This window comes from Salvelinus fontinalis, chromosome 7 (genome assembly GCF_029448725.1).
Source record: "Salvelinus fontinalis isolate EN_2023a chromosome 7, ASM2944872v1, whole genome shotgun sequence".
NCBI lineage: Eukaryota > Metazoa > Chordata > Actinopteri > Salmoniformes > Salmonidae > Salvelinus > Salvelinus fontinalis.
Window position 1 is genome coordinate 20,057,847 of NC_074671.1, and position 121,896 is coordinate 20,179,742.

Sequence of the window (121,896 nt, forward strand, 5' to 3'; positions counted from 1 at the left end):
ACATACAGGGGATATGGATGCCTACAGTGTACATTGTGGTGGTGTCGGGGGACATACAGGGGATATGGATGCCTACAGTGTACATTGTGGTGGTGTCGGGGGACATACAGGGGATATGGATGCCTACAGTGTACATTGTGGTGGTGTCGGGGGACATACAGGGGATATGGATGCCTACAGTGTACATTGTGGTGGTGTCGGGGGACATACAGGGGATATGGATGCCTACAGCGCGTAAGCAGGCAACATCATATTTTTGATGCGCAAAGATATTGTCAATCGGTGGACATTTGATGTTGCCATTAAGTCATACAGTACATCATCAGATAACATTGGCAAAGTGGTTCCTACCTACCTAAGGATGCATTTGATTCCCCCATGTAGCTATAGCTCAAACAGAGGCCAAATCAAAGCTTACCTTGTAAGTTGTTTGGTGAAAACGTTGCGTAAAATAAAAATGTTGACTCTCGGGGCTGGTGATCAATAACGGTAGGTCATAGACAGACAAATAAGATATCCTCATGATCTGTGGAGTCACGGCTTTCGGTGTGTATCAAAGTATCCCGTGTTTATTTAGTTTATGCTTCACAACGCTAACCGGAATGTAGGTAGCAACCATCTTAAAATGAGGTCATCAGCTTGGACTGCCCAGTCAAATGTGTATGCCCATATATGGTGGTAAGCCATACCAAAGATTTGAAGCCACTGAGATGTTGACGTTCAATAAACCAATAAATATACCAATAGACTTTGATTTGAACATCCACTTACACTTGGTCCCGTGTGGCTCAGTTGGTAGAGCATGGCGCTTGCAACGCCAGGGTTGTGGGTTCATTCCCCACGGGGGGGACCAGGATGAATATGTATGAACTTTCCAATTTTTAAGTCGCTCTGGATAAGAGCGTCTGCTAAATGACTTAAATGTAATGTTAAATGTACAGTCTATACTAGCCATCTACACTTATTTACAGAATCATTGCTGCAAACATACAGTAGACACAGAACAGGTACACTTTAGTACACATAGAAAGTGGTGAGGTGTCACGGATGGTTGATGGGGGTTCTTGAAGTTGTTAATAGCATCTTATTAACAGGCTGTGTGTGTGGTTACTCTGTCACTACTGCTGATCCCAGTATCCAACATTGTGTTTATTATTCACCCTGAGGTATTTTATGATACATATACAAGTATTACTCATTCTAGAAAGTCATTTGAATTGTGTGGAATGGAATGGTTGGTAATTGAACGATGTCAGTCTTTGAATTGGGACAAAAGCAGTTAACCATTCCATGAATCATTTCACATGATGCATCTTGCCATCCTGACAACCACCAATTTCCATGGCCCAAATGTTATCATTCCTTAAGAGTGGAAATTATCAAAACGCTAACAGCCAATTAAAATGCATGTGTTGTCTATCACATGTAGATGTGTTCTAAACCGGAACAAAGGGAAGGCTCTCAAATCATAAGTGAAATCTACAGTAACTCTCATAGAAATGTCTCTCTTTCTGATGACTCTTATAACATACTCCTACTGGTGACTGCTTCTGAGTCCTAAACAGTCACTACGTTTATTATAAAGACACCATCAAAATACAGATGCATTGACATGCAAGAGATATGCTGTCTATAAATACACACAGATGGTCAGTGTGTTTAGGCTGATGTTTGTAAAGCCACTCGTGCAGTTGGCTTCCGTCGACCAGACACAGGCTGGCCGCGTCCAAATATAGCCCCAGCAAAATGCACACGGTCACCTCTGACCCCCCCAAGAGGGCTGGACGTGGGCCCAGACACACAGATGTGGCTGGCTGGAGGACCATCCACATCCCACGCTGCTTTGCTCACTAAAACCTATTGTTTCCTTTTAATGCCCTTTTCTTATTTTCTTTGGTTGTTGCCATCTTCTGGGGTTTCTTAAAGCTTGATGGTTGGATGCAAAAGAGGCGTTCATTTGCTAATTTCTGCTGCAGTAATCAGGAAATCCCGTTCTGTGACAGGAGACTCGGAATTCAGCGTTTAATTAGCCCTGTAATCACAGCATCTGGAACGTATTAGCACATAGCTGCAGGGGAATGAGGGGAATGTCATTTTAGGCCCAGCACTATCACCTGTGTCATTGCAAAAGCTTGTGTCAGAATGCATCTTTAAAAAGTGTGATTTTCTTCTATGTATCTAGTATATGTATCTAATATATATATATATATATATATATATATATATATATATAGTACACGTCAAAAGTATATATAGTACACGTCAAAAAAGTGTCAAACAAATCCAAATATATTTCCTATTTGAGATTCTTCAAAGTAGCCACCCTTTGCCTTGATGTCAGCTTTGCACACTCTTGGCATTCTCTCAACCAGCTTCATGAGGTAGTCACCTGGAATGCTTTTCCAACAGTCTTGAAGGAGTTCCCACATATGCTGAGCAACTCATCCCAAGCCATCTCAATTGGGTTGAGATCGGGTGATTGTGGAGGCCAGTCATCTGATGCAGCACTCCATCACTCTCCTTCTTGGTCAAATAGCCCTTATACAGCCTGGAGGTGTGTTGGGTCATTGTCCTGTTGAAAAACAAATGATATCCCATCTGGTTTGCGCTTAGTGGGACTGGCGTATCGCTGCAGAATGCTGCGGTAGCCATGCTGGTGTGCCTTGAATTCTAAATAAATCACTGACAGTGTCACCAGCAAAGCACCCCCACACCATAACACCTCCTCCTCCATGCGTCACGGTGGGACCACACATGCGGAGATCATCCGTTCACCTACTCTGCGTCACACAAAGACACGGCGATTGGAACCAAAATCTCAAATTTGGACTCATCAGACCAAAGCACATATTTCCACCAGTCGAATGTCCATTGCTTGAGTTTCTTGGCCCAAGCAAGTCTCTTCTTATCATTGGTGTCCTTTGGTAGTGGTTTCTTTGCAGAAATTCAACCATGAAGGCCAGATTCACGCAGTCTCCTCTGAACAGTTGCTGTTGAGATGTGTCTGTTACTTGAACTCTGTGAATAATTTATTTGGGCTGCAATCTGAGGTGCAGTTAATTGCCGATTTCTGAGGCTGGTAACTCTAATGAACGTATCAAATCAAATGTATTTATATAGCCCTGCTTATATCAGCTGAAATCTCAAAGTGCTGTACAGAAACCCAGCCTAAAACCCCAAACAGCAAGCAATGCAGGTGTAGAAGCACGGTGGCTAGGAAAAACTCCCTAGAAAGGCCAAAACCTAGGAAGAAACCTAGAGAGGAACCAGGCTATGAGGGGTGGCCAGTCCTATTCTGGCTGTGCCGGGTGGAGATTATAACAGAACATGGCCAAGATGTTCAAATGATCATAAATGACCAGCATGGTCAAATAATAATAATCACAGTAGTTGTCGCGGGTGCAACAAGTCAGCACCTCAGGAGGAAATGTCAGTTGGCTTTTCATAGCCGATCATTAAGAGTATCTCTACTGCTCCTGCTGTCTCTAGAGAGTTGAAAACAGCAGGTCTGGGACAGGTAGCACGTCCGGTGAACATGTCAGGTTTCCATAGCCGCAGGCAGAACAGTTGAAACTGGAGCAGCAGCACGGCCAGGTGGACTGGGGACAGCAAGGAGTGAGAGAGAGAAAGAAAGAAAGAGAGAATTAGAGAGAGCATACTTAAATTCACACAGGACAAGACAGGAGAAGTACTCCAGATATAACAGACTGACCCTAGCCCCCCCCGACACATAAACTACTGCAGCATAAACTACTGCAGCATATCCTCTGCAGCAGAGGTGACTCTGGGTCTTCCTTTCCTGTGGCGGTCCTGATGACAGCTAGTTTCATCATAGCGTTTGATGCTTTTTGCAACTGCACTTGAAGAAACTTTGAAAGTTCTTGACATTTTCTGCATTGACTGACCTTCATGTCTTAAAGTAATGGTGGACTGTCGTTTCTATTTGCTTATTTAAGCTGTTGTTGCCATAATATGGACTTGGTCTTTTACCAAATAGGGCTACCTTCTGTATACCAACCCTACCTTGTCACAACATAACTGATTGGCTCAAACGCATTAAGAAGGAAAGAAATTCCACAAATTAGCTTTAAACAATGCACACCTGTTAATTAATTGAAATGCATTCTAGGTGACTACCTCATGAAGTTGGTTGAGAGAATGCCAAGAGTGTGCAAAGCTGTCATCAAGGCAAAGGGTGGCTACTTTGAAGAATCTCAAATATGAAATATTTTGATTTGTTTGACACTTTTTTGGTTACTACATGATTCCATATGTGTTATAGCAGTTTGATTTCTTCACTAGTTTGATGTCTTCCCTATTATTCTACAATGTATAAAATAGTAAAAATAAAGAAAAACCCTAGAATGAGTAGGTATATATATATATATATATATATATATATATATTTGGATGTAATATTTCATTCCTCTGTGGGTATGATTGTAGTTACACAGGCTAATAATGAAAATTCATTTCCAATGAAATATGAGATAGTGGAGGTGTGCGGAATGGCAGCCTGGTCTCATAGACTAGCTGTAACAAAGTAAATGTAAATCCGGGACACTCAAATTAGTATTATATGTTACGTTTAGTATGGTTACGTAAGACAGAAGGTTACTTAAGGCAAAAACAAGGGTGGTTGGTCGGGGTGGATGGTAGGCACATAACGCAAACGACTAGCAGCCAAAGATTGTGTGTTTGAATCTCATCATGGAAACTTTAGAATTTTAGCTAATTAGCAACTTTTCAACTACTTTTAAGGTACTTTGAAACGGCATGCTACCTAACCCTAAACTTTAGCCCTTTAACCTAAATCCTAAGATTAATCCTAACTGCTAACCCTAACCCCTAGCTTAGCTAACGTTAACCAGCTAGCTAATGTTAGCGTTAGCCGCCTAGGCAACATTAGACACAACAAATTAGAATTCATAACATATATGTTCAGCAAAATCGTAACATATTGTACGTTTTGCAAAATCGTAACATTGTACGTTTTTCAAATTCGTGACAAATCAATTAATTGTAATTCGTAACATATCATACTAAATGGACGAAGGACATCCACAAATTAATCGAGCCATACGAAACGCAAAATATCATATTAAATGGAGTGTCTCGGATTTACATACAGAATAATACAAAATGCTCTGAGACCAGGTTGGCAATGGTGGTCGTGTGACTGACTCACATTTACACCCATAACCTCTCTTATGTCGTATATACAATATCTAATCAATGTCTTTTTTCTGACATGCATTGCTCTTTGATTCCTGTTCTTCTTTTGTTTCTCTCTCTCTCTCCTCTCTCTCTCTCTCCTCTCCCCTCTCTCTCTCTCGCTGTTTGAACTGTTGATTACATTCGGACTGTTTGATGTCAGGCAGATAATTACATTGAACTGCCTGGCGTGGAGACATGTTCCATGCATTGTTTGTTCGTTCTCGTCGTGCGTCGGTCGGAGCCTCCGGGTTCCTCTCTGTCTTTGCCCTGTCAGAAACGCCTGTGATCTGCCTTATCAGGCTTCTGAAGCCTGTCATTGGTCCGCCGTCTCACCGTTAATAAACTTTGAAGTGACAGCCCCATCCGTACCCCTAATGGATGCAAACCAATGAGGATGTCACTCATGAGCTTTTTCATGTCACAACTGATTGTAATAATATCACACTGCACTCAGTATGCTCCATAGGCATATTATCAGGGACCAGCAATACTATAGAGGTGTTGTGATAACAAAGTTGAAATTATGGCGATGGCGCAATCACATGAGTGGAATAGGACGAGCAATCTCAATGCACCTCTGTTCATGCAATTTGGATGTGAATGGCTTTGTGAATGGCAATCTCAGAGAAAAGAGCCCTCTTGAACAGGGTGGAAAGCCAGAAGACCGGTCATTTTCCATCACCGGCATACCCTCATGATCAACTTGTGCACTCAAAGAACCCTTCATTCCTCTGACAAGTCCAACAACTTCTCTTGGTGGCTATGGTCAGGATCTACAGCAGGGATTGGCAACTAGATTCAGCCGCGGGCCAATTTTTGTCGAAGGGGATGTTGTGGGGCCGGAACACTGCAAATTGAGCACAACTAAGCCCCAAAAAAGTTATGCTTTGATTACATTGAGACACCATCACGTCTATTTTTTAAATTAATGGGAATACTTGGGAATAGATTTCCTATATATACATTCACTGGACAGTTTATTAGGTATGGATCACTTCTACAAACAGTGAGTGACGTGGCCGTGGCTTGCTATATAAAGCAGGCAGACAGGCATCGAGGCATTCAGTTACTGTTCGATTGAATGTTAGAATAGGTAAAACGAGTGACCTAAGCGACTGAGCGTGGTATGATTGTCGGTGCTGGATCCAGTATCTCAGAAACGGCCACCCTCCTGGGCACCTGGGCACAGGTTACTGAGAATGGTGCGACAAACAAAAAACATCCAGTCAGCTGCAGTCCTGTGGGTGAAAATAGCTCATTGATGAGAGAGGTTGAAGGAGAATGGCAAGAGTTGTGCAAGCTAATAGGCGAACCACAAACAGACAAATAACGGCGCAGTACAACAGCAGTGTGCAGAACGGCATCTCGGAACGCACAACTCATCAATCCTTTTCACGGATCGGCTATTGCAGCAGACGACCATACTGGGTTCCACTCTTATGAGCTAAAAACAAGAAGAAGCGTCTCTAGTGGGCACGTGATAACTAACACTGGACAATTGAGGAGTGGAAAAACATTGCCTGGAACATGACAGCGAGTTCTTGAGTGGCCTGGTCAGTCCCCAGACCTCAGCCCAATAGAGCATCTTTGGGATGAGATGGAACGGGCTGTTCGCAGAATACCGCCATCCAATCTGCAGCAACAGCTTGATGCCATCAGCATGGACTAACCTCCCTGTGGAACGTTTCTGACACTTTCTAGAATGCCCAGAAGATTTCAGGCTGTTCTGGAGATCTAACCCGGCACTAGATGGGTGTACCCAATAAACTGTTCGGTGAGTGTATATAAAGAAATTACTTGCGGGACGGTTTTTGCCGACCCCTAATCTACAGAATGCCTGCAATTGGAACAGAAGCCTTACTACGTTAAGGTGATCCTATACTATACTTGTAGCTTTGTTGCTTCTCTTTTGAATGTCTTATCAATCCTAAAGAGCAATCCAGTTACTGCTTTTGCCAGTACAGAGGACTGCACCAGTTGTAATGACCATCTGTTGAGTCAGAAAAACAACAGACAGAGATCAATGCATTCTAAATGAGAAGTTCATAATAACTGTTCACCAATCACAACAACACAAGATTAGTATCTTATGTGTAATGTTTCTCTATGCCCAACCCGGTAAAGAGCAGCCCAACCCGGTAAAGAGCATCTCAACCCGGTAAAGAGCATCTCAACCCGGTAAAGAGCATCTCAACCCGGTAAAGAGCATCTCAACCCGGTAAAGAGCATCTCAACCCGGTAAAGAGCAGCGCAAACCGGTAAAGAGCATTTCAACCCGGTAAAGAGCATTTCAACCCGGTAAAGAGCAGCCCAACCCTGGTAAAGAGCAGCCCAACCCGGTAAAGAGCAGCCCAACCCTGGTAAAGAGCAGCCCAACCCGGTAAAGAGCATCTCAACCCGGTAAAGAGCATCTCAACCCGGTAAAGAGCAGCCCAACCCGGTAAAGAGCAGCCCAACCCGGTAAAGAGCAGCCCAACCCGGTAAAGAGCAGCCCAACCCGGTAAAGAGCAGCCCAACATGGTAAAGAGCAGCCCAACCCGGTAAAGAGCAGCCCAACCCGGTAAAGAGCAGCCCAACCCGGTAAAGAGCAGCCCAACCCGGTAAAGAGCAGCCCAACCCGGTAAAGAGCAGCCCAACCCGGTAAAGAGCAGCCCAACCCGGTAAAGAGCAGGCCAACCCGGTAAAGAGCAGCCCAACCCGGTAAAGAGCAGCCCAACATGGTAAAGAGCAGCCCAACATGGTAAAGAGCATCTCAACCCGGTAAAGAGCAGCCCAACCCGGTAAAGAGCAGCCCAACCCGGTAAAGAGCATCCCAACACGGTAAAGAGCATCCCAACCCGGTAAAGAGTAGCCCAACCCGTTAAAGAGCAGCCCAACCCGTTAAAGAGCAGCCCAACCCGTTAAAGAGCATCCCAACACGGTAAAGAGCATCCCAACCCGGTAAAGAGTAGCCCAACCCGGTAAAGAGCAGATGGCTGTGTTTCTCTACGCCCAACCAGGTAAAGGGCAGATGGCTGTGGTTGTGCATTTTCGACTGGCATGATTGCATCCCCATCTCAAAGAGACAAAGAGTACTTGCACAAAGTACCATATGCCCCAACGTTGCAGAGCATATGTTGCTGGCCGCATGAAATGGAAAAACATCATTCGAGTAATGAGGTTTCTTGTCAAAGCGTCCATGCACTTCAACCTGTAGGCTGGCACGGACATGGACTTCAGGCGCACAGTCCAGACGGTTCCACTTTAACCTTGGAATTGTAAAGGATGATATCATTCGACTGTGCCATCTTGAATGGTATACTGATATGTGATGCAGGCAGCAGGGTTGTGTTCATTATGGGACATGGTGGAAACTGGTTTAAAATGTTATACAATGGAAAACAAAATTAGCGTTTCTTATTGGTCAAGTCCAGTGTCATAGACACTAGCAAACAAATGGCAGAAAACAGACTGAAAGGGGGAGGGGCTACCTAAACTTGTCCAATAAGAAAATCTTATTACATTTTCCATAGCGGTGTGCACTAGTGAATACGACCCAGATAGTCCCTCTCCGTTTCTGTCAACTTTCATTCGTTTGATGCCTACTGAACACAACCCAGATATACTGATTGTGACCTTTGACCTTTGAGCATGAAACAATTACTCTTACAGCCTGTACGTGTGGAGGCAAAGAAAGAGCAACGGGAAGGCATGCATGTTACTGTAGCGCAGCATTACCACATTGGTTAAAAAAAAATGCAAAGAGAAATAACAAAAGAAACACTCTAAGCTTACTGTAAAAGAGAACTCACTGCAGATAAGTATTATGACTTAGGGTAGATGATATGAATGCCTGTCATGTATTAAGGTCACATCACGACACATCATGATTTATTACAAAAATCACAACCCAACCTCATGGTAAATAGAAGTGAAAATTAGCACCCTCACTTTAGAAGTGGTGCATTATTTCTCATGGCTCTCGGGACATTGATGTGTATGACCTCACTCAGTACAATGAAGGTGATTAAAACCGTTTCAGTGCACCATTGACTGTACAGTTTGAGGGGGAGCTGCAACGAGAGAATATAGTAGGTGCTATTCATCACCCATTCCTTAGTCACTTGTACTGTGGAGAATAGAGCACAGGGTCAAAGTTATTCAAGGTTATGGGGTTTACGAATAATAGACAGAGTACCCTGCTGTCATTATAGACTTCGTTATAAGAACCATTGATGGAATGTTGAAGCAATCTTTACTGACAAAAGTGTAAAGTGTGCAGGTGGCGCCACAGTTAGAGCAAGCCTTATGGGAGCCTTATGGGCCTTATGGGAGCCTTATGGGCCTTATTGGAGCCTTATGGGAGCGCTCGCCTACAGAATGGGCCTGTGAGTAGTACCCTTGACAATAGAAAATGTCTCTGTCATTACAGTTTCATTCCTCAGCAGAAAAGTAACTGAAAATCAATAAAATGTTAGTATTCTTCTAGGAAGACTGAATCTATTTCAAAGGATGAAAACAATCTCTGTCTGTAACCTCCACCTCCCACTCACCAAGAGCAGACTGTGCGTGAAAGGGTAACTGGATGTGTTAAGCCTAATACGTAACAGTGTAGACCTACACACGGTGGAGAGGCAAGCAGCATTTTGTCTGTGTCCTAGATTAACCTAGTATCTCCAAAACTTTCAGGAATTGAAAAATATATATATTTTCAGATCTATTGGCATGTGGGCCTAATGACTCAACACCTGAGATACAAGTTTTTTTCAGGATGTCGATGAATTTCTTCAACCATGGTGTTTCAATGTACTCTCTTAGGAAGCATGTTATTTACAAAAAACATTTAGATTAACCATATGCATTTTTTGTTTCTGACTATCTTAAAACCTCTGCTGCCTCAGAAACCCGGATCCGGGAGCACCCCCCACCCCCCCACACTGATTAGCATAGCTAGCATAGCTTCACAAGTAAATAGTAGCATCTAAATATCAATAAATCACAAGTCCAAGACACCAGATGAAAGATACAGATCTTGTGAATAAAGCCACCATCAGATTTTTAAAATGTTTTACAGGGAAGACAAAATATGTAAATCTATTAGCTAAACAGTTAGCAAAATACACCACTTTTCTAACTCCATCAGTTTCTTACTACTTCAGGTGCTATCACCAATTCGGCTAACCTAAGATATTGATAGCCACTAACAAAGAAAAAACCTCTTTAGATGACAGTCTGATAACATATTTATGGTATAGGATAGGTTTTGTTAGAAAAAAGTGCATATTTCAGGTAGAAATCACAGTTTACAATTGCACCTACCATCACAAGACGACTAGAATTACTATAGAGAGCAACGTGTATGACCAATTTACTCTTAATAAAACATTTCATAAGAATAGACAAAGCATAGCAATGGAAAGACCCAGATCTTGTGATTCCAGACAATATTTCAGATTTTCTAAGCGTTTTACAGCGAAAACACAATAAATCGATAAGTTAGCATACCACATGTGAAAACGCTACCAGAGCATCGATTCCAGCCAAAGAGCGCTATAACGTAATCACCGCCAAAATATATTAATTTTTTCACTAACCTTCTCAGAATTCTTCCGATGACACTCCTGTAACATCATTTTACAACATACATATACAGTTTGTTCGAAAAGGTGCATATTTAGCCATACAAAACCGTGGTTACACAATACAAATACTAGGAAATCAAGCCTCAATATGTCTGACGTCATCTATCAGAGTGATCTAGTTTAATTGAAAGCTAATCATATACTTGACTAAAAAATACAGGGTTGACAGGAATCGAAAGACAAATTAGTTCTTAATGCAACCGCTGACTTACATTTTTTAAATTATCCTTACTTTTCAATACAGGGTTCGCCAAGTGACGCGATAACAAACAAAATGGCGAAATATGCGTTTCAAATATTTCGACAGAACAACGATTTATCATATTAAATATTGCTTACTTTGAGCTGTACTTCCATCAGATTCTTGGGCAATGCATCCTTTCTATGTTGTAATCTTCTTTTGGTCGATAGATGTCCTCTGTCCTTCGAAATATCCACTAACGATCGAACGGGACCACAAAACGTGTCCAAAGTTTCAGAGTGCACAACAAAGAAATTCCTCAAAATCGCACTAAACGGATATAAATTGCTATAAAACGGTTCAAATTAACTACATTATGATGTTTTTAACAACTATAACGACTGAAAACATGACCGGAGAAATATCACTCTCTAAAAAACGATTTGGAAGGAGGCAGGTCTGATGTCCATTTGGCGCATGACGCATGCAGGGAGAGAGCGGTACTTCTACGTTTTCGTGAATTATAGTGGCTGTGATTGTGCAATGGACTCCATTCAAAACGTGATGACGTACAGACACCCAGAGGAAGACGTAGGCAGTGTCGGTTTCTTCATAGCATTCACTGTCGCCTTAAAAACAGACTCCAGATCAGAGGTAAAAATTTCAGAAATCTGACCCCTGTCATGAAAAGTGCTGTAGATATTGTTCTGTACCACTCAGAGACAAAATTTCAACGCTTAGAGAAACTAGAAAGTGTTTTCTATCCAATAATAACAATAATATGCATATTGTACGATCAAGAATTTAGCACGAGAAAATTTAATTTGGAGACCCAAATATGCTAATGCAGAACAGCACCCCCTATAGTTCCAAGAATTAAAAGGCCCGGTTTAGTCAGAAATGTGATTTTCCAGTGTTTAATAAAATGAACAAAAATATAAACACAAGTTACAGTTCATATAAGGAAATCAGTACTTGAAATAAATGAATGGGGCCCTAAATCTATAGATTTCACATGACTGGGAATACCGATATGCATCTGTTGGTCACAGATACCTTAAAAAAAAAGTAGGTGCGTGGATCAGAAAACCAGTCAGTATCTGGTGTGACCACCATTTGCCTCATGCAGCACGACATCTCCTTCGCATAGAGTTGATCCGGCTGTTGATTGTGGCCCGTGTAATGTTGTCCCACTCCTCTTCAATGGCTGTGCGATGGCTGTGCCAATGATATTGGCGAGAACTGGAACTAGCTATCGTACACGTCGATCCAGAGTATCCCAAACATGCTCAATGGGTGACATATCTGGTGAGTATGCAGGCCACAGAAGAACTGGGACATTTTTCCATGCTGAAACATGAGATGACGGCGGATGAATGGCACGATAATGAGCCTCAAGATCTCGTCACGGTATCTCTGTGCATTCAAATTTCCATTGATAAAATGCAATTGTTTTCGTTGTCCGTAGCTTATGCCTGCCCATACCATAACCCCACCACCACCATGTGGCACTCTGTTCACAACGTTGACATCAGCAAACCGCTCGCCCACACAACGCCATACACGCTGACTGCCATCTTCCCGGTATAGTTGAAACAGGAACTAATCCATGAAGAGCACACTTCTCCAGCTTGCCAGTGGCCATTGAAGTTTGTGCATTTGTAACAGTATAACTTTAGACCGTCCCCTCGCCCCGACCCGGGCGCGAACCAGGGACCCTCTGCAGACATCAACAACAGTCACCCACGAAGCGTCGTTACCCATCGCTCCACAAAAGCCACACTACTTCTAGGTTTCAGAGCAAGTGACGTAACTGATTGAAACGCTATTAGCGCATACCCGCTAACTAGCTAGCCATTTCACATCCGTTACACTCACCCCCCTTTCAACCTCCTCCTTTTCTGCAGCAACCAGTGATCCGGGTCAACAGCATCAATGTAACAGTATAACTTTACGGCGTACCCTCGCCACGAACCGGGCGCGAACCAGGGACCCTCTGCACACATCAACAACAGTCACCCACGAAGCGTCGTTACCCATCGCTCCACAAAAGCCGCGGCCCTTGCAGAGCAAGGGGAAACACTACTTCTAGGTTTCAGAGCAAGACCCTGGTGAGGACGACGACCACGCAGATGAGCTTGCCTGAGACGGTTTCTGACAGTTTGTGCAGAAATTCTGTCAGCTGTCCGGGTGACTGGTCTCAGACGATCCCACTGGTGAAGAAACTGGATGTAGAGGTCCTGGGCTGGCATGGTTACATGTGGTCTGCGGTTGTGAGGCACATACTGCCAATTGTCTAAAATGACGTTGGAAGCGTCTTATGGTAGAGAAATGAACATGGTGGACATTCCTACAGTCAGCATGCCAATTGCACACTCCCTCAAAACTTGAGACATCTGTGGCATTGTGTTGTGTGCACATTTTAGAGTGGCCTTTTATTGTCCCCAGCACAAGGTGCACCTGTGTAATGATTTCTGCTGTTTAATCAGCTTCTTGATATGCCACACCTGTCAGGTGGATGGATTATCTTGGCAAAGGAGAAATGCTCACTAACAGTGTTGTAAACAAATTTGTCCACAACATTTGAGAGAAGTAAGCTTTTTGTGCGTATGGACAATTTCTGGGATCTTTTATCTCAGCTCATGAAACATGGGCCCACCATATGTAATTTTAACTTACATGTCCGAAAGAGCCCCTACAGATCCGAACGCGACTGCTACAATAGAGAGAAATTTAACAATTTATGCTGCTGCTCTTGCATTTCACGAGAGCGGAGAGTGACGCTTGTTGTTGTTGGCCAATCATAAGTTATCAAAGCCGCAGTAGGCTAGTCATAGAGCCTTAGTATGTAGCAAAAGTTAGCAGATATCTAATTAATGGAATTAAAAGTTAAAAGGAGAAGGATAGGCTACAACGACCACGACTATATGAATGGAGTTATTTGTAAGTGTAGGATGAGAAAGCGCAAGCACTGCAGCCTCAATTGGCCTAGCTCGCTAGCTTCACTAGCTTCTCCCGGTTTGATGCAATCAAGATCTGTACTACGCAATCATATTTGATAAATAATTGAGCTATGGCAGCTATTCATCTACTTGTTGCGTTTATTGTTTTGTTCAGTGTATATACAAAACATCTGAGATCAAATTTGTTTTTTAAGGATAGAAGTCTAGTGGTTTAACATAACTGTTTACAATGGGCTTTGAGAAGATTGAAGATAATGAGTGATTTCTTGAAAATTTCTGTTCTAGAGCTTCTATAAATACATTTTCCCGATGGTTTGTGAAAAGTGTCACACTTGAATGGACTTGGTGTGTACCATTTCAGTTGTATTTTAATGTTACAGATCTATTCGTCTCTCATTGACAAACTTTTTCTTTACAACATTTTAATCATTTTCAGTAGTGATTGGATGTAGTGTCCTAATATTTACCCAGAAAACACTTGATTCTAAATCGATCATATTCTATAACTTTTCACTTGACATCCTCAACAAGACACACAGATACCCATTCAAGTAATATCACTGAGACAGGTCAAATAACCTCCTAGACTAAGTCTAACAAAACCTATACAGGTCAAAGGCCATAACGATTAGGTTTTACAAGTCAATGATTGAGGCATTACTGTTGCAACACTTCAGTTTTAATTGGACAGCCCATCATGCTGTGTATTTTATGGCCGGAGATTGGTGAAATTTTACAGCCTTAGATTGGTTGAACTTGTCTGCTCATTAGCTAAAATCCAATGACCCAAATGTTCGCCTCAGTAAGCCGCTCGTTGGAACAGAGGGGTATTTACCCTCAGATGTGTGTCTCTTGTGCAGGTGTTGGTCCATTTGTGTGGACTGGAAGTTAATTGTGTAAACTCTTGCTCTTCAGTGAAGAGTGAATTTGAAATTATCTTGGGAACAAGCAATTATATGGCCACATTTACTACGTGTTTATTATTTTCAGAGGAGAGTAAAAGACAGAAAACATAGCAACAGTTTAAGCCAGAATACCTTTTATGTTTCCAAATTCCTTCCCTTTGCTAATCAGCAGAGGACCCTATACAGCATATTCCTCAGCTTCACTAATATTCATTGTGAGCTGAGAAATATGACAACACCAGCAAAAGTGATACTCGCCATTGTTATACATATTGTTATATTGTCATGTTATACGTTGTTGTACGGTGCGGCAGGTAGCCTAGCAGTAAAGAACGTGGGGCAAGTAACCGAAAGGTCTCTGGTTTGAATCCCTGCAAATACAACAAGATTATTCAATCAAGACCATTCACCACATAACATATTCAAACAGTTACAAAAACATTACAGCAATGTGGAAAATTCAGCTGTTCTGCCCTTGAGCACGGCCGTTAACCCCCAACAACAACTGCTACAGCGGCACGGATGATGTGGATGTAGATTAAGGTAGCCTCACCTCTCTGATTCAGAGAGATTGGGTTAAATGTGGCACTCACATTTTGGTTGAATGCATTCAGTTGTGGAACTGACTAGGTATCCCCTTTCCCACCTTGGAGCATAACAAGGTGACAGAACGTGAAAGGGAAAAATCACTGTATCATTGATTGAGGGTGGAATTGTCAAATAATGTGAAATCAACAACAAATGTCACCATGTCATTGGATTTATGTTAAAAGTTGGGTGGAAAAAATATGAAATGCCCTTACATTGATGACTTATGCAAATCCAATCAGATTTCCACATTGATTCAATGTCATCACATAGATTATTTGGGTTGAAATTACGTGGAAACATCGTTGATTCAACCAGTTTTTGCCTAGCGGGATAACACACGATTGGTTTCCTCTCGCCTCATACTGACAAAAGTGACAGCAAGAATAACCATCTACATGGGGGAAAGTAAACCCAGAAATACCGACACATACACATCTGAAAAATTTGATTTTCCCATTTGGCCCATGTTTTTTTTTTTGCGTCAGAGATTCAGATACTTGTTTTTCTTGCAAAAGTTTACGTCACTTTAAAGGGCAGATTACGTCAGTGACTGGAGCAGCTGCACAGAAAATGTAATTAGTAAGAGATGAACGCCACCCCGAGAAGCGCTGTGTATTTCCGAGAAGCTTTTTGGAAACAAATGTATCACAGCTCAAAACCCTTTCCATTATGATCTCATGCAGCCTATTGACTATGGTTTTAAGACCTAAAGTGCACCTCATGTGGCACCTTCAATTCTCCAATAGGAGGTTGAGGAGACGGAACAAGGAAGTAGTGAAATAAATGGAAATACTTAAAGGTCCAGTGCAGCCGTTCCTATCTCAATATCAAATCCTTTCTGGGTAACAATGAAGTACCTTACTGTGATTGTTTTCAATTAAAATGGTCAAAAATAGCTTCTTAGCAAATAGCAATTTTCCAAGTAATAATTTAGCTATGACTGTCTGGGAGGGGAAAACTGAAAACTAGCTGTTATTGGAAGAGAGGTTTGGAACTAAATTTCTTATTGGTCTATTAACTAATTTAACTACAGTATTTGAACATAGCTCAGCCTAGATCAGTTTACAGGCACCATAGTGATGTAATATTCTGGCGTTTCACATCTCCCAGAGGGGATAGAGACACGTTAATGTTCAATGCATCATTTGTCTGGCCCAGATGTGCTCCACGACATAACATGTTGTGCCAAAAATAAAATCACACAATTGATTGAATGTGTTCCCAAGCGGCTTTCCTGCCAAATAACATACAATGTGGCTAGGACAAAACTCAAAGAGTGATTTAGGGGGGGAAAGGCATTGGTTTAGGTGGTGCTTCCCATACTGCTAATTCAATTAGCGCATCGGCTCTGGATAACTGAAATCATTCCTAACTTTTTTTCAAGGGGAGGAAAGAAAATGCATGTCCTACTAAACACACCGATCCACCACTAGGTGAATTTCATAAGGGAATGTCTCTCTCTGTTTTCAATGAAGGCTTGCACACTTTTAGAACTAGATTTAAAGATCTAAAAATGAATGTCAGTAAACTATCTCAAATTACAGGAAGGAAGGAAGTGAAGGAAGGAAGGAAGGAGGGGTAGAGGTGCATCTGCACATCTATCACTCCAGTGTTAATGCTAAATTGTAATTATTGTTGTTTTTGTCGCACTTTGCTTTATCCTGGCCAGGTCGCAGTTGTAAATGACAACTTGTTTTCAACTGGCCTACCAGGTTAAATAAAGGTGAAATAAAAATAAACAATAAAAAAGGAAGGAAGGAAGGAAAGAAAGAAAGAGACAGATACAAGGCTATCGAGTGATGTCTGGGGTATAGGGATCTGTGTCTATTTAGAAAAATGGGATGAACTAAAGAGGAATGTGCTCTGTGGGGATTTGGGGCTATACCTGCCTGCCACAGTGGAAACCGATGGAATTATGTTGAAATAAGGCCTTCACTGAGTGGCTTAACATACCGATTAAAAATGCCCCCAGCAGTCCCTTGTCCATCACGCTTCAATACTGCCAAAATCTGATGAGTCATTTCTCACCCTAGCTGTGTGATGAGGCTTCAAGCCTTCCGAATACTGGAGGAAGGGATTTGGATAGGAAAAATGCTAACTAGTCCCTATTAGGTAAATGTTCATGAATCAGATGTGTAACACAATGAAGTATTTGCTCTTACCAATCCAGAAGATTGTCAACTGTGGCTGAATTTTGGTTCAAACAGGAATAGGTCCCGTGTGGCTCAGTTGGTAGAGCATGGGGCTTGCAACGCCAGGGTTGTGGGTTCGATTCCCACGGGGGGCCAGTACAAAAAAGTATGAATGTATGTACTTGTAAGTCGCTCTGGATAAGAGCGTCTGCTAAATGACGTAAAAGCAGATGTTGGACGTGGAGACAGCAGCATTTCCAGGAAATGCACCACAATTTTGGCGGAAACAGGTCAGACCACACAATAAATTACTTCAAACAGGCAAATACAAAAGTATACACATTTTACTTTAATATAGGCACCTCTACCCTGTTACCCTGTTGACTTCGCTTTTAGGACATTTTTCAGTTTCATTCTGTGTAGGCTGTAAACTACGGCACCAAAATGCCCCAAAAATTATATTACATTTACGTGATTTAGAAGACACTTGTCCAGAGCAGCTAGGGTTTAGTGCCTTGCTCAAGATCACATCGACAGGTTTTTCACCTAGTCATCTCGGGGGAAACAAACCAGCAACCTTTTGCATACTGGCCCAACGCCTTTAACCACTAGGCTACAGTTACACGGCAAACATACAATAATGGCACTTTAACACATCAGCACCGAACCATCCGGATTTCACAAGAGCACTCTTGACATAGTATTGTCAATATGTTAAGAATTTGTGGTGCTTAAGATCCCGGACTGCATCTTTAAATACAGTGAAAGATGTTAATAGAATGTGAATAAAATCCACAACGTATAATGTGGTTAATGATACACAGAGAGAGAGAGAGAGAGAGAGAGAGAGAGAGAAACAAAAGAAGAACAGGAATCAAAGAGCAATGCATGTCAGACAAAAGACATTGATTAGGTATTGTATATACGACATAAGAGAGGTTATGGGTGTAAATGTGAGTCAGAGAGCACGCGTGCCTGGGTGTGAATTGGTATTGCTCCATGCCCTTCCAGTGAACTTTAGGATACTTTTTTTTACCCTTCGTTGATTTATTGTATGTTGATTTATTGTATGTCTCCTCTCCATCGAGGAAGCTGACTACAGATCTTTGGTCAACAAGAGAACTAATTAAATGCAATTACGGAGGGGTTGGAGCAGGCTAGGCTAGGTGGTCTGTCCTAGCACATTATAGGAACTTAAGGTATTAGCTAACATGCTCCGCTGCCTTCAATCCCGACAGGCAAATAGCTAAGGTTAATGTCAAAACAGTCCACCAATGCACAAAACTGAGGACAGTTCTGTACGACAAGGTCATTTGCACCAATGGTCATTCATTAGCAATAAAGCCCCATGTGCATGTGGAGTATTTTTAATCAACCCTCCATAGGGACTGACTGGCCTAGCTAATTATCATTGAATGACGTGTTTCGTAAGTCAAATAGTGGCTTTTACTTCTATACATTTGCTGAGTACAATTAACATGTTTTTTGATAGAAAGCCACGATTAGCTCTGTTTGATATAGCTTCAATTAAACCAAACAAGTCAAATGTCTGTCTACGAAACTGCAAAATACACATAGGCCTACTTTATCCTGACAACTGAATGATATATCTGACTGTGAGGGCGGAGACAGCCTGTATCTCTATCATTGTGCTCATGCTAAGTGCTATCAGGCCTAATTGAGGCCTGGGTCAGACTAGTGCTCTGACTTACAGTATGTTGCTCTTCGTTCTGTTTATTATTTTGTAAATATTGTAAGTATTTGGTGCTAGTTTATTTGCACTTTGCAAAATAAAAGACCTCACCTTGGGCAGAAAAACAATACTATTTGTGTGTGCCTCCTTACTGCAACAGTATATTCACTGTGGCAGCCTACCTCACAGACCAACACAAGCAAATGGTTTATATGCTAGGCCCACTGCGTTATAATACAATGGTGTTTTGAATTGATCCCATTCTAATGAAAGGGCTATGATAGCCTAGGCTTCTTCTCAGCCTGTCCTCTCGATGCCCTTTAAAGAAAATGCCATATCACAGTATAAAAATTTAAGTTTCCCAGCAGTCAGGAAACATAATTTGCACATAGGAGATAGGGAAATTATCCCAGGATATAAGTCAGTCCAGTTTCACACTGGGCCTGGTCTTTCAATTAACAGCTATTTCCTTTCTCCAGATTAGAAAACCATATGGTGTACAAAATCGATGTAACTCATTATCGTGGGAAGATATGAACCTGTATGAATCCGCTCTGAACATCACATAACGTTAATGGTATTTGTAATTTGTTCATTCATATTTTTCTCCTTGAATATGGTCAATTTCATGTTTATTATTCTTACGTTTATGCATGGATACAGTGCAATGACACTTTCCCTAGGCTACTTGAGGTGAAACATGTATTTTCAGCAGGCTATTATTATTATGATCACTTAAATAGCCATAGATTGTAAGAAAAGTACCCAAGTTATCCGAACAGTCAGAGATGCCAAATGAGGTTTGATATTGACCTGTCACATTGAACTACTAACACATAAAATTATCAAAAACTGAACTTGATGCCCTCTCTGCACCAAATAGTTATATTTGCATAAAAGATAAGAGGCAGATAGGAGTTCATGTACGGCACTGGATGCATTGTAATATTGCAGCACTGTGAGGCACATAGCATCCTAATAATGCAATCCAGATACGCACCAATAGATTTGCATAGTTCAATTAGACATGTTGCGGAACACAATCTGATCATAAATAATGAGTGTAAATGCGTGGGCTGCCATTTTGGGAACAAATAGGCACAAGGTTCAGGCACGACATTTGAAGGCATCATTGCATAAACATCATTTATTTGCATTCTTAAACGTTAAAAGAGCTATAATGCTGCCTCTTAGTACGTTTCAAGCTGCAAAATAACCATCATTGTGTGTGCTAAAAGGGAGCAGAGTCAAGCCTCCCACTAGTGACTGCTAAACAAATGGGGTCAAAGCATGAATAAATGGCTGCACACAAGTACTCTTACAGTGCCGGCACAGAAGGGTGCATGTTCCTAATAGAGCACCAGCACTCAATCACAGAGATTATGTTGCAGATTTCAGTTGATTTCCCTGATAAGTGTGTTGCATTTTGTCATTGCACTGCTGTGATCATGCTACACACGGTCTGCCACCAGCCGTTTCTATGGTTCATGGTCTGTAGACTGGCCAGCGTTTAGCATATGATTAAACAAAAACATACAGAGAAGAAAAATCTTAATGGTTTGATTAAACCTGCACTGTGTAACTACGTTTGTACAGCTGTTTTTGAAGACCCCTCTGGCAAGAATGTAGTATTTTTTCTAGTTTTAAACACGATATCCCAGAAACCCCATCTTTCATTGGTAGTCACCGCTGGGATGATGTAGCATCAACATCTGTTCTGAGACTTTGTGGCTCTGTTATCTAACTGAAAGTCAGTGTAGACCATTTTTACTTTGTGGCTGTGGTAACTAGTGACAACCCAACAGAGTCTGGAAATGTGAGACTGTCGATGCGATAACAGTTACGTACAAGATTGAAGATAACCCGATTCAATTTGAGCAACAATGTCGTCAGAAACAGTGCTAAAAAAGTTATAAATGTTATATTTACATTGTCAACCAGAAAGATAGAAAGATAGCTGACGTTAATAATGCCCCTTCTTTGGACACTATGTTAACTAACCTCGAAATGAGCTTCAATGCCATTCAACTCTCCTTCCGTGGCCTCCAACTGCTCTTAAATGCTAGTAAAACTAAATGCATGCTATTCAACCGATCACTGCCCGATCCTGCTCGCCCGTCCAGCATCACTACTCTGGACGGTTCTGACTTAGAATATGTGGATAACTACAATACCTAGGTGTCTGGTTAGACTGTAAACTCTCCTTCCAGACTAACATTAAACATCTCCAATCCAAAATTAAATCTAAAATCGGATTCCTATTTCGCAACAAAGCATCCTTCACTCATGCTGCCAAAACTGACCATCCTAACGATCCTCGACTTCGGCGATGTCATTTTGGAAATTAGCCTCCAACACTCTCCTCAGCAAATTGGATGCAGTCTATCACAGTGCCATCCGTTTTGTCATCAAAGCCCCATATATTACCCACCACTGCGACCTGTATGCTCTCGTTGGCTGTCCCTCGCTTTATACTCGTCGCCAAACCCACTGGCTCCAGGTCATCCACAAGTCTCTGCTAGGTAAAGCCCCGCCTTATCTCAGCTCACTGGTCACCATAGCAGCACCCACCTGTAGCACGCGCTCCAGCAGGTATATCTCACTGGTCACCCCCAAAGCTAATTCTTCCTTTGGCTGTCTTTCCTTCCAGTTCTCTGTTGCCAGTGACTGGAACAAACTGCAAAAATCTCTGAAGCTGGAGACGCTTACCTCCCTCACTAGCTTTAAGCACCAGCTGTCAGAGCAGCTCACAGATCACTGCACCTGTACATAGCTCATCTGTAAATAGCCCATCCAACTACCTCATCCCCATACTGTATTTATTTATTTATCTTGCTCCTTTGCACCCCAGTATCTCTACTTGCACATTCATCTTCTGCACATTCTACCATTCCAGTGTTTAATTGCTATATTGTAATTACTTCGCCACCACGGCCTATTTATTGCCTTACCTCTCTTATCCTACCTCATTTGCACATGCTGTATATAGATTTTCTTCAACTGTATGATTGACAGTTTGTTTGTTTATTTCATGTGTAACTCTGTGTTGTTGTATGTGTCAAACTGCTTTGCTTTATCTTGGCCAGGTCGTAGTTGCAAATGAGAACTTGCTCTCAACTAGCCTACCTGGTTAAATAAAGGTGAAATAAAATAAAGGTAGCTGTTTTATTTATTTTATTTAACCTTTATTTAACTAGGCAAGTCAGTTAATAACTATCCTGGCAAGCTAGTTAAGAACAAATTCTTATTTACAATGACGGCCTACCTCAGCCAAACCCTAACAACGCTGGGCCAATTGTGTGCCGCCCTATGGGACTCCCAATCACGGCCGGTTGTGATACAATCGAACCAGGTTCTATAGTGACACCTCTAGCACTGAGATGCAGTGCCTTAGACCGCTGCGCCACTCAGCAGCCTGTTGCATCACATTGGATGACCACTAGCAACTTATTAGAGCTTTTGAATATTTAAAAAATACAAACAGTTGCAGCTTTAAGTGTGTGATGTATAGCCATTTCAAGTGGTGTAGCCTACACACAAACCACCAGAGTAAGGTACAGGTATCAATATATCTGGGCCAAAAGTATGTATATTTCTTCTCTATGATAAGCTACATGCCCATACCATAATCATAAGTAGAGTACATTTAACCAATGTAATCCGTATCACATTAAGAATGTGTAGCAATTTGCATTTGAATTAGAAGAAGTAAGAATACTATAGGCCTATTCTGGACAATCTATGGATGTGTTACATTCTTGGTACATAGGAACTGCATGATTATGACGGCAAGGACTATTTAAATGGTTTTAAAATTCCTGTAACTTTCAATAAATTACGTGGTTTACCCGAACTCTTGTTCGGAGGATTGCGGATTTAATGCTTAGTCACTCCTGACTCCGGGAATAATCCAACCAGGATTTCGGGAAAACCGAGGAATTTATTGAACATTCCAGGAATTGTGCAACCCTATACATAGCCCTGGGAGTAATATGGCACACTGTTTTGTGTATCTGAGGTAAGAAGTATCGCCCCCTACTAATGCACCCATGTAAAACACCTACCTTTTACATACCTGAAGTTTCCAAGGTTTTCTACAGGTTTGATCTTCTGGTTAACATTCTCCTACTGTATTGATAATCATTACTCTCATTTTGGTTACATTTTTGTTGCCTGATACTGTAATTTCAGAGACATTATACCTTGTTAAAACAAATTTCACCATGCCCGTTGAAACTATGGGGACAATTTTTGGGATACAATTATACAATACACTGAAATTATGCAAATCCGGGGATTTGGCCATAAATGCACCCTCAAAATGTTGTGCATGACACCACTGTTTTTCACTGTGAAGTGTTTCACTAACATTAGACCTACAAATACTTGTTGTTTGATGATGATAATTACATATTTTGTCACAGTGCCTTTCATTGAGTACGTTCACATGAACACTAATAATTTGATATTAATAAACTGAGTATGGCAGTAGGCCGAGTATGGCATTAGTCATGTAAACACCTTACTCTTCTTATCTTAATCCGTGTAAACTCATAATCGAAGTAAGCATAGGTTTATTAAAACACCTGGTTTTCTGAGCAATCTTTTGAATTATTAGGACATGTAAACGCCTTGATCAGAGTTAGAGCGATACATTTAATCTGCGCACGAGCAGCGCGAGTTTCCTTCTTTTGCGCGAGTAAAATTAGTTCGGAGAAACTAAAAGTATGCATTTAAGAAATAGTTTTCACATACAAACCATAAATGTCTGCACTCCGCATCAAATAGGCATCACAAAAATAACATGGTTGCTGTGGTACGTTTATTCTGATTGGCAATTTTCTGCATCAGGTGGCCTGATTTGAGATGTGTCGATACAAACAGCATTATTAGGGCAATCATTCTTCTTGCAAAGCATGTAAACGTTTAAATCAAACCATTACTGTTCACATCGTATTATTGTGTGCATGTAATCACACTCATTGTATTCATTCCTTTGGATAAATTAGACACTAATTATAAAACACATTGTAGATACCATATATGCTATAGAATATGTTGTTAATTCAGTTTATAATAGTAATTTAATATGGTTTTAGAGACAAGGAATTCCACTGTGGGCGTTGTATTGCAAACAAATAATTACACGTGTAGGCCTATAGGTAGCTATTCTTGCGTGTGTGAGATGAACGTAAATGTGTGTTGAGAAGTGGGTGTCGCTGTGCATGCTGGTCCTGGAGCAACAGAACAACCGGGTTTTCACTGGTTACCACAGCCACAAAGTGATAATTGGCTATATTATATATATAAAAAAAGGTCTTAATTTGAGGTTAGGCATAAAGTTAGCAGTGGGTTTAAAGTTAGGGTTGAGGTTAGGTTAAGATTTGAAAATCAGAATTTAAGAAGATAAATTGTAGAAATGGGCGGGATTTATGACTTTGTGACTGTGGTAACTAGTGACGACCGAACAACAGTGTAGAGGGGGAAGACGTTTCGAATGCAGCTTACTTTGGTAAGAAGCGAACAGTTCTTCTGCGGGAGCTGAGAGTGCTGTGACTGTCGGCGTAGCAAGGTTCAAAGTTGCTTCTGATCCGCACCTTTGGATTTTTGCCAACTCGGATTGAGGTTGCTCTGTGAAAGCGGGCGAGATACAATGTATCCAAGCCTGCTCTCTCATTGCTCCGTGGTCCTCTGACGAGCTAAAACCCCACTGTCTATGGAGGGACAAACGAAGAGCGCAACGCTCAGGTACCAAGTACCCCCATTTCGGTTATCTGGGAGATGGTAACAAATGAACGGCACTGGAGGGAACATGGTTGAGAGGACCAGCAAATTTTTGTTGATCGTCGTCGGATCCGTCTTCTTCATGATGATTTTATATCAGTACGTGGCTCCTGGGGTGATGAACTTCGGGTCTCCACAGGGGTACCTCGCCGAGGACAACATGGATATTTTCCCTACTCCGGATCCCCATTATGTAAAAAAGTACTACTTCCCTGTCAGAGACTTGGAACGCACCGTTGATTTCGAGATCAAGGGTGAAGACGTGATAGTGTTTCTTCACATACAGAAAACTGGCGGAACCACTTTTGGCAGGCATCTGGTGCAAAATGTTAGACTAGAAGTCCCGTGTGATTGCAGACCAGGGCAGAAAAAGTGTACATGCTACCGTCCCAACAGAAAGGAGACCTGGCTGTTTTCGAGGTTCTCCACTGGCTGGAGTTGCGGGTTACATGCAGATTGGACCGAGCTCACAAACTGCGTTCCCGGAGTGCTCAACAAGAAGGAAAACAAATCGAAAAAACTGAGGTATGTTGTTTTGACATTCCGTTTGCCATGTCATCAGTGGTGCCGTAGGCTATATTAGACTAAAGAGCCACACAACCACAGCCTATGCTGTTGACCCTATGCCCCACTCAACCCAGCGGGCGGTGTAAACACGGGCAATCTGCTCCCAACTGTGAAGTGAAAGTGGAAAATTACTGCGTTATCAACAGCTCTTGTAAACACCGATGGGATTCCTGTTCTGTTTTAAGTGGTTGCAATAACACACCAGGGTACATGTTCACATCGGTGTCCTCAGGAGTAGAAAGTACACTTTTGCCACCTTTTTATCATGACATTATAGGCTACTTAAATGTGTCTATTTCCATGACTACATTATTTAGCACACTGAACAATATAATGATTCTCTATGATTTTTTCACATTGCTGTAGCCTACCTCATGAATTCACTTGACTTCAAACCTTTGTTGTTCATGGTGCTGCAAAAAAGCACACACATACCATTAATTCACACATTCTGGGTTTGGACCAGATAGGGCCCACCCCATGCTTCATAAATGCCAGTTTTCACCTCAGTGTTGTTGAGATGTGTGGTACAGGCCTGGCTGCAGTGCAAACTTTGCAGTTTTTTGGAGGGGAGGCTTTGTTACACTCTAGCAACTTCCAATGCTATTTTGATAACAGAGACCCTCTGCAGAGTTCTTCCCATTCATTTGGGTGGTGCGAGGGTTTCCCTCTTTGAGTCCGGGTCTCCTGGCACATGGTACCACAGTAAACCAGGAGCTTCACACTTGACATTTCAATAATCAGCATGCTCCCTAGCTGTGGACTACACTATTATGGGTGTAGTTTCACCTATCACTATGCTTCCAGGGCCATCTTTGTTTTATTCATTCCCTATGTAGTTTTAATGGCCAGAGAGTCCCAGTGCTGGTTTCTTTTAGTCCGGTGAAAACCAAGTTCTACATTGGGGCTTAACAACCACTAATAACCTAGTTAAATTTGCCTAGTTAAATAAAGGTAAAATATATATATTTTTTAATAAATGAAACCCACCTGTCCTATGTTACTATCAAATCATCATACAAAGTTTGGTAACAGAATGACGGCACAAACGTTCATTCTGTTACGGAACTTTACATCTGCGCTGCTGTTCAACTAAATGTGCTTTTGTTCAATTTAAAGTTGTATGCACAGCGATTTTTGAACTTTTACTATTGAAAAGCGATATCCCAAGTATAAATACAGTGAGGTACACACACTAAAGGGTAAAACAAATTCCTTTTTAACAAAATAGTGTTGTTGTTTTTTTAGACACAATTGCAAACTTCTAGAAGTAGTGCATTCAAGGAGTTTGTCTAATGGTAATACGTGATGTCATCGGCCTTCCCCCTTCCTTGAGGAACAATAGAGAACAAAAGAGGAAAGCCTTGTGCCATGTCATGACTTATCTGGACCACCTATTGAGATGTGCCTTGTGTTAAGTAAATGAGGTGAAAAGCAGACTGGAGTGCCACTTTATCTTTGCAATCATTGGTTTTTATTTGGCATACTTACATTTTAAAGTGAAAAATCTTGAGTCTCGGCATCACTATGTTACCGTGAAATTGCCCTCATGCAGTATTATGAAAGTTGAGCCACAGTTTTAGGAGAGCAGTGGTTTGGAACATAGAATTGTGTCTGGGGTAATCATTCAAAAGGCATGCCGCCTGCATGTTGCATACCCGTGTTTCCATGGCCAGTGTTTTGTTGCCCTGATTCAAGGTCTCCTGACATGCTGTCAAATATGCATGGTGGTGAACAGTAATACATTTGGTTAGTTTTATTTTGTCGTGGCAGACGGAGCCAACATCTGAGATTGGTTTTATGAGGTTTATATTGGTTTACTGTTTTTTCTATGTACATTTCCATGTATATTGAGACATTCATATCTTAGAAATGCTTATTATATTTGTATAGCAACATTTTTTGGAGCTCTATTTCCTGGGGGTGTTTTCATCTCTACCGTTGACCATTCATTGTGAGTGATTTGCCTCTTTCCCTTATATGAGCTCTGGATACCACTGGCTGTTGTCGTTCTAGTCTCTGATGTGCCTGTATCACTGAAGCATTTTAATAACGACTATATCCCTCCTTTCCCAACCACTGTGAAAAACAAAGCCCTGGATGGTGAGCGCCCCAAAATACATGAAAAGGGGCCTTTTTAGAATGCGGCACAATGGCCGACCATCACGGATGGTCCACCACAGGCTATACTGATGGAAATTGGGCATTTCATGGATGATTATGTCCAATCACTGGCTGAGAAGGGGGTAAAAATACAAGCTCAAGTGGTCTATTGCTGCACACTGCTGACTGAGCGCATCAATTATGTCCTGAAGCGCGGGTCTAATCTGGTTCTGCTGCCAGCAAAGCCTCATAGTTATTACAGATGTGCATCACAACCTGCAGCTCTGACCGATAGATCCACATCAACAAGTATCCCTCCCACCCACTTCTCTGTTTTTAACAACTTGGATTGTGTGAGTGAGTTGGCGTACCCTTTGGCTTAATGAATGCACCACGTTTTAGAAACCTGATTACGGTCCCCTCCAGCAGCTCATATTTTGTATTATATTCTACACAGCATGACATAGCATCTGTCTGATAATGAATAGGCTAGATGCACATTACATTTCGGTTCAAAATAGACACATGATTATCTGTGTGGTAATGTGAAGTAAACATGAGCATGTTTAGGTACCTCCACCTCATCATTGCTGGGTTTGAGGAACTGGTCACAGCCAGGGCATGATGTTCATGTGTTTGTTTGCACATCCAATTCAGCACCTCTAGAAAAGTAATGCAAGTACTTCAATCAAATAGTTGATAAGAGTGATGACATCAATGCCATTTTAAATAGTGTATTTGAAAGGAAAGAAATGCCCTAATCACATCATACAGGGCATTCAAAACCTGTCTGTTGTTTTGATTACTATAATGACCCTTTTTTGCAGTTTTGAAAGTGGCTCCAGTAGATTGTGTGTATGTCTCTGATTAGTCCTCCTTGTTAGTTATATGTGGGTAATGTGGTCATATGATACTGGTGTAATTCAGTGCAGAGCTCAGACTTTTTTTTTAATATCCGCCTTTAATGGATTTCATGGAGGGGGTAGTAACTCATTATGGCCATCATAAAGTCCACAGTAAAGGCTCATTATCAGCCCACGGGTTCCCCAATAGGCGGCCGGCGGGTCCCCCTCCCCCCACCCCCACGTTTTCTGCGCAAAAACAAACCTCTTTTTTGTTGTTGTTGGTCGTAAGACTGTAAAGTCACCAGGGCATCTCCTCAAAGTAATTTTAAATTAGGAAATCTGTTCCCAAGTATTCCCATGCATAACTAGAGAGGCATATGTGATTGTAATGTAATCAATTTTTGCCAAATGCTATCTCTGTTTGGGATTCTAGTGGTCAATTTGCAGTGTACAAATGATTTAGAACTATGTTCCGGCCCCCCGACTACCCGCTCAAGGAAAAATCGGTTGAATGTAATTGGGGACCCCTGGCCTATATGTTATCACACGCACTCATGCATATATTACATAAACACGTGTACTGTACACACACGTGGCAGGGGGGAAGAAGGTGATGAATGGGTGCTTTGGAGTTAATCTCCCTTGATGAAAGAACAGTCTGTTGCATTAAGGTCTTGAAGGCTCTGAATGAAAACATGAAAAAAGATCCCTGAGTGTTCTCACAGCAAAACCTCTCTGGGGAGTAGGACTCTCAGGGTACTCATGAAATATCAAAAGTGCTTCCCTCAAGTATTGGTGTCTTTTTCCCGAAGTCAAGCTTCATCACCGTTGTGGCAATAACAGCTGCAGTGAATGAGGTCTTGCGAGCCAACAAGTACCTCAAACTGAGGCATGGACCATCACCCTATCTCGTCACAAGTCTGCTCATATCATCCATGTTAATCTCTTCCATATGTCATGGGTCATTCCACCTCAAAAACCACAAGAAAGAGGATTTTGACACCCACCATCTCGGATTGTTCTGAAAATGTTTCTGTTAGAAACTGATAAGATTAGCATTCCTGCAACATTATTTTGTTGAAATATAATTTGATCTCTTGAGAAATTAAGCTAATTGATTGTATGCAAATTGGCCATTTTTAATTTATAGGATTCATATAATATTCAATAAATATATAGTACCTAACATCCGATTTAGACTTTTTTCTAACAGTGAGTAGGCTGACATGAGGAATCCAAAGAAATGGTCAAAAGCCACACAATTAGCTTAATTTCTCAGATATCAAATCATATTTCAACAAAATAATGCTGCAGGAATGCTAATCTTATCTGTTTCTAACTACAGAAATGATTTCAGAACAATCTGAGATGGTGGGTGTCATGGCTTGCTTAAATTACATGGAACGACCCTCATGTTTTCTTAACCTCCTTGCTGCCTTAAGCAGAAATGGGCCCATTTTCTAATCAGCTTGCATGATTAATTATAGAGTCCCTCAAGAATGAAGACAGATTTGCCCAGGTGTGTCGATGCTTTTGCTTGCATCGGTTTATATGGGTATGTGAACTTTGGCAGACTGAGTTTCTTTCACATTCTCTCAGATTCTGCAATATGTTTTTTCTAGAACGGCTGTGTCTGTATGTGCGTGGGACTGGGTCAGGAGAGTTGTCATATCAATTTTACAGTATATTGCCTAGTATGTGAAGTATGTCCTTCAAAATGCATTCAAAAACACTTTCTCCCCCCACAGCACAAACGATTAGTTCCTGGAAAACATTCCCGACCTAGAAACAAGTTTGTGTCTCTACTCTACCAGATTCACTTACAATGGTTGATTATTTGAGCACTAATCTCTTAAGTATCCCTTGGCAACAAACTATTTGGATTCCATGTGGGACTGACTGTCTTGTCCTTTGTCTGCCAACAACAGAAAACATAATATTTAGAAAATAGGTACAATTACCCTATAGCCTTTGTGTTTTAAAGGACCCTCCCCGAGGAAGTTGCCGACAAGTTGCCGACACTTTCAACGTAATTCCCTGTCCTAGAGAGAAAATGCACGTTTAGGTTCCAGCTCTGAAGAATGACAAAGGCTACTTATACAAATTGGGTATTGGAATTTCCAGGTGGAGTTGATAAACATCAACAAATAGGGCACTGACGGCTTTCGGTGTAGCTAGCTAGCATGCTAAACTAATCTCGCTATTTTGCACATTTTTATCTAGCGAGCTAATGTTACCTGTTGCATTTTTTTCCTTCTTTTTACTACACCATATTCAAAAGATTAGCCAGCTGGCTCTGGCTGATTCTGGAGCTGGATTTGTCAAACGCATTGATTTATGGAAATCTTTACCACCGATAGAAACCACTGGCCTATCTTTGAAGTCTGATATGTGTTTTTCTACATTGTAATGGACACTGTGCAACGTTTGCCGGCTGCGGCACAGAAAAGCCAAGTCAGTCCATGCTCATGGTTCTCACAGGGGAAGTGAAATGATAGGCTACAATGACCTTTGAATTTTATTTTGTGGGTGCCTTTTCATTATATGGTTTCTAGCTAACAAAACACCAATGAAAGCAGTAGAGCATTTAGTGAAGCAAATCTTTAGTGGTCAAAAAACATTAATCTTGGGGGGACTGGGGGAGCAGGTCTGCAAAATGCTATTATATCATGCAATTATACAATTTTGTAAAATGGTCAGATACTGTATATGAATTTTTAATACAGACTAACTAAAAATTAAGGGAAAATTGACCAATTATCCAATGGATTATGGTAATTTTCACGTAAAAATAAAAAGCAGAGGTGCAAAAACATACAATTTGCACCCCCTATTTTAATGTGCTCCATGGTTCAGGTGGCCAGGTGGACACAAGGCTGTTTGGCTCATCTCAGTCGCGAAGAGGACTGATGTTGCATCTGTTTCTGATTAATATACAATGCCAGGCTAGTGGGTGGTACCATTCAAATAAAACCCTTCTCTGAAACTAAATTTAGGCTGAAAAAATGTGAATGTCTTATATAGGAAAAGACACCGCATTTACACAGATTTTCACAAAGTGGGCAGTTCAGATTTGTCACTTCAAGCCCAAATATATCATACTTTGAATAAAACAATGATTTATTGACGTAAATCGTTGAGCAACATCATGGATAAGATCTGGCCATCTTTAAGCTTTCTACTGGTGTGGCTGTTTTAAAATTGTCAGTCTAGTCTCTTGCTTTGTCATTTAGACAGACATCAACAATTCTTCCCCCTAGAAATTGAAGTGAAGAATTAGTTTGGAGTTTACCTACTCAACCTGCACACTGAAGAGGATCAGTTTGCTGAAACATTTCTGCATAACTTGACTGCCACGTGCATTTACAAATTTGGCCCAATTATAATGAATAGAAAAATGTAATGTCCCTAAGAATGTTGAACAGTGTATGAACAACAATTTGCTAATGCGCTGGTATTCCTGCAAAGGACAAATGTCGTCTACTAGTCCAGCAGCCCAGACTGCGGAACAACATTGGTGTTGAGTGTAACTACTGCCACAATAGCAGCTTGCCTTTCGCACAAGTGATGCCATTGTTCCAGATTTGCCACTGTAGCTTTTCTTGGAACTGAATGTGGTCTATTTAATCTATTAAAGGACACTGTATATCCCTCAGATCTGATTATTAGTGAGTGGTTGTGGGGATGCCCATTTGGGAGGTTGGACATTTTATTGGATGTACCACACTTACCACCTCAGATTTGAATGCTGGTGACAATAATCATTAATAATAATAATCAAATTGACTAATCATCTTGTATTTATTAATATTAGGATTTTTTTATGATTTATACTTTTACTTTTGATACTTAAGTATATTTTTGCAATTACATTTATTTTTGATACTTTTTTTTGATACCAAATAATTTTAGACTTTTACTCAAGTAGTATTTTTACTGGGTGACTTTCACTTTTATTTGAGTCATTTTCTATGAAGGTATCTTTATTTTTACTCCATTGCTGAAAACCTTTTACCATCCCGAAAAGTATTATTTGCACCGCTGCTAAAAGCATATAGGGGAAACACTGCACACAGAGGGAAAGCAAGCCAGAGAGGCTTTGGCTTTTCATTTGTCTCCACAGACAGCCGTTAGTAGCTTAGCCATGGCCCCCATACCCTGCCACACGCTGTCCGGGCCCTGTCCCACAGCCATGCACTAAATCACATTCGTAAACCACCGGTGCTATTATTACCTCTAAGGAACACCTTTCAACGGGATTACAGGGGTAGGAGGATTCCCCAATTGACAGGTTATTTATATCTGCTCATCCCCCGTACCCTCCTGACCCCTTTTGAAAAATCAGCCCAAGTCCATTGCTCAAGCTAGCCTATATTTTAATACACTAAGCACATTATCCCACTGAGCCTCTATAGGTGATATTGTGTAGTTACTAGCTCACCACATTATCCTTAATCTAGAATAGGCTACTGAATTCCTGTTCTATTTAGAGGATGGTAGAATATGCTATTCAAAATATCTAGGGTCTCTCTTTATATTTGCATCAATTAAGCATTTGTCACCTAATGATAGGAATTTACGGATTGCCAGCAGCACACTCCAATACTTAGAGAGCACAAATGCATCATTTGTGAGTCTGCCATATCAGAGGAAGTAGGGATGACCAGGGATGTTCTCTTGATAGGTACGTGAATGGGACTATTTTCCTCTCCTGTTAAGCATTCAAAATGTAATGAGTACTTTTGGGTGTCATGAAAAATGTATAGGGTTAAAAAGTACATTTATTTAGGAATGTGAGGGAGTAAAAGTTGTCAAATATAAATAGTAAAGTACAGATGCCTAAAAATTGACTTAAGTAAAAATACTTTCAAGTACTACTTAAGTACTTTACACCACTGGTTTTCAGTATAAACTAAAATGACTAAAACCAGATATAAAGCATGTAAAAAGATAATGGAGTATTCTATTTTTTAATAACATCATCTTTTAGAACTAACATTCACTGTCCGGGAGAATATAAAATTCCAAAACTGTAAAATTCCATTTCGATGGCTTATGCCTTGTTCTTATGCTATGTCACAAATGTGTATAATTGAAGGGAATTAGCTTTGAAACTGACATTTTTCCCTCAGCCCGATGACAAAATCTGTAGAATTACAGTAAACTAGCTTTATTTAAATATATGTGTGTGTTATATATAATATACACAATTGAAGTCGGAAGTTTACATACACCTTAGCCAAATACACTTAAACTCAGTTTTTCACAATTCCTGACATTTAATCCTAGTAAAAATTCCCTGTTTTAGGTCAGTTAGGATCACCACTTTATTTTAAGAATGTGAAATGTCAGAATAATAGTAGAGTGATTTATTTCAGCTTTTATTTCTTTCATCACATTCCCAGTGGGTCAGAAGTTTACATACACTCAATTAGTATTTGGTAGCATTGCCTTTAAATTGTTTAAATTGGGTCAAACGCTTCGGGTACCCTTCCACAACCTTACCACAATAAATTGGGTGAATTTTGGCCCATTCCTCCTGACAGAGCTGGTGTAACTGAGTCAGGTTTGTAGGCCTCCTTGCTCACACACGCTTTTTCAGTTCTGCCCACAACTTTTCTATAGGATTGAGGTCAGGGCTTTGTGATGGCCACTCCAATACCTTGACTTTGTTGTCCTTAAGCCATTTTGCCATAACTTTGGAAGTATGCTTGGGGTCATTGTCTATTTGGAAGACCCATTTGCGACCAAGCTTTAACTTCCTGACTGATGTCTTGAGATGTTGCTTCAAGCACCAGTCCCTCCTGCAGCAAAGCACCCCCACAACATGATGCTGCCACCCCTGTGTTTCCCGGTTGGGATGGTGTTCTTCGGCTTGCAAGCGTCCCCCTTTTTCCTCCAAACATAACGATGGTCATTATGACCAAATAGTTTTATTTTTGTTTCATGAGACGAGAGGACATTTCTCAAAAAGTACGATCTTTGTCCCATGTGCAGTTGCAAACCGTAGTCTGGCTTTATGGCGGTTTTGGAGCAGTGGCTTCTTCCTTGCTGAGCGGCCTTTCAGGTTATGTCAATATAGGACTCATTTTACGGTGGATATAAATACTTTTGTACCCGTTTCCTCCAGCATCTTCACAAGGTCCTTTGCTGTTGTTCTGGGATTGATTTGCACTTTTTGTACCAACTTACGTTCATCTCTAGGAGACAGAACGCGTCTCCTTCCTGTTCGGTATGATGGCTGCGTGGTCCCATGGTGTTTATACTTGCGTACTGTTGTTTGTACAGATGAACGTGGTACCTTCAGGCGTTTGGAAATTGCTCCCAAGGATAAACCAGACTTGTGGACGCCCACAATTTATTTTCTGAGGTCTTGGCTGATTTCTTTTGCTTTTTCCATGATGTCAATGAAAGAGGCACCGAGTTTGAAGGTAGGCCTTGAAATACATCCACAGCTACACCTCCAATTGACTCAAATGATGTCAATTAGCCTATCAGAAGCTTCTAAAGCCATGACATAATTTTCTGGAATTTTCCCAGCTGTTTAAATGCACAGGCTACTTAGTGTATGTAAACTTCTGACCCACTGGAATTGTGATACAGTGAATTATAAGTGGAATCATTTGTTTGTAAACAATTGTTGAAAAAATTACTTGTGTCATGTACAAAGTAGATGCCCTTAACAAACTATACTTTTGGCAAGTTGTTAACAAGATATTTGTGAAGTGGTTGAAAAATGAGTTTTAATGACTCCAACCTAAGTGTATGTAAACTTCCCACTTCAACTGTATATAATGCTATTTTTCCTTTTCTTAGTTTTTTTTAAACATTTGAAAACAAACTTTTTATACATTTCAACGACAACTTCTAGACACATAAAAACAACGACTACATCTGATCTGCCCAGCCCCACCTGCTCACCCCCCCATCCCTAATGCCTGCGTTATTGTTTGCCACCTGGTCTTAAATTGTACCAATTTTGTTTTTCTCAGTCGCCCATGCTATTTCAATATTTCAATAATAAATCATTTGATATTTCTATTGTGTCAATGATGGTGGATTGATTGACTTTACTTTGTTTTCAAAATGAGTGATGACAAAATAGAATAGTCCAGCCCATCGAGTATTTCACTAAACACCTATGTCATGTCTTGAAATATGCAGACAGATGGATTAAAAGTAGGTTTATACTGTAATACTTCTGACAGCCAACTTTCTAGCTCCGCCTACAACTTCCGAAATTTGTAGTGTTACCAAAAAGCATGGAGTTTTGTTATTAGTTTTACACTTATTTTGTCTCTTGTATATACATTAGTTTACAGTGCATTCGAAAGTATTCAGACCACTTGATTTTTGTCCACATTTTCCTACGTTGCAGCCTTATTCTAAAATGGATTCAATTGTTTTTTCCCCCTCATCAATCTACACACAATACCCCATAATGACAAATCAAAAATAGTCTTTTAGACATTTTTGAAAATGTATAAAAAATTAAAACTGAAATATATCACATTTACATAACTATTCAGACCCTTCACTAAGCACTTTGTTGAAGCACCTTAGGCAGGAATTACAGCCTCAAGCCTTCTTGGGTATGATGCTACAAGTTTGGCACACCTGTTTTTGGGAAGTTTCTCCCAATCTTCTCTGCAGATTCTTTCAAGCTCTGTCAGGTTGGATGGGGAGCATCGCTGCACAGCTATTTTCAGGTCTCTCCAGAGATGTTCAAGTCCGGGCTCTGGCTGGGCCACTTAAGGACATTCAGAGACTTGTCTCGAAGCCACTCCTGCGTTGTCTTGGCTGTGTGCTTAGGGTCAGTCTCCTGTTGGAAGGTGAACCTTCACCCCAGTCTGAGTGGCTGAGCGCTCTGGAGCAGGTTTTCATCAAGGATCTCTTTGTACTTTTCTCCGTTCATCTTTCCCTTGATCCTGACTAGTCTCCCATTCCCTGCTGCTGAAAAACATGTCCACAGCATGATGCTGCCACCACCATGCAGTTTGGCATTCAGGCCAAAGAGTTCAATCTTGGTTTGATCATGTGCCTTTCACTGATGAGTGGCTTCCGTCTGGTCACTCTACCATAAACGCCTGATTGGTGGAGTGCTGCAGAGATGGTTGTTCTTCTGGAAGGTTCTCCCATCTCCTCAGAGGAACTCTAGAGCTCTGTCAGAGTGACCATCAGGTTATTAGTCACCTCCCTGACCAAGGTCCTTCTACCCCGATTGCTCAGTTTGGCCAGGCGGCCAGCGCTAGGAAATTTCTTCCATTTTAATGACGATGGAGGCCACTGCTCTTGGGGGACCTTCACAGCTGAATACATTTTTTGGTACCCTTCCCCAGATCTGTGCCTTTTAACACTGTCCTGTCTCAGAGCTCTATAGACAATTCCTTTGAAAACATGGCTTGGTTTTTGCTCAGACATGCACTGTCAACTGTGGGACCTTATATAGACAGGTGTGTACCTTTTTCCAAATCATGTCCAATTAATTGACTTTACCACAGGTGGACTCCAGTCAAGTTGTAGAAACATCTAAAGGATGATCAATGTAAACAGGATGCACCTGAGCTCAATTTCCTGTTTTCCTGTTTTCACTTTGTGGTATTGTGTGTAGATTGAGGAAAAGCATTTATTTTATGAATTTTAGGATAAGACTAATGTAACAAAATGTGGTAAAAGTGAAGGGGTCTTAATACTTTCCCGAATGCACTGTACACTGGATTAAGCATACAAACTGTATTAAAACTGTAAAATATATGTTACATCTGCCCCATTGCAAAATGAGTAGAAATGTGGAAAATGTGCTTTGACACAGCAATATTCTGACTCTGCCGCCAAGAGGAGGGCCTCTAAAACCGCACAAATCCTAGTGGAAACAGTGTGTGTGTGAGCCAGCGACTGGTTTTAACCCAACCATATTTTACGAGTCATTTCTTTACTCTGGGATCTTGACCCCGAGTGTGTTATCCTAACCCTGTAGTATGTGTAGACAACAATCTCTCTTGCTCATTTCTTTACCCACACTGTTCTGCTAATAAGAAAACAAAGTGCTTAACCAGATGATGATGTGCTCAATAGCTGCTGTTTATTTAAAAAATGGTCACAGTTATCATGTGTGGTCAGTCTGGGCTTTTGACTGTGGTAGGTTATTTACGAGAGGGCATTTAGCTGACTTAATTCAATTGCCCGAGCCAATACCCGAGCTAATACCCGAGCCAATACCCGAGCCATTTGTCAGGCTATCAAGTGTTTCCCCTGTATTCATTTAGCAGGGGTGGGCAGTGGCTGCAAAATCGTTACCGCCACTCCAACAAATAATCATTTTCGGGATGGTAAAATGTTTTCAGTGTAAACTTAAACGTTGTTTTAGAGAATTTGGCAGTACATCAAACCGGCCTCACAACCGTGTAACCACGCCAGCCCAGGACCTCCACATCCGGCTACTTCACCTGTGGGATCGTCTGAGACCAGCAGCCCTGACAGCTGATGAAACGGTGGGGTTGCACAACCAAAGAATTTCTGCACAAACTGTCTTAGGGAAACTCCTCTTCGTTCTTGTTATCCTCACCAGGGTCTTGATCTGACTGCAGTTTGGCGTCTTAACCAACTTCAGTGGGCAAATGCTCACCTTCGATGGGCACTGGCACACTGAGGAAGTGTTCTCTTCACGAATGGCATCGTTTGTAGTTTGCTGATGTTCAATGTTTTGAACAGAGTGCCCCATGGTGGCGGTGGGTTTATGGTATGGGCAAGCATAAGCTACGGAAAACAAATACTATTGCATTTTATCGATGGCAATTTGAATGCACAGAGATACCGTGATGAGATCCTGAGGACCATTGTCGTGCCATTCATCTGCTGCCGTTACCTCATGTTTCAGCATGGTAATGCACAGCCACATGTTGCCAGGATCTGTACACAATTCCTGGAAGCTGAACATGTCTCAGTTCTTCTATGGTCTGCATACTCACCAGACATTTCACCCATTGAGCATGTTTGGGATGCTCTGGGTCGAGGTACGGCTTGTTCCAGTTCCCGCTAATACCAGCAACTTCGCACAAAATTGTTGTCCACATTACACAGTCCACAATCAACAGCCGGATCAACTCTATGTGAAGGAGATGTCGTGCTTCATGAGGCAAACGGTGGTCACACCAGATACTGACTGGTTTTCTGATCCACGCACCTACTTTAAAAAAAAACTTCTTATGGCTGCAATCCCGTTAACAGGATTGATATGACAACAACCAGTGAAAGTGCAGGGCGCCAAATTCAAACAATCTCATAATTAAAATTCCTCAAACATATATGTATCTTATACCATTTTAAAGGTAATCTTGTTATTAATCCCACAAGTGTCCGATTTCAAATAGGCTTTGCAGCGAAAGCACCACAAACAATTATGTTAGGTCACCGCAAAATCACAGACAAACACAGTCATTTTTCCAGCCAAAGACAGGAGTCACAAAAATAAGAAATAGAGATCAAATTAATCACTAACCTTTGATGATCTTCATCAGGTGACACCCATAGAACTTCATGTTACACAATACATATATGTTTTGTTCGATAAAGTTCATATTTATATCCAAAAACCTCAGTTTACATTGGCGCCATGTTCAGAAATGCCTCCAAAATATCCGGAGACATTGCAGAGAGCCACGTCAAATAACAGAAATACTCATCATAAACTTTGATGAAAGATGCATGTTTTACATAGAATTAAAGATACACTTGTTCTTAATGCAACCGCTGTGTCATATTTCAAAAAGCTTTACGGCAAAACACTATTCAATCATCTGAAAATAGCGTTCAGCCACAAAAGCAAGCCATACAGTTACCCGCCAAATTGTGCAGTCAACAAAACTCATAAAAACCATTAAATCTTCACTTACCTTTGCTGATCTTTGTCGGAATGCACTCCCAGGACTCCCACTTCCACAAGAAATTTTAGTTTTGTTCAGTAATGGCCATCATTTATGTCCAAATAACTATTTTTGTTAGCGTGTTTGGTTAACAAATCCAACGTCAGGAAGCGCGTTCACTAAAAGCTGACGAAATGTCCAAAGGTTCCGTAACAGCCAGTAGAAACATGTCAAACGATGTATTGAATCAATCTTTAGAATGTTTTTAACATAAATCTTGAATAACGTTCCAACCGGAGAATTACATTGACTTCAGATGAGCGATGGAACAGAGCTCCTTCTCATGTGAACCCGCATGGTCAAAGCATGGTCAGGTCATGGCAGACCTGACTAATTCCCCTCTCATTCGGCCCCCCCCTTCACAGTAGAGGCATCAGACAAGGTTCTACAGACTGTTGACATCTAGTGGAAGCCGTGGGAAGTGCAAACTCATCCATATCTCGGTGTGAATTCAATAGGACATTGGTTGAAAATCAACCAGCCTCAGAATTCCCACTTCCTGTTTGGATTTTTTCTCAGGTTTTTGCCTGCCATATGAGTTCTGTTATACTCACAGACATCATTCAAACAGTTTCAGAAACTTCAGAGTGTTTTCTATCCAATACGAATAATAATATACATCTATTTCCAACTGGGACTGAGGAGCAGGCAGTTTACTATGTGCACCTCTGTGCACCTTTCATCCAAGCTACTCAATACTGCCCCTGCAGCCATAAGAAGTTAAGGGTATCTGTGACCAACATGCATATCTGTATTCCCAGTCGTGAAATCTATAGATATGGGCCTAATTTATTTATTTTAAATTGACTTATGTGAACCATCTTGAAATTGTTGCATGTTTTATTTTTTTGTTCAGTGTGGCTTTAAAACGGGTAATTTTCTCTCCCCCATAGATTTATTTTAGAATTGCAGGAAATTAGCTTTTAAACAGCAACATTTTGTCTCTGCGGTCAAGTGGAGGGCTTCCAAAATATTTGGTTGGATACAGTGCTATTGGCCACGCCCACTACTATTTTCCCCTAATCCTACCACACTTCCCCTAATTGGAGTAAACTAATGGACACCAACACTTAGGCTTCTACTTCCAGTATGTACATACTATAGACTTTTTATGGACACAGTATATTTTACGGTAGTTATCTTTTGTTTTGTTTTTAATACCGTCCTTCAGCTACCCTCAACCTCTCCCATATATCTCTTGGTTTCTATTTGCAATATATTTTTCAGCTGTGCAGTGATGTTTTACAATTTCTGAACCTTTCTATTCTCATAGTTTCTACAGATTGTAAATTATTACATTTTTTGTATTTTTTGCTAAAAGTATTATATTATTGATCGATTGACTATGACTTTTCAAATCACCCAGCAGTGCTATTTGCAGAATTAGCTCCAGGCAAAAGTTCAAATTCTTCAGCCATTCCTAAACCTGCTGCGACCAAAAAACAAGCTACATATGGACAGTACCAAAACAAATTATCTAGTCTCTTCGCAGAAAAATCTGCGCTGAATTTGCCACCCCTGTATAAAAAAAGATCCAGTGGGCTATCCGCATTAGCCTCCATCCATGAGGACGGCCACCCCAGCCACACATTCCAAGTCCTTGGGAGTCTTAGTCACTCTCACTCCCACCCAATCCCCTTTGGCAACAGTGCATGAACTGTTCAGTCAAGTATGGCCTGCCTGCTATAACACCATTAGCTTTGAGGAGAAACTGCTTAAAGTGGCTAAAAAGGGGAGAAGTTAGGAGAGGGAGGATGGCTTAATTGAAGTAAATTATTGAAGAGGCCCACTTCGCCACTGCCAATAAGCAGAAGAAGGTCAGACCCAAACTATTTTAGTTCTGACTCCTCTGGATTTAATTTAGCTGCTCCTCTGAACCTTGTTTTGCTCTGTCTCTGAGCAGAGTGGAGAGAGGGGTCTGTGCCACGGCATCTTGACAATCTATTTCAAGCTTATATTTGATTTCTGTCGTTATCTATTGGAGAGTGCGGGTCTTCTTGCCGTGCATCTGTTGCCAAACCTTCAGTTAGTGAGTTAGTCGGTCAGGGGCAAGCTAATACGGTCATTGGCGCAACTGAGGGTTTGGCTTCAAAATGGAAGTGCAGATGGAAATGGAATGCATAATGCGATTTCATATCAGATAGCGGCCTTTGTGCCTATTTGTGCGCTGTCAATATGTCTGCAATGGTTTTTCTCGTCTTACGATAACCTGCTAACCAAATGCCAGTATTAGCCTACCTCACGATAACCTGCGAACTGGATACCAGTTGACAGTCTTTAGGTCACCCGAGTTTCGCCTAAATAATTTCTTGCCGTCGAATCCGTCTGACCTGACTTTTAGGCGAGCCCAAGGCACCGGAGCAAAGCCATGGCTTTCTGAGCCAGCCCCAGCATAGTCCTCGTGTTAATCCTATCAGATCAGTGGGGATTAAAGGCCGCCGGCACCAAAGAAAGCTCTGCGGCTTTGAAAATCCTTCAGCTTTGTTTGCCTGGGCAAGGATTGTACAGTGTTCGCTGCTCTGTTGCTGTATACAAGACAAGTTAGTAGTATTTTATTTTTTAGGCAGTAAATCCAGTACATGCCTAAGGAGGAGGGGAATTTCTTTTGATTATATAGTTTGGGAATATTACAGCATAAGCGGTGCACTAATAATAACGTGAGAAGACACTGGGCTTAGATCCACCTGTTTGACTTGATCCTCTAAACAAATCATTTGATGCTTGCTATGATCTGATTGAGAAACATTTTACCGGTGTTAGCTTATTTCAAGGCAGGCTATAATGGCTTACGTTGCTCAGATCACATATTCTAGGCTTTCTTTAACATGGTTCATCATAAACTCACTAGGAGGGCAAGGACAAAAAATGTGCCTGATGAGTACAGGGCATTCGGAAAGTATTCAGAACCTTGTGTTATGTTAGTGCCATATTCTAAAATAGATATTTTTTTTTAAATTCCCCTTATCGATCTACACACCGTAACCCATAATGACAAAGCCAAAAAATCAGGTTTTTAGAAATTTTTGGAAATGTATTAAAAATAAAAAAACATGATTTACACAAGTATTCAGACCCTTTGCTATTAGACTTGAAATTGAGCTCAAGGGCATGCTGTTTCCATTGATCATCCTTGATGTTTCTACAACTTGATTGGAGTCCACCTGTGGTAAATTGAATTGATTCGACATGATTTGGAAAGGCACACACCTGTCATAAGGTCCCACAGTTTTCAGAGCAGAAACCAAGCCATCAAGTCAAAGGAATTGTCTGTAGAGCTCCGAGACAACAGGATTGTGTCGAGGCACAGATCTGGGGAAGGGTAACAAAAAATGTCTGCAGCATTGAAGGTCCCCAAGAACACAGTGGCCTCCATTCTTAAATGGAAGAAGATTGGAACCACCAAGACTCTTCCTAGAGCTGACTGCCTGGCCAAACTGTGCAATCTGGGTAGAAGGGCCTTGGCCAGGTAGGTAACCAAGAACCCGATGGTCACACTGACAGAGCTCCAGAGTTCCTCTGAGGAGATGGGAGAACCTTCCAGAAGAACAACCATCTCTGCACCACTCCACCAATCAGGCTTTTATGGTAGAGTGGCCAGACGGAAGCCACTCCTTAGTAAAGGGCACATGACAGCCAAAAGGCACCTAAAGGACTCAGACATTGAGAATCAAGATTGAACTCTTTGGCTTGAATGCCAAGTGTCATGTCTGGAGGAAACCTGGCACCATCATGCTGTGGGGATGTTTTTCAGTGGCAGTGAATGGGACACTAGTCAGGATCGAAGGAAAGATGAATGGAGCAAAGTACAGAAAGATCCTTGATGAAAACCTGCCCCAGAGCACTCAGGACCTCAGACTGGGGTTAAGGTTCACCTTCCAAGAGGTGAACAACCCTAAGCACACAGCCAAGACAACATAGGAGTGGTTTCGGGACAAGTCTCTGAATGTCCTTGAGTGGCCCGGACTTGAACCTGATCGAACATCTCGAGAGACCTGAAAATATCTGTGCAGCGACGCTTCCCATCCAATCTGACAGAGCTTGAGAGGATCTGCAGAGAAGAATGGGAGAAACTCCCCAAATACAGGTGTGCCAATCTTGTATCGCAATACCCAAGAAGACTCAAGGCTGTAATCGCTGCTGAATGTTCTTCAGCAAAGTACTGAGTAAAGGGTCTGAATACTTAATTGTACTTTATTGTACTTTTACTCCTTTTCTCCCCAATTTTGTGATATCCAATTGTGTGCGCCTCATGGGTCTCCCGGCCATGGCCGGCTGTGACACAGCCTGGGATCGAACCCGGGTCTGTAATGACGCCTCAAGCACTCATGCACCTAGTTTCTTTTTCTTTTTAATACATTCACAAAAATAAAATGAACTGGTTGTGCTTGGTTATCATAGGGTATTGTGTGTAGATTGATTAGGATAGAAAAATAACTATTTAATCAATTTTAGAGTAAGCCTGAAACGTTACGAAATATGGAAAGTCAAGGGGTCTGAATACTAACCAAATGTGCTGTGTGGTTAACCCACAGAAATCTGTAACAATCTAGAAAGAACACGCCGACGCGTGAATGACCCAGCCATAGAAATTGATTCTATTTTCAATGGACCCAGCTATCATTCCTGAGCGCTACTGTTAAAGCTCTTCTGTAATATAGCGTTACCATGAAATGCCCCAGAAAATGCAGCTAGATATCGACCTCGGTCGCTAAACACACGACGACACACGTCGCTAAACAGAAACATTCAATTAATCCCTGCCTTATCTGTTTGCTGAGTTCGACAGAAGAAAAGCAAGCAGCATTGACTTTCCCCAGGCCATTGCACAAACAAGCCGCTTTTACCTCTTTTAGATCTATCAATGGAAGGTATACCTGACTCAACTGGAGCAATTTGACGAAACACAGCTTAAGAGCTCTGTTAAGGGTTATCATTTTCTGTCAGCCATTGACTGATTCAACCCAATTGATTCTCCTTGAGTAATTCTAGCCTCCTTATAGGCTCTATGTGCCTATGATTGACAGCTCATGGAAAATGTTGCCTCATGATGTCAACGCTGCCATCGATTACAGTAGATATCATATAGGATTGCCTATCTTATCAGAGCAACATGTCAGCAAGCCTTTGGAAAATGTCATTCCCATTGGCTTTTTTTGCGAAATGAACTTGACCTTGGTGGTGGGGTGTCTTTCTCAAAAGAAAATATTTGAACCATGCCTTGATGGAGTGGCGTTCTGTCTTCTATCACACGCCGGCTAACTTATGTTGAAAAATGGCACCCGGTAGTCATTTATAGCACAAAGACATGGTAAATGGGACATCTTCTGTGTGCACTAAATTGATTCTCCCGACAAGGGACAAATTGCAATGAGATGACTGATTAGCCGGAAAAGGCTTGTTTAATTAGGACTTTGTGGCCTTAACGTATGAGTTTGAAGGACAGCGTTGGAGCGATCATCGCATGGTTTGGTTGTGTTCATGAGTTGACAGTGAAATAACAACTGATTTTGCAGCTTTTTCTCTACTCTCTTCCCCATCTTTTTTTCTGTGACCCGAACTTGAATAAAGAGTCCTCAAATGGTTCAGTCTAATAAAAGATAAGAGGCCTATCACATCAATCTGAGGTAATGTGTCTCCTCCAACTCTTCTGGAAGGGTAAGTTCCTCAGAGGCCACCGCTGTGTCAAGGAAACACTCTGATGGGAATTGAGCACATGCCAGCAGGATGTCTAATAGTTCGCTTAATTTCGGTTTATGTGACAAAACAGGCAAGTATAATGTAGAGAGTCATTGTACTATCTAACCCGCTATAGAATTATTATTTTCAGCTGTTTGAAGCTGGTGTACAAAACCAAAAGTAAAAGACGCAAAAACAAAACTTAAGAATGGGAAGCATAGAAAAAGTGCACATAGAGCAGAGCTACCGCTTCTTAGACTTGCTTTTAATGAGAAAGAAATGTGTGTTATAGATATGTCAATGTGCATTTTGTCGGGTCGCCCAAAAAGTTACCTATTGCTGCTTTAAGTGTTCATACCCCTGAGTCAATACATGTTAGAATCACCTTTGGCAGCGATTACGACTGAATCTTTATGGGTAAGTCTCTAAGAGCTTTGCACACCTGGATTGTACAATATTTGCACATGATTCTTATTAAAATTCTTTAAGCTCTGTCAAGTTGGTTGTTGATCATTGCTAGACAGTCTTTTTCAAGTGTTGCCATAGATTTTCAAGCAGATAAAAGTCAACTGTAACTCAGCCACTCAGGAACATATGCTGTCTTCTTGTTAAGCAACTCCAGTGTAGATTTGGCCTTGTGTTTTAGGGTATTGTCCAGCTGAAAAGTGAATTAGTCTCCCAGTGTCTGTTGGAAAGCAGATTGAACCAGGTTTTCCTCTATGATTTTGCCTGTGCTTAGCTATTAATCCTAAAAAAAACTCCCTAGTGCTTGCCGATGACAAGCATACCCATAACATGATGCAGCCACAACCATGCTTGAAAATATGAAGTGGTACTCAGTATGTGTTATTGGATTTGCCCAAAACATAACATGTTATATTCAGGACATAAAGTTAATTTCTTTGACACATTTTTTTGCAGTTTTACTTTTAGTGCCTTATTGCAAACAGGGTAGATGTTTTTGGCAGGCTTCCTTATTTTCAATCTGTCATTTAGGTTGGTATTATGGAGTAACTACATTGTTGTTGATCCATCCTCAGTTTCCTCCTATCACAGCCATGAAACACTGATGGTTTTAATTGGCCTCATGGTGAAATCCCTGAGTGGTTTCCTTCCTTAGGTGCCTTTCTTTGCTAGGCATTGGAAAACCTCCCTGGTCTTTGGTTGAATCTGCGTTTGAAATTAACTGCTCGCCGGCAGGACCTTACAATTATCTGTATGTTTAGGGTTCAGGTCATTCAAAAATCATGTTACACTATTATTGCGGAGTAAGTCCATGCAACTTATTATGTGGCTTTTTAAGCCCATTTTTACTCCTGAACTCATTTAGGCTTGACATAAGGGGTTGGATACTTATTGACTCAAGACATTTCAGCTTTTCATTTTGAATTAATTTAAAACTTTTCTTAAAACATATAATTCCACTTTGACATGATGGGTTGTTGTGTGTAGGCCAGTGACACAAATCTCAATGTAATCCTTTTTTAAATTCAGGCTGTAACAACCAAATGTGGAAAAAGTCAAGGGGTGTGAATAGTTTCTGAAGGCACTGTACATGACCCATAGGGCTGATATTTGCCAGGGATTTCACAATACGATATTATAACTATACTTAGGTGCCGATATGCATTAGGTTGCTTACGATTCTATATGTATTGCGATTCGATACTGTGATTTTGTTGCGATTCGATGTTCCAAACATATTGCTCATCATATGTCTCCTGCGGAGGGACAAGAGGGAGCCATGAGAAAACGAGTTTTGATCAGTCATGGAAAGAAGTGCTAAAAACAAATTGGAGTTTTGGTGCAGGTACAGCAATCTAGCGCAAAAATAATATTGCAACATTGATATACCGTCAAATAATATCCCGATATGTAACTGTATCGATTCCCCCCCCCCTCCCCCATCACTAATGACCTACAACATGGTCAATCAAGTTAATGTTTCTGACATTTTAAGACTGCTAAACAACTATTGATTTACCGTACAACCACAGAGTTGCCGCAAGTCACAAAAAAACAGGAGCTGCCTCTGCTAACGTCATTTTTGCACCATTTCAACATCCTTAAATCACCTATGCTTAGGCTAACACAGTGACAACTTACATACCAAAAACATTGTAGTCCAATCAATGTAAGCTAAATATCATGTGGCTGTCCATGGTACTGATTTCTGTGTGCGTGCGTGTTTTGTTGTTGTCGTCCTAGAAAAGACTACCTGTCTATAAGGCTTCCCATGACAATTTCTTCTTTTGGTGCGCCAGGACCATTCAGAGTTGGGCTCACTCAGTTTAACTCAACGCTGATTGGCTATTCTTTTAATAATAAAAAAAGAGGGAGGCCAAATGCTTGCTTGCTTCCCTTGCTATTGAATTCAGTGCTACTGGCGGCAACAATGTCATACTGTTTTTGGCCAGACAGCATCAGATAGATGGGCTACACATACTGAGACAGTGGGCCGCTGTTTTGCTCATTCGGATGCTTTCTCTGGTGACATACATTCAGCCACTTGTGGGATGAAGGACAAACACAGAGAGAGACTAAATATTTTTTTTTATATTATTATTATTATTTTTTTTTTGGGGGGGGGGGGGAGCCTGGCTTCCCTTGGCTTTCATGAATACACACCACTGCCTATTGGCCTTTATATATGACATTGGATGAATACTATTTTGATCCATCTCACTGATATGATGGACTTCTCATCATATCACCGCTGTAGTTCTAGTAATGTGATAGTCGTGCCATACTACACAATGTGAATGAGAAGGGGACGGGGAGAGGCAAGGAGAAAATGCCTGTAGTGATGTATTGCCCCTGCAGTGTTAGACAACTCAAGATGATCTGCTGCAGAGGGAAAGGGAGAGTGAGGGAGGGACAAGGATAGAGGGAGGGAGGGAGAGTGAAGCCAGGGACAGTTGCTGCAGTGTTACAGCATGGTTGTTAGAGGGTTTCACATTTAGTTTGTAATGGTACACCATTCACACAATTGTTTCCAAATGTGGCTGCATCTTGACTGTATTCGCCCCATTTGTGTGTTCCTCCCCCCCACTTCAGTGTGTGAGTATAAGTCAGTGCAGTGGCTTCTAGTTTCCTAGGGTCTACACCTACAGGAGAGGCCTGTTTGCCTATTCCCTCTTCTGACATGTATCCTAATGCCTCCCATTTAGAGCTGAGCTAGATTACCCTTCAGTTCTGCATGCTGCTGCTGCTACTGCCGCTTATGACGCCCACGACTTAGCCTACCACTCCTCACCGAGCACAGCCATCAACAGAACCCCTGTGGGTTGGAGGAGACCTATGGTGGGTTCTGTAAGAAGGTGCTCTCATTTTAAAACCTGTGGCATGCAAATAAGCGGAGGAAATTGTGTGTATCCATTGGTTACATATTGAGATCCACTTCTCTCATAGTGTGCATCATTCAATGGGACCACCCCGGGCTAGTAAAACAGATGATATGGGTTCTGACAGCAAGGGTTCCCATTTAAATCATACATGTGGGGAAATGAAAGCCATCCATCATGTAACTTCTACAGAAAGTGTCAGCCATTTTGATTTGGCCGATTTTGTATGAGTTTAACCAATTTGTCCTTAGAGGCATTGCTCATACTGTACATACCACTGGGGTTACAGCATTTGACAAGCAACCTCGACTCGGAAGCAATTTTGGTTACGTTCTATGCCTCACTCATGCCTTGTGCGATGGCTGACTTGGGATACAAGTCTGTCTCACCAAGCTACATACTCAATTCCAGCTTACTGTCAAGAGCATTGATAGACAAGAGGCTATGGTAAAGGAGAAACCCAAAGCCAGGAGAGAAATCTGAGGGAAGTGAGTGTCTGACAAGTAGGCGAGAGATCTCCTACCCGGTACGCAGAGAAATGTGACACGAGTGGGAGATGGGACTAGAGAAAAGATTGATGCGCATTCCACAGCAAAGATATTAATATCTATGTGGGCCACTATTTATATCAGTGCTATTGCGCTATACAAGGGGGATCCGAGGGCAGATATGTGGGGATTGCCAGAGGGTGAGTTACTCTACCAAGCATGATATACACTCACCGGACAGTTTATTAGGTACACCCATCTAGTACTGTGTCGGACCCCCTTTGCTTCCAGAACAGACTGAATTCGTCGGGGCATGGATTCTACAAGTCGGAAACTATCCACAGGCGTGTTCCATGCTGATGCGATGGCATCACACAGTTGCTGCAGATTGGGTCCATGGACTCATGCTTCCTACGCCAAATCCAACAGGAATCCACTCCTCAATTGTCCAGTGTTTGTGAGCGAGTAGCCACTAGAGACCCTTCTTGTTTTTAGCTGGAACCCGGTGTGGTCGTCTGCTGCAATAGCCCATTCGTGACCAGGTTCGGCGAGTTGTGCGTTCCGAGATGCTTTCTGCGTACCACTGTTGTACTGCACCGTTATTTCTGTTTGTGACCCCCATGTTAGCAGGCACGATTTTTGCCATGGCCCTTCGACCTCTCTAATCAACGAGCTGTTTTCGCCCACAGGTCTGCCGCTGGACTGGATGTTTTTTGTTTGACGCACCATTCTCAGGAAACCCCAGACACTGTCATGCGTGTAAAACCCAGGAAGGCGGATGTTTCTGAGATACTGGATACGCCGAGCCTGGCACCAACGATCCTACCACCCTCAGTCACTTAGGTCACTCCTGTTTCCCATTCTAACGTTCAATCGAACAGTAACTGAATGCCTTGATACCGGTCTGCCTGCTTTATATAGCAAGCCAAAGTGATTCACTATCTGTAGGAGCAATCCATTTTTGTGAATGGGGTGGTGTACCTAATATTCTGTCTGGTGAGTGTATATTACTGGAGACAAGGGTCAGAACCTCATGGCAGATAACTGCAGAAGAGCACAGTAAAGGTTGCTCAGTACTAACTTATGTGATGGAGTGTTTTGGAAATGCATATACTTTGGTCAGGGTGGGAACTTTGCATCATACCCACTGCGATTTACCAACAATGCAGTGCTCTAGGTGGTGGTATTCTTTGTGTAGGCCCTCGAACGGAGAATGCATTCGCTCATCTGTGGACCCCATTTGTGACTCAGTCAGCATGAAGCCAGAAATTGTGCAGCATTTATCCTATTTCCCCTCCCTCCCGCCGATATTATTTGCAGTTATTCTTGGACCCAGCCTCCACTCCCCACAGCTGTTCTATTGGATGACTCGCAAATGTGCCCATCAGTGCAGAAAAAAATTCCAAACATTAGGCTAGAAGAAATCATGGATCAAGAAAAAAAAGGTAGGAAGACAAGGTGAAATGAGGGAGGGGGTGAGAGAGACCGAATGTACAGTCCTGTAGGCTCCACGTTGACCTCCAAAACTGTTGCCGAAGAGTAATTGATGACAAAAGCGAACAATCGTTTATCTCCTCCTCTTCATCAGGGTACACAAAGGCGTCGCTCCGGAAAATAACTTGCCGCCTTTCGTAGTCGTCTATACCCCAGCTTCCCGAGGGGAGCTCATTCACTCTGTCTGCCGGGCCGATAGTGTCGGCGTCAGTCTTCCAGGAAATCATGTCTTCAATCCAGTCCGTGTGTCTCCCCCATACCCCCACCCTGCTTCACTTTATAGCTCGCCGTGAATGAGCTGTCCATCAAAACCCAGATGTGTTTTCCCCTACGCTAGAAATCCACGTCAACTCTGGCATAAATCAAGTCACCTTTTTTATTCAAACCTGCAGAAATCTGACAAGTTATCGCTCATATTTTAATGTTTTTTTAAAGGTTAGTGACTGATAACAGTTTGACTACTCTCTTAACTCCATTTTGATAGTCACATACAATGTTCCCGCAAAACATATTTTCCGGCACAGAGCAAATTTCAGGTCTGCTGAGCACAAACTTGAAAGTTGTGAAAAGTTTGTGACTTCCAGTGTGCGTTTTACTGTAAACACTGAGTCTGTACCCCTTTAAGTTACAGTGGTCACGTAGGTTACTGTGGCTATTTGATCATAATGTAGGTCTACCAGAGTGGCCTAACATCAAAAACAATAGAGAAAATGCCTCCCGTAACATTTTAACATGGAAATAGCTGTTCTATCATTCAGCCTACAGTAGCAGCCAATGTGTGTTGTCCAATGTAGGCCAACATTCCATGAGACTTTTGAAAAAACATGCAGGACTTGACATTAACCTGTTTAACCACTTGACCTTCAGATAAGGTGACTGAAAATGCTGTTGTGTTTTGATGCAAGAAACCACTTTACAAAATAAAATGAATTATAATTCTCATACCGTTATTACAGAGAATCAGGCAAATTATGCTTCCCTCTGCTACCTAGCTTATTCAAGCCTGGCTCAAAATACAACCCTGCCCCTTTCGGGAAAAAAAAGCGAGTTACCTGACTACATGTTTTGTTCTCTTGTAGGAAGCAATCACTCCCCTATTGCGGACTACAAATGATCTATAACTGTGCGAATAACTACCTAACTAGCAAAGGATATGAAAGAAAATGCACACATGGCTACATGCAGCTCTTACTTTAATCTCAAAACAAACCCCATCTACTCACGACCACTCATGCTGTAAACACAATCCAGTTCAAAGTAAATGGCACAGATCCGTATATGGCAATGGTCTATCTGCATATAGGCCTACTGCAGCTCTGATTGGTTATGCCGCACAGGTCTGTGTAGAGTACAGGCTGAGTAGTGCGTGTCAATGCAATAGAATCCTACTCCGATGCGTTCTGCCTACAACAAAATCTCTTGCATAAATCGTTTTGTTTCGCTATGTTGCAATGAAAGTGGCTAACATTGCGGTTGATTCGACCACAATTGTCACAGTAAAGGGAAATGTTGATGGTGTTAACAGGGAAAACCTGAGAACAGTGGTCACCAAACTTTTCTGAGTCAAGATGAAAGCCAAGATCTACCGTGTAAGCCTATGCAACATTAGCCAATTAAAACCAGTTCTGTAGAAATGAGGTTTGGGCAGTAATCTATAGGCCCAATACATTATCACCACATATCAACTATCCTTGAATTGCCCTGCCAATGCATTGTTGTTTTGGGCCATACATTTATTTATTTTTTAAATCCACATTTGAGGTAGGTTATATGATCACACCGGTAATAGATCCGTTGTTTTATTACTTGTGAGGCACAGCTGAGTGAGCATACATTTTAAATAATTAGCTTTTTATTTTACTGGGCTGATGCCTGCATCTGATAGTCAGAGGGAGAGAGCAGCAGACTGAGGGTCCGCCTCTCAACATCCCTCCGCTCTCCCTTTCCTCCACTGACACCTTCTTGCAGATGATGGCGACACTCGAGTCACACCGCTTTATTTCTGCCTCCTGCACAAATTCATGTTGTTATTCCTATGAACAGAGAGAGTGAAATATTCCTCAATATTAAATGCCAAAGCCTCTAATAATATAGATACACTTTCCTACTCATTCATTACTGCTGCAGTGCTTGTTGTAGCGCTGAGTGGAAATGGGAACGAACATTTTATGGCTTATAAAAATGTTGAATACAAAGTGTTGACAGTCTCTCTAGTCATGGTTTTAAACATTTTGATATCTCACAGTATCAATTTTGCTGTAGCTTTCTTTCATGCTTGCTACGTTACTGCAGACTCGTTAATCTGAGCAATCCGATTGGCCAGCGGTAGGCCTATAGTGCACTTGATTTGCTCTCTGGGCCTGCCACGAAGGCAGAGTTAGTACCTTCAGACACATGAAATGGTTCAAAATGGCAACCATTCGCCTAGCCGGAGCACAGGGCAGCTGAATCGGGTGCACCTACCGTTAACAGCATGAGACAAATAAAATATGAACAAGGCTTTATCGTAGTTTTTTTTTTTTTTACAGAAATATTTGCCAATCGACTAGGAATGCCTTGGAGATCGACCAGTCGATCGCGATCGATTGGTTGGTGACCACTGCTCTAGAAAGTTGAGTGAAATTCAATCTCGTGCTTCTCTCAGTGGGGCAGTCCCGGGGAGCTGTGTGGCAGTCTCTGGGTACTGCATGCGTGCAGCTTAGAGGGAACATTGGTCACATAGGACTACTGCTGTAGTAGTAGCAGTATTACTATTGAGTTTCATTGGAAATGGAACAGGCTGTGGTTAATGTGTTAGCAAGGTAGCAAATAACATCAGGAGATTCCAATTCAACAATCTTATGTCATGCTTTTAAGGACCTGAAAGATGACACGAGGGTTTCAGGCGATTTCATTTTAGTCCAGTTGGCGCAATCTGTGAAATACTGCAGCTCCATGTCCTGCAACATTCAAACATTTTGCTTTGAATTACTTTCAATACCAAACTCTGGCGCCGGTCCAGCATCTCTCCAGAGTTGAAATGTGATTCAGTGTTTTTCTTTCATTTTTTAAACCACCATATGGTGGACTCCCCTCTCTCTCTCACCACCGTCCTCGGAGGAGATGACATGTTTTGTATTAATGAGATAAAAGATGTAGTAGGGGCTGTATAAAAAGACATGAAACTGCAGCCGGAGAAGCTAATTTGATTTTGAGATTGCCCATACTCGATTGCCTTGCGTTTGGTTCCATTGTTTCGCTTCTATCTGCTCTGGCCTGGAATATTTCACCGGCAACGTTCCCAGGGAACATCAACAAAACAGATTGTTTATGTTTTTTGGAGAAGACTTCACCATGCCCCAAAAAAATGCATATGAAGATTAAGATATTAAAACTGTCTGATAGGAAGTTGAGCGATTTGTCTGATTGATTGCCTCAGGACAGACCGACATTAAAATAGAAGATTAAAAAACGTTTAAGAATGTGATGGGACTTTTTTTCTCTCGCATGCACTCGACTAGTTGCTTCAGTCCACTTCTCCACCTCGTCTCCCTCTCACTGCGTTGTAATTATTAGCCCTATGGAGCCCTGGTGGAGGGAATTCTTTAAGCTGCCATCTTGGCGGCCTTCCAAAACAGATGTTTTTGAGAACACAGAACAGAGACTGGCATAATCCTCTGTTAGTGCACTACTGAGCGGCTACCAGAGCTTGTTCCTTGAAAGAGATTCAAAGAAAGAGTACTTGCAGAGGGTGTTTGAGGTGCGTTTCTCGTTCTTTGCCGTCCTTTGTACGTTCTTTTGTGTCTTAACAAGGTAACACCTTTAAATAGCCCCTTCAGATGTCAATGTTTCAAGTTGGATTCAAAGCAACCCACTGAGTGTTGTGTTGGGCGAGCTTGAGAGTGTTGGGGTGGGGAGAAGGGTGGGAGGGGTAGCATTAAGTCCCCCAAAAAGCTTAGAAGGGTCAGTGTGAGTCGCGGGGTGCCAGTCTTAGTTGGACGGCATGTGAACAGGCCCAGGCGTCTGACAACCGTGCTAATTGAATTGTGGGAAAATGCAAATGCCAAACCGAGGGAAGTATTGGGTTCGCTCTTAAACCGTGATGCACTGCCTTCCCATTGATTCATTCATTATTTTTCTCTCTTCAATTGACCACAGACAACAGCAGCTGCAAGCAAACTTGCTAGGCAGGTGGCGTCGTGGAGAAGTCGATTTCAGGCGTTTCACTCTCCCCTGCAGCTATGTCTTGAATGCACAGCTACGGGGCTTGACGATTCAGTTCTGGTCTTTGAATTCATTATATACTGCATTCTTATACTTGAATTCCTGTGGCATTTTTATACTTGAATTCCTGTGGCCAATGTTAGCCATGTAGTTGGCTAGAATTGTAATGGAGTTGAACCCAACCCCTCTGTATTGCAATAGGAGCTTCAATTTGTAAAACTGGGAAATGGACAAATTTGTGACTGCTGTTAACCCCTTCATTCTAGCCTTATGCATTGCTTACCCGTATTCCCTTACATGCTTTTGTACGCAATGTAGGCCTACTGCATAATGCTATTTATTGTGGCATGTTTCTGCAAAATGTATTCTCTGTGGAAGTGTGACAGCAATAACTAGTGGATGATATTTGCAGGTCACACAACATAACCCCACGGTAATGGGAACCCTTGAGAACCTGAGGGGGAGAGATATATCTTCTTAGCTCTTAGGCCTTCCCCCACCCCATCCCGCTCTCCCTTTCTCTCTTCCTCTGAGCTCTGTTTCTCTTGCTGTCTCGTATTCTCACTCCCTCTCCATCTCAGCAGGTTATGAATTAAACTTTGGAAGAGACAAGAACCCCGTCTCAACACTGTTTCCGTTTTACAGCGGGAGTTGAGAGGACAGGCGTGGGGCGGAAGCCTAGTCAGATTGACGTTGCTCTCACAAACACTGAGTGAACAGAAATTTCAGCAGATCCGAGTAAGAACAGTGCACAGGAAGTTCATAGGGAGGTATAGAACCCAGACAATACACCCCCCCACCCCCATGTCTCTCTCTTGGAACCTTCCGCTCTCAGAGCATGCACAGTGCATGGACTGAATGGAATGCCCCGGGGGTGGGGGTGCGAAATGTGTCTCACATGGAAGGAAAAAAAATGCCTTATTCCCCCAGAGTCTTGTCTGCATTTGTAATTAACAGAGGGGTGGGGTAAAACGTTTGCAGGTCATGTTCTTCTTTAAATTATTTATTTATCGTGCCGCAAACCCGCACAGGGTGTGGACATGCACCAGACAAAGTCATGTGCAAGTAGTTGAATGCGAGCAGAGAAAGAAAATGGGATATCTATTTCACTACCCCCGCTCTTATCTGCAGGATGCATCTCTTCCGCAGTGTGAATTTCACATCTTCTAAGCTTTTGTTCCCACCTCAAATGTTTTATGTCAGAGGAAGACTGCAGTGCTGAACACTTGTTTTTCATCTCAAGGACAAAGGGGTTTTACCCTGAGGTTCTGGCCCTGAGACTGTAAAACCCCTTTGTCCTTGAGATGGCAAGAGCAAGAGCCTGTCATTCCAGACTACAGCGACATGAGCTAAAGTCTACATTTGAGGTACAGTACACATGCACATTGTCTTTATAATGAATGCGGAAGTATACCTTCATGACTATAGATATCGTAGTTAAACGTTTGCCTCCTTGAGTCAGGATTTGCACCATTGGTTTCAACTTGTTGAAATGGCAGTTAATCCCTGATAATGTGGTTCCCAAAATTGTTGGGGTTGAGGTCATAACCCACCCAAAGCTGTGCAAGGGATCACGTCACCACGCAATAAACAAAGCAAAAGCCTCCAGGGAGCCATGTTCAAGTCCATACATACAGTAGAACCTGGGAAGAATTGGTCATGTTCCACCGGCTGTTCCTCCTGATCTGCCATTTGTGAAACACCACCATGCTGCAGGCCTGCATACCCAAACTGCATACAGATTCCTACGGGTCTCTCTCCATCCCCAACATGCAGTATGTCTCTCCAATTCAGCATCCCCTCCAACACCACACTATCCCCTGCTTACTCTTTCGCTCTTGCCCTCTCTCTCCATGTGGATTTGGTATGTTCCAGGCCGTGCACTTCAAAGGGCCACCAGGCTCATCCTTCATTCAGCCAGAGACACGGAAAAGGAGCGCGGGAAGGAAATAGGATATGGACAGGATAAAGAGAGAGGGGGGAATCCCTCTCTTCGTGATTTACTGAGCCTCAAGTTATTCTGAGGTCACCGTATGGAACGTAGTAGTGGGTAGTGGAGACCCCACTGCTTCTTTACACATTGTGTAGACCGCTCTCCTCCTACCACCACACGTGTCAGCCGGCTTCACAAGTTCTTGCTTTTGTCCCATTTCATCCACCTCTCGCTCTTTTTCTTTCTCTCTCAACCTCTGTTTTCCTTCGTCTCCTTTGGTTGTCTGTCATTTTTTTTCCTCCGCATTCCTTCGTATCCTCTCCGTTTTGTGAACTTAAAAGCTCAGTTCAAATATCCATGGCGCTCGTGTGGCTGTGTAGCATATCCCCCTCAGTGCAAAACGTTTTTCTTTAAAGCCCCCACCCCATCACCCACACACAAAATGTCATGAAGCTCTCTTGGCAGTTTAACACTAGCTTGTGTGTTCATTACAATATTGACCAAATGCATTTGTTTGCATGTGTCAGTGTGTGCTTGGGGTACACAGACACACATTGCCATTATAGACTGTTGTGGTCAAGGACCCCTGCCACCCCCATGGCCATTAAATACAGGAAACGACCACTGGTTCATTGTAGCAGTAATCACTCTGTGTACCAGCTCCCCTTCCCAAATGGTCACGTTATTAGAAAGCGCTAATTACATGTTTGGTAGCTGATGGTCGTTGCCACAGAGGGGACGGACGCTTCCGCTTATCAAAAAGGTGGCAACTGTACCTCATTATCATTTACTGGGGTCACAGTACCCAGGTAGCCTTTCAATGACAGCTGTTAACCCTGCGCCAACGGGTGGTTAATGTAAGACCCTGGACACTACCACAAAAAGCCCAGAATCTTCAACGTACTGCCATGTGTCCATTTAAAAACAAACAGCAGCACAAGCCTTTAAAACGAATTAGGGGGTGAGGTCAATTTAAAGCTTTTAACATAGGCATAACATTTATGGGACCTTTTAACGCGCACTGGTTTCCTTAAAAAGGTTTAAATGGATAAAACTGCCCATCTCTGTCTGAATACACCTGAGGTTGGCTTCTGAAATAGAAAAAGAGGACTATGGTGTCCATATTCAGTCCTAATATGGACAACGTAGAAGGAGAAAGAAGACCTGCTATATCTTGACTGATTGTTGACTCAGGAGTTTCTCTTCTGAGCGTTTTCCTTGATACTAGGAGACATTTTAATCTCCGGTTGTGTAATCTTCATCAAATGGATAGCTGCCTGGAGTCTTATTAGAAGACAAATGCCATGTTGATAACAGTATGGCTACTTACAAGCTCATGCATCAGTAGAGATTGTGCCTTACCCTGACTACTACCGTATTCATGCTTATGTATTTCCTAGAAATACTAACGGCTCATTCAGCTGTGCTATTTCCAACACAAAGCCTTGGGGGACAGGGTATTGATTGCTAATGGTCTGCTCTACTGTGTATAGACACATCTGGGGTATTGAAGGTTTAGACCACTGTATAGCCTCAATGAGGCCTGGCCAGGGCTCCTGTGGGCAGGAATACATTAAAAAATATATATTAAGTGGAACACGAGGGCTATTAGAAATCAATCTTACGATTGTTGATTTTTTTTCTTTCTCCGTATGGTGTCAGATTGTTATTTTTTTGGAGTACTTAATGATATACTGTGTGTTCTTGTTTGGTCAATGATGATTGTCCGTGGTCTACGAGGTGAGACCACACTGTTTGAAAAGGGAGTAGGGTCACTGTTTGGGGTAATCAGTAACTCTATGAAGAGTGTTTAATCCTCTCGTTGGTTAATGATAGCCTCCCATCTGAAACCAAAAAAGTCCCTTTTTTTGTTAGAGTTTTTTTATTGTAATAAAAAGCATGAGCTGCCGCACACCCAGAGAAAAATATTTAGTGTAGAGGTGCTGACTAACGGTGAATAAACTGTAAGCTATAAAAATAAATAGTCGCACACTCATAACTCCCAGTAATTTATTGGGTAAACCACCAACGTTTCGGCATCACTCTGCCTTCTTCCAGGTTTTTATTGTAAAAATTGTTCTGGCTCAATTGAATATTGTGTTTTCCTAATCATACGTTTTCAGAGAAGACCGAGTTTATGATTTAAATATAGTCAATGGGAACAATTGACATAACATAACTTTCAGCTGCACTTAACCTTTATCATCCCTAAAGTAACATGGCACTTGGAAAAATTCCAGTAGAACATTTGGGAAAGAATGAGGACAATGATTGAATTCACTGATCTAATTTGACCCTGTGTAAAAAAGCAATGTAATTACAGCTCAGAGAAACTGCTTGGCTGGTCTGTGAGACACAACAGACCGACACTTGTTATTCTACAGCTCAGACTTTTCTATTTTGCTGCAAGATCACATTTTAACATGCCAAAGCTTCTTCTCCATGCTAAGTAGTAAAATGTTCTGGTACCTTAGCATATACAGTACATTCGGAAAGTATTCAACCTCTTCCCCTTTTCCACATTTTGCTATGTTACAGCCTTATTCTATAATGGTTTAAATATTTTTCCCCCTCATCAATCTACACACAATACCCCATAATGACAAAGCGTAAACAGGTTTTTTGAAATTTTAGCAAATTTTGTTCAAACTAAAAACAAAACTTATTTACATAAGTATTCAGACCCGTTGCTAAGAGACTTGGAAATGAGCTCAGGTGCATCCTGTTTCCGTGGATCATTCTTGGTGTTTCTACAACTTGATTGGAGTCCACCGGTGGTAAATTCCTTTTGTTTGACATGATTTGGAAAGGCCCACACCTGTCTATATAAGGTCCCCCAGTTGATATTGCATGTCAAAGCAGAAACCAAGCCATGATGTTGAAGGAATTGTCCGTAGAGCTCAGAGACAGGATTGTGTCAAGGCACAGATCCGGGGAAGGGTACCAAAACATTTCTGCAGCATTAATTGTCCCGACGAACACAGTGGCCTCCATCATTCTTAAATGGAAGAAGTTTGGAACCACCAAGACTCTTCCTAGAGCTGGCTGCCTGGCCAAACTGAGCAATTAGGGGAGAAGGGCCTTGTTCAGGGAAGTGACTGAGAACCCGATGGTCACTCTGACAGAGCTCCAGAGTTCCTCTGTGGAGAAGGGAGAACCTTCCAGAAGGACAACCATCTCTGCAGCAATCAGGTCTTTATGGTAGAGTGGCCAGACGGAAGCCTCTCCTCGGTAAAAAGCACATGACAGCCTGCTTAGAGTTTGTCAAAAGACACCTAAAGAACTCTCAGACCATGAGAAACAAGATTCTCTGGTCGGATGGAGCTAAGATTGAACTCTTTGGAATGAATTCCAAGCGTCACGTCTGGAGGAAACCTGGCACCATCCCTACGGGGAAGCATGGTGGTTGCGGCATCATGCGGTGGGGATGTTTTTTAGCGACAGGGACTGGGAGACTAGTCAGGATCGAGGGAAAGATGAACGGAGCAAAGTAAAGAGATCCTTGATGAAAACCTGCTCCAGAGCGCTCAGAACATCAGACTGGAGTGAAGGTTCACCTTCCAACAGGACAATGACCCTAAGCACACAGCCAAGACAACGCAGGTGTGCTTCGGGACAAGTCTCAATGGCCTTATGTGGCCCAGCCAGAGCCCAGACTTGAACCAGATCTAACATTTCTGGAGAGACCAGAAAATAGCTGTGCAGTGACTCTCCCCATCCAACCTGACAGAGCTTGAGAGGATCTGCAGAGAAGAATGGGAGAAACTCCCCCAATACAGGTGTGTAAAGCTTGAGGCACCATACCCAAGAAGTCTCGAGACTGTTAAAGCACTTTCGGCAGTGATTACAAAGTACTGAGTAAAGGGTCTAAATACTTATGCAAACGTACTATTGAATTGTCTAATTTTAATACATTTGCAAAAAAAATGTAATCTGTTTTTGCTTTGTCATTATGGGGTATTGTATTCAGATTGATGAGGGGGGGAAACGATTTAATCCATTTTAGAATAACGCGGTAACAAAATGTGGAAAAAGTCATGGGTCTGAATACTTTCCAAATGCACTGTATGTCGGGTGTATGGTTGACGTCTAGGCATCCGACGTATAGCAGACATTATCACTCACTGTCTGTGATGTACATATCACCAAGTCTTACACACTGGCGTGCAGAGGATATCTGCCTCGTTGCCACTGTCTAGTCAATAGAGCTATCTTACACTGTGACTGTTTCCGCAATAAGCTAAGAGGGGCACTTGTACGACTTTATCTCATAGGGATGACAGCTGAACTCTTGCTCTGGTTTTTCTTCAAGTTTCGTAATCATACGCCTGGTGGTTGAGTCTCTGCCAAAAGGCAGAAAGTCTGTGCTGCAGTTCTTTCGGCCAGCATCTGTTTGAGGTTTGCGGTGCATGGGATAGTTATGGTAGAGAGCTCATGGAGTGACAAATTAAAGAGTTTACCTACACAAGACACACTATGCCCTCCCTCATTGTTTCAAAGAAGGCTGAAAGCCTGGTTAGCGTAGCTACGCCGTTCAGGTTACCATTTAGTTAGGCTGTTATTTGTCTTGGATAAGCCTTGTTTTGGGTTCTGTACAGTCTGAACTGACTCATCAAGCCAGACCCTTTCTGTAGCCCCCCCCACACACACACAATCCAGAAGGTCACAGTTCATTTAGCATGGTTGCCTGAGTGGTTGCCACCAGACAACGGAAGGAGAATGGTCAAAGGTCAGCATGGGAACACGTTTCCGAGGGGCGCTCCTTTATTGGTGTGATTAGATTACCGCTCCGGAGGGGGAGGCATCTCGTGTCAAACGCTGCCATTTATCAAGACCTTGGTGGTGAGGTACTGTCCAGTAGACAAGGCAGGGGGCCTAGCACGGTCCCAGCACGGTCCCAGGATGCCTGGGATTTATCGCTCTTTTCCTTCCTCTGATGTTTATCGTATATGACCACTCTCTTCGAATATTGATTTAAAACCAGTAGCCTTGTTGAATCAGTTCATAGTACTATGTCCATATTCTCCCAAATCCAATCCGGATGGGACAATCTAGCTAAAAGACCATTATGGTAATAATCTTGATTGATGGTTGGTGTCTTGGCTCTTGGGGAGGGGGGTGTCATTGCATGAGCCTGACCCCCACTGGTCCCCATCACCCTGTTTTATACTCAGCCAAAGGGGGTCAGAAAGGGGTCAAGTGCCCAGTCGTCATTCATGTCGCAAGACCTTGAGATCAAAGTACCCATCCACTGGTCCTCTAACTTGTAATAGTGGAGGAATCATAGTGGTTGTGGGGTACCAAAGGGAGTGATGATGCAATCAACCATGAGACCAAATAGAGTCCTGTCAGATAGCATTGTCAGCAGTGCCTAGCATCGTTAAGACAAGGTTTGGTGCATCCACTCCTGACAGTTAATGCCAACAACAGCTGTGGTACTGACAGTGTTTTATATTACTATAATGATGATGGTGATTATGATTGTGGCTCATTTGTTAGATCAAATGACGGGGTGGATATCCCACTCTGGGTGTGGATTCACAAAGAGATACCCACTGAGTTCAGGAGGGCTTCTGTGGATTGTCAGTCCCTGGTGGTTAAGATTATCCCTCGGTGAGATCCCCTTTGCACATTGTAAACACTACTAATCTGTCCCCCACAGCATATTGTGTGGCATTTAGGGGCCCTATAAAGCGATGATATACTGTACTGCACACAGGCTGCTCCAATGGGGGTTCACTGGCACACATAAAAGGTAAAGATTGAGGCTAATATAGGCTATCCATCCTTCAACTTCTCCAACATCCAGCATCATTCCCCCCTCTCTTGCTACCTGGTCTGGAATTAGTCAACAGGAAACGGATGGATTATGAATGAAATCCTTTTTGAAATGCAGTTCAAGCTGCCATTAGCACACAAAAAAGCTGCACTGAGCTTATTTCTCAAATAAGCTATTTCACTGATCCCTTTCTCCCCTGCCCCCAACAGTGTCAGTTCCCCTCTGTCCAATTACAACATGCGGTAGTGCAGCTTGATTTGCAGCCTCTTTCAACACTAACCAAAACATGACGTCGTTTGTGAACACTTCCTGCCAGGAAGGTAGAAAATAATAAAAACGTGCATTTGGCAGGAAAATATGTGATCCATTTCTCTACAACGGCAGCTTTTCCTTCCCCATGTTGCTCTCCTTCTGGTCAGAACAGCAGCTCTTACCGGCAGCTGACAAAGGGCCGCTGACAAAGGTCTCTCTCGCACTCGGGAGAACAGGAGAATACCACTCCGCTTGCCCTGTGTTACAGCGAGCCATGCATATTGCATAGACTCCTTTCTCTCAGAATCCCTTAGAATTGTACAGAGTGAATACAGATGAACATGGGAATGAGATGTATTGTACACATCCTAATAATAGTATCGCTTAATGTGGTCTGGCACCTCCTAAATCTTTAATGCGCCATTGTTTCACTCTTTTAAATGAACTTTCGCACACACCCAGAAATTCCTTTTTTTAAAGATTCTGTAGTTAATCCGTTGGCGCAACCCTGGCTTCAAAATACATGTTTTGATGAAGCATAAACATCTTTTGGTGACTGTATTCATATTCTCTGACACTAACCCTTTTTTTATTTTCTGACTTCCTCTCCTATTTGGTTTGCTCGCTGGCTGCTTCCTGCCTTGCGGTGTAACACCTACTACCTCGGGTCAAGGTAAGAGAGAACAAGTCTTTTTTTCTAGTACTTCCACATCACTGTCTCTTTCTTGTCCTTTGTCCCTCATTTCATGAAACATCAGTTCGGTGTGGATGTGTCAATTTGATTGAAACACAGTGTTTGAAACATTTTCTCATGTGGATGCCAATAGGAATGCCCCACGGGGAACAGTGTCCCATTCCACTTCGGTGGCACTGCCTTTTGACCATATGGGCCCCAAATAAGGCGGACATGTGACAGCAAGCACCACCGAGGCCTTGAATGAACTGGTGCTCTTTGATGTGGAGAAGGGGACACTGGAGGAAGACAAATGACTTGTGTGGAGGGAAGGAAACACAGTCAGAAAGATACCAGGGCTGACAACAGGAGAAGAAAGTGTAGGCTGAGGAAGTGGTGAAGTGGACAGGGAATAAGCACAAAGATGTAGAAGCAGGATGACAACAGCATTGCTCAATTTTACTTTTCAATTTGTTTTCGTGACAAAGATGAAAGCATATTGGCAAAGCCAAGCTATTCTTCATATCTTCCAGTCAGTGTCCTCTTTTATACTTATCCTAGCATCTCTCTGAGGTTTTTGAGTTGCCTTCTTGGCCAGGTATTTCTAAATGGATATTCTATATTTCAGGATAACATCCTTTTTTAACTCTTGGTTAAAAAATATAAGCTAAATAAGGTCAACTATTTATCGAAGTTGTGCATGAAGGAATGGATCTCAAAACCCTGCCACGTTGTCTTATCGGGGAAAACACGTTTAAAGGTTAATCACCCATCAGTGTGTCTTCTCTCATAAAAAGTTACCTCACTGTTAAATGTATCAAAGCAGTTGAAAGGGATGAAATGTCAAGAAGTGGATGGGAAAGTAATTTTTTGAATTTGAGACTCAAGTGTCGCTTTCATGTGTTTAATAGATATTTGGTGTGCTGATAAGAAATACACTACATGACCAAAAGTATGTGGACACCTGCTCGTCATATCTCTAACATCTCATTCCAATATCATGGGCATTAATATGGAGTTGGTCCCCCTTTGTTGCTATAACAGTCTAGAACACTCTTCAGTAAGGCCATTCTACTGCCATTGTTTGTCTATGGAGATTGCATGGCTGTGTGCTCGATTTTATACACCTGTCAGCAACGGGTGTGGCTGCAATAGCTGAATCCACTAATTTGAAGGGGTGTCCCCATACTTTTTTTATATATAGTGTAACTCTGCCTCTTGGCCCGTGCCTCTTGGCCCGTACCTCAGTGGTGTCAAGCAATAGTTGGCCTATACCATGTTTCTTTTCTGACATGCTTATTTTTGCCAGTGAGAGATTCATGCCACTGACCCTATGGCTGTTCTAGCATTGGGAACATGCATTATGGACAACCATTGCTGCTCCCAGATATCATAAGGAATAGATGTCGTGACCACTGTGGTAACATGCTGTATGGTAAATTCACCTTTCTCCAATCTCTCTGGACTGCTGATGCCTTTTAAGCTGTTTAACATGTCATAAAGAGTATGTATCTATTGGAAAACCACCCTTTTCCATATGTGAGATTAGGCCTAGACTCTTGTCATGAGCCAATGAAATTGAATGAATTGTTCAATATAGAGGAAATGTGGGGGGGAAAGCAAAAACCAAATTTGATAAGATTAAGGGGTTTATGTGTGAGTATTGTGCGTTTTGTGTTGTCTCTCCTTGGTGTTTTGTTTTTACTTCTGAGTTTTCCTTTAGCTCCCAGCTTTGACTCAAGGGTTTTGTTTACAGAGACGTGTTGAAAGGTTGTGCCCTTTCAGTGACCCCCGGAGGAAGTTTGCGACCCTCTGGCATTTGTGTTGTGACGCGTCACTGTGGCCGGAACCTAGCTGGCTCTGAGCGCTTGTGTTTCGCCTGTACATTTGTGTGAGAATTCTCTCAGCAGTGACCTTCCCACAGATTCTTATGCGTTATGATTAGGAGGATGGGTCCTGACAGTGGAAAGCAACACCAGCTATCGCCATACAAACAGAATTATGGTGGTACGTTTTGCAAGTCAGTTTTTTGCAGTGTCAGGTAGAGCTTGGCTATACGGACAAAAATCAATATTGCAATAAATTGCCTGAATTGATGGGACAACGATAAATGGTATGATAAGTTTAATGTGCATCACATGTTTTTATGTGTGATCTTTGAAAATACTACTACTAGTTTGATGATTGTAGCTATTAATTGTCACATTAACAATCACCTATATTAGCAAACTTATTTCATTTTAAACTTCACATTTCTCTAGTATAGGCTACTTATCATAATGAAGGATATCAGCGAAATTCCCGCTGTTAGTGATCGGTATGGTCGTGTCGGTCATGTTCGGTTTATCGTCCCAGCTCTATTGTCGAGTGACACATCTCTAAGCTCACTGCTCAGCCCATGAAAGGTGGGTGATCAGACCTGGGTGTTATAGATGCTTAACTTCATACAAAGGTGTATGTATTGCATGGAAAATCCAATGCCCCTCTCTGCTTTATGTAAATTGAGATAAAGAGAGAACCTTTTGCCACCGTTTAATGACCATCATGCATCACTCCACAGGATGAGTCAGTGTGTAGGAGTGTTGATGAGAGGTAAGAGAAGCTACAGACCCTGTTTCCAACTTGACACCCTGCCCTTTAAAACAGAGATGGGTCTAAATTTAAACAAAGATATCTTGAGATGAGAAGAAAAGCCAACTTTCAATATAGGGTCTAGCATGTATTAAGCACTTATTCTTTAGACATGCTTAGTCAGTCGACACATCCCCCAAACCTTAGAAGAGACCCCCCGCCCCACAATCCCACCCACTCTTTTGTTCATCCCACGGTCCCATCACTCCCTTGTGGGCATGTCTTGAGACATAATGTGAGAGCAGAGCAAGAACTCTTTGAGTAAGAGCCGTCTGTGCATAATACATGTCCCCAGCACCTCCAGAATGGATGAAATATTCAGCGGTTTCAGGGGATGAAAAAATGATGAACCGAGTTGGAAGGAATCCCCCTAATTTCAAACTAGTCAGCTCCTTCTCCCACTTTGTAGCCTAGATAAGAGAAAATGCCCTATAACCGGGAATGGAGGCCAGCAACATTTCTGTTGTTTACAACCAGTTTGAAAAGATTACTTCCTGACCCCCTTTTCTCTCGATGGACTGGAGAACACCTGGATGGAACTGATTTGTAATTTCTTTTTCATTCCATTTTGTTTGGTCTGGTGTCCTGAAATTGACTTCTTTGTTCCCGGTTCAAACCAGCTGTGATATTGTTGTGCTCTTCGGTGCTTCCCCAGCGTAGCAGACAGACACCAGCTAGGATCACACTGTGATTTGTGTTCTACTTTTTACCTTGTACTGTGAGCCGTTATCAACTAAACCCACTGCGTAAGCTTCCGCGTTAGTCTGCCGAAATCAATGATAAAAGGAGCCGCGCCATCTTGCAGGACAATGCTCTGTCTCTACAGTCTTATGAAAGCGAAACTTGTCTGAATCAGACTCTCTCTTATGTGTGCGTGGGGGTTGGCAAGAAGGCTATGACGAGAGGGAATGTGAATACAGTTCACAGATATCGGCATGCCCCATAATCTAATAACCCCTCCTTGCAGGTGCAAGCGTTTGGCACAGTTCCCAGCCTGCACCTGCCTAAGCATGTTTTTTACAAGCATTTTGTGTTTTTTTGTGGGCAGTTGCGTCTCTTGGAATTGGTCGGTCACCAAGATCCACCTGCATCCAACGGGGATCCATCCCATAGTGCTTTGATTCCTCCATCCCATAGTGCTTTGATTCCTCCATCCCATAGTGCTTTGATTCCTCCATCCCAAAGTGCTTTGATTCCTCCATCCCATAGTGCTTTGATTCCTCCATCCCATAATGCTTTGATTCCTCCATCCCATAGTGCTTTGATTCCTCCATCCCATAGTGCTTTGATTCCTCCATCCCAAAGTGCTTTGATTCCTCCATCCCAAAGTGCTTTGATTCCTCCATCCCATAGTGCTTTGATTCCTCCATCCCATAGTGCTTTGATTCCTCCATCCCATAGTGCTTTGATTCCTCCATCCCATAGTGCTTTGATTCCTCCATCCCATAGTGCTTTGATTCCTCCATCCCATAGTGCTTTGATTCCTCCATCCCATAGTGCTTTGATTCCTCCATCCCATAGTGCTTTGATTCATCCATCCCAAAGTGCTTTGATTCCTCCATCCCATAGTGCTTTGATTCCTCCATCCCAAAGTGCTTTGATTCCTCCATCCCATAGTGCTTTGATTCCTCCATCCCATAGTGCTTTGATTCATCCATCCCATAGTGCTTTGATTCATCCATCCCATAGTGCTTTGATTCATCCATCCCAAAGTGCTTTGATTCCTCCATCCCATAGTGCTTTGATTCCTCCATCCCATAGTGCTTTGATTCCTCCATCCCATAGTGCTTTGATTCATCCATCCCATAGTTCTTTGATTCATCCATCCCATAGTGCTTTGATTCATCCATCCCAAAGTGCTTTGATTCCTCCATCCCAAAGTGCTTTGATTCCTCCATCCCAAAGTGCTTTGATTCCTCCATCCCAAAGTGCTTTGATTCCTCCATCCCATAGTGCTTTGATTCCTCCATCCCATAGTGCTTTGATTCCTCCATCCCATAGTGCTTTGATTCATCCATCCCATAGTGCTTTGATTCATCCATCCCATAGTGCTTTGATTCCTCCATCCCATAGTGCTTTGATTCATCCATCCCATAGTGCTTTGATTCATCCATCCCATAGTGCTTTGATTCATCCATCCCATAGTGCTTTGATTCCTCCATCAGTGATTCACGGCAGAATTATTATGCACCAATTCTGTTTAAGCAAAATTATTCAAGGTGCATATGGCCTTGACGGTAAACCTTGTCTTTTAGTGTAGTGGCCAAGTCAGGCAGAAGGCGCTGAGGAATGATAGCGAGATTGGTAGGCTGAGGCTACCGGGGAGGGTGGTTATGCTTGTAAAGGCCCTTATTAGCTAGTGAGGTTTAGCTTATGTCTCTTCGCGAGTTAAAGGAGAACAGGAGAAGGGGTCATCGGGGAGCGGCTATTACAGAGCTCAGTTCAGGCCCTCTTCGTCTCAGAGGTTCATCTCAGCGGAGCAGTGCGCTTCTCTGCCCCGTATTTACAATAATGGCGATTAGCTCTTCGCTACGGTTCCGCTGGGTCTTGGCTAATATCTTTCTGCATGCACTCATTTGTTTATTCCTTCGCACTTTGAGACCTCTCCGATTATAAAAGGTGAAGCAGGAGTGCTTGAGACGTCAGCTGTTTTTTTGGCTTCACTGAAGGAGAGTAGCAGAAGGATAGTGCTAGAAAAGGCTATGGCCTTGAACATGCCTTACATGAAAACATTACATGAATAGGTGAATATATTACCACAGAACAAAAGGCTGACTAACAGATGGAGCCAATACAGACCCGAGACAGCGAGTAAACACTTGTTCTTTCGCAGACAAAGGTGGACACAGGGAGAAATCAAAATGATGGCCATCGTGGCTAAATTGAACAGGAAAATTGATGAGAAAGACGCACAAGTACCAGGTTTAGGGAAATCCAAACAAAGCATAGGTTACAAACGCGGGTGTCATGTCCAGGACAAAAGATAAATGGCAGGCTGGATGTCTCCTAATGATTATGGAGGTATAATTTCATTTCACGTTCGCTCAACATGTCCTTTTCACTCTCTCTCTCTGTCCATCTTTTTTTAAATGGTCGGTTACGGATGCCAGACATAACTCCCGATCTTAAAGGGGCAACAGTAGGCTAATACTATCTACAAAAATGTGATCTTCAAATGTAGTTTATTTGATTAACTGGTTTAGACCTAGAAATGTATGGGCTTAATATGTGCCAGGGAGAGATGAAAACAGACCCAAAGACATTCGTGTTGTCACCATACCAGAACTTTGACTTCGGTACCAGGCTTAGTGTCCCGATACTCGATTCCAAAATGATACCAAACCGATACCACAACAAAAGTGGTAACCAAAGTCACAGAATGGCACCTGATCCACAGAAACTCAGTTACTGCTCAGTTCAGTCGTTGGGCATCTTTTGAGTTCAATGTCATTACATTTGAATATTTTTATTGACATTTTTTTAAAGATTTTTTTTAACTAGGCAAGTCAGTTAAAAACAAATTCTTATTTTACAATGACGGCCTACCCCGGCCAAACCCTCACTTAACCCGGGCGACGATGGGCCAATTGTGCGCCTCCTTATGGAACTCCAGATTTAAGGCCGGTTGTGATACAGCCCAGGATCGAACCAGGGTCTGCATCAATTATACAAATACAATCAATTTGACTTTGGTAAAAACAGTCTAAATACAAAATGGTAATAATTTATTTGAAAAGGTACATCTATATTGATAAGCTGGGTAAATCAAGATGTAGCTAGCTAGCCTAGGTCTAATCACAATTCAGGTGAATGCATATTATTCGCTAGGAGAGTGTGCATGCATTGAGTTATTGAGCTCGTTTTAGCTGATTTCATGGCGCTACAGATGACAAATAATCCTTTCCATTTAGGACTTATTTTATTGACAACTGCTAGGAGAACATATTTTATTGTACTGATCAACAGCATTTGCATGGAAGAACCCATCTTCTTTTATAAAAGTGTGTGTGTCTCTAAGAAAGTAAAGATGTCATTTTTAAGGCAGAATGTGGCTATGGAATCTAGTGAAACCAGACAGGAGACAAAAAATAGTTTTTGGTGGCGAGGGAGACAAAGTGAATTAATAACGTTTTTGGTGACAATCAGCATTGAAATCATAATATTTTGTGTTATGGTTTGCATATAATCACAGAGTACTAGGGTAGTGAATTCCACTGTAAGCTAGCAAGGAAAGTTGGCCTACAATTTAAAGCTGGAAGCTACAGGTATCATCTTGCATTGTGAAGTGTTTTAGCCTGTACGGACGTTGTTTTGTTAACAGTAATGACCAGTTTCAACATTTATACATGCCATGTTGCATTATTCAAGTGTGTTAACTGCTGTGCAGCATGAGTGGGGAGCTAACATGGGTCCTCACATCTTCGAAAAGTTCTACAGCTGCACCATCGAGAGTATCATGAAAGGTTGCATCACCGCTTGGTATGGCAACGGCTCGGCATCCACACTATAATGGGGCTGCGCTGATACAGACTTGATCCTCAATCACATGACTCATTTGACAGAAGTACCGAACGTAACAAACTATTTTATTTTAGTCAGAAGTACAGGAGTTTTGGTATACCACAGAACACCAGAAGACACTGCATCCATTGAGGGAGGACGTTGTGCAACCCTGACCTAAGATTAGAATAAAAGACTGATATTGAACTTTAGGACTCGTGACTCAATTTTCACAGAACATTCTCAATTCTATGCATTTAGAATCAGAATGAAGAATAATCTTGTTAATACAGTGTCCGAATGCATTTTAAATGTGCCTTTAGAGGCCATGCAATTCAATACTCGTCTTTTAAAGCAAAAGCAATTTAGGTCAAAATAATTCATATTAACAAAGGAAATAGAGGGACTAACAGTACAGATGGCAATAAAAACTGTACCATAGAGGCACACAATACGTTAGAAGAAAAACAAAAATAAATGGAGTGTAATATATTGTAAAATACATTTTAAAGGTATTCAGACCCTTACGCAGTACTTTGTTGAAGCACCTTAGGCAGCGATTACAGCCTCAAATCTTCTTGGGTATGACGCTACAAGCTTGGCACACCTGTATTTGGGGAGTTTCTCCCATTCTTCTCTGCAGATCCTCTCAAGCTCTGTCAGGTTGGTTGGGGAGCGTTGCTGCACAGCTATTTTCAGGTCTCCAGAGATGTTCGATCGGGTTCAAGTCTGGGCTCTGGCTGAGCCACGGAAAGCCATTGAGACTTGTCCGGAAACCACTCCTGTGTTGTCTTGGCTGTTGGAAAAGCATTCGGGGTGAAGCCTGTTGAGAGAATGCCAAGAGTGTGCAAAGCTGTCATTAAGGCAAAAGGTGGCAACTTTGAAGAATCTCAAATATAAAATATATTTTTATTTGTTTAAGACTTTTTTGCTTACTACATGATTCCATATTTGTGATTTCATAGTTTTGATGTCTTCACTATTATTCTACAATGTAGAAAATAGTACAAATAAAGAAAAACCCTGGAATGAATATGTGTGTCCAAACTTCTGACTGGTACTGTATATACTTACAAACAACAATATATGGGGGATTGGAAATGATGCAGACAAGTACATTGATGGAAGCTAAAATCTATCTGCACTACTAAAGCTGATCTACCCTCTAAAAAATAAAATAATAATCACTATGCATCAAATTGATAGGCCAATTAGCATGCACTGAATGTGAGTTGTGCGGTATCCAGATTTTCATACAGGGTTATACAGTATTACCAGAAGTGCACACAAGGGACGCTATTTCTAAACCAAAATATACATTCTGTATATTTATTTCTATTTATTTTTTTACCCGCAACTGGATATAATTTATTTGACACATCTTAGATTTCGTAGTTATAAGCGGTGGCGTAGAACGCAACCCCTGCGATGCGAGGGTGCCCCCAATGGTATTGAAAATCATACTGTAGGCATTAGAGGTCGACCGATTAATTAGGGCCGATTTCAAGTTTTCATAACAATCGGTTATCTGCATTTTTGGACACCGATTATGGCCGAATACATTGCACTCCACGAGGAGACGGCGTGGCAGACTGACTACCTGTTATGCGGGTGCAGCAAGAAGCCAAGGTAAGGTGCTAGCTAGCGTTAAACTTATCTTTAAAAAAACAATCAATCTTAACATAATCACTAGTTAACTACACATGGTTGATGATATTCATGTTAGCAGGCAATATTATCTAGGCAAATTGTGTCACTTCTCTTGCATTCATTGCACGCAGAGTTAGGGTATATGCAACAGTTTGGGCCGCCTGGCTCGTTGGGAACTAATTTGCCAGAATTTTACATAATTATGACATAACATTGAAGGTTGAGCAATGTAACAGCAATATTTAGACTTATGGATGCCACCCGTTAAATAAAATACAAAAACGGTTCCGTATTTCACTGAAAGAATAAACGTTTTGTTTTCGAAATGATAGTTTCCGGATTTGACCATATTAACGACGTAAGGCTCGTATTTCTGTGTTATTATATTATAATTAAGTCTATGATTTGATAGCGCAGTCTGACTGAGCGGTGGTAGGCAGCATCAGGCTCGTAAGCATTCTTTCAAACAGCACTTTCCTGCGTTTGCCAACAGCTCCTCGCAATGCTTTAAGCATTGCGCTGTTTATGTCTTCAAGCCTGTCAACTCCCGAGATTAGGCTGGCAATACTAAAGTACCTATTAGAACATCCAATAGTCAATGGTATATGAAATACAAATGGTATAGAGAGAAATAGTCCTATAATAACTACAACCTAAAACTTCTTACCTGGGAATATTGAAGACTCATGTTAAAAGGAACCACCAGCTTTCATATGTTCATGTTTTGAGCAAGGAACTTAGTGTCTCTAGGGTATGTCCCACCTGGCCAACATCCGGTAAACGGCGCGCCGAATCAGGTCTGCAAAGTTCCTCTGTCCAAAATGGCTGTTTACTCGTCGTTTTTCAAAATACAAGCCTGAAACCATGTCTAAAGACTTGACATCTAGTGGAAGCCATAGGAACTGCAATCTGATTCCTAACCCATTGGATTCTCTATAGGCATTGAGTTGAAAAACAGCCACATGAAAATAATTTCACTTCCTGGATGGATTTTTCTCAGGTTTTCGCCTGCCATATCAGTTCTGTTATAGTCACAGACATTATTTTAACAGAAACTTTAGCGTGTTTTCCATCCAAATCTACCAATTATATGCGTATCCTAGCTTCTGGGCCTGAGTAACAGGCAGTTTACTTTGGGCACGCTTTTCATCCAGAGGTGAAAATACTGCCCCCTACTCAAGAGAGGTTAAACGTTAGCTTTTTTACATGGCACATATTGCACTTTTATTTTCTTCTCCAACACTTTGTTTTTGCATTATTTAAACCAAATTGAACATGTTTCATTATTTATTTGAGACGAAATTGATTTTATTGATGTATTATATTAAGTTAAAATAAGTGTTCATTGTTCATTCAGTATTGTTGTAATTGTCATTATTACAAATATATATATTTTTTAAATCGTCCGATTAATCGGTATCGGCTTTTTTTGGTCCTCCAATAATCAGTATCGGTGTTGAAAAATCATAACCGGTCGACCTCTAGTAGGTATTTCGAAATACACCGGTATTTGGTATAAACGGTATATCGCCCAAGCCGATGACTAACAAAACTCAAAGGCGCAGTCTAAACTTAGACTCAGACTTGAATGCAGTTGTGTTCCTACACAGGTTTTAATTGTTGCTGAATTGTTCTGTTGCAGTACAGACCTTTTAAGTTATCAGTGCACAACACCTAGAGCTTATAGGTTTCTGATTCATCTCGCGCCAGCGGAATTGTCTCGTGGGAGGCCAATATTGATTCTGGAGAGAGTTTACTACCCGGCTATAAGCGTGTGTCTGCTGAAACAACGTTTGCTCACACAGCCCAGTCTGTCTGAGTCTGAGCGGGCAGTTCAAAGCGAAGTCTCATAAGGGCCCTTGTTGTTTTTGCCAACGTTTCTTCCCACCACTGTTTTGCGGCTATAAATAAAATTTGTGGAGATGAATGCCCTCAAGGTGTTCTTAGACGAAGCTTGGAAGAAGTTTTAGCCACTTCATAAACTCCCTGGTTTCTCCATGGCTGGTTGGTTGTTTTGCCTCAGTGATGTGACCACTTCTGCCATCATAGGCCTGTGATGCCTGGTTGGCAGATGCTGATACAGTAGGTTGTCTGTTTACATGGCAAAAGGCTCCGAGTGGCCACAGGTCAGATCTTGGGCCAGTGCCAACGACTTGGCACTGTTGCATTGTTGGCACTGGCAGATTAGACAGAGGTGCGATGTGATTTTGGGTTCCTTTGATTAGGGTGGGTGTGTCTACAGAGTGAAAGCCTTTCAATCTAGGGGGCCCCTGAGCACTAATCTGTCATTTAATTAGCTGGGCTATCCGTCACTCTAATTGGGGGGCGGTCACAGCCTGTCAGATTGGCCCTGGCATACCCGCTTTTACCCCGTCCCCCGTTCAGGAACGGCAAGGGCTGTCTAACCCCGGGGAATGTGGCACCTCGTTCTGTAAACGAGACAACAGGCTGCAGGCTTTCCTTTGAAGCTCCATGCCGCTCCTGCCGAAGTATAACCAACCCTAACTCTCCTCCATCCGACTCCCTGACCACAATCTGCGAGTAAGCACTTGTCAACGGGGGTGTCTAGCAACTCACCCAAGGCGTATATTGTTCATAAATGTTTCAACCACCTTAAGCCTCCTGAAATACAGTATCAATCAAAAGTTTGGACACACCTACTCATTCCAGGGTTTTTTATTTTTACTATTTTCTACATTGTAGAATAATAGTGAAGGCATCAAAACTATGAAATAACACATGGAAACATGTAGTAACCAAGAAAGTGTTAATCAAATCAAAATATATTTGAGATTCTTCAAAATAGCCACCCTTTACCTTGACAGCTTTGCACACTTTTGGCATTCTCTCAACCAGCTTCATGAGGTAGTCACCTGGAATGCATTTCAATTAACAGGTATGCATTGTTTAAAGTTAATTTGTGGGACTTCTTTCCTTCTTAATGCATTTGAGCCAATGACTTCTGTTGTGTGTGTGTGTGTGTGTGTGTGTGTGTGGGGGGGGGGGGGGGTATACAGAAGATAGTCCAAGTCCATATTATGGCAAGAACAGCTCAAATAAGCAAAGAGAAACAACACATCATTACTTTAAGACATGAAGGGCAATCAATCCAGAACATTTCAAGAACTTAGAAAGTTTCTTCATGTGCAGTTGCAAAAACCATCAAGTGCTGTGATGAAACTGGCTCTCATGAGGACCGCCACTGGGTCTTCCTTTCCTGAGTAACCTCTGCTGCAAAGGATAAGTTTATTAGAGTTAACAGCCCCGCAAATAAATGCTTCAGAGTTCAAGTAACAGACACATCTCAACATCAACTGTTCAGAGGACAACTTCATGGTTGAATTGCTGCATAAAAACCACTACTAAAGCACACCAATAAGAAGAAGAGACTTGCTTGGGCCAAGAAACACGAGCAATGGACATTAGACTGGTGAAAATCTATACTTTGGTCTGATGAGTCCAAATTTGAGATTTTTGGTTCCAACCGCTGTGTCTTTGTGAGATGCAGAGTAGGTGAACGGATGATCTCCGCATGTGTGGTTCCCACCGTGAAGCAGGAGGTGTGATGGTGTGGGGTTGCTTTGCTGGTGACACTGTCAGTGATTGATTTAGAATTTATGGCACACTTAAACAGCATTTCTACCACAGCATTCTGCAACTATACGCCATCACATCTTTTTTGCACTTTAGTGGGACAATCATCTGGTTTTCAACAGGACAATGACCCAATACACCTCCAGGCTGTGTAAGGACTATTTGACCAAGGAGAGTGATGGAGTGCTGCATCAGATGACCTGGCCTCCACAATCACCTGACCTCAACCCAATTGAGATGGTTTGGGATGAGTTGTACCGCAGAGTGAAGGAAAAGCAGCCAACAAGTTCTCAGCATATGTGGGAACTCCAAGACTGTTGGAAAAGCATTCCAGGTGAAGCCGGTTGAGAAAATGGCAAGAGTGTGCAAAGTTGTCATCAAGGTAAAGGGTGGCTACTTTGAAGAATATAAAATATATTTAGATTTGTTTAACACTTTTTTGGTTACTACATGATTCCGTATGTTTTATTTCATAGTTTTGATATCTTCACTGTTATATTATAGAAAATAGTAAAAATAAAGAAAAACCCTTGAATGAGTAGTTGTGTCCAAACTTTTGACTGGTACTGTATGTCCAAGCAGCCTCCGTTGCTTGAGTCCAAGCAACAGTATCACCCCCACACTCACCTCACCCCAGAAATACAGAGTGCTATTTGTATCGACTTACACAAACAATTGCCAGGCACAAACCCTCATGCAGCTATGCCCAATATCAATACGGGCCTCTTTCCTTCTCTAAAGGAGCATTCCTAATCAATGTATGCTTCTTTGGATTGGATATCTCCTATCACTCTCCCTGTCCCTGTATGAACTGGAATGAAAATAATGTACTCCTTTGGCATATTAATTATCGGCATGCGGAATTAAACCAGAATTGTCCCTGTCCCCGAGGGATGAGCTGTGCATGGGGAATAAAGAGACTTTATCTTCTGAGGGTATTCACTCTGAAGCATGACAGTCAGGCTCACCCTTTTCTCACGTAATAACACACTGTAACCAACTGTTGAATCATATCAGCACCTGTAGTGAAATACAGCCCCACTGGGGATTGTCTCTTGGGTGATTCTACTTGGGAGATGTATGAGAGAGGGGGGGAGGAGGCGGCTGGGACACCATATGTGAATTGATTGCCCCCCATCTATCTTCAGAGTTCGTTCTGTTAGGTGACCTAAACTGGGATATGCTTAACACCCCGGCCGTCCTACAATCTAAGCTTGATGCCCTCAATCTCACACAAATCATCAAGGAACCCAACAGGAACAACCCTAAATCTGTAAACATGGGCACCCTCATAGATATTATCCTGACCAACTTGCCCTCCAAATACACCTCTGCTGTTTTCATTCAGGATCTCAGCGATCACTGCCTCATTGCCTGCATCCATTATGGGTCCGCGGTCAAACGACCACCCCTCATCACTGTCAAACGCTCCCTAAAATACTTCTGCGAGCAGGCCTTTCTAATTGACCTGGCCCGGGTATCCTGGAAGGATATTGACCTCACTGATATAGCCCTTGGTTCACTCCAGACGTGACTGCCCTCGACCAGCACAAAAACATCCTGTGGCGTACTGCACTAGCATCGAATAGCCCCCGCGATATACAACTTTTCAGGGAAGTCAGGAACCAATACACACAGTCAGATAGGAAAGCAAAGGCTAACTTTTTCAAACAGAAATTTGCATCCTGTAGCTCTAACTCCAAAAAGTTCAGGGACACTAAAGTCCATGGAGAATAAGAGCACCTCCTCCCAGCTGCCCACTGCACTGAGGCTAGGAAACACTGTCATCACCGATAAATCCACGATAACCCGAGAATTTCAATACGCATTTCTCTACGGCTGGCCATGCTTTCCTCCTGGCTACCCCAACCCCGGCCAACAGCTCTGCACCCCCCGCAGCTACTTGCCCAAGCCTCCCCAGCTTCTCCTTCACCCAAATCCTGATAGCAGATGTTCTGAAAGAGCTGCAAAACCTGGACCCGTACAAATCGGGCTAGACAGGCTAGAAAATCTGGACCCTCTTTCTCTAAAATGATCCGCTGCCATTGTTGCAACCCCTGTTACTAGTCTGTTCAAGCCCTCTTTTGTATCGGCTGAGATTCCTAAAGATTAGAAAGCTGCCACGGTCATCCCCCTCTTCAAAGGGGGTGACACTCTAGACCCAAACTGTTACAGACCTATATCCCTCCTGCCCTGCCTTTCTAAAGTCTTCGAAAGCCAAGTTAACAAACAGATCACTGACCATTTCGAATCCCACGTACCTTCTCCGCTGTGCAATCCGGTTTCCGAGCTGGTCACGGGTGCACCTCAGCCACGCTCAAGGTACTAAACGATATCATAATCGCCATTGATAAAAGACAGTACTGTGCAGTCGTCTTCATCAACCTGGCCAAGGCTTTCAACTCTGTCAATCACCATATTCTTATTGGCAGACTCAACAGCCTTGGTTTCTCAAATGACTGCCTCGTCTGGTTCACCAACTACTTCTCAGATAGAGTTCAGTATGTCAAATCAGAGGGCCTGTTGTCCGGACCTCTGGTAGTCTCTATGGGGGTACCACAGGGTTCAATTCTCGAGCCGAGAATTCTCTGTATATATCAATGATGTCGCTCTTGCTGCGGGTGATTGCTTGATCCACCTCTACGCAGACGAGACCATTCTGTATACATCTGGCCCTTATTTGGACACTGTGTTAACCTCTTTCATCTAGGGGGCACTATTTTTTTTGTTTGGAAAAATAACGTTCCCAAGGTAAACGTACTGTTTCTCAGGCCCAGATGCTAGAATATGCATATAATTGACAGATTAGGATAGAAAACTCTAAAGTTTCCAAAACTGTCAAAATATTGTCTGTGAGTATAACAGAACTGATTTTGCAGGCAAAAACCTGAGGAAATCCAACCCGGAAGTGCCTTTTCTTTGGAAAAAATCCCTGTTCCATTGCCTGCCCCTCCATTTAAAGGGGTATCAACCGGATTCCCGTTCCAATGGCTTCCTCAGGCTGTGACCAGGCTTTAGACATAGTTTCAAGCTTTTATTTTGAAAAATGAGCGAGATTTATCAAAACGCGTCAGGTGTCCTTTGATTAGTTCCTGCGCGCGAGAGTTGTAGCTCGACATTTTCTTTCTCTGTAGTATTGAATAGTTTACCGTCCGGTTGAAATATTATCGATTATGTATGTTAAAAACCTGAGGATTGATTATAAAAAACGTTTGACATGTTTCTACGAACATTACGGATACTTTTCAGAATTTTCGTCTGCCCTTCAGGACCGGCACGAGCCTATGGTTTTCTGAACATAACGCACAAACAAAATGGAGGTTTTTGGTTATAAAAATCATCTTTATCGAACAAAAATAAAATTTATTGTGTAACTGGGAGTCTCGTGAGTGCAAACATCCGAAGATCATCAAAGGTAAGCGATTCATTTTATTGCTTTTCTGATTACCAAGCTAATTTGCGGCTAGCTGTTCTTACTGTTTTGTCTAGTGATTGATAAACTCACAAACGCTTGGATTGCTTTCGCTGTAAAGCACATTTTCAAAATCTGACACGATAGGTGGATTAACAACAAGCTAAGCTGTGTTTTGGTATATTTCACTTGTGATTTCATGATTATAAATATTTTTAATTTTTTTATTTGGCTGTCTGCAATTCAGCGGTTGTTTACGAAAATGATCCCGCTAAAGGTATCCGTGTGTCAAGAAGTTAACAAACCTCCAAACGAGTTTCAATGCCATGCAACACTCTGACATGGCCTCCAATTGCTCTTAAACGCTAGTAAAACTAAATGCATGCTCTTCAACCGATCGCTGTCCGCCAGACTAGCATCACTACTCTCGACGGTTCGGACTTAGAATATGTGGTCAACTACAAATACCTAGGTGTCTGGCTAGACTATAAACTCTCCTTCCATACTCATATTAAGCATCTCCAATCCAAAATTAAATCTAGAATCGGCTTCCTATTTCGCAACAACGCCTCCTTCACTCACACTGCCAAATACCCTCGTAAAACTAACTATCCTACTGGCCTCGTCTTCGGCGATGTCATTTACAAAATAGCCTCCAACACTCTACTCAGCAAACTGGATGCAGTCTATCACAGTGCCATCCGTTTAGTCACCAAAGCCCCATATACCACCCACCGCTGCGACCTGTATGCTCTCGTCTGCTGGCCCTCGCTACATATTCATCGCCAGACCCACTGGCTCCAGGTCACCTATAAGTCTTTGCTAGGTAAAGCTCCGCCTTATCTCAGCTCACTGGTCACGATAACAACACCCACCCGTAGCACGCGCTCCAGCAGGTATATCTCACTGGTCATCCCCAAAGCCAACACACTTTTAGCCGCCTTTCCTTCCAGTTCTCTGCTGCCAATGACTGGAACGAATTTCAAAAATTGCTGAAGTTGGAGACTCATATCTCCCTCACTAACTTTAAGCATCAGCTATCTGAGCAGCTTACCAATTGCTGCAGCTGTACACAGCACATCTGTAAATAGCCCATCCAACTACCCACCTCGTTTTTATTTACTTTTTGCCCTTTTGCACACCAGTATTTCTTCTTGCACATCATCATCTGCACATATCACTCCAGTGTTAATATGCTAAATTGTAATTACTTCGCTACTATGGCCTATTTATTGCCTTACTTCCTTACTCTATTTGCACATACTGTATATAGATTTTTCTATAGTGTTATTGACTGTACTTTTGTTTATCCCACAGGTAACTCTGTGTTTTTTGTTGCACTGCTTTGCTTTATCTTGGCCAGGTCGCAGTTGTAAATGAGAACTTGTTCTCAACTCTCCTACCTGGTTAAATAAAGGTGAAATAAATAAATAAAAGTTGGCCACGGTGCTGGTCCTAGATTTATGACGATGTTGTCTTAACCTGTATATTTTCGACCTAGGCGAGTGTACCAGTAGGAGCAAAGCAGGAAGTAAAATATGTGCTGTGATTTGTTGATTCAACTCAACTGTTTTTTTTTGTTTTTATATATAGTTTTTTATTCATAATACAAAAAACAACTTACATTGCTACATCAAACATGTCTAACAAAACAAAGGTATTAACAAGAAAATACTAAAACGTACAAAAAATATGAATACAAATAAGAATAAACATTTCTAGCTGTATTCACTCTGAAATTTTTTTATTATGATTCAGGAACATGTTATTCTTGTTGTTATTCACTAGGGATAATGTCTTAACTAAATTCAATCAAAAAATAATAATTTTGGTTTAGAATTCTAGAATTCGTTTTTTGTATGAAGTATTTGGCAACAAGAATTTTTTTTTAAATCACAATTTCAATAGTAACATATCCTTCATGTCAAAAACATGGGTAGTGTTCATAATGGTAAATAAGTATTCTGCAAGGTTTTCCCAAAATTCTGACAAGTGAGTCAGATTCTCACCTTTTTCTCAAAACTCATATCATCAATAGCCACAAATTTGGACAACGTAGAATTACATGGAAATATCATATGTAGAATTTTAAAGCGCACTTTCTTGAATTTGTTTTGTATACAATATCTGTAAGGCCTTAACCAAATGTTCCTCTAGGCGTAAGTTGGTTCCGTGAATGGAGAATTTGTCTTATATATTTATTACAACAAGATTTCTCAAGTAAGCCCACGCCTTCCAAACTGAGTTCTGGATATGCTTTGCGATCATCACCAAAGCTAAGATTAGTTTGTTAGTGTAGTTAGACCACTGGGAATGGCTTTGATCACAGAAATAAATTATCTGAAAGGTATTGGAAACTCATTCAATGTTATAAGTTGTTCATATGTGAGAATATTACCCCTGTTGTCAAAAACATCAATAACAAAGTCAATATTCCTCATGCCAGCTGGGGTAGAACAATGACTTATTCCTTACAGTTATGTCTGAATTATTCCACAAACTAGCTTTATGTGGGGAACAATTGTGCAGAAAACACTTTTTCCAGGCCATTAAAGCTTGTTGGTGAAACCTAGCCAATTTAGCAGGTAATCTTTCAGGAATATAATTAAATTTCAGTAAAAATTGAAGACCTCCCAACTTATTAAACACGTTATTTGGAATGAAATACCATATTGATTCAGTATTGATCAAACATCTTCTTGAAAGTGTTATTCATGTCGACAAAATCCAACACTTCCAGACCTCCAGTTCTTTTATTAGAGAGGACTGAGTTTTTTTGTTTGACTTTTCCAGATGAAGGTCTTGTTGATCTCTTTACAAGTAGAGGGATTTACAAATAAAGATAATGAGGGGTACACAAAGCGAGACAGTCCCTCTTCCTTGGAGAGAAGCACTCTCCCAAGTATAGAAAGATCCCTTTGTAGCCAATTATTAAATATATTCCAGGTTTTCTTAATTTTAGGAGAGAAATTCATATGTTGTTTGACTAAGTGTTTTTTGACAGATGTATTCCTAAATATTTAACACAGTCCTTTACAGGAATATTTTATATTTCTTTATCATCAGTCATAGAAACATTCAGTTTTAATCCTGATGAAGTAGAGAATGCAGTGATCGCTTTAAGGGCATGGGCGACCTGGTCTTTGTCTCTTAAAAAAAATAGTAATGTCATCAGCCAGTTGGGAAATTTTTATTTATTTGTTAAAAATGGTTAAGCCATGCAGATTTGCATTATTTCGAATATCTAGAGATAAAGTTCGACAACCAAAATGATTGAAACATCAAATCTTGGGTCATGGAAGTAGATGGGAATTTTTCAAAATATAAAAGTCAGAGTTGTAGCCATTAAATGTGCCAAAGAACTGATGCACTTAAATAACCTTAAAGAAAAATAGTTGGTGAGAAAGCTTGACAGTTTTCTAAAGAAAAGAAAATCTATCTCAAGTCTGTATTTACATCTTTACAACTAGAATTAGAACAGCTTTGCAAAGACCAAGAGCAAAATGGATTGAAGAGGGGGAAAGAAACACTAGTTACGTTTTTGCACTTGAAAAGAGAAACTACAAAAGACTGCACTCAAAATGAATGATGTGTTAGGCAAAGATCCCATTACAATATCAACATATGTCAATTCCTTTTATGAAAACCTTTACAACTCACAATTTCAGGAAGATGGTTGTGAAAGCTACATTTACCACATTCAGAATTATGTCCCTGTAATTGAGGATGATTTCCACTCAGTTTGCGATTCACTTGTGTAAATTGAAGAAATTAGAGGCCCTGAATTCAATGAAATTCTATAGACAGTTTTGGGAGTTACTAGAAGACCCTATTTTTAATGTAATTTTTAAGATTGCATTAAAAATGGGGAAATGGTCTCCACTATGAAACTGAGGCCAGATTCACCAAACCTTCTTAAGACTACATTTCTTCTTAACTGCCATTTTTTTCCCTTAACTATAGACTTAAGAAGAAAGTTAAGCAAAGTTGCTATTCCTCAAGAACATTTCCAATAACTTTAAGGTTTTTCCTCAGTTTCTTCCTAAGAAAAAAGTTGGAATGAAAAAGAAATGGGATTCTTGAAAATAATGCTTTAGGATTTCTTCTTGGAAAGGTACTTAACTATAACACCTTGCCCAAACCGGTTGCGCGCGTGCACCATCGTGCGTACATTTATTTTGCCCCCCCACACCAAACGCGATCACGACACGGAGGTTAAAATATCAAAACAAACTCTGAACCAATTACATTAATTTGGGGACAGGTCGAAAAGCATTAAACATGTATGGTACTTTAGCTAGTTAGCTTGCACTTGCTAGCTAACGTTAATTTGTCCTGTTTAGCTAGCTTGCTGTTGCTAGCTAATTTGTCCTGGGATATAAACATTGAGTTGTTATTTTACCTGAAATGGACAAGGATCTCTACTCCGACAATTAATCCACACATAAAATGGCCAACCGAATCGTCTCTAGTCATCTCTCCTCCTTCCAGGCTTTTTCATCATTAAATTATATGGTGATCGCATCTAAACTTTCGTTGTATTACCACGACTACCGGCAAAACAGTTTTCGTCTTTCTATCACCCACGTGGGTATAACCAATGAGGAGATGGCACGTGGGTACCTGCTTCTATAAACCAATGAGGAGATGGGAGAGGCAGGACTTGCAGCGCGATCTGCGTCAGAAATAGGAACGACATCTATTTTAGCCCTTGGTGCCGCAGACGCTCGTTGGCGCGCGCAAGCAGTGTGGGTGCAATAATTGAATAACATGGATTTCTAAATGTATTTTGCGACACTCGCGCACGAGACGTGTCCGGTCTGGTCAGCATGTTAGACTGCTAAACCCTTGTCTTGAGACGAATGGATACTTTTGGAAACATTAACATTTTCTTGCACCACAGACACAGTTGGCTACCGGATATTTAAATAGAGCAAGAAAACAAATTAAACATGCATTATCTAGCTAGCTAGTAATTAACAATATTTGAGAAGTGTTAAATAGCAAGCGTTAGCTCGTCAATTTGCTAAGAAGAACTTGGCTAACTTAGCTAACGTTAACATCGTTAGCTATGTTGTTGGCTATAATGTCGGGACGCGTTGGCTAGCTAAGGTAGCTACCTAAATTACCGATTGCGCAGTACCTCTACCACCACCTCTCCTATCATGGACGACACCTTCTCCTCTAGTTGGTCCACATTAATGGTCTCTCAGCTCCCTTCTTCTTAGCAGCCGACTTGATGTCGGACCACTTCTTTTTTTATGGCGTCACTGTCCTTTGCCATACCCCCGACGGCAGAGACAGACTCGGCCACTCTCGCCCACCCTCTCTTTTTGGTGTCTGCCGTGACCCCGCAGTTATCAAGTCTCCCCAACAGCAACCTTTTCCTGGCTGCTATTTCCTCCACCATCACTTCAAGCTCTTGTTTGCTGAAGTTTTTATTGCACTTTCCTTGGTTATCTATTTTTGATTTTGATGTGCAGTAGCTAACGTTAGTCTGGCTATAATGTGTGAAAAATTAAAAAAATTGTGTGTGTATAAAGGGTTTGCGAGCCAACTACAACATTTTTATTCTCAAGACATAAAGCAAAAAAATAAATGTAATAAAATGTAAATATCAACACTTTATTATAGTGGGCCAAATCCTATCATCCCTGTCACATAGGCTTATTTATTAGTTTCAAGCGTGTCACTAATGTCAATGCCACATAAGAAGACTACGAATTCCTAAGAACATTGAGGAATTGCATTTACGAACTATCTTATGAACTTCTTATTTTTTGTCTAAAGCAGCTTAAGTTTTTTTCGTAAGTAATGTTTTGTGAATCCGGCCGCGGGGCCTTATTTCACTGATTCCCGAAGCCCGATAATGATTCAACTCAACTGACATTACAAGAAATACATTCCATTGCATGAGCACACATCAGTTAACATAATTTCAATTAACATTCTACATTACCATGGAAATTATTGCATCACAATACCAGGCACCCATGAGTTTACTAGTCAAATTGCTAGAGTTAGAGGTTCCAAGCCTGTTATTTGGTAGGCTAGTATTAGTCAATTAGTTTAACTTTCACATAGTCATTTAAATTAACTGCTTTTTAGGGCTTTTATTTTCAGTTGTTAGTTAGGCCTCCTTGAAATTACCTTGTTCTATATGGTGAGTGGTTCTGTAAGATGATTTACTAGCCTGGTAGGTGGGAGTAGTCTAAGCCGTTTTGCCATTAGCGGAGGTGACATACTGACATGACGGGAGCAGGGTCAGCCCCAGCAGGGTTGCTCCACCCGCTGCTCCACCCTCATTCCCAGCTGTCATCCACTGCGCCAGACAGGCACGGTGGCATTCCCCGGATAGCGGGAATGACTACACAGCCAACAGAGTGGCAACGGAATGGAACTAGATCTATTACGCCCCGCTCTTTCCCCGTAATTATTTTCTCCGTAAGTGAAAGAGACCGACATGCACATTCCCCTGTGACCAAAACCTCTTTCCATATTGGCATTCTAAGAAAAGTGAGCTGGCTGTACGACAGTAGCACACAGCTGTTATTTTAATACTGGTATGGGAAGCGTACTCTCTTCTGTCTGGGAATGTTTGATGTATCAAGGTGATCATTCCTTATGGATACAGTTCCAAATTCTCTTGGAAATGTGTTTTGAGTAAAGCCTCCCCTCAGTGATTTTCTCCACCTGTATCCTCTGCTGCTACGTAGTATCTGTGTGCAGAAGTAGGCTAGATGGTGCAAGGTCTCCATTGCAGCGTGCACTGCATATTGGAACAAAGGTCTTGAACCTTACGCAAGGTCTCAGCCCATTTCTATCCAAATGCACTTTCTTACGCATCCCCACACTCTCTCCTTCTTATGACAGAATCATTTATTATAATCTTTTTAATAAATTGACACTTCCGAATATCCTTGAGGATGGAAAGGATTTTAGTATGGAATTGATAATACATTTCCAAGTTTATGGCCCACTACTTTACACTAATGATCTGTTAGAGAAATGTTGAAGCTGTTTAGAGCGAGTAAACACACAAATCGCTCCCTAATAATACCCAAAGGAAGAGACTGACTGAGTGCCTTGAAGCAGTGTTTTAAAAAAATCATTTATTTGAACCTACTGAAACTATTTACTTTTTGGAACGCTTTCTGCTGTGGGGAAATAGCCTACTTAAAAGCACTTTAGGTTGTCAATTGATTTTAGTGTTTTCTCTTATTTGCAAGGCCATTCCATAATGAAGGGTACTAACACCTAACAATTTAGAGATGATTGCGATTTCCTTTGTTGACGAATACATCCTAGAGCTGACTTTCTTTGCACAGCATTATCCAAATAAAATCTGGTGCAGAGAGTTGGACATGAAGTCCTGTTATAGCCTTTTGCTAAGGTTTTATACTTCCTTGAATAAGAACCAATCAGGAAATGGGTGATTGTGTTAGGGCCACAGTCTGAATGAGCTCAGAGGAAAACTCTCCACAGTCAGCCATCTTACATTCAACAGTATTTCCATTCTGCTGGGCCCATTCTTCCCCTAAAGAGGGGCGATGCAGAGGGCAGGGGATCTTTAACCTGCCACAACATTCCTTTATTCTGCCGTTTTCACGGCTTATCCTATCGCGCCTCAAGTCTATGTTTACAGGGCTTTGCAGATTTACCATGAGAATAGGGCCACGTCGGGGGATTTTTGCCGTGCACGCTCGACTGCATCTTGTTCAATATCACAACACTTTGATTTGCATGTTAATATGGCCCCCGCTGAAGTCGTCCCATGAGACTCAACAATAAGCAAAGAAAGGATAGAGACTATATTCTCCGTATGTCTGTCTCTCTCTCTCTCTTCCCCCAGGAATAGTGATATTTCTTGTATCTTTTTTTCGGGGGGTGATCTTTTCTCCTCTTCGATATGCTCATAAATCAAAACACAAGACCGTTGCAACATAATTGAGTCGTTAAAGGCCAAAACGGTCATTTATAGGATTGCTATTGCAATTTGGGAGAGTACTCCCCTGCAAATGAACGCCGGCATCCATCTCGATCGATACAGGGCTGTGTGGTTGAGTCATCCAATCTTTCACGGATGCCTCCGTGAGACTAGGGGGTTTTCTTGCACTTCTGTGTGTATTCTAGTTTTTAGTTTTAGAGTTTTTTTTCTTTTCCATTCCTATAGTGAATTCATCCTAGGAGTTTCAGGGCGATTTGTCAGATTCATTCTCTCATTAGGTACACATCTTCTCCCATAAACCCATCCGGCGTTGCCTCAGTAAGGAGCCTCCATATCCTGGGGGCCCGGCTGCTTGTTGGGCCCCAGTGCTCCTGCTGTGTCTTTCTCCCCCCAACCCTCTTCGCTCTCTACCCCCTACCTCATCTTGACTGGCTTACAGTGTGCAGTAGCATCCTGCCACAAGACGTTGGGGAAAAAAACATGTATCTTTGTGTGTCATGATGGGATTTAATCCTCACATGCACAAACAGTCGCACTCTCTCACTCACACACACACACACACACACATTTGAATTAAACATAAGCTATGGAAGGTAATTGTGTCAAAGCTTCACAGGGAGGTAAAACTGAAAAATGAGGCCCATTAGCATACTGAGCAGGGGAGATGGAGGGAAGAAGAGATGGAGGGTTGGGGAGGAAATCCAGCGAGAGCGGGAGGATTTCTGGAGAATTTCAAAGAGCACGCCTCACCATCGTCTCATTAACTCTCTTTAGCTGAGGTGGCATGTCGAGTTTGGGTCGGAGAATCTTCGAGGGTTTCTCAGATCAAATCATGTTCCCCCACAACAGCTCTCAGGATCTTATCAGCCTGTGTTTCCCTAGGCAGGGTGATAGGCCCATAAAAATGGGCAAATGACAAACCCATAAAAATGGGCAAATGACAAACGGATAAGCATGTAGATGACAAGTGAAGGACAATAGCTTGATTACAGTGGGAGCAGCAGATGACGTAGTCTGAGCTTGATTACATCGCTTAAGTTCAAACACGATTTTGGTGGTGTTATTTGGATGTTTCTGAGATGTTTGGAGATTAGGAGTTGTTCGAGATGTTTTTAATCCACCGGGTACTCAGGATTAGAAACACAGCTGCAATCCCTTAGGGGAAAAAAAGAGAACGCTGAATGGGATTGGAAATTGAAGGAACAAATGTAAAGATTTTTTTCAGTCGTCGTAAGAGTATTGGTGTACAGTGTACAGGGGCGTTTTGTTGTTCAGTCCGGCCATGATATGTTTATGCCCAGGCTTCTGTCTCTGGATCTGCCTCGGCTGGTTTTGAAGGACTGGAAGAGCTGACTAAATCTCTGGGTTGTTTTAGCGAGTCTTTAAAAGCCTCGTCGGAGCAGGCCGCTTTCATACCGCACGCCCACCAATCAAAAGACTGTCTTTTCCCATAATCCCCAGCACAAGGTCTTGAGAGTGACGGTCGTTTGGAGCTCTGACTGCACCATCTGTTTCATCATTAGCCCCATTAACTAGCACTTAATTACCCCATGGCTGATTGTCACTTCTCTGACACACACACGCACACACACACACACACACACACACGTCACGACCGGCCTCTTGTTTGGTGCAGTGTACAGTGCCGCACTGTAATTGTGTACTGGTAATCCACTCATCTTGGTCTCTCTGAGGTGCTGGCCTCTCCCTCCAGAACTCACACAGGTCTGTGCCTCTTCTCTCCCACTGGGTTGTAAAGAGCATCTCTTAGCTTCCTGTCCTACACAACCACTGATTTGATTGCACTTGACAGGAGACCGCAATACCCAGGCCTTTTCTCTCTATCTAGTTCACTCTCCCTCTTTTATCAGTGGTAGTGAAAGAAAGAAAATGAATATCTATAGCAAGGCTGCTTCATGATTTTAATCCTTAAGTTCATGCAGCTTTTGTTGATTTGTGGGGGCGGGGAAATCGATAGTAACATATTGCAATATTATTTTTAGATGGTAGTATATTGGTGTGTGTGTGTGTGTGTGTATTTTTGCTACTGTAGGTAGCGTTAGCTCGTGCTAGTTGGCTGTACCTGCCCCAAAACGTTCATATTTTTGATCCTACAGTACAGCTTGTTCTCCATCTTATTTTAAAATAGTTAGCCAATGTGTTTTCAGCACTTTTATTTCCCTGACTGATCAAAACTCGTTTTCTCATGCTCTCTTTTGTCTATCTGCAGAAGACGTATAGAGAGCAATATGTTTAGATTGTCAAATCGCAGTCTCAAATCACAATACATATACACTGAACAAAAATGTAAATGCATTATGCAAGAATTTCAAAGATTTTACTGAATTACAGTTCATATAAGGAAATCCGTCATTAGGCCCTAATCTATGGATTTCACATGACTGGGAATACAGATATGCATCTGTTGGTCACAAATACCAAAAAAAGGTAAGGGTTGGATCAGAAAACCAGTCAGTATCTGGTATGACCATCATTTGCCTCATGCAGCGCGACACATCTCCTTCACAGAGCATTTCAGGCTGTTGATTGTGGCCAGTGGAATGTTGTCCCACTCCTCTTCAATGGTTGTGCGAAGTTTCTGGATATTGGTGGGAACTGGAACACGCTGTCGTACACCTCGATCCATTCCAGAGCATCCCTAACATGCGCAATGGGTGACGTGTGGTGAGTTTGCAGGCCATGGAAGAAGTGAACCATTTTCAGCTTCCAGGAATTGTGTACAGATCCTTGGGACATGAGGTTGTGACTTATCATGCTGAAACATGAGGGGATGTCGGCTGATGAATGGCACGACAATGGGACTCAGAATCTGGTCACGGTATCTCTATGCATTCAAATTGCCATTGTGTTCGTTGTCTGTAGCTTATGCCTACCCATACCATAACCCCACCGCCACCATGTTGCACTCTGTTCACAACATTGACATCAGTAACCTGCTCGCCCACATGACGCCATACATGCTGTCTGGCATCTTCCCAGTACAGTTTAAACCGGGATTAATCTGTGAAGAGCACAGTTTTACAATGTGCAAGTGGCCATCAAAGGTGAGCATTTGCCCATTGAAGTCGGTTACGGCACTGAACTGCAGTCAGGTCAAGACACATTTTTTGCCCCAAATTTGAGAGAAATAAGCTTTTTGAGAGTGGAACCTTTCTGGGATCTTTTATTTCAGCTCATGAAACATGCGACCAACGCTTTACATGTTGCCTTTATTATGGTTCAGAATGGAATCATGAGAATCGCAATGCATATCGACACCTAAGTAACGTGATCATATTGTATCCTGAAGTCGCTGGCAATTCCCAGCCCTAGTATCATTTGCACTGCAGCAATGCACACAATTGTAATATTTTATAATTGTTTGTTGTTTCTCTGTGTGCTTTCTGCTGGATGTTGTCACACCCTCGCTGGCCTTGTCCTTGGCCCTGGTTTGCTGTAGGTAAGTCACCTTTTAATCTCCCGCCTCTCATAAAGCCAGCTACTGTGACGAAATATGGCACTAGTTTGTCCTGTCGTTGAAACGGTGGCCACTACTGGCAATAGATGTTCATTGTAATTTCAACATCCTAGCCCTGCCACTTTGTTCGGGAAGCTGAGGGATGGGGATGGTGAATTGTAAAACCAATGGGTATATCATTCATAAGCTATATCATTCATTGAAATGACCATTGAACAGAAAGATGATTGTTCCTTTAATTAAAATAGGAGAAAGAGGGTTTTCTTGCATACCGCCATTATACACAGTATAGTGTGTGTGTGTGTGTGTGTATGTATGCCAAATCTAGACGCAGTTGGCATTTGGCACTACTGAAAATATCTAAAATCCCATCAAAAGAATCCTGGATTGATTTTTAAAAAGTAATATTTTATTTCCACCTAACTTGTTTTGTAATTGTAAAAGTTTGATTTGAAACAGACCTGCATAGTCTATACTGAATTGCTTTAGCAACAAGGCTGCTAAAGTAATGGCAGAATAGTGTTATCAACAAGGCTGCTAAAGTAATGGCAGAATAGTGTTATCAACAAGGCTGCTAAAGTAATGGCAGAATAGTGTTATCAACAAGGCTGCTAAAGTAATGGCAGAATAGTGTTATCAACAAGGCTGCTAAAGTAATGGCAGAATAGTGTTATCAACAAGGCTGCTAAAGTAATGGCAGAATAGTGTTATCAACAAGGCTGCTAAAGTAATGGCAGAATAGTGTTATCAACAAGGCTGCTAAAGTAATGGCAGAATAGTGTTATCAACAAGGCTGCTAAAGTAATGGCAGAATAGTGTTATCAACAAGGCTGCTAAAGTAATGGCAGAATAGTGTTATCAACAAGGCATATAGCATCCTGTTCACATGTGTCTAATGACACACAACAAAAGAGAACAAAACAGACCAACACATTACTACCAGATGGTGTACCCCATCGCGGCGGTGCGTAAATAAATAGCCAACAGCTCATTTTGCCAGCGCTAACTGGCATTTAGTGCATTAAGCGACATCAAATGCCTGATGATTTATTTTCAGACGACTTTCATTGAGTTTAATCCGCCACCACTAAAAGGTGTTTAATTGCCGGGCTGCTCTTAAGAAAAGGAACCCGGGTAGCAATAATGCAGATTCATCTAATAGCGTCAATTTGTATTGCTATCATTTTAAGAAGACTTGTGTAAAACTATTTTTTTGTTTGTTTGTGTGTGCAAGGCATTTTGCCCCAGGGCGTTGGTAGCTATAGGCTATATTGGGAGTTGCTTACAATGATATTTTATTGGTATGCGTGCTCTTATAAATGTAAAGGTAATAATGTTTATGGAGTGATGTGTTTTTAGTGAGAAGTTCTGATTAGAGTTATGTCAATGGGTACCTGAGGTAGACTGTATACTGCCGTGAGACAATGTCTGCTTAGACAGGTCATTACACTTGTTGACGAAACCTAGCACTAAAGTCACATGACATAACCCTGTTATAAAGCATAGAACTGTTATGATCGTGCACAGTGACGTTATACAGCCACAGTTACTACGTCTGGTGTGTGTGTGTGAAAGGGACAGGCGCTATATCATTCCCATAAGAGTTCATATAGGCTTGGTGTGTTTGCTAACATCACAGAGAAGTGTACTGAAGTTAAGTCAATGCTGCCCAAGGACAAAATAATTACCTGTTAATCCACAGCCAGTGTGTGTGTAAATGAAGACAGAAAGGGGCTGTCACACTTGACAGGTACCCACTTCAGGCTTTCCAATAGGGGGGATGTTTATAACTTACTGACTGTTTTAAGAGGAGAGAAAAATGTCTTGCCACCTCGCTATATTTTCCTCGGCTTGACAATTGTTAGTAACGCCGTCTCTTGTTTTGATGGATAACAACAATGGGAATCTGGAATCTTCCGTGGAATAGAAAGGCATGATAAACTATACCTGCCTGCCGCAGCCATCTGGGGTTTCCAAGGTGACTGAATTATGAAAAATAAGCAAAGGGTTGGTAGACTGTGGGGGCTATCAGCTGTCGGGGAAAGTCCGGCTATTGACGGTGTTGGAGCCCATCTCTAGAACGAGTGGCTCCTACAATAGTTGTGTGAGATACGGTTCGGATGCTGGGTGAAAGGAATTCCGCGTTTATTTCCTCAGTGAGGTCTGAACTGTGAGTTGCGACAACCTTTTCGGAGACCCGTGTGAAGTAGGTGTACCATTGCATGTGTCTTGCATCACATTCCCATCGTCAGATGGCATTATCGTTGTCTTTGGCCACGGCAGTCCCTTTTGACAGAGTTGCCCCGTACAGTACTAGTCTGAAAGTCTTCCCAGTTCTGTTTGTGCTGTCTTGCCATGGTCATTGCGTTGGCATGACAACGACCATAGGAGTTTGCTATGTAGAGCTCTGAGACAAGGCTAATGCAATACGTCAAGGAACTGTGAATTTCTCATTTGTCCTGCTGACATTCTCTTTGACACCTCTGTTAATGCCATTCTAGCCTTTGTGCGTGTATGTGTGTGTGTGTATGACCGCCATTCAGGAAGTGGTGACTCACCACCTCTACTCTCCTTCCCGGGGCCATATTCCAACACCTCTACAAGCGCACCACGCAGCACGGCCACGGGATATATCAAACCTGTACAGACCTGGGGTCAGAAGTCGTTTGAAAATGTGTTTGTGGTCATATTCAGTATAATTGCTGGGGAGACAACCTCACTGTGGATCTCTAAAGTAAGGGTCGTGCACTGACTCCCTCATGTCCCAACACATGCCCTGTATTGTAGGAACAACACTGACAATGCCCCGGGCCAAGCAACTTTTTCCCCAACGATGGTATGTGTTGGCACATAGTGCAGCTGGGGCCCTACACTGTACTTTAAACTTCACATGCTCTGAAATATGAGGGGAATGGAAATGGTGAATAAGCAGTGTTGAATGAATGGAATGAGTTTTTCAGAGAAGTCAGGATGTCATCTATTGCCACAGATGAGCGAGCAGAGAGGCAGTGAGTTCCCTAAAACAAGGCAGTCGTTTCTAAGTGCTAGGCCGCTTGATGGGAATCCTTCACGGTATTGGGCAACACACTCATGTACGCACGCACACACACACTCTTAAACTAAATGCGGAAGACACATTTCAGTTGAAGGCATTCAGTTGTAAGTTGTGCAACTGACTAGGTATCTCCCTTTCCCAAACGCACATGATGTTCCCCGATATTAATCTATGAAAACAGCTATGAGAGCCATGGTACAGACTGGGCAGGACCACCAGAGGTCCCTGTGCTAGTTGATCTTATCACATGTGTGCAAATAGGTTTCTCTGGGATTGACTTATCTCTGGCTTCTGTCAAATAAATAGGCAGCTTTATACACACCGGCCACAAAGAGAGAGGGAATGATTGAGGAACGTAACGTAATGGTGTGTGTGTGTCTGTCCGTACGTACGTCCGTGTGTGTGTCCACATTTCAAATAAAATTTTATTAGACAAATGCGCCGAATACAACAGGTGTAGACCTTACAGTGAAATGCTTACTTGCGAGCCCCTAACCTACAGTGCAGTTTAAAAAAAATATGGATAAGAATAAGAGATAAAAGTAACAAGTAATTAAAGAGCAGCAGTAAAAAATAATATATACAGGGGGGTGCTGGTAGAGTCAATGTGTGGGGGCACCGGTTAGTTGAGGTAGTATGTACATGTAGGTAGAGTTATGAAAGTGACTATGCATAGATGACAACAGAGAGTGGCAGTGGTGGGGGAAGGGGGGAGGGCAATGCAAATAGTCTGGGTAGCCATTTGACTAGATGTTCAGGAGTCTTATGGCTTGGGGGTAGAAGCTGTTTAGAAGCCTCTTGGACCTAGACATGGCGCTCCGGTACCGCTTGCCGTGCGGTAGCAGAGAGAACAGTCTATGACTAGGGTGGCTGGAGTCTTTGACCATTTTTAGGGCCTTTTTAGACACCGCCTGGTATAGAGGTCCTGGATGGCAGGAAGCTTGGCCACAGTGATGTACTGGGCCGTTCGCACTACCCTCTGTAGTGCCTTGCGGTCGGAGGCCGAGCAGTTGCCCTCTCAGGCAGTGATGCAACCAGTCAGCATGTTCTCGATGGTGCAGTTGTAGAACCTTTTTTAGATCTGCGGATCCATGCCAAATCGTTTTAGTCTCCTGAGGGGAATAGGTTTTGTCGTGCCCTTTTCACGACTGTCTTGGTGTGCTTGGACCACGTTAGTTTGTTGGTGATGTGGACACCAAGGAACTTGAAGCTCTCAACCTGTTCCACTAGAGCATCGTCGATGAGAATGGGGGCGTGCTCGGCCCTCTTTTTCCTGTAGTCCACAATCATCTCCTTTGTCTTGATCACATTGAGGGAGAGGTTGTTGTTGTTGTCCTGGCACCACACGTCCAGGTCTCTGACCACCTCCCTATAGGCTGTCTCATTGTTGTCAGTGATCAGGCCTAACACTGTTGTGTCATTGTCAAATTTAATGATGGTGTTGGAGTCGTGCCTGGCCGTTCAGTCATGATTGAACAGGGAGTACAGGAGGGGGCTGAGCACGCACCCCTGAGGGGCCCCTGTGTTGAAGATCAGCGTGGCGGATGTGTTGTTACCTATCCTCACCACCTGGGGATGGCCCGTCAGGAAGTCGAGGATCCAGTTGCAGAGGGAGGTGTTTTGTCCCAAGGTCCTTAGCTTTGAGGGCACTATGGTGTTGAATGCTGAGCTGTAGTCAATGAATAGCATTCTCACATAGGTGAAATAGAGATTACATCATCTGTGGATCTGTTGGGCGGTATGCAAATTGGAGTGGGTCTAGGGTTTCTTGGATAATGGTGTTGATGTGAGCCATGACCAGCCTTTCAAAGCAATTCATAGCTACAGACGTGAGTGCTACGGGTCAGTAGTCATTTAGGCAGGTGACCTTAGTGCCTGTGCCCAAGAACACTATGGTGGTCTGCTTAACCTGTTGGTATTACAGACTCGGACAGGAAGAGGTTGAAAATGTCAGTGACGACACTTGCTAATTGGTCAGAGCATGCTTGCAGTACACGTCCTAGTAATCCGTCTGGCCCTGCGGCCTCGTGAGTGTTGATTTCTGTGTAGTACAGTGTTACGTGTGTCTGTATGACTGTCTTGTGTGTGTATCTAATGTGTTTACCCCCTGTATTTAGACATTAATAATAATATATTTGGCTTAATTACGTTTCTAATTACACATGTTTGGCCCCATGCTGGCTCCCTCTGCAGGGAAGTGACAGCTGTTCATTTCCTGGCTCTGACTCAGACACTTGCGTAACTCTGGAGTCGAAAGGGAACACATCTCCGGCAGCTCCATCTTTCTGAGAAAATGCCCCTGGCTTCTTCCCGGTCTGAAGGAGCGTTTGCGGGAACGTTTGGGGAAAAGGCAGGCTGGTAGTGTGTTATAGGGGAAAATGGAAAACTGTTCTGCAGAGAAAAAACACACGCGCACGCACACTCTGCATCTATGTGATGGTGGTGTCTGCCTTATCAACGTAATTAATGTCAACATTAGTGCCTGGCTCAGCCCATAATGGTCTCTCTCTCTCTCAATGCAGGCATTGCTATTATACTCAGCCACAAACTACCTCTCTTTGAAAGGGACAGTCTCTTATCGATCCAAAGCCCAAATCTGTCTGTCCTCCTCCCTCTACCCCCCCTTGCACCTGACCGTGTGATAGTGGGAGACGTGCTCATCCAAGCCTGACGCCCAGTTGGAAATGGGCAGAACAAAGTCGATATTAGGGAGGAGGGAGGGCTGACAAAATGCGAAGACCCAAGTTAATGTGCAGATTAACTGATAATCATCTCAAAGCCAGAGTACAGCTAGTGGGAGAGTGAGCTCAACAGCTGTGGTGCGTACAGCACTAAAATACCGTCATTCATCCACCCCGCAGTATGTGGGACGACAATGTATGAGCCAAATGTTACTGAAGGATGTACGCACAACAAGATTTGATGTTCAAGATTTTCTATATTGTCATATACTGTCATTCTCTCTCATGTCATGTTTTACTACCTACCCATTCTCCTATCACCCTTATTTTATTTTTTAGGATGATAATGTTGCCAATTCAGTCAGTAGTCACTAAATAATACACCACCAATGTCATTATTGCTCCCCCATTCTCCTTTTTCCCTGTCCATCCATCTATCCCTCCATTGCTCCATCCCTCCTTACCTTGCCCCCCCCCCCCTCTCTGTGAGATTTGAGCCGTATAGTATTAAAATGTCAAAAGGCCTGCTCTTTTGGACTCTCCCGTCAATGAAGGCAAGTGGCGATGTTTAAGGGATGTGAAGTATGAGGATGTCGGAGGGCAGAGCTCCAACTGTTTACTTTGCCATGTCACGTATCATTAGGCCAGTCGGTAGGGCCTCGCTGCTCATCTCACCTGGCCCTCCACACCAAGGCCTCCCCCACCATAACATGCCCCAGGCCGCTCATTGATCAAACTCAAAAGCCTTTTAACACCTTTTTTATTTACACACACACACACACAATGAGGGGCATGGTGTGTGTAAATAAAAAAGCTTGTGTGTGTGTGTATGCACACGGGAAAGTAAGGAGGATTTTGGAGGCTAAATTGATTCAATACCCATCTATATCTATTGGCTCTGTATGCAAATCTCCTTTATTTCTGGACGTGAGCACTCCGATGATTCTGTTAGCAGATTTCTCACCTTACCCAAGGAGCGAAACAATAAACAAACCTGCCGCATAATGAGCTCGGGGGAAAAAAATAATGTTTTTCCCAGCAAGACTTGGTGCTTCCAATTATCACTGTGTTACTGTGACAGGCTCCCCGCGGGCTGGGATCTCAGCGCTCCTTCTGAGTGTCTGTTTACACATGTGTACAGTATGTGCCTTAGCATTTGTCTCTGAGGTGTCAAAGAGGCAGTGTGCATCTGATGCTCCTTGTCCTAACAGAGTTTATTCGCTCATAAGCACATAACCCACCATACATTCATCTTATGTGATAACTCGCCTGTGCGGCAGGCGGCTGCTTTAATCCGACTCCACTTGGGAGTCATTCCGAGCGTTGCACGGAGCTAGCTAGTTCCATAATACACATGGATATGCAGGAACTGTGGTCGACTGTTAGAATAATCATTTTTCCTAATTTTGTTGTTATTGCAGAGTTTGAGAATCTAATTTGGCTCAGAAGCTTATGAGATATTAGTGTCATTCATCAAGAGTACGCTGTTGTCAGCCAGACAGAGAGAGAGGGGGGGAGACGGGGAGGGAGAGAAAGAATAGACGACTGATAAAGAGGGACTCCGAGATGGTGAAAGCGAAATGGACAGAGAGAGGGGGAGAGGCTGTCTGAGAGAAGCCTTAGGTGCGGTAAAAGCTATGGCGGGCTCCCCGTTGTGCCTGTCGCTCACCCTCACGGCTGAGCTCTGCCAAAACCACCCAACCAACCCTAAAACTTGAAAGCCCTGGCCCACAAGAAAATGACAGCATTTTGACAGCAATTTTTTCCCCCCTTTCCCCTTTTTACTCCCACACTTCTCTTCATGTGCAGCCCACCCACTCTCTCCATATTGTTTAGGCTGACAAGACAGGAGCTAAGCGACCGAGCAAGCCAGGAAAAGGAGAGGGAGAAAAGAAATTGGCAGTTCTCCAAAGAAGGCAAGAATAAGGAGAGCTAGTAAGGAGAATGGAGGACGGCGAGAGGAGGGGGGAGAGAAGCAGGCGAGAGGAGGGGGGAGAGAAGCAGGGGAAAGGCATCTGCTTCTCGCTTCATCGATTCTCAAAAAAAGAGGGGAAAAGGAGCCACGTTCCTTTCAGATGGAAGGGGAGCAGCACGGCTGCTATCAACTGCCTGCTACCTCACACGGAGGTACATTTCCATGGCAACCCTATTAGAAAGCCAATAGAAAGGGACCTACGGGTGAAAGGGGAATGCCAAATGCTGGGGCAAAGATGGTTGACTGTGACAGATGGTATAGGCCAGGGTACGGAGAAGGTTCTTACAGAGAAAGAAGGGTGGAAAGCCCTACAGATGTTGGATCTTAATTTGATCACCCTGTTGCAGGATAACTTTCCATTGAAAACTTGAACTGTATTTGAGGTTTAAAAAGGCTTCTGAAGTTGTCATTTCCACTTCATCACTTGACTTGATTTTCCCTTACGACAAATGCATCAACCCCTACATAAATGTCCATTAATTATAATCCACATAATAATCCACATTTTATTTTGCTGCAGGATTATTTTCCTGCTGTAGCAAAGGGAATCAAATGTAAGTCCTACATCTGTAGATAGATGTAATCGTGTTAGGTACGTCTCTCGTCCTCTTCATGTAGAAATTCAGGAAATATTTACGGCCATGTAAGTCCCCGACCATGTTTTTCTCAACTGTATCGCTGTCTCTATGTATTGTGAATAAGCCCTACCCTGAATTTGAACCAGCAAACCACAGCAGTTTGCACCCACAAAGACACTCACTGTGCTCTTCAGGCAATAGCTTCTTGTTTCTCACCCTTCTACAGATCTCAAGCAAAGTAACACAGCATCAATACTTAAACTATTATGCCTCACATTCATTCACTTTCCCTCTTAAAACAGACACACATTTGCTGTAGACACAAGCACACGCATTCTGGCTCTGAAAAGTTCCACACAGCCGGCTAGCCAGCGCTCCTCTAAAGCGTGTAATCTTCAAAAATGTACAAAGCCAAAATCCCTTTGCTTCTGCAAGAAACCTCTGAGGTAATATGCGTGTAAAATATGACGATTGAGATCCAAGGCTTTCCCTTTTTCTCTCGTCTCTTCCTGCAAGCTTGTTTAGAACACACACCTCTCCCTGAATGACAAGCAGGATCTCCGAAATGAAAAACCTTGAAGTTCATGGATTGCGGGTCAAAGGTCGCCGAGAGGTGTCCCACCACCGCTCTTATTATCTCCTAGATTTATGGAAGTGTTTCATTTTCCTATCCTTTATTATTCCGCCAGGCTCCACCTGGCAGGAGTTAGTCATAAATAACCATACAGTTAACCATGAAGCTCTCTGTATATCACTCGGGGTCTGTCGAGTTTGAAGAATAACAAATGTCTTTATTAAGTAGCCATACCTCTGCAGTATATCAAGTCTGACTGTAATTCCAAGCCCCCTCCCTCTGTTCTCCCCCCATGTCTTCTCTTTCTCTCCTATGTACATTCCCTACTGCGTTCCTGTTCATTAGTTTGGAGATATTATTGAGCGGGGTTCTGGACATGATTCACCGCCATTACACCTCCTCACGTCGTCTCCACAATGGTTCAGTTTAGTGCACACTTATATCTCTGCTTGACTCAAGCTCGGCACTTTCCCTGGCTCCTACAGAGACCCTCCACCAGCTTTCCCCAGTTGAAATGGCAAACTGTACCCAGTTAAAATGGCAATCTCACATGGACCCCCAACTGTACCCAGTTAAAATGGCAATCTCTAATAAGTGGCCAAAAAGGAGAGTTAAACGGCAACTGTTGCCCTTAGCTTTCAGAAACTGCTAGAAAGGTTAGATATGACCTATACTTTGCTGTGAACTCTAGATAATCACTGGTATTACTACAGATAGGTAGCTTTTGTAAGTGCAAAGATCAAAAGAAGAAAGGAAGGAACTATACATTTCTTTAAACAAACTGTCAAGTGAAAATGTCACTTTTAAACGTTCATATTCTATTAATGCATACACAAATAATGTTGACTCATCCTATTCTCATGCTTGTGGCCAAAGCATACATTGGAGAGAAAAAAACACTTAAAAAACCCACCTCAAACTTGTACCTCAGCAAACATTTCTGAAACTATTTCCTAATTGAACATGTCATCCTCCACCTCCACACCATTCAAACACAGAAAAGCTGCTTTTTAACATACTCAATTAAAACGTTTTGGAAGGAAAACTGTTTCACTCATATTGTAATTAATTATAGGTCATATTTCATAGAAATCTGGAAACACTGGACAGTTACTTTAAGTAAGATAATAGGCTGTGTAATGCAGTTTAGTTATGGCTGTTCTCTCCCCTGGCCTTGTATATTGGCAATGTTGTAATGTAAATGAAGGTAGACCTAATGCTCATACCAAGTGCAATAGCCTTTATCTGTCCTTGTTTGTACTTCTGCACTCACCCTGAAGGCTGTAGCTAGCTAAGTGTAAGCCTTAATTGCTAATGCTAATAGCCAGTCATTATGCGGTCGTGTCAAGATGGCAACTGCTGGGTTGGGTATTTGGTTACGTTCTTTTTAAAAAAGATACTCTGGTCCTTCCGTACTGCAGTCAGAGCTTTTGTATACCGGCCATTATCAAAGGTGTCTAGCATATCATACAGGATGATTTGGGGCTGGTTTCCCTGTATATTAGATAGACTAAGATGATCAATACAACCAAAGTCATCCACTGATTTTACGACAATTGTTGTATGACACAATTTCTAGCTGGAAGACTGGGACCTGATTGTTTTTTGCCTCATTATTTCCGACCTACTCTCTCTTGCAGAACACCTGCCACTGTCGAGCATTGTTGACCATTTAACGACCCCCCCCCCCCCCGAGTGACAGGGAGCCGATCTTGAATTCCACCAGTGTCCGGATTTACCATGCAGTTCTGTTTGGCACACCTATCTGCACAAAAAAAATTACTATCTTTTATTTCACCACACTGGGTCCTCTGGCATCAAGGGGGCATCTGCCAGTATCGGACATGGCCGGTGTTTACGAGACCCCGGTGTGACAGTAGAAGCCAATGCTTTTTTTCCAGCCAAAGGTTAATTATCTACCAATGGTCCCAGTACTGGAAACCCTGGCCGTATTAAACATGTCAGGAAAAACCTTATTTCTTATTGCAGGAAATGTCATCTAAATTGTAAGAAAAAAATCTTAGCTCTAAAGGACAAATTCAGAGAATTACAGGAAATGTGGTTTAAAAATGCAAATATTTCACAAAAACCCACCAAGTTGGGGGCTTCTAAAATGGTCTTTAAAATTCAGCCACACCAACAGCGCCCATTGCCACGCCCCTTCCACACCCACCACCTAAGCCATTTTTAAAACCAGAAAAAACCCTGGACATGTTCACAGTTCCAAGAAAAGCCTGAACTGATCAATTATTCTGGCTCCCAAAAAAGAAAAGGTTCTGAGCTTCTTTGATAGTAGAGGGAAACCTAATTGAAATTCTGCTCCCTGCCTTTCTTTCTCTCTCGCCTCTCCCTCTTTTTATTTTACCCACTTTACTGCCTCGCTGCTGACACTGTGAAATTTCCACCTACTGCTGCCGCCGCTACCAACTCTGCACCCACACCGCTCTTTGAGCGTTTCAGTGGGAGAGCAGAGCACACCATCCGCTATCCATGTAACCGCGTGGGGGGATTACAGCTTGTCCTAAAATGCCACTGTGTCTTTATCACTGTGTACTTTTCTCATCGAAGTGAAACACCCACCTGCACAACCATCCAGTTGTTTCTATTTAATATAGAAATGGATGTTATGATCCTGGGCGATTTCTGTTTTATATTTATCTCTATGAATGTAACCTTCATTTCTTGATTATGGTTATTATATTCAATCTCCTCTGGATGACTTGTGGGTCTTAGAATAAATAACTCACGGTTACAACGGGTAAAGTACTTTATCTTGTATTAGTTCTCCAAACACAATAACACAGCCAAGTAGGAATCACATCAACATCAAAAGCTATTTTCTTTCCCTTTGGACTCGCACAGGTGCCTTCTGGGAATAATTAAGTGCTTCACAATAAAAGGTGTACTGTCAGTAATAATAACTCAATATACACTACCGTTCAGTTTGGGGTCACTTAGAAATGTCCTTGTTTTTTTAAAGAAAATCACATTTTTTTGTCCATTTTTAAAATAACATCAAATTGATCAGAAATACAGTGTAGACATTGTTAATGTTGTAAATGACTATTGTAGCTGGAAACGGCAGATTTTTTTTAATGGAATATCTACATAGGCGTACAGAGGCCCATTATAAGCAACCATCACTCCTGTGTTCCAACGGCACGTTGTGTTAGCCTTTTAAAATGATAAACTTGGATTAGCTAATTGATCATTAGACAACACTTTTGCAATTATGTAGCACAGCTGAAAACTATTGTGATTAAAGAAGCAATAAAACTGGCCTTCTTTAGACTAGTTGCTTATTTGGAGCATCAGCATTTGTGTGTTCGATTACAGGCTCAAAATGGCCAGAAACAAATAACTTTCTATAGAATAGACAAACTCGTCAGTCTATTCTTGATCTGAGAAATGAAGGTGATTCCATGTGAGAAATTGCCAAGAAACTGAAGATCTCGTACAACGCTGTGTACTACTCCCTTCACAGAACAGCGCAAACTGGCTCTAACCAGAATAGAAAGAGTGGGAAGCCCCGGTGCACAACTGAGCAAGAGTACATTAGTGTCTAGTTTGAGAAACAGATGCCTCATGAGTCCTCAACTGGCAGCTTCATTAAATAGTAGTCTCAACATCAACAGTGAAGAGGCGACTCCAGAATGCTGGCCTTCTAGGCAGAGTTCCTCTGTTCAGTGTCTGTGTTCTTTTGCCTGTCTTAATCTTCTTTTAATGGCCAGTCTGAGATATGGCTTTTTCTTTGCAACTCTGCCTAGAAGTTGTGCACCAGGGCCTCCCATTCCTCTTTCTATTCTGGTTAGAGGCAGTTTGCGCTGTTCTGTGTGTTTCCAGCTACAATAGTAATTTACAACATTAACCATGTCTACACTGTATTTCTGATCAATTTGATGTTATTTTAATGGACAAAAAATGGGCTTTTCTTTCAAAAACAAGGACATTTCTAGGTGACCCCAAACTTTTGAACAGTAGTGTACACTGAACAAAAATATAAAACAACATGCAAAGTGTTGGTCCCATGTTTCTTGAGCTGAAATAAAAGATCCTAGAAATTTCCCATATGCACAAAAAGCTTATTTCTCTCAAATTTGGTGCACAAATGTCTTTACATCCCTGTTAGTGAGCATTTCTCCTTTGCCTAGATAATCCATCCACCTGACAGGTGTGGCATATCAAGAAGCTGATTAAACAGCATAAATCATTACACAGGTGCACCTTGTGCCAGGGACAATAAAAGGCCACTCTAAAATGTGCAGTTTCGTCAAACAACGCCAGTTTTTAGGGAGCATGCAATTGGCATGCTGACTGCAGGAATGTCCACCAGAGCTGTTGTCAGACAATTGAATGTACATTTATCTATCATAAACATCGTTTTAGAGAATTTGACAGTACGTCCAACCGGCTTTAGAACCTCAGACTCCAGCCCAGTACCTCCACATCTGGGTTCTTCACCTGCGGGATTGTCTGAGACCAGCCACCCGGACAGCTGATGAGACTGTGGGTTTGCACTAGGGTTGGGCAGTATGCAGATTTCTATACCTTCGTACCTGTGGCATCCCGGGATATATATGGTATTACCGGTAGTGCACACAAATGGCTAAAAAAGCCCCAAAAACATAATTTACCAGAATGCTAACAAGTACTAAGGAATTCTCATAGTGGATGCTAGGTAAATGCTAACGAGTGCTTGCAAACTTTTACTACTAGGACAGACAAGCCAGCTCAAAGTTATGCAAATATCTCGAAATGCAGTTTGCAGCACGCACAAAACAAATATTAGGCAGCAGGGATCTTAATCCAGGCGGGAATTGTTACCAAGTAGCTTGATCTTGCAAGCTAATGTTAGCAATTAGCAAAACCCAGCTGGAGAAAATTTATTTGGCACATTTTAGATATATACCTTACAAACATAAGTAGTGAATGTCATACAAGTGTAACTTGATCACCTCACTTAAATTGCGCTGCAGGAGTGACTCAACTCATAAAGCTCACATTTTGCTTGTTTTACTTCTTTGTAAACAAACACACGTGACTGTCTCAAACCGCTGTTTTGGGAAACTAGTACGAAAGCTTCATGCTAACAACATTTTAACAAGTACTAAGGAATCCTCAGAGAACTGCTAACGAGCGCATTGCGAACGTTTCGTGACCTAAAGTATTCAAGTAACTAAAAACATGCTACACAGTTTGCTGCGCGCACAAAACAAATATTAGCCAGCAAGGCTCTTGATCCAGGAGTGGATTGATTCTCTGCTGTTACCAAGCAAATGCTTGATTTTGGAAGAAGCTAACCACTTAGCTAGATAGCTAACTAGCTACTAAATTAGCAAACCAAATGCACAACTGAAGAACATTTATCACATTAGACTGTTAGCTTATAAGATATCTAGCTGGCAAACATTTAGTTGTGAATTACAAAATGTAATTATATCACTCGGCGTATGCTGCACGACAGTAAGTGACTCACAAGACTCCGGTCTCGTCATTGTGTGCTTGTAAACAATCCCCACGTGACACGTGACTGGGGGACTACCGTAAGATACATAACAATGTGACAGGTGAAATTAAGAATGCAATGTTCTTTATCTCCTAACGTATTGCTCAATCTACTTAAAAAGTAGCTACAATCATTCACATTTATTAAGACTTTCAACGGTATTGAAAAACCATCCTGTGGCTTTTTCCAAATACCCCGGTATACGGTATATAATGTATAACGTAAACTCACCACATTCCGTACAAATGTGCATAACCGCGACATTCAAACGAGGCTATAAAGAAAACTAATGGGACTGTAGCGACTGTGTTAACTTCAATATCGGGGGTGTGAACTAGGTTTCTATTCAAGCGTTGATCGACATGGTAATGGCTCTATAGTATTGGAGAAAAGTTTAAAAAACTGACCCTCCGTTACATCGTGAAGTGTCATGTCGTAAGGTACAGCAAGCATAAAGCAACTATTTCTGTCTTACAATCTCTCTCCACCAGGTGTAGCACTTCTCTCATCGTTTAAAAACAAGAAATGGACAGTGACGGGGGTAAGGGGTCATTAAGGGGTCATCCTAGTCATTTTTTTCGTCATCATTGCATGCGATCATCATTCTCAAAGCCGCTGTTTACTTCTAAGATCACTTTAGCACCGCCCTAAAAACCTGATTCAAATCCGACACATGTAATGACACATTATATAAACTCTTTATAGTGTTTTATTTACATTTTAGAGGCAATAAGGTGATACGTTGGACAGATCGAGTGAAAAAAGCTATTTTCCCACACGAAATCTGTCTTTCTCACTATCACGCATTAGTTTCGCTTCCCCACCCGCTATTTAAAAAATAAATAATAATTTGCCTGCTTGAATTATTGATTTTGTTGGAAAGGGGAGAAATTGTGCGTTACAATGGTATTGACATTACAGTTGATCTGGAAGTATTACGTTTTTGGGGCGCTAAAATAAGGGCAATTGTACAGACCAAGGCGATGTACGAGTTTACGTGAGTTTACGTTACCACACAAGCCTAGTTTGCCCAAACTGTCAGAAATCGTCTCAGGGAACCTCATCTGCGTGCTCCTCGTCCTATTGGGGTCTTGACCTGACTGCAGTTCGACATCGTAGCCGACTTCAATGGGCAAATGCTCACCTTTGATGGCCACTGTCACGCTGGAGAAGTATGCTCTTCCTGGATTAATTCCTGTTTCAACTGTGCCGGGCATATGGCAGACAGCGTGTATGGCGTCGTGTGGGCAAGTGGTTTGCTGATGTCAACGTTGTGAACATAGTGCCCAATGGTGGTGGTGGGGTTATGGTATGGGTAGGCATAAGCTACGAACAACGAACACAATTGCATTTTATCGATGGCAATTTGAATGCACATAGATACCGTGTCGAGATCTTGAGGCCCATTGTCGTGCCAGTCATCCGTCGCCATCACCTCCTGTTTCACCGTGATAATGCACGGCCCGATGTCGCAAGGAACTCTACACAATTCCTGGAAGCTGAAAATATCCCAGTTCTTCCATGGCTTGCATATTCACCAGACATGTCACCCATTGAGCTTGCTTGGGATGCTCTGGGTCAACATGTACGACCGCGCCTTCCAGTTCCCGCCAATATCCAGGAACTTCACACAGCCATTGAAGAGGAGTGGGACAGCATTCTACAGGCCACAATTCACTCCCTGATCAACTCTGTGAAGGAGGTGTCATGCTGCACGAGGCACAGTGGTTTTCTGATCCACGTCTCTACCTTTTTTTTGTACGGTATCTGTAACCAACCGATGCATATCTGTATTCCCAGTCATGTGAAATCCATAGATTAGGGCCTAATGAATTTATTTCAATTGACTGAACTGTAACTCAGTAAAATCTTAGAAATTGTTGCGTTTTTTATATTTTTGTTCAGTGTAGGTTTAGAATAAAAGTATCATTACAAAAACGTAGGCTACAGTCGTCCCCTGCCGCAGAATCAATGGCCCCGTCCCCTGCCGCAGAATCAATGGCCCCGTTTCAGGCACTTAAATATAATTATAATTTGCTTAGGCTGTATACCATAGAATTAACAGTTTGCTCAACAAACTGAATTGTAATCAGTACATGATGATTAAAAATAAATAAATAACTAGCATGTCACAACACTCATGCAAAAATAGCATGAATCGAGAAAGGCACTGAACATAACTGCATCTTTTGTAATAAAGTCAATGACTCAATAGAGTTTCTAAGTAAAAGTGTAATACCAAACCCCAGGCTACATGTTCAATCTCTTGTCTATTTAGAATCTAAGATCAAGAGTGTCTATTTAAAGGAAGTACTCCCCCTTCATATCTACAGTATTAAAGCTGATAGAAGGATCACCATTTCTATTTTGTATTTATCTTTGAATGTTAATGTTCATTCTCTATTTATTATCTATGATCAGGAAAGACTATTTAACGGAAATACTCCACTCCCTGTCTGTCATGGTGCCCCTCTGCATCTCGTTATCTACAGTATTATATTATGGCTGTAGAGGAGGCTCATTTGAGCCTAATCTAAGATGACATGTTCCACTGGAACGCAGAGTAGAAAGAACAGCAACCTGGAAGATGTTACTGTGTTAATGATATGCGGCCATCTTGGTGAAGTGCACAGGCAATTTGTGGTAAATGTATTAATGGTCTCTGTGATATCAGTATTGCCCAACCCGTTATTTAGGCTATGGGCCTATTGATGTTCTAATGGAGATTCTTTGGTGTCATATTTCTGTGTTGAGATGTTGCTGTCCAAATACCTCACAATGGTATTATCATTGATAAACACGGAATATAAATAATTGCAATGTTCAAGACGAGTCAAGTTCCGCAGTTCACACTGATAATCCCAGAGAAGCACAAAATGAGCCATCTTTTAAGTATCTACTTCAAATGCACGTCCAATACCATTGTCTTCGATTCCTATAGATGCCTTTTTATCTCTTTCTCAAAATGGACACTGATGAAGCAATAGTAATTCAAATGGCCTCGGGATACAGACACTTAACTCCCTCTCACTTACTTAATGCACTCCGAAAATCTAAAGCGCTTTCTTTGAGAGAAACTTTCCGTTGAGAGTCAACACCGCTGTTGTGTTCGACAAGGCCTCTGAAAGGCTATGTAAATCCTTGCTCTATATCCCCCACGTTCAAGTCAAGTACTTCTGGCCCCCGAAAAGCTGAAAAGAGACTGCGTTTTGAGTTGTTTGCTGTTGCGGCTGAATGCTTGGTTAGACGCCCTGAAGCCAGTCTGTGCAGCCTCTCGCTGTAGCCTAAAAACGACGGTGTTGCTTGCCGTGTTCCCACTACCAGTGTTATTGATGTGTTTTCCTTTGAAATCCTGTGTTCCCGGGAATCTTCAAAGGCTATTTAATGGGTTTTAATGTGACGTTGGAATTAGACGCCTCACTGTTGCGGCGGTGGCAGGTTTAGGTGTAACTAACCCAGTGGTGCTCCACGAAGTGTCTCTTCCCCCAGTGTTGAATTATTCAGCGTCGCTCTATTTTCACAGTTTGAAAATGCCAGCGGGGTGTTCTTAGTGGAAGACGAATAGAGATGGAGAATTGTGTGTGGGTGTGCCTCACTGCCTGCATATGTGCCTATGAGGTGGCCTTCTTCAACCAAGTAGTACACCACTAAGTCCCTGTCTGGCGACACTAGGCTGCATACTAATTGAAATACCATGAAGCCCCAGCAAATACAAGGAAAGTGCACGTGTGGATTGGACGATGCTACGTGTCCAGAACCAGTGTGAATCTAGTCTAGCTCCCGTCTGTTTTGACCATCTCTCATCTCTCCATCTGTGTTTTTCCTTTCTCCTTTCTTTCTTTCGTTCTTCAATCTGAAATGTGTGTTGAGTGCCTTTAACATCTGGCCCCGGGCCCCCAGAGTCCTCTTCAGCACTGAAGCCCCTCTCAAATCCCTTAGACTGTCGTCTCTCCTATCAGCACGACAGGGCCTCTCTCTCTCTCTCTGCGGGTACATCTCAATAGTCTAAGCTGGCTCATCTCCTCACTTCCATCTGCACTGATGTGGAAGAACCTGACAGGTGGAAGGACATGACACTCATACACAATCCATGTCTCAATTGTCTCAAGGCTTAAAAATCCTTATTTAACCTGTCTCCTCCCCTTCCTTTACACTGATTGAAGTGGATTTAACATCAGGGTGACATCAGGGATCATAGCTTTCATCTGTTCAGTCTGTCATGGAAAGAGCAGGTGTTCCTAATGTTTTATCCACTCAGTGACAGTTTCCAGATCACTGCAGATGAAAGAAAATAGAGGAGAAGAAGCTAATTTAGACTATTGAGATACACACTTGCTCTAGGACTTACTAGCCACAGCCCCACAGACCTCTCTCATCTGCCCATCCTTCTGAGAATATTACCAGCTGGACAGTGTTTCCCCTGCCATTGTATAGGCAGAGCGGGCACCCCACCTAAAGGATTAGACTGTTTGTTGTCAGAGGCCCTGGATGTGGCCTGGAGAAATGAACTGGGGATAAGACTGCAGTTGAGTGATGCTGAGGTTAGTCAAAGGTGTCACACTTAATAGTAACCAACTTCATTAGGACGTTGTAGTAGGTGCATTTACTTTGTTCCCTTGTCGTTGTATCCGCCAAACTCTACCTCGGAACAGTATATTCAGGTGTTGACGTCATGCCAATTGAAGACGACATCAAGTCAATTCAAGGTGGACAACCAAGGACTTCATCACTTTCTTGCTGTCCCTTTTGGCGCTGACGTCCCACTTAGAAATGTAGGGCTTCCCCTGTTCCCTGTTTGTCGTGTAGAAAATAATTAGTTTAAAATCTAGTCCCTATGGAATCGGAGTGGAGAATGGGTAATCCTCCTCACCCAGAGGGAGCTTGTTTTTCTGCAGAGAAAGAAAAGAAGTGAGAAGTGACTACTGAAGTGAGGAGTGACTACTAAATATCAGATGGGAGGCTTAAGAGACATCCCACTTCGCCTCGCACACACTATGTAATATAGTCTGTCAATGACCTACTCTTTGAGAAATACACACATACATTTATATCCACAGATTTACACACACAGATGCTATAAACAACATACTGAAACCGTAGTCACACATATAGACTACACATCAAATAGGCTAGTGGCCAATCCTCAAAAAGGCCTTTAGTTTTTGAAACCCTAGTTTTTGCATTTAGTTGTTGATAACAAAGCACAACAATTTCACATCTTTAATGTCTCCCATTTTATGAAATGGATGGTTGTGGGAAAATATTTTACTGCAAAAGTGGTTAAATTGATAGATATTGTGACACACCCCCTAAACTCAAAACATGCAGAATAATGTCTGGCTGGACGGGGGTTGGCCACATAAGATCATGTAACCTAATATTGCAAGCACTAATATTGTAAAAATTGGAATACAAGTAGTCCGTTGTCTGCCCTACATACACAAACAAACAGCATTAGGAGATCTTAATGCTTCTTGGAAATATAGACCTGTAAACACAGAGATGTAATAGGTGGGAATATCAACCACAAATGATTTATGATGAATGTAAGCTTTACTTTTGGGTAGCTGATAAATAGACAACTTTCCAAGTCAAATGTGCTGACATTCAGTGGTTGTTGGTCCTGCCTGACAAAAATACATACAGTTCCATGTTTTTTGATGATGTAGTTATTGTAATCTAATGGGCTTTAAGGAAAACAAGTGGGCTGAGACGGTGAAAACTGTAATTTATTTTCAGTCAAAGATTCCGATGTAGATGTTATATGTTAAGCCTCTTGCAATTACATTAGGGGGCTCCCCTAGATTTGACTGCCACAATAACATTAAATGGTGGTTTAATCACCTGTCTTTACATGTTTTAAATTAGACATCTTTCAAATTTGTGTACTCTACTTATGACCTGTACTCAATAATATTTCATGTCCAATACAGTATATTGGGTATCCAGTAGTCCTGCCATAATGGCACTCAAACACCATTGTCTGGATATAGAAAGGGCAGCTGACTGCTTGGCATGGCAACACCAAGTATTCCAAGTCACGAGCGTATTCGAAGATCAATGAGGCAACTGGGAGGCTCCAACGGAAGGAAGGAGAACCCTGGGCACCAACTGTGTTATAACCTGTACCTCCAGGATTGGGCTCTTAAGTCACCTTATTATTTAGAAGAAACTTGGATCCATTGCTAGTCCAAAAAGGCTGCCTGAATCCAACATGACCTTCCGCTGGCTCGCTGCATTTGTGATGCGCATTGGGACGTTGTCGTGCGCATTGGGACGTTGTCGTGCGCATTGGGACGTTGTCGTGCGCATTGGGACATTGTCGTGCACATTGGGACGTTGTCGTGCGCATTGGGACGTTGTCGTGCGCATTGGGACGTTGTCGTGCGCATTGGGACGTTGTCGTGCGCATTGGGACGTTGTCGTGCGCATTGGGACGTTGTCGTGCGCATTGGGACGTTGTCGTGCGCATTGGGACGTTGTCGTGCGCATTGGGACGTTGTCGTGCGCATTGGGACGTTGTCGTGCGCATTGGGACGTTGTCGTGCGCATTGGGACGTTGTCGTGCACTCTTATGCTGTTTGTGTCGAGCTGTCTGCCCTGTCCTCGATAGGCCCATGCCACCATCAGTCCTCCCCTCTGGCACTTACTAGAGACAGAGACATGTCAGGGGGCCATTCACCAGCCAAGATGCCATCTGGAAAGTGCTGCTGTGCATTGCCCTTATATGTACCTATTTTGTTACCACCCATGGCTGGCCAGCCCGTGTGACACCTGAAGAATGAGCTCTCATGCTGGGGTGACTCATGCATTGATCTGGGAAACTGTGCACTAATCCCAACACCCCTATAAGGACATAATGCCATCTTTGGCAAACAAGAGGCCCCTTAGGATGGTGGGACTTATAGAAAGATGTTGTATGTCATTGTGTATGGTGGCTGGGGATTGACTGGGGGATAGTGGTCTTTATGCCCCGTGCTTTATCAGCTCTACCACCTCTGCAACCCCTTTTTACTTTTCATTAAAGGAATCATTTTCAAATATGTATGTGGCTGGGGCTGTGCTCATAACCAACGCCTCATAATCAATGCTTCATAGTCTATGACCTACACTCTAAGTAACCTCTAGGAAACCTGAGGTCACCCTCAGGTTCTGTCACTCTCCTCATGTCCTGCCCCCAGACCCTAATCACAACCAACTACCCATAGTAAATATTGGTCAAATAATCATCCTACATGACTTCCAAAGGAATATAAAGGAAAATGTAGGACTTTTTGCCACATTCAACATAACAAACTCTGGTCACGCTTTATTTGGATAGTTCATCTGCTCTACAGATGGTCATACTATCTGCAACTGCTTGCTAAGGTTACGGTTAGGGTTAGGTTCAGAATAAGGTTAAGGTTAGAGCTAGGGTTAGTAGATGGTTAGTTTAAATGTTTCTGATTAGTCTGTAGAGCATGGACTAACCAAATAAACTGTTACCAAAACTCCAACCACACGTCAGTTAGGTGTTGGAAAGATCTAAGGAAAGATCTGATTCAGACAGCTCTTTCACAGACTCTCTCTTAAACAAGCGGACAACCAACCATTCCACTACTGGAGTCGATTCAGATGTTACTGGGATCCCCATTAGCCGACGCCAATGACTACAGCTAGTTTTCCTGGGGTCCGACGCATAACGAAAAAGATAATACAGACAAAAATACTTTACTATTTACATTTTAAAAACATTAACAAAGAAGTTAGACTTACACGTATGGTTATTTTATCTTTATTTAACTAGGCAGGTCGGTTAAGAACAAATTATTATTTACAATGACGGCCTAGGAACAGTGGGTTAACTGCCTTGTTCAGGGGCAGAACGACAGATTTTTACCTTGTCAGCTCGGGGATTAGATCTAGCAACCTTTCAGTTACTAGCCCAACACTCTAACCACTAGGCTACCTGCCTCCCTTATACATGCATTCCTGTTATACATTCAGGCTGAGATAACATTCCAGTTAGTTAATGGGTCTCGTTGGCATTGAAGCGGCATCTGCCTGAATCCACTGTGTTAGAAATGGAAACTGATCACCTCACAGCCCTGAATACCCTGCCAGCCATACAGGAAGGATACTGGCCTTGTCGCTGCAGCTTGCCCAGAGTCAGTTAGCTGTGCAAGCTGGTCAGGCCCCAGAACTACAACCACTACTGGCTACTGTGTCTACTCACCTTGTTAGGACACACTCATGTCCTGTAACCTCAAAGACGTTGAATAAACCTTGCACACTTAGTTTCAGAGGGGAAACGAGGGGACATGTTCCAGCGGTATATATACGCTACTAGAGTGACTGACTGTTGTGTTACAGGTTGCTTTCCTGTTACTTGGTTATGCTACTATGTACTTGTGTTGTGAAAAACATGAACACCATCTAGTTGGCTTCAGCTTTTCATACACAGCGGAGGCATGACCGTGCCACTCACAGTTCTCATACCAAGAGACGTATGTAACCCTTCTAAAATATATCTATCAATTTACCCACTTTTGCAGTAAAATATTTGTACACAACCATCCATTTCATATAGAGGAGACATTAGAGGTGAGAAAACATGTTTGTGTTTTGTTCTACCTCAGGTAGGGGTATCACATTTTTTTGGAGGCCTTGCCAATAGCCTAAACCCAGTCACATGGCCATAGAAGGGACACACATCTTTCAAGCTAATGCTAACAGGATGCCACTGAATCTGGACTTTCCCCCAGCCCTCTCTCCTAACCCCATGTTTCCCCCAGCCCTCTCTCCTAACCCCATGTATCCCCCAGCCCTCTCTCCTAACCCCATGTTTCCCCCAGCCCTCTCTCCTAACCCCATGTTTCCCCCAGCCCTCTCTCCTAACCCCATGTTTCCCCCAGCCCTCTCTCCTAACCCCATGTTTCCCCCAGCCCTCTCTCCTAACCCCATGTTTCCCCCAGCCCTCTCTCCTAACCCCATGTTTCCCCCAGCCCTCTCTCCTAACCCCATGTTTCCCCCAGCCCTCTCTCCTAACCCCATGTTTCCCCCAGCCCTCTCTCCTAACCCCATGTTTCCCCCAGCCCTCTCTCCTAACCCCATGTTTCCCCCAGCCCTCTCTCCTAACCCCATGTTTCCCCCAGCCCTCTCTCCTAACCCCATGTTTCCCCCAGCCCTCTCTCCTAACCCCATGTTTCCCCCAGCCCTCTCTCCTAACCCCATGTTTCCCCCAGCCCTCTCTCCTAACCCCATGTTTCCCCCAGCCCTCTCTCCTAACCCCATTTTTTTCCCCAGCCCTCTCTCCTAACCCCATGTTTCCCCCAGCCCTCTCTCCTAACCCCATGTTTCCCCCAGCCCTCTCTCCTAACCCCATGTTTCCCCCAGCCCTCTCTCCTAACCCCATGTTTACCTGCGGTATCTTATACTTTTCACCCATTTGAGCCACGCGCCAAAGTGCCCGAGAAAGCAAAATGGTGACTTCTAGAGAGATAATGAAGCAGCACTACTTCAGCAAAGTGTCAGTCAACAGAGCTAAATCCTGAGCCGTATGACCAGCCTGCTACGCCTCAGTAATAAGGCTAAAGCCTTGGCCAGTATTAGTATTGACTGGCCGCGCGTAAAGCGGGCAGGTAGGTAATTACCAGGTTATTGGCTCATGCAGCCATCCTCTAATGCTGTCGGGGCATGCACACGGCTGCCCAGTTTAATCACTGTGGAAACAGGGGGAGTTGGGTGATTAAAAAGGGGGGGTCTATCAGTAGTCAGGACTCGGCCTCGCACCAATGGGCTCCAGGGGCCTGCAACACCATAATGACCTCATAGGGGAGAGGAATGGAACAAGGCCTCTCCCCTTGGCAGCAAGAGAGATGGGAAGATAAGCAGGAGATGGAGAAAGAGGGGTGACAGAGTGAGATTAGAAAAGAATGAGAGAAAGAGAGAGGGAAGATTGGTGGTAAGTGGACAAAGGGGAAGGAGAGGAGTGTGAACGATTTGGGGGGGAAGGCGAAGAAAACATTTGGGCGACAGACAAAAAAAGAGAAGAAGAAAGAGAGCGAGATTTTGGAAGTGACACGGGTTAGAAGGAAAATACTCCTAATTCTCCCTCTTCTCTCCTCTGTATTACTGCAGTGCACCTCTCCCGCCCTCCCTGCATTGGGACTTTGGCTGAAGTGCCTTTGGTTCTGGTCCAGATATGGCCGGGGAGGTGGCGCGTGTATGCCTGCGCGGATGGCAGGTGAATGGGAGGATATGTCATCGTAATGGCTCTGTGTAATGTGGTGTCACGCCGTGTGAGGAACAGGCACCATTGTAAAAGGGTGCCTATGCTAGCGTTATTCAGAGGCTTGCACAGCAGCAGCACCGGCCCCGTTCTCTCTCCTTCCTCCTCTTTGCCATTTTTAATCTTTCTCATTTCACCTCGTGCTGTTTAATTTCCCTTTTCATTCTCTCATTCTCCTCTGTCTCTTTTGTCATGGTTATATTTAACGTTTTCTCTTTCTTCCTTTTTTGAAGCTGTCCTCTATTTACCCCCCCTCACCCCCTTTCTCGCTCTCTCGGTCCTCTTCCCACTCTTTCTCTTTAACTTCCTCTTCGTATAGCTGTTGCCTCCTACTGTGCATATCTTAACGTCAACATTGTTTGTTCTACTTCTCTTAATCTCGGTTTGTCTTTCATCTTTTCAACCAAAGGCGGCCGACCTATGGTCTTTAGGTTGTTATTTTGAGAACTGGTTGATTTTTAAACCACCACTTGAGAATCTATTGAGTTTAGTGTTACCTAATTGTTTGAGATACACTACTCTGTCCATCTATCTCACTCAATGTTGTGGACATAAGAAAACATGGCCTCACTTATCTTTTTAGAGAACACTGTAAAAACGGACGTCACGTGGCTGTGTGGCTTTTCTAAATATTGTGGTATGGATATCTCTTGCGATATGGATATTGGACATGTGAATTGATGTGAATTCAATTAATTGTGCCGCCTTAATGCATGTGACTTAATTTACTATACAGTAATTGTAAATCAACATGTTCTCAGTGATTCAGGGAATATTTTGTGCATACTGCCATCAAGTGGCATTGTTGTGAATTACATCCTAACTAATAATGTGCTGCATCCAAGTGTGTTTTTAAATGTATGTAAAGTATTTTGTATGTAATGTCTTTTTCTTTATGTGTCGGACCCCAGTAAGACTAGCTGTCAACATTGGCGTTGCCTAATGGGGATCCTAATCAAATCCAAAATCAGTCATGCCTGTGCTACTACACAAAGAACATGTGTGTGTTATAACACTCTATCCATCTTGTGAGACGCTGTCATGTTTCTGAAATAACTATCTTGTGGCAAATTGTCATCATTATTGCTATCCCATTAGAATAGCGCAGTCAGCATTTTTGGCTGATAGATACTACCAGTATTGGGCCCATCCATCATCAACAGTGGTGCAGAGTTGCTCCACTGTGGGTGGGTGTGGGAGTGAGACTTCATCGTCCGCTGTTTGGTTGCTTGTGCGTGAATGTGAGTGTGAACTAGATGGTCTGTGTGTGTATGCAAGAGAAAGACACATACACACTCAAATACAACAGCATGGTGTCTAGCAAAAACTCTGAGAGAGAGCAGACACAGTCTCTGTGTCTCTCTCTCACTCTCTCTCTGTGTCTTTCTCTTTGTCTCTTTCTGTCTTTATCTCTCCCCCTCTACCCACCAATTCCAACCCCATCATATCTCATTCTACCAGGTGTGCTGGTGTAGTGAAGGATCCTGCCGTGTCGTACACTCTGATTTGCTCGCAATGTTGACTGAGCAGAGCGCTAATTTGTTATGAGATCAGAACTCCCAATTGTAACCCACCTCCAGACTCCAGTTCTCCCCAATCCAGCTCAGCCATTCCTTAAGAAATGCTCATTTTTTTCACTCTCTCGCATTAGTTCCCCCTCTTATCTTCTCTAGTCATACCAGGGGGCATGGCTGGGAGTTGAGGTGTGATACTCTATTCTACTTTTGTTTTGTGCATCTGTATGCTAAAGGGGATAAACTACTTTTTTTTTTTTAAAGTTAAGTCTTTTGTTTCTCAACGTGAGAAAGTGTTGTCTTTTCAACACCCAATTCACTCCAATTATACAATAACTCGCTAATGCGGTCAAGTCCCCTGGAATTTTCCTGAGAATCGCAAAAACCCCAAAGGCCTAGAATTCCAAACTCAAAAATATTGAACCTTGACTACTACACTGATACTAGACAGAGGTGGGCGTGATTGGATATGAAATGAGAGACGATAAGAAGAGTAGTTGTCATCCCCTGTGTACCCCTTCAAAGACCTGAAAGTCTGACCTTTTCACCTGCACCTACCAAAACCAGGGGCTCCTCTTTTCCCCCTCTGTTACCTGGCACAAAATGGCCACCTTGTTGCGTCGCTGTCTCACTTTTCCAGCCAGGGGTGTAAACTAAGGAGCAGTTGGCTCTATTGTTGATTGAATTGAACTTGGCATTACTGTGGCCACTGTCTCTGTTTTAAAGGTTGTGTTATGACCCGGCAAATGTAGATAAGAGTATAGGGATCACTCTGAATCATTATCAGACCCCATCTCCAGCTCTCTAACCCAAATCCTATTACCATGGTCTGTCTGTTTTGCTAAGGCGGTGACCCTTGGCTGTTTCTCTGCAGTCAGATTGAATCTTAATGTTATGACATAAGTACAGGCCAGACAGTGGAGTTTAATGGGAAGAATAGCGAACAGTTTGCTCATCTGGCGTGTAAAGGAGAACAGGGTTGTGTAGGCGAGGGCTATGGATGTTGGGGTCAGGGTTGGTCAACAACAATCCACACACACACACACACACACACACACACACACACACACACACACACACACACACACACACACACACACACACACACACACACACACACACACACACACACACACACACACACAGACACACACTGCCCCCCGGAGTTGGAATGTATTTACTGTTGTCTCGGTGTCTGTGAATGTCTGGCTCCCGCTGCAGAGCAGTAGAATACCACACCAAGGTCAGGCCTCTTGCCATTGCACGACAGGTATTTCTGATTACACAGATGCAGAGGAATGTTCCGCCCCTGTTTTCTCTCTCGCTCTCCCCATCTTTTATCCTCTGGAGATGATTGTTTCAAGATGTGCGTCACTCCAGGTCTCTGGTCTGGACCCCGTAGCCCCTGAGGTCTGGAATTTTTGCTATCTGGTTAAGCGCCAACGATAATTTCCCCAATATATCAAAACTGAAGTCAATGTCAACATTCACTGCAGTGATTTGTGGTGACACGAAGCACCCCTGGTTCTTCAGACTGCCTCCCCCCATTTGAGTACATTAATACGTTTCACAGGTGTGCTCTTCATAATTCACTTCAGTTTTTGACAAAACTTCAAGTGGTCGGTAGAATGTACATGAAAATCTTTACATTGTCACTGTTGATCCTTGAAGGCTTCCGTAGTTCATCTCATGTTGAGGAGACCAAAGCGAAACCAGATTTGATCCTGCTGACTTAGTCAGTCGTCACTCATTCGTGTTTCTTGAAAAATCACTGTGTTGATTTTATTTTCAGTCACTAAGTGTGTTTTCCTCTGTTGTGTTTTGCAGGAAGTTCTACTACATCACCCTGCTGAGGGACCCTGTGTCACGCTACCTGAGCGAGTGGCGCCATGTGCAGCGCGGCGCCACCTGGAAGACGTCCCTCCACATGTGCGACGGGCGCACGCCCACGCCCGAGGAGCTGCCGCCCTGCTATGAGGGTACGGACTGGTCCGGCTGCACGCTGCAGCAGTTCATGGACTGCCCCTACAACCTGGCCAACAACCGGCAGGTGCGCATGCTCGCCGACCTCAGCCTGGTGGGCTGCTACAACCTCTCCACCGTGCCCGATAAGCGGCGCTCGCAACTTCTCCTGGAGTCGGCCAAGAAGAACCTGCGCGACATGGCCTTCTTCGGTCTGACGGAGTATCAGCGCAAGACGCAGTTCCTGTTCGAGCGCACCTTCCGACTGCGCTTCATCCGCCCCTTTGTGCAGTACAACAGCACGCGGGCAGCCGGCGTGGACCTGGACAATGACACGGTGGCGCGCATCGAGGAGCTCAACGACCTGGATATGCAGCTGTATGACTACGCTCGCGACCTCTTCCAGCAGCGCTACCAGTACACTCGGCAGCTGGAGAGACGCGCGCACCGCTTGGCGCTTCGGGGTCGCGGTCTCGACCCCCGGGATTTTCTCAGAGATGAGGGCGGTATGGGGGGCGAAGGGACAGCCAGGCTGCCCACAGAGGACTACATGAACCACATCATTAACAGGTGGTAGCCCCCACCCCAACCACCCACCTAGACACCCACTTTCCTGACCTCCCCATTGTCTGGTATGGTGAGGTTGCATCAGAGTGAATGTTTAGGAAAGTTTAAATTTGGCACTTGTGGTTTGGGAAGGAGACAGTTGCAGAGGATTGGGTGACTTACCTGTGGACTTTGCATGAGCCAAGCTGTGGGTTGCGGACCAGATGATATCCCTTCTGGCTCCTAGATGACATAGACGTTTTGGTCTTCTTAGACTATGTGGAGAGGTCAGATATTTGTGATTGGAAGCCCATGATAAACCTGAGTCACCCTCTGGAGTTCTAGAAGCAGCAACTGTCTCTACACTCCTCAGATTTTCCTTTACAAAGTAAACAAACTTGTTTTACTTGCCGTTCTATGTCTTAGCCCACAAGAATAACCTATGTGCTTAATAAGTTGTTTGAGGAGTTTCAAAGCAGTGAGATGAGAAATTACCTGTACTTTGGGCCAAAAGTATTTCAATAGTGTCTAAGCAAAGGACATTTCCGACAAGCTATCTTTTTATTTATTCAATTGCTTTCTGATCATTTTAAATAGATATTTTTCCAATGTGAGAGACTATTTGGCCCACCTTGATATACAGTATGGCACTTGTAAGTGATATAAAGTCATGATTGTCATAACATACCCATCAATTTGCTGAAAGTTTACTAACATGTATCAAAGTTTAGAGTTATATCTTAATATAAATGACGGATAAACAGATTTTTTTTTTTACACTTGTATGTTTTCACCATTTTGTCTGAATGTCTATGAAGAGGCCAGTCTCTTTGGTTCCGATGTATTTTAATTCACCCGTTGGATTGGGATCTGTACACTAAAGGAGATGTACATGAATGAGAAGGTAAATGATTGACATGAAGGTTCGTCATGTGATTGTCTAGGAACATTTTCGACCACATAATCTACATACAACAAAGGATGCTCAACAGGAGACGGACTGGGGGTCTCATACTGAAGGGAGACACTAAAAACAGGAAACACTGTCATTCTTATTACTTGTACAAAGGTGTGTGTGTGTGTGTGTGTGTGTGTGTGTGCGCTTTTGTTTCTGTGCTTTCATGCTCAATACATTTCCCTTCTCTGTTTGGGATCAAGTGTGTCATTTAAAACCAGAATACAATGAAAATGTGTAATGGATGGATTATTAGTCGAGGTTGCCATGCTCCCCAAGATGTGTTTTATTTTTAATAATGCATATTTAAATGTATAAAAGTACAGGTAAAATATTAAAGTTGAAGAATGGACAGCCTCTTGCCAACCACAAACTCTTTTTGTTAATAATCTTTTAATTAAACAAAAAAATAGAATGATCCCCTGGAGAGCGGTGTGTTTAATTAAAATTCAAACACAATGGGTATGGACATGATATAACCATTATCATTAAATACTGGTGTATATGGAACCTCCATATTTGTCCTATTTATAATTCTGCTGATAAAGTCTCCAATCCAACAGCAAATACTGTGATCCCACAGGCATGGCCAGTACTAAAAACAGGGCCACATCTGAATGTTTCGGGAGTGTTAAGATGCTAAGGAATTATTATTATTATTAAGGAAATATGGACCAGTGTGTGCAGATCCTGCAAATGACTCATAGTCTTGTCATCAATAGCAGAATGTTTGTTTGAATGAGTTCTACTTATGTCCCAGGGCTCATAAGCAACCATTTCACGTTAAAGTCTACACCAGTTGTATTCGGTGCATGTGACAAAATAACATTTGATTTGATTTGACCCTCTCCAGAGCAGAGATCAAACAATGGGTTCCGGAAGATTCCGCTGATGCAAAGTATTTTTTATCTTATTTGGGAAAGATAGTTTTGGGGAGGATTGGTTACAAATCGTGTGTGTGTGTGTGTGTGTGTGTGTGTGTGTGTGTGTGTGTGTGTGTGTGTGTGTGTGTGTGTGTGTGTGTGTGTGTGTGTGTGTGTGTGTGTGTGTGTGTGTGTGTGTGTGTGTGTGGACATGTTTAACTATACTTGTGGGGACCAGTAGTCCCCACAAGAATAGTAAACAAACAACATTTTGAGCAACTGGGGACATTTTGTTAGTCCCTACAAGAAAAAGGGATATTTCTAAGGGGTTTTAAGGTTCAAATTAGGGGTTAAAGGTTACTGTTACAAGTTACGGTTAAGATTAGGGTAAAGGGTTAAGTTTAGGGTTAGGGAAAATAAGATTTTAAATGGTAATCATTTGCTGTGTCCCCACAAGGTTAGTTAAACAAGACTGAGTGAGAATGTAGTGATGTAGGACATTTGTAAACAAAGTCTCCGGTCTGGTTTTACCCATATTGTATTATTGGTGTGAGTATTTCTGTTCTTCATGCAGATTGGATCTTCTATTCAACAATAAAATAAAAAAAGATAATCCTTTGTATTTCAGTTTCTGCTCCTATTCCTTGTACTCAGAATGGACCGGGCAGAATCCTAAAAACTGCTCTGAGATCAACCTCTCATGGAGCGAGCTACAGCATGTTGCCAAGGACTGAAAGACATGGGAGCACATTGTGGTCATGTCCCATAGGAGATGAAGAGGGTAGAGTAAGTAAGTATTGGTTGTTTCAGTTCACACACAAATTACCTCATCAATGAC

At 42.4% G+C, this 121,896-nt stretch overlaps 1 protein-coding gene across 1 annotated transcript; it reads left to right on the forward strand.

Moving 5' to 3' along the window:
• The first annotated feature begins 24,738 nt into the window (after positions 1 to 24,738).
• Positions 24,739 to 121,680, forward strand: LOC129859177 (heparan-sulfate 6-O-sulfotransferase 1-B-like). Its single transcript, XM_055928620.1, has 2 exons — positions 24,739 to 25,612; positions 118,560 to 121,680. The coding sequence occupies exons 1-2, from the start codon at positions 25,095 to 25,097 to the stop codon at positions 119,269 to 119,271; spliced, it is 1,230 nt and encodes a 409-aa protein (XP_055784595.1). The 5' UTR covers positions 24,739 to 25,094; the 3' UTR covers positions 119,272 to 121,680.
• Positions 121,681 to 121,896: the final 216 nt, after the last annotated feature.

Bases quoted from the DNA above. Each gene is read 5' to 3' on its own strand.
- LOC129859177 (XM_055928620.1), top strand. From the start codon at position 25,095: ATGAACGGCACTGGAGGGAACATGGTTGAGAGGACCAGCAAATTTTTG. The intron at 25,613-118,559 runs GTATGTTGTTTT...TGTGTTTTGCAG, and splicing joins AACAAATCGAAAAAACTGAG to GAAGTTCTACTACATCACCC.